Genomic DNA, 105,000 nt, shown 5'->3' on the forward strand with positions numbered 1-105,000 from the left:
TGGAGTAATAGGTTATAATGTACATGCAGAGTGTGTGAGTGGAGAATAGACAGCAGAGTGAAGAATGGAACATGGAGTGTGTGTGGATTGAATGGTGTGGGGAATGTGGGGTGTGTGTGCAGTGTGACGTGAGTGGGGAATATGGGGTGTGTGTGGAGTGCATGCAGAGTGGTGTTAGTGTGGTGTATAAGAGTGTGAAGTGTGCTGTGGGTGTGGAATGTAAGTGTGGAATATGGGGTGTGTGTTTGTGGAGTACAGGGGTGTGTGAAGTGTGAGTGTGGAGTTTTGGAGCATGTGAAGTGCAGAGTGGAATGCAGAGTGTGAGTGTGGAGTGTATATATATCGACTGTGAGAGTGTGGAATGTGGGTGTGTGTAGTATGTGCATGCGGAGTGCTGAGGGCCTGTACCCTGCTGGAGTGCTCAAGCAGAGCCACGATGCTGGCCTGGGTCTCCCGACCATGCTCCACTTCTTTGGCTTTATTCTCCTCGAATGTATCCAAGTAAACTGGACACACACACACACAAATTATAACACCCCCAAACCATCTCTTCACCCAGTCAAACCTCCACATTGCTAACCCAACTCACCATCTATCTCTTCCTCTTTCTTCTGCAGCTCTTTGAACTTTTGGGTTCTTTCACCTGTTGATAACAGCAAATGGTTCTACTTTTAACTCTTTGCAGAAAGATCCACCATAGAATTCCTTTTAGTATGGATATAAGGTAAGAGCAGTCTGGAGAATGCATGAGAGAGCAGCACATAGACCAGTGGTACAAGCTCTCTAAAAAGAACATGGAAAACCAGTCTGAGATTTAGCTACATCGCACTGAATGATTCTATAAGCACAAACCCAAAAGTGGTTAAAGGCAAAAAGGCCTGAGCTTGCTCCTGCTTATATCCCATGCCCTGAATGTGTGGTCCTTAGGAACCCCTCTTTAAATAGCATATTACATCACTGTATGTGCAATGTGCAATAGTGCAACAGCCGTCACAGATGGGGGTCATCTGGAAACCTCTTACCATCTTAACACAAAAACAGATAGGCAGGAAGAGGAAAAGAAGGAAAGAGAAAGAGACTCACAATGAGAAAAAGCAGAGAAAACAATGAAAAACAACAAAAAGTCCTCTAAACATAAAGCGACAGAACAAAGGAACATGGTATATGTGTACGTATGTGCGAGTATGTGTGTAGAATAAGCCTGGAGTGTTCTCTTCCCTTCTCTAGTTGACAGATGAGTTTTGGACAGTGAGTTTAGACCCAGAGGAAACAGCAGTGAAAGTAAGTCCACAAACTCATTCACTGTCCCTCTCACTGCTGTTTCTCCTGAGTCTATACTCATTGTCCCTCTCTCTGCTGTGTCCCATGGTCTGGGCATGGTCCTAATATGCTAATGAGCACAACTGATTGGCTATCCACTGTCACTGACTCACAGCCTGCCAGGCTACTCATGCAGAGCATACAGGTGCAAGCTTGGAAAATCGGAATCGTACACCTATCCTAACTTGTATGAATTTCCATTACACTGTAAGTCTAATTCATAGGTGCTGACAAAAGGGTAGGTTATGTTTTATATCAGGATGAAAATCCTGGACTTTGAAGTGATATTCATAAGACACACTCTGTGTATGTACACTGTGCACCCAGAAGACCAAGATGTTATTTAGAAAGAAAACCCAGATTTAGGTTCCCTAGGGTTTTAAAGGTTCATTGCTAATTGTGGTGTGATGTGCCATAGATGTGGCAATAAATGCAACTCTTACGCCCTTGTCCGAATCTCAACAACCACATACAGCAGCTTCAACTCTATCTACTAGCAATTTCTATACACAGGTGGTGATGTGATGTTACATTACCTTGGTGATCCTCCATGTCCAAGTCGAGCTGTCGCAGCTCTTCAGTAAGTTGATTGATCTTCTCCTGAGTTTCAGTCAGTCTGGAGGAATAAGAGAGACAGGTAACTGGTTTCTCAGCACAAGGCCTGGTAAAAGTCATTTTATCTTCACAATGGCATGAGAGACAATGTTACATACTGACGCTCCATGCTGGCTATTTCCTGATTATCTTCTTTTACCTGAAGAAGGACACTCAGTGAAATCAGTGTCCAGACTTCTGTAAGGGGAATGTGCTGTGCAGGCATGTATATGGGGGCCCTGTGACCTGTTTGAGGAGGCGTTCTCTCTCCTCCTGAGGAGACACTGCGCTCCCCTCCTCAGCTTGCATTGCCTCTCGACGCTGCTCCAGCTCCTGCAGACGTTCATACAGAATTACGGCCTCCTGCTTCACATGGGAATGCACAAGCTCCTGAGACAGAAAGAGACCGAGACACAGTAAGGAAGAGTGAGACAGAGAGAGGGAAGGAGGGGGAGAGAGATACAGAGATAAAGAGAAATAAGGAGAGAGAGAGAATGAAAGACAGAAAAGATTAAGATAGGGAGATACATCAATAGCAGACAAATGGAGAGATACAGTGTGTGTATGTGTGTGTGTGTGTTTACTTTACTTACAGCCTCAAAGGTCTCCTTCCTGGTCATTAACGCGTCCAGCTCCTCTTGACGAACATCCAATTCCTGGATACACAACATGAGAAAACAGGGAGATTGTCAACCATTAACCTCTGCCTGAACCCAACATGACAGAAACTCAAGAGTCCCCCCCCCCCCCCCCCATTGTGAATGTGGTAGTAGTTTTAACCTGTAATAGCTCCTCATTGTTGGCCTTCATCTCAGCATACTTGGTTTGTTTCTCTAAGGACATCTTCTTCACTATGTCATCTGCTGCCTGTTTCTCCCGTTCAATTTCCTCCTCCACGGCCTGAATCATGTCCTCCTTCCTGAGAGACAGATACACGTCACACTTACAAATGCAAATACTACTATAATACTTTAGCAGAGTGTTGTGATGTCAGAATTGTGCTCTCCTATTACATCACACAGGCACCTACACTTAGAGTCAAAGTGATTCAGGATTCAGGCAGGCATACAAGCATTCAAAATATTTATTAACAATCCATTTACTCTTAACTGTAATTTATGTAGTCTTTTATAAAACATATAGTATAAAAGAAAGTCAAATAGCAGTGTACATACAAACCAAAAATTCACTTGCATCACATTGGGACCAAAATTCCATGATGCAATGTAAACAATTGCCTAAAACTGTGCCAAAAACAAGTCCAATAAATCTTTTACAATATGCCCTCTCTAGCTCTCTGACACACTACAGTGAATCTTTAGCCAGGAGAAAATTTATTACTTTCAGTACCCAGAACAAAGGTTCCCTGTGTTGTTGAGTTCTCGCAAGAGCTCTTTCAACACCCTTTAGTCCAGAGAGGGTTACGGAGCAGCCCATTACTTTATCAGCTCTGTGGTAAGTCACTTGTAACTTAAAATCTTTTTTTATTACAAATTAAACCTTTTTTTAAATTCAGTGATTTACTCCAATTATTATATCCCTATAATTATTGTGGGTATGTTTTGCTCACAAACACAGTCCGTTAAGAGGCCATATAAAGGGATTTGGACTTTACTATTCATGGACTAATGTAGCAACTCAGACTGCCATTAATCCCACACAAAAGGTCTGCAATTCACAATCTAATACATTGAGACTTATTTACTATTTCACCCTAAAGTTGATTTAAAATATGTTTAAAAAGTTACTTTCATTAACAAAATATTACTGTATCTCTTTATAAAGTTATTTGCCACATTTCCCACCACTCATAATAAAAACGTCAGGCATTAGTAAAAAAAACTTCAAGATGGTGTCTATTCAGTGTCATGTGCATTTCGACACATACCTCTGAAGAAAATCATTAAAGAAGTGCCTGAAACGCTGTGAAAATGAGTGAGTTACGATAACCGTTCAAAGGTGAAAATATAATTTCAGAGAGTCTTCAAATAGACAATTCCTATTTAGTTTTGGGCTATGTTATAGAAAATAATATATTTACATTTATATAACAAATATTAATTATTTGGGTTTATAATGTGGACTCATCTAAAGATCTAGTTGCTTCTAAAATGGACTGCAATAAATGCTATCATCATAAAGTTTTCCGCCAGCAGATAAAATGGGAGCTTACAGTAGGTGAAATGGGAGCTACTGAAACACACACTTTGGATGTGTTGCTTGTTATACCAGGCTCAGCTGTGAGAAACTGTTTACAGGCTATACTGCAAGAGAGTAATTTTGCATTCTACAAGCAGGCTCATAGATTTTAAGTGGGAACAGATATGCCATTTCTAAATTAGTTCTGCTTTGTAGTACAAACCCACAAAAACAAAGGAAACGCTGATAAGGACACCCTAAAGGTTGAGTTTTGTCCTTTAACCCTATGGTTAGATTTTACAGTCCCGTAAAAAGTGAAGCCCTTCACATGGCTCTGATTTTGGCTCTGGGCAGTGTGCAGGACTCACCCCTGTCCAGCAGGCAGAGCCAGCACATACTGGAGGATGAACCAAAGCATTTGCCCTCGCCTGTGCCTAGCACTCAGCTGTGCACCCCTGCACTACAGAACATAGGCCCTGCTGTGTGTCTGTTGTCTGCCAGGCATCTCTACATGTGGCTTTGTGGATGACAGCAGATAACACATGCGCACACACGCATGCACACACACACGCACAAACACAAACACACACACCCACACACACACACCCACCCCTCAAGCAAAGGCCCAGAGGAAGACCACATGCTACTACGGGACCAGCTCATCCACACAAAGCTCCTCATTGTACTCTGGTCAAGGACTTCTACTTGTTCTACTTGGGCCTGGTTCAGCTGTTTTTCTCATTCATACAGTCATGAGCCCCCCACCCCCCACCCCCCACCCAGGACCCATGACATCATCTCCCAACAATTATATATACTGTCAGTGCATTCTCCCCATTCTCTGGGGACTGGCGGGTAGTTCTTGTGGCTTGTGTGTGGTTAAGATGGTGGTGTGTTCTTGCAGGTAAAGAGCCAACCATGATGGGCAAAGTGCTAGTCCTGCTGTGGACGTCAGCTACGCTGGTGACTTCAGTCACGGTGAGCGATTCACACACCAGACTGAGGCCTGAAGCATTGCCATGTTTGTCCCTGTATTTAAAGGGGAAAGACAGTGTTCCCTTTTTTTGATTGCATTGTCTAGTATGTATACTTGCTGTCTTGCACGCACTTGCTTTATATTATATTATATTTGCACATTGGAGCTTGGGGAAACAAAGTCTCACTGTGCGTTCCTTGTTGTATGCTCTGAATGACAATAAAGTTCACAATAAAGTTCAATAAGGGAAGACACTGAAAAACAGTTATATAATTTACCTAGTGATTTCTCCACCAAGTCAAAGCCTCTGCTCATTAATGCAGTTACCACAGGCTGAAATACTGTTGCATTAGCATACTTAACACCTGCAATATTAATGGCATGAGCAGAAGCAGCGTACCCCAGCACAGACTGGGCTGTGGCTACAAGCTAAGAACTTTTCTACTTTTACTACATCGGATCATCAGTAGACTTACCAAGGTTTTAACAAACTAGGCCGTAAGCATATTCTGAACATACTATTTACATATAATCCTATTTACATATAATCAGAAGAGACAGCTCACTTTTTCTAAGCTGTTAAGGGATGGGACAATAGTTGGATGCGATGTTCACTGGGTTGAAAAGAAATCGATTATATAATGCATTGCATGATACCTGATGAATTTACAGCCTGGAGCTAATAAACTCAATGCCATGTTTATCCCTGTATTTCAAGGTGGATGAAAGCAACAAGACACTGACAAATGTCCCTGCTTCCTACGCTTCAAACATTACCAAGCTTAGGCTTGCCTATAACCTTATTGTGATGAACAGTTCGGATACACAAGCCCTGAGTCACTACCCTAACCTAACAGAGCTGGACCTCTCATACAACCACATAGCCCAGTTGTCTGGAGAGGCTTTCCCTAGCCTCAGCAGCCTGCACTTGCTCATTCTGAAAGGGAATAATTTGCAAACAGTGAGAAATGAATCCTTTGCTGGGCTGGGGAAACTCAGGAGGCTGGATCTCGGAAAGAACCCATGGAACTGTTCCTGCCTGTTTGTGAGCTTCATGAAGTGGATGAACAATTCTGGAGTGCGGACAGGTGTGACCTGTGGCTCTTACCCAATTTTATGCCTGTGGTTGTTACTTGATTTAAAGGAACAGTTCAGCAAAAAAATTCAATTTCTTTCCTCTTATAACATAATCCATTGGCCAAAGCATATTTGGTTCTTTAGTTTTGCACTGGAGCTACTTGCTAACAAACATCGCTAAGGAAAGCAATGCAACACATACTATAAAGAGAGTTTTAATATGGGATTTAGTAATAATATGGCATTGGTACATAAAAATGTGTGTGTGGACATTGTTGTGTATCAATCTCAGATGCACCTTCCAAATTATTGTTTGGACAGTTTCTCAGGCATGCTGAGTTTATTTGCGATTTTCATATAGTTTTAATGTCATACAGCGTTACAGACCACATAGTCTATCTGAGATTACTTAGTGTTGTTTGAATGAGCAATGGTATCTGCATGGGATTTAAATGATGCTGATCAGTTGGATACACACTTCCCTTAGTTGGTAGCTAATTAGGACAAGCATGTTCTTGTAAACAAATGAATATGAGCAGCACAAAGTAAATATATGCCTAACCACATCTTCACTGTTGTGGATTCTTTCAAGAAACACTGCACATGTGTTTTGCATTTCTGCAGAAGGACCAGATGCTGTCTGTGCTACTCCAAAGAACATGGCTGGCAAAAGCATTCTAGATGTGGCCAATGCATGCTCATTCAAGAAACCAGCACTGCCAGTGACTTCAGACCCAGTCACTAGTACAACGGCTGTTATAACTCCTACCTCAACAGCTTTTACCAGGGGCCAAAGAACAACATATGTGGAATCAAACACAGCAGCCAACCACAACATTTCAAACAAAGGTGACGATGCTGTTCTGTACTACCTGCCACATACACCAAGCTAATTGTTTCTGTTCACCTTAAGTGTACATGAGTGTGAAAATCTAAAAGCTCTTCAGTCTCTTTCAACTGAAGGTTATTTCTGCGATCAGACAAGACATCAATGGTTCCAAGCAAGCAAGCAAAAGCTATGAAATACAAAGATAAACATTAATACTTTGTGCAAATGCACTGATAAGAAGTGACAGGAACTCAACAGGCTTAAAAAAAAAAACTTACTCTTTGACAATAACATTCCAATATTCCTACATTGTATATCCAATATATAAAGTGATAAGAAATATTATACTAATAACCACAAGTCACTATAAAAATGTTGTCCAAAGACATTCAATAATAATTTATATACATTGCTATTAAAGAGAAGGAGTTCACAGCCAAAAGACTGGTAGTCCAGTATGGGCTTATACTCCACCGCAATAAAGGTAACTGGGTTGCCATGCTGAAGGTTATTCCAGAAGAGGATAACACCAGTGTGTCTTTTTTAAGATTCTTTGGCAGCAGGCAGCAGAAATGGGCAGCAGGAGCCTGTAGTGAGCAACACCTGGAAGTTCCTCGCTGGAGTGGTACTCATTGCTCTCTGCACATCCATGTTCATCATATGTGCCATCAAATCCCCCTCCTGGTACAAGCTGCTCTTTGACTACCGCCACCAGAGGCTGCATGAGTTAGACGAGCCCAGCAACACGGGCCGGTACTTCAACTTCAGCCTGGACACAGAGCAGACTGAGACCAGCGCCCAAGAGCTGGACCAAGACCCCAAAGCCCCGTCACCCGAGGACGAGGATGGTTTTATAGAGGACGGCTACATCCAAGCCGAGAATTACAAAGACCATGATGACATTGATGAAATATAAACTCTGGTATGGGCTCATGAAGCCTTTCTTTTCTAGTGTGCTGATTAACTAAGTTAGTGAAAGGCAGGACTCTAGCCTCTTTCACAAACCATATAAATCCTTGATGTCACTCGACAGATGTCTTTCATAGTGCAACATACACTACACTGTGTATGTGCTTTCTCCCAAATTAAGCTTCTCTATCACAGACTGATAGCTAAGCTTGCAGCAAAGCCGACTGCCGCCACAGGCTTAATAGACTCTGAAGCGAACCTTTCATCACTTGTTGGCAAGAGGTGGTTTCCTCCATGACTGCAGGCTTCCACCCCATTTGTCTTACTGCCAAAATCTTTCAGCCTCTCAGATTTAAATTTTTTGTTTAAGTCTGGTAGATTCACAGAGGACGAGGTAGACTTGGTCTACAAAGCAGAGCCATTTTCCAAATGGAGACCCACATGCAGTGTCAAGAACACATGAATACAAAAATTAAAGTGATGCAAGACAGCAAATCAGCTGTAAATCATCATTTGTTTTCCTGGTGCATTTGTATCGTTCATGTTCCCTAGCACTGCCTAACAGACACAAGTGTTGCATTAAGGACAGTCACTCTGTGGTTCCTGTGCTTCTTGTTTAAAACACAGCATGTATTGTCAGTGTTAAACTTGGTGGACAACTGTATTAACAATGAACTTTAATTGTGAACAACAATGAGCAAATTAGGTGATCTGTGATTCATAAAGAGGCACTACATGATTTGAAGTTAGTAAATAAACAACTAATAAAATATAAATGTTGAAAACAGGGTGCTGCCTGTTTTCTGTGCAAAACAGTAACTATGTCTCTTGTTTCTCAACAGCACAATCAGTCAAAAATGTCCAGTGAAGAGATGTTGTACGTAGGGGAACAGTGAAATCACTCCAGGGCCCTCTAGTGTACTATATCAGAAATGCATTAGCTGTTCAGAGAATGAAGCAGCAATATGTTTATGAGGAAGCACTTACTCTCTTCTTTCTGTGAATATCACATCTATGCTTTGGGCTTGTCTGTCATTCTGTGCTTTCAGCTAAAAATGTGGAGAGAAATATGATGTGAAAATATTACTGAGATATTAATTTGAAAACAATAAGATATTACAAAAGTCATACAAAATAAAAAGAGAAATGTCATTACTCTTACCATATTGAAGTCATTTATTACTTCATCCATTTCAGTATTGGTGTTCAGTTTATCAACCAGCTGAAAATTTCACAAACAGTGATTTACTGTGCAATGTAAGTACAGAAGAATGTTAACTGTATATAAAAAGGAATGTTCTAATTTTCTTTTACAAAAGAAAAATAACCATGAGAACTGAATTGAGAACACATTCCCATTTACAAGCACACCCTGGAATCCGTGTACTTTTAATCAACGGAAAGACAGACTTGCTAATTTATATGCCCTTCATTGTTCATATCTATGTAAACTGAGTCAGAATGCTTTACTTTGAGCTAATTCAGTGCAAGTTTCATCTTTTAGTATTGGTTTGTACCATGTTATAGTCTGCCAGCTGCCCCTGAAGATCTTTTATTTCACCAGCAAGGCCCTCTGCTCTGTGTGTAGATATGATAAAGAAAGATTTAACAAGGAAATAAAAATCACACAGAAGAGGCTGGTACTATGTCCATTACTACTATGACAACAAGAGTATTCAAAACCAACCTTTTTTCATATGACAGGTAAACAGAGTTCTCCTGGTTAAAAACGTCAATCTCTTTCTGTAACTTGCTGGTCTCGGTTGTAAGCTCATTTATTTTACTCCTGGAGTGGGAAATGTGAACATTATGATAATATCTAGTAGACACCCATGGACATCATTATCTATTACATTTCTTTAATAATATACTAATAATATGTGGCACACCGGAGCAACCCAAGGTAGTATGATTTATCCAGGATTTGCCTCTGGGGTCCTGGGAAAGTGAACAAACAAAAAAGTTCTATATGCTATTGGCTCAAGCTACTAAAGTAGGAGATGCAATACAGTATCAGTTAAAGTCTTAGAAACTGAAACTCGTGTGATGGAGGTAAGAATACCTTTCCCGCCTGTCTTCATGCCACTGAGGCCCTGCTGAGTGACAGGACGATTGGTCACTTTGATCTGGGCTGATAGGACACCTGGTGTGGCAACGGGTCCACCCCTTGTCCCTGGGCGGCCAGTACCTGGCACCAGCTGGAAAACATAACACACATATAAGTACACACACCGTAGGTATCGTGATTGAACTGTATGACCAACTGCTGACCAACCACATCAATATTTTAACCTTTCAGTGTAATCTTCATTTTGAATGTTGAACGTTGTCCTAATCACCGAAAGATCATAACTCTTCCTTTACTCACCCCAGTTCCTACTCTGACTGCTGTCTGTGGAGGTCTGATGGCAGTTGGCGGCCTTCCTGTTCCTATAACTAATGACCCACGACTCATAGGTCTGCCTGACAGGGGTCTCTGACTTGCCATAGTAACTTATTCTGTAAGAATAAGTAGATAAAACAAGGTGGGCATAAAAATAGCATTGTCAAACTTAAAGACAAACAAGAACAACTGAAAATCGCGTAGCTAAAACAGATTTAACTGGCTAGTCAGCTAACGCTAGCTATCTAGCTATTAGGACAATTTTGCTTTTGAAACGTAGTTAGGAAAGCATACAACTCGTAGGTGTAGGAAGGTAAGAGGAATAGGTAAGAAGGTTGCAGCTAGTTGATTTGAATAACGGCAACTTCTCTAGCTAGTGGTTATCTTAATAGACGATAGCTAGCAAGCTATTTGTTTTACGGAGTTTAGGCTAGCGCGTCATCTTGTCTTAGCATGATATGGTCAACATGTAGACAACACGGATTTTTTTCCTTTCCAACTACTACATATAAAAAAGCAAAAATGCCAACCTGCAAACACACCTCCGCGTAAAGTTTGAACTAGCTAACCGCTAGCTAGCTATTTACCAGATAGCGTTAAAGGTTACGCCTCCAGCTGCTTCTGTAGCGGTACCTTCGTTTGTGTTGCCCCAGCAACCCAGCGATTTCACTCATCGCGAGACGAGTTCATTGAAAACTGCCCCTCTTGCAGAGCTTCAGTTTACAACGTGGTTTTAAACCAGCGCCCTCTAGGGAGTAAGGAGAGAACAACATGCTGTGGCTCTAAGTCTAAGCATTCTTTTGGTAAATACATGTACAAATTCCCATGACAAGTTTGGATAGATCTCCCTTTCTCTGGGAACTATAGGCTATGTATGGTTTTGGTGCTCACAAGATTCTGACTATAAAGAGAACTTCTTCACAAATATTAATTGATCCAGCAACCCACCTGTGGGTAGATTATGTTTTATCTGTTATGTTTTATCTAACAATAACAGAGTATTTTCTTTTGTTTATTTCTTGTGTGACACTGCATCAGTATTGCTGTACTATTGCATTAGTGAACCCAGCTTATTAGTAACAACTACTTTGCACATTATCCTCATTGACTAGTTTAGCCCATTGGTTGCTGCACAATCAACCCCCTGTTCATCATTGGTCAGGCATCACCAGGCACCAGGTCAGGCATCGCCACAGCAGTGAATGAGTCAGAAGGCCAGTTGTTGGTATTCTCTCTACAGAGTGTGGTCATGCTTATATGGTCAGTCTGAACCTGTTATCTATTCATTTTAGCACAGTCAATATTCCATGAAACTTTGGCAAGATTGCCCATCAAGATTACATGTATTAAAGACGTGGCCCTTGTTTTCTTTAACCACTAACAAAAACATGACCGATTTTGCTTAATACTACATGTATTAAACAAAGTTGGTTTTGCTGCTTACTACATTTAATAAATGTAATATAGGTTAATAAAGGTTAAGGTTAATAAATTGTTAAGCATTATCTATTTGATTAACTATTATCTATTAATACTATTATCTATCCATTATCTATCTGCTCCCGATGACGTTATCAATAGCCTATTACTATTAACGCCCGTGAAGCTAAGATGCAGATCTAAAAGCACCGTCCGAACGGCAGGTGGCTCTCCGACTCTGCGGCTGGATGACGATGCCCCGTGTCAGCACTTCGTAGTTCAGAAGTTGAACCAAGTGCCGAGGTGAGGCACTATAAATTGCTGAACGTTTAGTAACATCTAAATTCAAAATGGAAATTAAGATCAAGATCCAAATCAAGAAAGGACCACCAGATAATATGCAGAAATGTTCTGTTGCCGGTGCTCTGATGCATCAGGGAGAGACGGTGTGTGTGTTTGTGTATGTGTGTGTATGTGTGTGTCAAGAGAGTCTGATACACTGCGCATGTTCCAAGTGCTCCGCCTTGTTCCAAAGGGATAAGCGTCTTCCTTGCTCTGAAACTTGCCCCTCCATGTATTGAATTTGTTGCTTACCGTCCTCAGTATGGACTCTCAAAAAGTAAGTGGTATATAGAATTATACATTCTAATATATTAGCATAAATGATTGTGATTATCTGAAAATAAAACGGTATATTGTATCTGAAACATAAGCAGTACCGTTACATTGTAGCCTCGTCTCTCGGATAATTCTTTAACTCTTAAATACTAGCATGTCCTTCTCGCTTGTGTATGCTAAAAAGGATCAATATTTTCCTCTATTTTCGGTATCCTTGCTCGTGTATGCATAGTCGAATGACGTAGATTTGCGGTTATTGCTTTATTCCTATACCCGTGTGTCTTTCAGAAACGTTGGTAGGAGGGTAACAGCACTATGCCAAGAGCCCGAAAACTAAGAGCTTTAACCTTGTGGTCTCGCCGTAGTCTGTTCGATATAAGGCCTTCTCTGATGTGTCTTGCAACGTTAGTAAGAATGATACGCTGTGCTAAAAGCGCATGATGAAAAATTGCGCATATCCTCTTACAAAGTTGTTGGACGTAATCAATGCCGTGCAAGAGCACGCCCACTACCATAACTAGGCTGTAGTAAATGAGAAAGTCATGGCAGCCTTATGGACGTGGGAAACTAGTATGTTCAGCGGAAAAAAAAAAATGAAGTTGAAGAGATTAATCTTTGTCGTAAATGTTGTTATATTTTATTTAAAGCCGAAGTCTATACATTAGAAGTCTATTAAACTGTGACGGAACAGGTGGATTAGAACGCTACACGGAAGAAGACTCCAAAGCAGTATTTACTTTGTAGATAGGAGAGGGAGAGGGAGAGAGGGAGAGAGAGAGAGAGAGAGAGAGCAGCCTATTGGACAGAGTTGTAGGAGAGGTGACATCACTCAAAGTAATGACGTTGAACTGACTGGCCTGACAGTGGCTGGATCATGTGCCTGTCAGAGAAAGCAGATTAGAGGGCTCTGTTTCCTTCACATCTCTCCCACATGTACATTTGAATGTTCCCATGGAAGGAATGATCTTAACTTTTAGGGGTGTGTGTGTGTGTGTGTGTGTGTGTTTCTGTTTGAACGATTAAACAGAAATGCATCATATTTTCATAATCAATGCCTGTTGTTTTGGTCACAAAACACACATGCACCTCACATTCATGCTCTCTCTGGAGAGAGTGCATTTACTCTGAGGAACTAGGTCATGCATGTAGCCTTTGAGGAGACTGGAGTATTGTAGCACAGATTCTCATTATATTTACCCTGGGCATTGAGAGCCTACTTACTCATCTGATAGTGAGAGCAGTGAGCAGGAGACTTGTGTTTCAGGTTGTTCTCGCTGGGTTAAAGCCTAAACCTCCCCACCCGTCCTTTAGTCTGATTGTTATTTAAGTTAAATGTATGTATGTTTTATTTGCTCTCCTTGTAAACCTGGATTGTCAAGAATGTAATTTCCTGCAAGGAGACCCTTACTGGTCAGACCCTAAAGGTGTCCGCTGGCTGCATGTGCTCATGTGTTGTGCTCTTATATACACTCTGGTTTAGGAAATAGATGTCTGCCCATGCTTTTGTGTCCTCAGTGACTCACAGGATAACCAAGAGACAAGTCAAATGTGTGTTTGTTTGTGTGCAGGTGAGACAAGGAATGTTTATAAACAATTTATGTATATACTTTGCTTGGGTTACAGCAATGTAACTGTTTATCTTTTTATCCACATTCCACAACTATGGGTGCCATTCTAAAACTGCTGTGTCATAGCTGTGCACCACTCACTGCTGCCATTGCATGTCCTATTTGGGTCAGCAGCTTGCTTGCACACTGACAGAAGCTAAGGTGACATTCCCTCATCCAGCCACAATTCCAGCTACACTACAGCATTCAAACAGTAGCACTGGGAGCGAAGAGATGTCAGCTGCTTGGCTTCTCTTCTCATTAGCACACGTTTTTAGCGGCCACGGATTGCCAAGGTAACGCACAAAACTCAGCAGGTTGCGAAACGCTCTGATGTCTCTCACATAGTGGAATGGAATAGAATGGACTTGATATAGCCCAGTTTAAACAGATTATCTGTACTTTGCTTTTACTGAATTGCAGTCCTTTCTTGGTAGAATCTCTGAAGGCTGAAGCCTCTTTCGGAGATGCATTCCAGTGATACCTGAGATCCTTCTTTATTTCTGACCTGTGATCTGTGTTTAATATTCTTTTGTAATGTTTATAGTAAGAACTGGGGTAATAAGAACAGATCCTACACCAGAAGTAACTCTAAGCCAATAGGGATCCTTTTAAACTGTCTTTTATGCTAAAACCTTTGTGATGTGAAATCAAGAATGCACTTCACTGCGGTGATGCACAATGAAATTATTGAACAATTGCGTATTTAGCCTAAACCATTGGTATAAGGAATCAAATCCAGTGTTTTTGTCTGAATATTGATCCCCGGTGTTAACTGCACGCCCTGTGGTGCACCCCCCTTGACTCCACATGTATATCACACCTCTGTAGTTGGGTCCTCCACCCTCATGGGATGTATAGGCCCCTTTCCAACCGTGTGGTGGTGTCTCCTTGCATCTAAAGATAGCTGAGTGGCCTAATCCTTAAATCCGCTTTATCATAGAATATCTCTCTCTCTCTCTCTCTCTCTCTCTCTCTCTCTCTCTCTCTCTCTCTCTCTCTCTCTCTCCAACTCTCTCTGTCTCTCTCCTTCTCCCTCTCACTCCCTCCCTCTCCCACTCTTCCTGGGATACTTAAAGAAAGTAAAAAGTGAGCCCCTTGCCCTGCAGTTCAGGTGCATTATGTTTCCTGGTTCCCCCGTGTGTTGTGAAGAGTCCAAAACCAGATCTGAATAATGCAGTAGGTGTCCAGGATTACAGCAGGCCAGTGTGCTCCACCCACACAGCTTTTGCATGTGTGATGGGTCATTCAGATGGGTGTCCACCCCCATCTGAATGTGAGCTAAACTGCTCAACAAATCAAGATGCTACTATTACAGAAGCCAAGATACGTGGGGCATGGGAATGCATCAGTGATGCATAAGGTTCAGAGGTGGGTGGTGGGGCTTATCTGACTGGCTCCAGGATTCTCAGCACCAAAAAATATTTCTTATATTCTGGGATTGATATCAATAGCAGATAACGGATGGTCGTCACCGACGGCGAATTACAATGTTGCCGTGGCCCCATTATTCTCATAAGAGCTTCTCTGATGATATAATTTCCAGTTTACCTGGCTTCAAAATAACATTGCACAGTGAGTGACCTAATGATACAGGGGCAGTAAAGGATAATTTTATGATGACCCCAAACTATGACAAGACATGAAATTAAAAGAGCAATAAATCACACTTTTTCAAGTGTGAAACAGCCATTATACTGACACCTAGTGGCCTGGATGTTTCAGAGATTCTGTACTAAATTGATTCTAAACTTGGATGCCTCCATGTGGGACACCCACTCTATGGAGCATAATCTGTCTTATTTGTGGACTATGAAACAATTTGATTCTTCAGGTCATGTGAGATTCACTTTATAAAAAACTTAAATACCAAATAATCACTTTCATAAATACTCTTTTCTACTTTTTGGTGGTAAAAATGACTTATTGGTCCTTTAATTACATTGTATAATTTTCAAAAAGTTAGTGTGATATGTTCAAGAAATGGGAATATATGCAATAAACATTTATATGTTGTGAACCATTGTCTGGCTTTAACCGTATTATAAAAAGGTAACTGACTAGGTTTTCTGTAGACAGTATATAGATACAGAAATCTCATAGCTGAATAATGATGAATGGGCATTTTAGCACCTTATGTGGGACTATTGGAGATGAGGATTCACCCTAACTTTAGAGGTGTAGAGAGCTTCACTGAAGAGACTGAGGTTTGGCGATTCCAGACAGCTGTACAGGGCCAGGACAACTTCACCAAAGCATCAAACTGCATCAGGTCAAAGTGTATGTGTTGTTGTTTTGCCTTCTATAAAGTTGCAGATTTAATGTGTAAGGTGTTTATTTACGAAACCAAGCACTCCTCAGCATAGTGCTCTCTTCTCAGCCAGTGGTACTGAAAGGTAATGAGTGGTTTTGTTAAGGAGAGGAGCTGTCCTTTCACTGAGCATCTCTGGGTTTTCAACATCCCTCAGCACCTTAGAGAAAGAGTGTGTGTGTTTATATCCATTTTAAGGACAGTGTCCTGACTATGTATAAAAGTTAAAGACAATTTCTTATCTTATTATTAGCATATATTAATTAACTGCCTAGTTATATTTACAGTAGCTACAATTATAGATCAGCCCCAAGTAAATTTTGTTAAAATGAAAAGTAAAATCTATTTGTTTGTGGTAAGTGAGTTTAAGGTATTTAGAAATTATTTAGAAAATGCTTATTATATTTAAGTAGCTACATATACACTACACAACTATTACATATGTGACACCCTAGAGAAAGAAGGAGATAATCTAGGAATATAGATAATAAGATAATAATAAAATGTTGCATATCTCTATCTATAATCATATGGGATCTGTTTCAAATCTAAATTGGTGTTCCAGTCCCAAAACAGAGAATATGAGGGATTACATATTAATATATTTTCAATAGTATTGCAATTATGAAATGTATTAATAATTCTATTTAAACCTTCATTTAATAACCAGCATTAACTGCAGTTGAAGACCTATTAAATTGTCACTGTCAAAAATAAGTATAATAATTAAAAATAAATACAAATAATTTAATATAAAATAATAATAATAATAATAAAAGTTTATTTTCTGGTCATCTAGGAGGCCCTACAAAGGATAATCACCACATTAGCCAATAAAAATGAGGAGCTCCACAATTTCATCGAAACTTTGAATCACTTGCTGGCTGGAGTTCAGGTAAGACCCTTGGCATGAAACAGCCAGCTGGGTGAGGACTAAGGCCATGTTCCCTTTAGAGTCAGCTGAAAAGAATACAAGCCATAGATTGTACTGATAGACCTAAATATCTGAATGTTGCTGCGTCAGGTCAATTCAAGCCGGGTGGTGTCCGACTTGGAAGAGGAGTTCGACACCTTGTTCTCCATTCTGGAAGAAGCCAAAGAGAGCATGACCAACACTATCAAACAAGAACAAGCCAGAAAATCACATGAATTACAGGTAACGCCACCCTCTGCATGCAGCCCCAAAGAATTGTGAGAGATGTGGTTAAAACATTGATATCATGCATGTCTTTCATATTCACAGGGATGTGGATACATTTAATGAGTGTTTAAAATGATCACAAAGTCACAACGTTTGCGAGCCTGGTAACTGTGCAGTCATGTGTGTGTGTGTGTGCGCTCGCGTGTGTGTATGTGTGCATGCATTTGTATGTGTGCGTGCATGTGTATGCATGCATGTGTGTGTGTGTGTGTGTATGTGTGTGTGTGTATGTGTGTGTGTGTGTGCGTGCATGCATGCGTATGTGAATACCTGCGCCATTGGAGTTGTTGAGTAGTCTTTGGGACGATGTTCAGGATGTTGTCATCGTGTTGCTATGGCACTTCTGTGGCCCACTGAGCAGGAAAAACACAGAGTGAAATGAGCCCAGATAAGTGCTTAGCCATCTAACCCCACCAGAACCCATCAGAACCCAGCCCAGTCAGGCCCTTATCACATCAAGTTCAGCACACACACACACACACACACACACACACACACACACACACACACACACCTACACACACACACAAAGTAACAAAGCATATATGCACAGAGACAGGCACACACAGTCATGCATGCATATACACAGACACACACAAATAATATCCATCTCCCACTGCTCTGTGCAACCATGCAACTTATCTGTGCTCTTATAGGCATATATCAATACCAACCAGATCCTGAAATGAATCTCACTCAAAAGCCCCATACCGAAGCCATTACATTCATATCTGAAATTTGTTTTGCTTGAAGTTATGGTTTATTATGTTTGGAGCTGAAGTTTGTTATGTTAGTGTCGTATGTCTTTTAGCTAATGCTTCGTTTGCTGTTGTTGGCTGTCATCATGAGTTACACAGAGTCTGCAAGTAGGTTGGGAAGAGCCCCATTCAGAGACAAAACGCTAGTTTGAGGTCATCATGTAGCTCAATGCAAAGGCTCTCCATCTGCTTTCCACGGGGCACCCAAGAAGGGAAGCAGAAAGAAAGAAAGATGGAAAGAAAGACTGAAAATATGAGAGGACTCAACACAAGTCAACAGCAGTCCTCCAGACCCACGGAGCTCATGCCACAGAAATCATCTCAGTGTTGCAGTAGGGCTGTAAAATGCTGTTTGCGTCTTGTGTTTTTCTTTGTTGTGTCTCCGTCAGAACCAAATGCTTCAGAGCACGAATGCGCTGGAGAGCTCAGAGGAGCTCCTGGAGTTTGCTACGCACGCTCTGGACATCAAAGACCAGGAAGCGTTTACCAAGGTAAGTAACGCTGTCCTTCTATATGTCCAAGTGCATGCTTGCTTATCTAGAGTCCGTTTTTTGCCTCCTGCATCCTAAGGAATAGCAGTGTGAGAACAGGGACAACTGATTTCAGGTCAGTTATGTCTATAAAACTCAGATTGTTATTGGTAGCTACTAGACAGCAATGTGACAAAATCAAGAGATACAGGATGAGAACGCATGCCTGAATAGCAAGGCACCTGTAGTGTAACAGCATAAAGGAAAGGTTTCCTTTGTAATTAGCAAATGTTAATTGGACAATTTTTTTTTTTTCCTCACTGCATTTGTGTTCCTATCCACCAATAACAAAGTTGATTTTCTGGTACAAATCTTATTTATCTCAGCAACAGCCCAATTTTTAATGCATACGTGATTACTCAGTTAACAAAATGGTGGCTAACTTTCTGCTGGTTAATGGTAACCGATACAACTCAGAGCTAACAGACTAATTGTTTCAGAAATTGCATGTCTGTATTACTGTATTAGAGGATGGACATTTTAAGCATCATTAAAAGAGGAATAAAGATTTTCCTGCTTGCCTGTTGGCTCTGTGTGTGTGTGAGTGTGTGTGTGAGTGTGTGTGTGTGTGTGTGTGTGAGTGTGTGTTAATGTACTGCATGCTCACCCTTCACCTGCATGGCTCTACTAACGACTCCTGTTCTTCTCTCTTCCCCCCTTATCTCTCTCACTCTTTCATACCCCCTCTTTCATCTCCAAGGCTGCCAAACAGATTAAAGATAGGTATGGTACACTCTCCATTTCTGTCTCAGCACAACTACTGGATGTGTGTGTGTGCTCACCAGGCAGTTACTACCACATGGCATCTCATACACACACTTCTGTTGTTTAGTGGGTTTCTTGGAATGGTTTATACCATTGTATACAACTGACTTCATTCTTCTTACGAGAGCATGAATAATATTTATTTACTAAGATAAATAAACAATATTTATAGGTTTTACACTGTTCAGGTTTGTATGTTTTTGTATACCATTAGTAGGAAAGACATTATGCATAGCTGAATGCTACGAAAGAGCGTGTGTGTGTGTGTGTGTGTGTGTGTGTGTGTGTGTGTGTGTGTGTGGTTATCCCCAGAGAAAATTACTTTGTGGTCAGGGATTGTCTTGAATTTGTGTCATATGTGGATAGTTCACAGTGTAGTTGTCAGACCTATTTAACACAAAGCTATTTATTGGTGGGCTTTTATGTGGTTATAACATTGCATACCTCCCTATCACACATACTTTCTAATTGGTCATGATACACTGCACAATGCTTTGGCTTTGATTGTGGTTACATAAAGCATGCTTTGGGACCTAACACACCATAGGATTCAAAATGTGTTTGCTAAAACATTGAATGCAATTCATATCTCTTTAAGCTCATTTAAGCTAATTAAGCTATGAATATCCAACAACATAATGTCTCTGGTAAAATAATACTAGGGGTGACAGATACACAAATACCATGTGACATATCTCTGCTTCTACTTTTGCGAAATAGTAAATTCTCCCCCTATGACACGTGTCAGGGTAACAATGGCTCCTGCCTTCCGCTTGACCATGAAGCCCAAAGCCACAGATACCATGAGCCACTTGATGGTGGACTTCAGCCAGGAACGCCAGCTGCTCCAGGGCCTCCGCTTCCTCCCTGGTGAGTCCGAACGGGGCATGGGGAACATGGGAAAGTCCCTCCAGTGTTCTCCACATGGGTTGCATGTCAGGACTGAGTTTAGACTAAGATTTGTATTAGCACTACTGAGGGTCACGTCAGGGTTAAGTTTAGACTTAAGTTTGTATTAGCATTAATGAGGGTCACGTCAGGATTAACTTTAGACTGAGGTTTGTATTAGCACTAGTGAGAGTTAAGTCAGGAGTAATTTTAGACTGAGGTTTGTATTAGTGCTAGTGAGGGTCATGTCAGGATTACGTTTAGACTGAGGTATTAGTGCTTCAGGGAAAATATGGTAAATTTATTACGTGGAAGTTCATTTTGGGGTGTTCTCACTGAGATTCCCACTCCCAATTTATGTGTAGTTGGATGAGAGAAACACAGTGTCTGTCACTCGGAATGACTTCTCCCACACTGTGATATTGTTCATATAGCTGTTATCTGCTTCCTCGTAGAGCTGTTTGAGTTCTTGCTGCTCACGGTCTTCAATGGTATGCTTGGGTATCCTCGGTACACCCAAGACCTGTGATGTAACATCAGTCTGTAGTTATCCAGCCTGCTGAAGACGGTACTGGCTGGGAAATGCTATAGACAAGTTGTTACAAGTTGTTATGACATATTTCCATGGGTTTGATCACAAATGCAGAAACTGTATTGTTTTGTAGATTTTTTTTTGCTTGGTAATTTGTTTGTAGAAGGAGCAAATACATTACATCCACAGCTAAGTGGTTTTAATTTTCATCGTGTTATGTTGAAAGTGTCCATCATCATGCTGTATAATGTTCACCCTTTTTGACAGTCTAATCGAATTACATTTTTGCATCATGTCTTGTTCTTCCTGTGGCCTGGCTCTGCCCTTTGTACTGAATGCTGTGTGCCCATTGGTTTAGATGTTGGGCAGATGAGGCATTTTGTTTCTGAGATGCTGGGCATTGGAGGTGTGGGCACGAAGCAGTTAAAAGCCTGTATAAGCAGAACCACGAACAATGAACTACATATGCATATGCATTCAGTATGAGCAAGTACACATGTGATGGTGCAAGCAAAGGTGTGTGTGTGTGTGTGTGTGTGTGTGTGTGTGTGTGTGTGTGTGTGTGTGTGTGTGTGAGAGAGAGAGAGAGAGAGAGAGTGTGTGTGTGTGTGTGTGTGTGTGTGTATGAGGACCATGCTGTGGGGCACAGAATTGGTCAGGTCCACAGATACCCCAAAGCCAGGCACAGCTAAGAGTCTAAAATAACCCTAGCACACTGTCCTTTAGCCCTGACTAAGCCCACAAAAATTTGGAGTGGGAATGCAGTAAAATTAGTATATAGTGTTAAACAACCCCCTGCACACTTTATTTAAGTCCCTTTAACACACACTGAAAAAGTTACTTTACAGCTGTAGATTTTCCAGTGGCCAGTATGGGAGAACTTTATCATTAGCCTTGAACTGTATACCCGCTTTAACACCTCTGCTAGCATTGGGATTTTTTTAATTGTACTACTGGAGCTCTCTAGACTTTTCAAGAGGTTTTCAAGTTCAAGAGGTTTTATTGTCATTTCAGCTATATACAAGTACACAACAAAAACGAGACAATGTTCCTCCAGGACCATGGTGCAACATAAAAACAACAGTGCAACAGACAACATGCTACACAAGTGCAAACAGTCCAATATAGTGCAAAATGTCATTAAATAAACATTAAATAAACAATAATACATACAGGACAGGACAAATACAAAATGAGTAGACAGTGCAATTTAGTACAGTACACAGTACTGGGCATATGTAAAGCAAGTTGTGCATAGCAATCAGTGACATGCTACCCTGAACATAGCAGTCACCGGTAGCAGCCAGAACAGTTCAGAGTACAGTGCTGGTTTAGTACAGTACTCTAGCAGCAAGTAGGATAATGTGCAAGACTGCAACAGGAGTGCATAGTTTATTTGTGTGAGGTTTGACTTTAGCACTAGTCCGATGCAAAACAATGTGTGAGTGTGTGTATAGATATGCGTGCGTGCGTGCGTGCGTGCGTGCGTGTGTGTGTGTGTGTCCAATGTCCAATGTACTAAAGCGGGTACCCTTACCACGTTTTAGTAATTTTGTAGTTCACTGGTGTAAATTCAGCTCTCTGTTGGTTAATGCTGAAAAAACTTATTTTAAAGAGAACTTATTTTAAATCACGTAGCTCCACTTCCACCCCTCACTTTGTGATCAATCTGCGGAGATTGTTAATTGTTTTAAGTATTTATGAGAACATGGATTATCAGTTGGGTTTTACATACAGTGTTGATTGTATATGAAAGAACGATATCCAGAAACTGGTTTGAGGTTAGCGTTAAGACTTTGGGAGAAGTGTATGTCAGCTTGATAGAAAGCATCTTTGTTTTTAATATTTATGTATGGGCCCTAATATCAGTAAATACAAACAAAATGACCAGGATCATTAAGATGGCCACCAACAAAGGTCAAAGGAGGAACTTTATAGTGGACCTGTAATTAGGAAATCCATTAGAATTGTTAATGACACATCATTAGAGGTACTTTTGTGCCAAATGCAATCACTTTTATCAAAAAAATCAAGCTGATTTACAATTGTATGTAATTTGTGTAGTTTTGTGATGTGTCTACATGGTATTTGTCTATGATATGATTTTCCTGCCTTGGCTGGACAATAATGTTCATTCTATTCTATTCTACTTCTCACTCTCTCTCTGTCACACTCTGCCTCTCACTCTCTGTGTCAATCTGCCACTCTGTTTTCCTGTCTCTCTCTGCCTATCTCTCTTGCTCTCTCTCTACCTGTCTCTCTCTGCCTATCTCTCTCGCTCTCTCTCTACCTGTCTCTCTCTGCCTATCTTTCTCGCTCTCTCTCTACCTGTCTCTCTGTCTCTCTCTGGCTGTCTCTCTCTCTCTCTTGCTCTCTGGCTGCCTCTCTCTCTGTCCCCCTCTTTCTTTTTCTTCCTGGGCTACGTCTGCTGCCCACTGTTCAGTCGAAAGACCTTGGGCTCTTTTGCTATGAGCATATCTGCCATTCACTGCTGATGGGCTGAGGAGATGAAGCTCAAACATGTCTAATTTAGAAGCTTGAAATGATCTGTTAGCCACAGCCCACTCCAGAAACCGGAGGGTTATGGCTCCTGTTCTCCCTTACCCCCATCAAGAGGAAGTTCAACTTGGATGTACAAGTAAACAAATATAAAAGTTGCCTCTCTCCAATTCTCAGGTATTCCTTTTTGTTTGGATATCCTTTACATTTGTACTGATTAAGTGCCTCGATTGTTCCTGACTGTAAAAGCCGTAGCTTGCTTGGCTGTTTTCTGTAGTGTAGCGGATACACTACAACCAATCGATGGCTGAACATCCAGTAACTGCCTGAGTTGAACATAATTGCAGCTTTGAAGGTCTCTCCCCATGGACTTAAGAAGGAACATGTGCCCAGGAGCCCCTATGGACCACTTTACAACACCCCTTTATCAAATGTCTCTCACAGCGATGCACTGGAACAAGTTTCGTTCTCTGAGGGTTTGTCAGACTAGGCTAAATAATGTCCACATGACTCATATATGTAGAACAGTGTGGGAGAGATTGTATTACAGTTCATCAGAGGCCAGTGCTGACCTGGGGCCAGGGCAGGGATGCAGGTCACAAGAGAAAAGGCTGCCTCTGCTCCAACTGCCTCTGCTCCCTCTGCATAAGCTGTGCAGGACCTCCTCATTAGTGACTACTGCCCCTCAATTCAGTTGTTTAGTTGTTTATTTGTTTTTCTGCTTCTTTACCTGAATCTGAATCAGGTCTGGCTGAAACGAAGAACAAAAGCTAAAGTAGAACTTTAGAAACTGACTATGCTGACACTGCTGGAGAGAGATGGCTGTTACCCTGAACCCCCGGAGGCTACTGTATAGCCCTGGTGGGAGGGGCAGTGTGATTTCAGTAGCTGGCCTTTACTTACTGAGGCACTGACACCCAAAGTACCTGCCCCAGCTGCACTGGCTAGTGTCATGTAAATCAGGCATCTGTCATGTACAGAATTCCCAAGTCTGTCCTCTACACTGTGTTGAACCACTTTTCTGAAAGATTGTGTCCTGGAGTTTTTGCTGAAAAACCTTTAGTGTACCTAGTATTGAACTATTGAGTCTGGTGAATGATTTTGTCTTTTCATTTTAACCATAATGTAAATTATTACTTTCCAGAATATATTACAGCTCCATGTATTACAGAAATATTGATGTTTTAATACATTACAGATATTTGTGTTCTTTATCAAATAATGACCAAAGTGAATAAATTTGATTACATTAACAGCGCATTAATTAGTGCTTCAATCTCTCCAGTACCCAGAGCTCCTGAATTTGAGGTGCAGGACTGCCTGGTGGTGGACAACGCTGTGACTGTGGTCTGGAGGATGCCGGCGGAAGATAGCAAGATCGACCACCACATCCTGGAGTACAGGAAAGCCAACCACGAGGGTCTGCCACGGGTCCAAGATGAGCGCTGCTGGGAGATCGTGGATAACATCAAGACCACGGAATACACTCTGACAGGTAGCTCATACCCTCTGCGCATTGCACGTGATGCACACAGGCACACACACACCTGCATGTCCACATGCACTGCGGGTCTTTGAACGTTCTAGAAGTCTTTTTGGCTGATGGGAGGTGCATTCCTTACTGAGTTGTCAAGTTTTTTCCATAGCGTCCATATTTTTGGGCTGTAGTGTACATAAACAAATGACCTCATGTTTTGGGATTACCGTATTTGTTAACGTATCCTAGTAGCAGTGTTCCTAGTAAAGTATGTTTAAATTGTCTTCAGGGTTGAAGTTTGATTCTAAGTTCATGAACTTTCGGGTACGAGCCTGCAACAAAGCAGCTGCTGGGGACTATTCCGATCCTGTCACCTTGGAAACCAAAGGTACAGCTCAATAAACAGAGATAAAACGGTCATCTTGAACAAAACTTTGAGTAAGCAAGCGGTGCAAAAGTAACATACACACATCTCCCAATGGCAGCATTCAACTTTGGCTTTGACCCGTCATCTTCACACCTGAACCTGAAGGTGGAGGAGAACAGTGTGGAGTGGGACCCTCAGGGAAGCAAAGGGCTGGACAGCAAGGTGAAAGGCAAAGAGAATAAGGGCAGGTATGAACCCACTCTCCACCAGTCACACAGTGCTGAGCTTCTGTTGTTACGGAGAATTCTAGCTTCTGTCATTCATATGTTGATACTGTATAAGCTATTATATCACTTATAACCTTTGGGATTCTTTTATTCATTTGCAGTTGGTATTTATATAAATACATGTTGTCCATATGGGATTATGAATGAATGAGGTTACATTTATATAGCACCTTTCAAGGAACCCAAGGTTGCTTTACAATTACCAGCATTTACATCCAGTTAGGGTAGCCATTAATGGGCATGTAGACACACAATCATTCACAAAACGAGACAATTTACTAAGGTGGCCACTTTGACCTAACCTCCATGTTTTTGAACTGTGGGAGGAAACCCATGCAAACACAGGGAGAACATGGAAACTCCACCCAAATAGATATATAATGCTTGCAATATGTTCTTAATGCTGATTCGAACTATCTTATTGTTTAAATTCTGCCTCACATTCAGGCAGGTCTAAAGCGCTCTGAATGCTTTATTAAATGCAGCCCTGAGTGGCGTGCTTTGAAGATGAGAAGCTCGCAAGGCATCAAGGGTCTGCAAAGGCCTGTGTTGTAGCTTCCTGGGGGAATAGGGGTGTTGTGTTACTGATCATTCCAGAAGCTTGTGATTAATTAAGGAGCCAAGACCTGACTGCAGGATTTCCCTACATCCCCTCTGTTCCTGTAGCCATGCTTGCTACTGGAGTCTCAAGGAACAAAAATACTACTTATTTCATATTTCATTGGCACATACTCAATTGACAGTTCCCTTTTCATTCCACTTTCCCAGCCCATCCTCTTGTTTGATTTGTTATATTTTCCCTTCTTGTTCATTGACAGCGCACATCTCACTAATTTGAAGAACATGACAAGGTGACCTTGTGTTCATGGGCGATGGTGCTGGATACTTCCTCAGAGCTTTAGATGCTCACTGCTTCTGCTGGCTTCTGTAGTCTCCTCCTCCTATCCACTCCTCCTGTCTGCTCTTCTGTAGTCTCCTCCTCCTATCTGCTCCTCCTGTCTCCTCTTCAGTAGTCTTCTCCTTCTGTCTCCTCTTCTGTAGTCTCCTCCTCCTATCCACTCCTCCTGTCTGCTTTTCTGTAGTCTCCTCCTCCTATCTCCTCCTCCTGTCTCCTCTTCGGTAGTCTTCTCCTTCTGTCTCCTCTTCTGTAGTCTCCTCTTTCTATCTCCTCCTCCTCTCTCCTCTTCTGTAGTCTCCTCCTGTTGTCTCCTCCTCCTGTCTCCTCCTATGAGGCTGATGTGTTAGCACCAGGCAGATCCTGTCTGCAGTCTGCGCATGAGAAGAGTGTTTTATGAAAATGTATTACTAGGTTAGCCAGATAACTAAATCTCAAATATCGTTGTAGATAGCTTGCTTCTAAGTTTCACTTCTAAAAGTTAGAGATTTAACCTGAGGTTACCCAGAATGTTCATTTGGAGAATAGACTTGATTTGCAACATTGCTAGATTGGAAGGCTATCTGGCTAACTATGTAATTCTACATCATGAAATACCAGTTATGCTGGGATGCGTGGTCTCTGTTAATATCCACCTAGAATGAAGACTTGTTGTGTACTGTGTGTGCTGAATCTGATTGAAACAGTCATTTGTAGATGGAGAACATCCTTCATTTCCATGTTTGTTATTATGAACAGATTTTTCCGCGATGGTCCACTTTCCGTGATGCCTCCATCTATAACTGACTTAATTTTTGTCTAACTTTCTCTGACAAATTTATGGTACTCTTTCAAACTTTGTTCTCTCTTAAAAGAATTGGTGGCAAAGCAGTGACCTCACTTACTGACACTAACCGTATCAAAGCATTAAAGCACAGTTTTAAATTTATTTTCCATGCAAATCTTTTCCATGCCCACACCTTTATGACTTTGGTGAGTAACCAGCCTATTAAAAAACAGAGCCTAATCCACGATTTTCTTCATTATTCATCCCACCATAGAGCTCTCTGTTCAAGAGATCACTAACCATTGTGCTGTATCATCTTCAACATTACAAGGTGTCAAGGACATCTGTCTTATATAATAACTGAGCTGACACCACGTCTCAAAGATTTAACACTCCTGCTCCATATGACTCTGCTCAGCGGTGTAGAAAGTCCCCAGAGGGTGTGGCCTGAGAGTTCCCTGCATATCAATTGGCAGAACCCCTATTGTTAAAGCCGTCACTCATCCACCAGCTGCTTCCCAGCCAGCATGTGGCATGTACCACATGGCTGTGGGAGGAGGGGCTGTCTGTTTCCATGGACACACCCTGCTGCACTTTGACATCTGTCGTTGTAGAAAAGGGTGGAGCAGTGGCCTGGAATTCCGCATAGTCATATAAAAGCACTGAGCCTGGATATTACATCAGACATTAGATTACAGACAGAGCACTGATGAGTCTGTTGGCTTATGAAGACATTTGTAGACATGTACAAATGTCACTACATCCACATCTAAGGCATTCCACACATTACATTTCCACTATCATTCTATGGTTATTCAAAGTTTTGTTGATGCTGAACCATCATAATTCAAATTATCCATACAAATACACAGTAAAATGTTATTAGTATTTTATAATCACACATGTGATTATAAAATTGGCCAAGTTGCCAATACTGACAACAGCTCTACAAGCTTTGAATAGTGTTTCCACCCACATATCACTGCTTTCCATTTAGTTTCTAATGCCATAGTTGGTTATGGCTGTTTCATTTTAAACCCTTTTTCTAATTGGTTCTCAATGTCCCATCTTGTTGAAGTATGTGTGTGTCTTTATAGAGGTGTTGTCTCTAACGAAAGGGGTGTGTGTTATAAACCCAGGGTGATCTGTTACCATTTCTTTTGTATAAGTCTACTCATCATTCCTGTTTTCTTCTCTGTTGCGGCTCTCTGAGCATGTGTTTGCAATCAAATCAGCACGTTTTACCATAGCTGCCCCAAGACCCTTAGCAGCATGTGTGTAGTGTAAACTGTGGCTGTATGCATCTGAGGACTGACAGCTATGTGTTTCCAACCTTGGTAATTACAGAAGTGGAACTCCTTCTCCGAAAAGAGGATCGACTCCCAGGTCACCAGCCCCTAGAGGAGGCAGAGATCGTTTTACTGGCGAATCCTACACGGTGCTGGGTATGCTACTAGCTTGGGCACAACATTTACAGCTTCAAATAAACTTGGTCATGTCATAGACATTGAGTACCTAACTACACTATTTTGTGAGTAAAATAGAGGTTAAACAGTAATGTTGCACGTTCCACAAACTTGGATGGGCATATCATTTATAAATTCTATTTATTTATTTATTTTGGGGGTTCAGGTGACACCAGTATTGACTCCGGCCAGCACTATTGGGAGGTGGAGGCCCTGAAAGACTGCAAGTCCTACAGCATGGGCGTAGCATACCGGAACATGGGCAAATTTGACCAGCTGGGCAAGACCAACAGCACATGGTGCATCCACGTTAATAACTGGCTGCAGAGCTCATTTGCTGCCAAGCACAACAACAAGGCCAAGAGCCTGGAGGTGGCTGTACCAGAGAGGATCGGGGTCTACTGTGACCTGGATGGAGGTACCCTACCTCACGCCCATTTAGTGTATTTACACTAGGGCTAGACAATGTATTGTTTATTGATTTATATTGTTTTAAGCCTTTGTAGTAGAATGTAAAATACAAATAAGCCCTGTAAAAATCACATTTTGTTCCCTTTTTTTCCATGTGAGCATCTCAGACATTCCAGAAATTCCCCATGGCTTATCTATAGATGTTTTAATCATGGCATTCACATGATCCAACTGTTAACAATTTTGCTCAAAATCTATAACTTTATGTCACTTTAGGTTAATGATTTAAATCTAATACTAGGTATTACACCATTTCAATATATAGGAATAAAATCACAATATATTTTTGTCCATATCACACAGCAGCTCTACTATACAGTGCAGTATTACAAACATGAAAGACATGCTGTCTGCTGATGTGATTTACTGGCATGACTTTCTTTAGCTCTCCCCCTCTTAGATGTCATAAGGACATAGCTCTACCAAATCTAAAAGAGTTTACGAAAAAGGTTGTATAAAGTAGCTGCACTTGTAGTCCAGTGTCCTGGGTTTATTCGTGTGGAATAGGATTACAGAAGCTCCTATATCCCCATTCTCCCTGCTCCTCACACTGCTGAAGGTTACTGGACACCTGAGGATCGAATGGCAGCCAGATCCACTGACTCGAGAATAAAGGAACTCGAACAGACTTCTTGCAGGACTCCGCTATACCACCCAGCAGTGTTCCTGTGCACCCGCAGTCCAGCTGAACGACAGCAGGGTTTCTTTTTTTTTACCTGAACTGTACTCCTTTGTCTTCTTTCTGATTTTTTGTTCAATTGCAGGCCTGCTTTCATTCTACAATGCAGACAGCAAGCAGTTGCTCCACATGTTTAAGACGAAGTTCTCTCAGCCAGTGGTTCCAGCCTTTATGGTGAGTGAGGGGCCGTGTAGTGTGGGTCACGTAATATCAGCTGTTTTTAAGTAATCATAACTGCATGAGTTCTTTGTATTGGCTATTAAATCCAAAATGTGCACAACAGTAAGTTCTATACTGGAATAAAGTCACGCTGCTTCTGAGTAACTACTTGCAGTGTGATTGTGATCAGATACTGAAACTGGAGCTTGTGAATGTTTTGGTATCACAGTACAGTACAGTGTGGAAAGCAAGATATATGTAGCTGTGTAAAATTAAATCTGACCCACTTGTCCATCTGCCAGTCCACCTCCTTCTACAAATGGAAGGTTATGCACTTCATTTGCTATTACAGGCCACAATGAGTATGAAAGGCTTTAGTAGGATTTAGTATTGTGTCATTGGGGAACAGTAGATCAAAAAAGGTCAGTATTGGGGTCCGTACATTCTGACTCAGGTGCAATTTACAACAACGACTTCAAAAATGTGCTAGCAGATCTAGTTGAAATAGTCATGTCGACTTATTCAAATATTCGTGGTCACTCAGTCCCAGCTGCAGTGACTATGCTGCAACTGTCTACGTATCCTGCAGGTTTGGTGCGGTGGCCTGAGCCTGATGACGGGTTTACAGGTCCCCAGCGCCATCAGAAGCTTCCAGAAGGCTGAAAACGGGCTGGGAGGATCAAACAGCAGCCTGAACAATATGCCACAGTAGTCCATACAAACTGCTATATCCCGAAGCCACCCAAATGTTTCAGGACCAGTGCCCCCCTAACTGAGACAGCGTCCCGACCTTAATCAGCAGCAGTGGGTAACCTCCAAGAACACCTCATGAACTCGCACCCCACTTCCTGCTTCCTGTGCAAATAAACACACTTCCTGTGGACTATGTCATCCAGTGTTGGAACGCTGTGAAGCTCCATGGGGAAATAAGTCCTTGACTGGCAGGCACCAGATAACACTACCACTACGCCTTCTTATTCTCTAGATTCCTCTCTTCTATAAGTGCAGATGCAGATTTATTTATCTCTTACTTTCTCTTGTTATATAAAGCTCTTTGCACCAGAAATGCTTGTGGCTTTATCAGGGAATAGATGAGTGCACTTTTTTTCTGTTTAATTTTAGGTTTGGTTTTCATTTTGTAATGATTTATTTCTGACATAAGTCTGGCATGACAGACCCTTTTCATCATTTGATTTATTGAAATGTATAAATATTTTTAGTTTGGTGTGTGTTAATGTGTATGTATGTGTATGTGTGATTCATAGCCTATGAGTACAAGTGACTATTACCTCCTGTCTAATCAAGGTATTTTTCATTGGACTCTCAATATCCCTTTATCCTCTAAAATATGAACCCTGTAGTTTTTGACTACAGTATGCAGTTCAATATGACTGTGAAAAATGTTTGCACAATATAAACAGTTAGTGCTGCTTTCTGGGCTTACGTTATTCTGTTTGTACAAACACTGAGTCCAGTCCACCAAGCACACAATTTAGAACATCACATGGACTTCAGTTTTAATTATTGCATAAATTAATTTTTCTTTATTTTCTCTGACGTTTTTTGATTTCCTGTATTTCTCTGATTATTATCTGTTCATGCATATCAACAATTGAGGGATCTGTCCATTAAATAAATAATTGATTTTTAAAATTTTCATGCAGTTGTGCTAAACTTGAAAGTAAACTCGGTTTCACCTAGTCTTTTTTTTTTTCTTTTTTTTTTGCCTGGAACGCATTTTAATGTATAACTACAGTAGCCTACTACGCAGTTTAATTCTCCGTAAACACTCGTGTCTGATTGTAATCTAAATCAGTACGCAGGTGAATCCTGAGCACCGTGAAGCGCTAAACTTCCACAATTAAAAATGTGTCCCTACCGCCATCCGCTGTCACAACCCTGAAATAGCAATAGAGGGGCCAACAAAATACCTGAGACTTTAGCTAGCTAGTCAAATGCGCTTTTGACGTACAGATTTGTATTGTACTTCATAACGCAGAAATTGTACTTTATAGGTTAACACTTTTATATTAGTTTGTTACGTAAAATGATGTTTTTTCGCTTCTGTAGTTATGTTTTAGTGAGAATGTTAAATGTTTATGTTTTAGTGAGAATGTTAAAGATGGGTAGCGTTCGAGCGATGAAAATTGAATAAATGATACTGGAAATAATGTGTGCTTCTTTGTTTACCTGTCGCGTTTCTCTACACGTGTCGATAGATGCTGAGTTTCCAGATAGTGAATATTTATATATGCCAACTATATATTTTTCCGACTATCTGTATTTACTATATATTATTTCTATTTGCAACTATCAACTATCCATTGAAGAAATATTTCGTTTTTCATATCATGATTATCGCGAGTTCAAATCCTTTTTGTCCTACGTCCCGTGCCGTCCGGTTGTGCTCTAGGGAACATTGGGAACTGTTTTAATAGCGATCTTGGTTATGTAGCTGCGTAGACCGGAATAATATATGTTTTTCCTCTTTCAATAAGTAAGTTCCACAACTTTCAAATTATTGCGAACTTTTAATTAATATCTATAGCAAATTATAGCTGGCTAACTATCTGCTTCAGTGTGTCTTTCTCCATGACATGAGATTTGCTGCTGGTTAACTAGAAAACGCTGTAATTCTTAGTAACGTTAATCAGTTTTTCGCGACATTAGAGCGAATGCGTTGCGCTTTAATCGTGAATCATGTGCCGATACCTAACAAAACCTAAAAAGTATGTTGGCTAGCTACAAAGCTAACTAAGTCTCACGAGAACTGTATTGGCTGGCTAGTTAGCCACATCATGACATTTAAAATCAGCGGCTAGTGAGATCGTTTACAAGGTAACTCGCTAAATCTGTTTTTACATTTGTATAATTGTAGAACTCAATGCCATCAACGATTGTCCACAGGGATGGTGAAGCAGTCAGCCTCATGGCCCTACGTCTTAGTTTGTTATACAGACAGGTGGACCGATGCCTAGACTCAACAGGACAGTGGTACTAGCCTTGCTGATTGCAACCAGTTCCATTTTCCTCTTGTTCCAGTTATATTATTACAGGCAGTACGTTTCAAAGGTGAGCAAAAACTACTGGGCCGTTGCCTGCAAAAAAAAAAAGGGGGGTCAATCAATCACCAGCGATGTATTATATGAATTCTGCAGAGTAGTGGGTTTGTAATGTTGCCAGATGTTGCTTGATTTAGTGGGCTGATTCTCTACAGCATGGACCTCTTGCTTTGAGTAGTAAAGGCTACCTGGCAGGAAAGGAGGCCCAGTGGGTGAGTAAAATGCACCGCCAGCACTGTATCAGTCACTTCATTATTAGTTATTCTTGGGAAGTAGGAAATGTATGTTTCTTATTTACCTGCATTTGCACCAATGGTGGTGACATGTTTCCACTAATTATTTGATGTCTTTATTTTTTGGTCTTTAATTTGTATCCTTCCCCCCCACATGTTGTATGGACTGCAGCATTTGGTGAAGAAGTTTCTCGGGCTAGCGCGCAAGTTCAGCCTGCCTGTGTTTCTGGTGGACACCGTCACACTGAGCCTGCTGACCCAGGAGGCCGAGCTGCTGAAGGACAGCCAGTTGAAAGAGCCTCACTGCACCTTCCTCTGCACACATAGGCACTTCATCACCTTTGGCCTACTCGGAAACGTCTGGAAGTATGATGTAAGCATTCCCACTTAGGAAGGGCACCAGTGTCACATAGAGGTGGCTGGTGCTGCTTGGATAGGTATATCCATGGCTGGCAGTAGAATGCTATTTTGATTGGCATGCCACTACTATAGCACGGTCCAAAAGGTGCACAGGATTCATTTACAAAGAGAGCTGGTACCTCTATCTGTGAAAGTATTCTTGTGTATGCCTTTATGGGTGAATACTGTCACAGGTACAGATACGCAGGGACGACTTCACAGGTACAGATTTGCAGGCATTTGCAGATACACATGCTTTGCTTGTGCTGCATAGCTGCCAGCTTCTTAACCAGGGCTCAGTGGAAAAACAGTTGCAAGTCTTCATTTGTTCAAAATTAGCACACGCAAACAATGTAAACTTTAATGTAAATGAAAAGTGATGGAAAATGTATTGACACAACTCGCTGCCCCCCTGACTCCACCTTGGCCTGTTCTCTCACCAAGGCTGCTCTGCAGGATGCAGCAGAAGAGCGTGGTCTGGAGCTTCTGGAGCTCAGGGGGAAGGACCCCAGGCTGGTGGGCATGGACGACCTGACAGGGAGCGAGATCCCTCTGCACCTCCTCATCCGCTCCGACGGCCACTTGCTCGTGCATGTTGTCGTCCTGTACGAGCGCAGCGGGAACTATCTGTGGCACGGACCCCTGCGGCTCACACCTGGCATCGACCACAACTTTGCCCCGTTCAGAAAGCTGGACTTTGGCCGCTACGCAGGGGCCTATGACAGGTACCGTGTGCTCAACACATGTCTCATACACGTGAGAAAACGAAGAGCCAGTTGTGGCTGGTGTCCTGGAGCCCAGTCTGCACATATTTCAGAAGAATTTTTGTAAATGGAGAGCTGTTGACTAAAGGGGAAATGCATATTTAGACTTTAGACTTTTCTTAAACCATGAAGTGGTGGGGAAGGGGTCTTTTCTCAGGTTACAAGCATAAAACTGGAACAAAAGAACTTATTGATTGTCCCAAGTTATCCATTTATTTTCCCAATTGCTGATACTTTTGACAAATATTGTTCATTTATCCCATTGCTATAAAAATACTCTTTGCTGTACAATATTTCTTTCTGCAGTATGACCTTAAAGTTGAAAGCATATCTCTACAATGTATAAGGTAGAGTGTATTTGTTTTCTCTGTCAGACCAGAGCTCATTCTGACCACTCTAGATGGGCTTGATGTGCGGCTCCCAAAAAACTTCTCCCACTTCTTGACCGAACATTCCAGCAGCCGCTTTCTGGAGTGCAGATATCGAGAAGCAGCTGCCTTTTACCAGGTTTATATCTATATAAGGGAACTCTCTTTCTATACATGAATTTTAAAACCAGGTCTGAGGTCCATTTCTGATCTATGTGAGATATGGATTTCTTCTGTACTCCTGAGCTCAGAACTAAACTTCAGACTCTCTCTCCTAGCTGTATCCAGATGATCCATCTCCTGAGGCAATGGACTTCAGGATGAAGGCCAAGAGCCTTCTCCACCTCGCTGCTCGAGTTCTCACTGAGCTCCAGGTCCCCTTCTGGCTGAGTAGTGGCACTTGTCTTGGTGAGTAGTCTCTCAGAAAGCTTCATGGTTATTATTGGAATATTAACATCTACAAAAGTGGTCGCATATGCCTCATTTGTGACATTGGCTAGAATTGCCATGCAAGGGTTCAGAAATAACTTCCTATAGTGAACCAATTACATGTGCTTTACTATTTGCATATGATTTATGGAATAGAATCTCTTTATTGTCAGTGAACTATAAGTAGTATGGTATACATCATAAGACCCTCAGAGGAGCACTGCAGATGTCCTATTGGATTTGTTACTCTGATCTGTTCTCCACCTGCAGGCTGGTTCCGGCAGTGCAATATCATCCCCTACAGTAAGGATGTGGATCTGGGCATCTGGATTAAAGATTACAGGCATGACCTCACACAGGCCTTCCAGAGGGCTGGACTCCCTCTCAAACATAAGTTTGGAAAGGTATCACACATCTTGTTCTTCATCCACCATTCCTGTCGAAGACCTTGAAGTGAAAATAATTTGTACTCACTGTACCATGTAGAATTTCTGGGTGAAACTCTACACATTGATCTTGTCTGGTGTAGATCGAGGACAGCCTGGAACTCTCCTTCCAGGGACTGGATGTGAAACTGGACATCTTCTTTTTCTATGAGGATGGTGACATTGTTTGGAATGGAGGCACGCAGGCCAAGAGTGGCAAGAAATTTAAGCAAGTATTTTATTACGCAGTGATCTCCTGCATGTTTCTCCATAAAATATAAAAGTGTTCATTCAGCAGACAGTCAAATTGATATCTTTTTTTCCTTCTTAAATACCCTGAGACACACACCTACACCTGTATGGTACGTTCAGGGGTTAGGAGCTGAGATAAGAGTGGGGTGGTCATTTCCTAACAAATCCCTGGAGCAATTGACCAAGGGTTTATGCATGCATGCTTGTAGTTTCAGTTTCACTCCTGTTGCATGTCAAATATGAACAAACAGCTTGCCCAAACACTCCACTTTGCCTACTGCTATCTAGACTCATTTAGGAGTCCTGTGCAAGACTTACTGAGAATAAAGTTGACACAAACCAGCACATTAGAAATGTTTCATGATGCTACAATGAAATGTGTCGTCCCATGTTCTTGTAAATCACCTGGTAAAGCAGGTGGAGAATGATGTTCATAACACTAACACTGCATTACCGATAAATATGTAAGTCATGCTGGATAAGAGCGCCTGCCAAGTGCCATAAGCGGAATGTCGATGTCCCCGCTCACAGGTATGTGTTCCCCCGGTTCAGCTTGTGCTGGACAGAGCTGGTGGATCTTAGGTTGCGGGTGCCCTGTGAGACTCTGGATTATGTGGTGGCCAACTATGGGCCGGAGTGGAACGTTCCGGTAAAGACGTGGGACTGGAAGAGCTCTCCGCCCAACGTGCAGGAGAATGGGGTGTGGCCCATCAGAGAGCGGGATGATGTTATTCAAGTCTACTGAAACCTCACAGGAGTGACACGTTTGTTTTTGTAAAGGCTGCCATTTTCTCCCATTAAGCACAATATGGTAAAACTGGGCCTCTATTTAATCTCAAAAATAAACCTCGTATTTGTACAGCTGATTGCTGTAAGGCAAAGCCTGATCTCTGACCCCTGACCCTTGCTCCATTCACATGCGCATCCATGACTGAAACTTCTGGTGAGCCTTTTTCAATAGACTTTAAAACAACTGGAGGCAGATATGTAGGTATGATCTCCTTACCCTTTCCCCTTAGGGGAAACTGTCCTGCAGGGGCACATAGTTGTTTTGTTTTTTTTTCTATGACGCATCATCTTCTCATTTCATGTTGTCTGTTTGCAACTGATATTTTGAACCACAATTCCTCATGGTTTGCTCTTTTGACGGCTGATGGTGACTGTGTTGCACTTGCAGTTTGTTCATACCTGCATCATAACTCACTTTCACTCATTTTTCTTCAGACTGAAGTTGCATCCAACACTGCTGGTAGCCCACTACCATTACCTTGTTATAACAAATAAAGCATATTAAGAGATAGTAGTGACCAAGGTCACTTTCATAAAAAGGTCTTTCATGAATTGTGTGTATAACCTAATACTCTGTCTGTAGCACTGTTAGAGAGACATTGTCCCGATTGCTTAACACTAAAGGGGACTTTACAAAAAGCCTCTGACTATCTGAAAGTATACAGACGCATATTGCCTTTCTAGCTAATGTTTATGCATTATGACTACATTCAGAGTAAGTGCAATATGTATAAATGAACTACAAGACTGACTTCACTACTGATGTACTCATTTTTGTGCTCAACTCCAGACCTGGACTTTAATCAGCTGTGGAGAACTGAACAGTTAATATAATCAACTGGCCCTTTTGTCCTCACAGGTAAAAGAAGAGTAGAAAAGCTGAACTTGGATTGACTTTTGGTTAGAAGTCCATTGTTGAATGCCTGTCATGTAATTCTCCTTCCTGAAGTGAACGTCAAACCTGTTGGTGTTTGGTTTATAAGACATGACTACTTCCTCCCATACAAGATTCTAACACTGTGATTCTATACCTGTGTATAAGGGGGAGGGGGAGTTCTTCAGTGTGTCTTGTCTTTCACACTGGATAATTCTTTGCTTCCTCTTGTCTTAATAAATCAAAGGGTCTTTTTTTTTTTTTTTTTAAATATGGTGACGACATTTTAAACCCTTAAAGGTGCAGTGAGTAGGATTTAGGGGACCTATTGGCAGAAAGTATACAATACCATGTTTTCATTTGTGTATAACCACCTGTAAGTATGAATTGTGTTTTCGTTAGCATACAATGAGCACTTCATATCTACACACAGACTGGCCCATCTTCCAACAGAGACCACCATGTTGCTCTGCCACATTTCTAGGGTATCTTAGAACGGCTAAAATATGAATTAAGTCATGTTTCTATCCAACATTGTTATGTGAAGAAACTTTAGATGACCTAGGCTACTGTGATTAGGCGCAGCATTGAAACAAGCAAAATGAAGATTTAACTCGGTCTTATTGTTTGCTGCGTCATCCTTTATTCAAAAAAACTTTCGTTATTATTCTTTCGCATTGTGGCGCTTTTGGGGGAGGGGGTGTTCCTTTTTTTAACTGATGATAGCAGCAGCTTTTGAGAGCATGCGCTCATCACCTACTGGGCTTGCAGTCAGAGAAAGATTCTGATGTGCCAGAGTATGGAGATGAGGGAATACAGGAGTGTGCTTCAGGGTGGTCCTCTGTTGTTGGCAAGTGAGCACTAGTCATATATCTGCTTATGTCAATAGCAGTGTGTACAGTAGAGCTTTGGTCATCCTGACCAAACACTCCAGCAGCTCCCTCAAGCTTTCAGATGGTCAAGCTGTGGCTTGCAATGTGGAGGACGGAACTGCATCTCGTGCAAAGGTGATGTTTTATCTTTGAGTCTGATACCCTTCCCTCCTCAGCTCGGTGGTGCCAGTATTCCAAGGAATTGGTTCACAGTCTGCTTGTTAAGGGCCTATTCCCAAATACAATGACATTATTTTGACAATCACATCATTATATTTGTAAACAAATATAATAGTGAAAGTTAATGGTGTCATATATATATATAAGTTCAAATTAATTTTTAACAGGTGTTTTAAGAAGTGTTTTTGTATTCAGAATTTTTTTTACAGCATAGCTATGTTTCTTCAAGACATCAAAGCTGGCTGCCTCATGAAACTAGTTAAAAGAATACCAAGAGCATGCATTGCTAGTAGTGAAGTAAAGGGTGGCTACTTTGAAGAATCTGAAATATAAGACAGTCCGTATTTGTTTAGTTATTTACAACAATTTTCACACTTGTTTCAATACCATGTCCACTTCTTCAAAGCTCTTTACACAGTGTGCTTTTGAAACACACCTTAGCACATCAGTTATCAATAATCATTAGTGCAAAATGCACTTAAACACTTCGTTTTTCATCCAAATGTGACTACTGCTGCTATAACATATGCCACGAATAACAATATTTACTGTATAATATAAAAATATATGATAAAGAAATAAGTTTTAAAAGCCAGTGTTCTTCTGAGGGTTTACTGTATTTTGCCATTTGTTCTCAGTGTAATATACTGTACTTCAGAAATGAAAAATATACAATAAATCTGCCTATCAGCATCAGACGTCTACTGTTGGCCTGGACAATCTATCCTGTCTACTGCATTGGGCCATAGATTTTCATCAACATCAACCTGAATATATGGAAACACCTGAGAAACCACCTGGGTAAGTTGTTAGCTGAAATGACAGGCAGGTGTGTTGGCGTTTATACTTTCCCTATATGCATACACATTTTAATACAATTGTGACCACTTCTGTATTGATGGTAACAAGGCTGCAAAACAAACAAAAAACAAACAATAAAATGAATAAACCTGCTAAAATCAGATGCATTTCAAGTGTATATTTTCATTTGGCTGTCAAAATGCACCAAATTTAAGTCTAAATGATCACAATGTTGTTGAACGTTAATTGTGTTGAACAGTGTGTCAGTGTCTGCAAAATTAGTTTTACAGACCTTTGCTGGTGGTGAACACTAATGGAGGTATTCATGAATTTTGGAACAAGTGGTGACTGAATGCCTTTTGTATCAAATTAATGAAAAAATATAGACAGTTTATTTCACATAGTCTACTGATATGGTGACTGTGTTGTTTTGGAAAAAGTGGACATGGTATTGAGACAAGTGTGAAAATGATTGTTATATTAGTTTTTTACAATCACGTGTTATTTCATTGTTTAGATACCTTCACAGTTTTTTCTAAAATCTAGAAAACAAAAGAGTAGGTATGTCCACACATGACTGGTATTGAACCTTAAATTATTACAATGTAAAATTATTATGAAGTGTTTATATATTTTGCTCGTTGAACGTGTTAAAATAAACAAACATTTTTGAACATGTACATATTGAATATAAACATTTCTGTCATTACTGCACTTTTATGAGTTGTGAAAGCAACTAATTTTAGATTCGGTTATACTTACAATTTTTCAGGGGTTTTTTTGTTGTTTTTTTGTTGTTTTGTTTTGTTGTTTGTTTTTCTGGTATTGACCAAACTGCCTGCAAAAAAAAAAAAAGTATGTCAGTATGTGCAGTATTGATACGTCGGTCCCTACAAGGAAGTTGTATTTAAGTTGACAGGCATAAAGACAACTTAAAAGTGCTTTTCCGGAGCAAACACAGTGGACATTACCCTTATGACTCTGTTCTTACCACTAGGCTTCCTGAATGTAAACAGTAACGATGTCTTGTCTTTGGAACTCATCCAGTCTTTTTCTCGTCTTGCTTTTCTGTTTCTTTCGCTTTACACAAAGTGGTAAAGTCCTTGTTTTACCCGGGGAGTACAGCCATTGGCATAATATGCGTTTCATTTTAGAAGAGCTGGTTGAAAGAAATCACAGCGTCACAGTGTTGGTACACGCAGCATCACCTTCTATCAAGTACAACCAGACGGAGCGCTTCAAGTTCCTTGTTATAGATTCTCCCCTAGAATCACAAAAAGTGCACGCTCTTTCTGAAGAAATGATTGATCTTTGGATAAACCAATCACGCACATCATCTACTTTGGGAATGGCGCTCAAGATTATGGATTTAGCCTCAAGGATTCAAGCAGTTCAGAAAGTCCTGTGTGATTCCGTGTTCCGCAACGAAGAGTTGTTGGCGACGCTGAAATCGTTCAAGTTCGATGTGCTTCTGTTTGACCCCATGATTGTGTGTGGCGACTTACTTGCAGAAGTGCTTAAAGTTCCGTTTGTTATTTCTCTGAGACTGTCCCTCGGTTACTCCATGGAGCGACTCTGTGGTCAGATGCCTGCACCGCCGTCGTATGTGCCGATATCACCGGGGCAATTTACAGACCGTATGAGCTTCGTGGAGCGCGTCTATAATTTGGTTTTGTACGTTTTTTATAACGTGGCTTTCCAGTCTTTGGCCATGGGGAGCCTGAATAAGTACTACAGTGAAATACTGGGTAATATAGTCAAAACAACACTACAGCACAGAGCTTTTCAGCTCACGTCATGTGCAGGCTCAAAAGGAAGGTCTGACTATGGGCTGGTTTACTTGATTCACAGTGGTGGCATGGCTTATACACTGCCTATTTATTGCTGAACAGGTCAATTATGTTGGTGGTTTGCTAGCTAGCTATTGCTATAAAACAGTCAGACAGTTCATTATTATGGAAATTAAAGTTACCCTTGTAATGTAATGTAATGCAATGTACTCTTGCGAAGTTGTTTTAGAGGAATAGGTGATGTTGGTTGGCTAACTGTCTACTATTGGTCAATTACTTTGCTAACGTTATCTTTCTTTTTTTCAGAGTTCATCTTTTGCTTTTTGACATAACAGGCTAGTCATTATTGTCATTGTGTAAACAATGCTATATGTAATATGCGTTCTTGTTACAAAATGTAGGTACACTTTTTCTTTTCCTTGTCAAGTTTGACTTGAGCCTTAATTACGTTGTCTGTAGAATGCATGGTTAATGAAGGCTACTTTTGCTAAATTTACATAACTGAGGGTGCTCATGTAAGGTTATGTTACATAACTTTTCACAGAAGAGCAGTTGGCTGACAATGTCTATTTCCAAGCACAACAAATTTACACAATTTTGGCATATCTATAGTACCTTTTAGCCAAATTTGTAAGTAGTAGTAGTGACAGTTTTTTCATACATATCTGTATTTGAATAGTCTTAAATGGAAGTCGAACATTAAGATGATATGGATATGCATTCTCTGAAAATATTTATGTCACCAAATTCTGATTGAGGTCTCTTTGAATACTCATTCAACATTAATGTACTGGCAACCACCAGTCAGTTCCGCTTGGGGAAATGCAATGTAGCACAAACCACGTAACAAAATGTTCTACCACACATTTTTTTGCAATCACTTATTGCTACCATAGAAGTTGCTGATTCCCCACTTACATAGTGCAGGATAGTACATTTGAAAGCAAGTACTTTTTTAAACTTAATTTTAGTACAAATGTAGATAAAGGACTTTATTCAAGATATATTTCACCAAAGGGATTTGTACTTTCACTCTAGTTTCACCAGAGCATAGTTTCACCAGAGCATGTCATCCTATTCTAAAAAATATCCTTCCTGGATCAGGGCCTTGTCATGGCAGAAGGGCATGGGTGATCTATTGATGTTGTCAAGGGGAGCATTAAGCTCCTGTTGGGGTCTCCCATGAAGAACAAGTCTGGGGTGAAGATCAAAAGTTAAATGTATCTATGTACTGTAGCACTTTTTTTCAACATGCATTGTCACAAAGCAGTTTTACAAATGTTTGGGTCAAACTTCTATCTGTAATGAGTAAGCCAGTATCAACAACAGCAAGGAAAAACTCCTTGGTTGGATTAAAGAAGAAATCGTGGGAGGACTAGTATTCAAGTGGGAACTTTTCTCCTTGGGCAACTAAGCTTAAAAACAATTCATGATGCATTGCATTGTGTATAGTTCATGTAGCCAATTCATGTCAGAGACTTTAGGGTGGGTGAGCTGTTTTTGCATACACTGGTGTAGATGGAGCAAGGGAAGGAATACAGTAGTATCAACTGCTATCACCAGATAAATACGATCCATAAAAACGTATGATCAAAAGTACCAGAGTAGTGGGTACCCTGCTCAGAAGAGGGTTACCGGGACCTACCCCTGGAACCAGGCTTGGGCGTAGAGTTTGCTGGAAAGTGCCATTGTGCACTTCAATATTTTCTTGTACCTTTCTGCACTGATGAATATTCACATCACGGGCGTCCAAAAGGTCAAGCCAGTCTCCTTCCAGAAACAGAGAAGTCTTGCGTTGCTTGCACAATGAGTCTGGAATTGACTGTAGAAATGTTTCCCAGAGATCTGGGATGATGTTAAGTCCAAGACAATGCTTGCTTTGAGACAGGTTTTTCTAATGTAATGGGGAAAGTAGCTTGATTTGCCACATAGCTTCTATTTTATGTTGAATCCTGGGAATTCTGTTTGTACTACCTGTTGTGCACTTTGTCATAAAGGCATTCCAGTACTCACTTAAGGTATTCCTGTATACTCAGCCCCAGAATATTGTGACACTGCATTTTAACTAGTAATTTGAGACAATTATTTATTATATTGAGAGAATGAATTATGAAATCAAAGGGATACAATTGAATCATCAAACTAAGGATAATATTGCACATTAAAACCTCAGCACATTAACTCATTAACTTTAAATAATATGCCTGTGTCACAGGCTGACTTAGCAGACTGGGTGTTCAGTGCTTTCAGCCATCAGAGTGTCTGACAAATGTTTTATTCAGGCTCAATGGGCACAGTACAGTATTGCCTGGATGAATTACAGCATTAGCCCTAATCCATCATCTTGACCATATGTAAACGAAAAAACATATATGACCACAAATGTATGTTGTTATTATAAGGCATATTAGTTAAAGTGAATATAGACCCTATGGCTAACACATTTTTCATATATGACCCTTTAAAAAAAATTGTAAGCACCATGTGTGTTGACGTGGTCATAATTTTAGCATGAAATGTACATGCCAGTTTCATGCAACATTTTATTTTTGAGTATTGTCACGTGTAAATCTTTAGGGTTTTATAGAACATATAAGCTAAGGCTCAGTCTAATTCACTGACCAATTACAGACTCCAGTTCCATGAAGCAATAACTACCCAATATCTTTTCTCCCAGCTTGATGATATTTAAATTACAAACTTCAGTGATAAAGTTATTTGGGGTGCATTTGATGGTAGACACAAGTGAGATAAGGTGGGTTTCTAATTTCACATTATGATATGCAGATATGTTCCCCTAGTTTTGCTCCTGAGCAAGTCTTAAATAACTGTGACAGTACAGGTGCTTCATGGTGATTTGAGTCACTGACACAATATGCACAGAATCACAGCATAGCTGTACACACAGCATCACCTTTGGTAAATGGCAAAAGCAGACCTTAGAATGCATGGCTTTTATAGTGAGCATGGAAAAAGATGATGTGCATCAGTTATGGCTGAACATCATTAGTACTGGGATGGAATTTCACTTAGAGTCGTACTTTGACCCAGTGATGACCCAGTGATAGTGACCTGCTGCTATAGACTCAGTGCACCCCACGTTGTGTGTTTTTGACTCAGTGTACCCCACGTTGTGAAGTTTTACACACAGTATTGAGAAGCCAGCTCCACCATCATATGTCCTGGTGATCACCACCCACGGGCATCTCACAGATTACATGTACCTCGTAGAGCGATTAGACAACCTGCTGCTGTACATTGTTCACACAGCTATAGTCATACTGAGTGTGATTATGTTTAATAAGAACTACATAATGGGTAATGTAACACAACTGCCCAGTGATTTTACAACTTTTTTTTAAACAGAAACAGGCAACCTGATATGAGTTTGTCCCTTCACCTTTGCTACTGTACTTCACAGGCAAACCCACAACCCTGTGTGACACTATGGGAAAGGCTGACATCTGGTTGATCAGAACCTATTGGGATTTTGAGTATCCACGACCATTCCTACCAAACTTCAAGTTTGTGGGCGGACTGCACTGCAAGCCTGCAAAGCCCCTCCCTAAAGTAAGATTATCATTGTAGATCGAAATATTTCAGCAATGGGTTAAACTAAGAATTAACAAGAAGTCAGACAAGCAGTCAAACAATCCCAAAGATCATATTGTATAAAGGTGTAACCCCTGATGTTTACTACATATCTTTACCTCACATGTACAAACCTGCCCAAATAAGCAGCAGTACCTGCAGTGTTGGTGAGAGACCCAATTTTAGTCATTTGGAGGTGAGACAGGGTTTGTGGGAAGTTAGCAGTAAAGTTTAAATACAAACTTACTCGTTAATCACACAGTCACACAGAAATTACTTGGAATTAATTAATAGATAGGAGGCAGGTTGCCAATTGCCTTCCTGCCAGTGAGTATTTAAAATCAAGAATAAACAATCACTTGCTATAATTTCAGTAAAAAGTTCTGAAAAAGCTGAGCTTTTTGGTTCTGTAGGAGATGGAGGAGTTTGTGCAGAGCTCAGGAGATGCTGGCATTGTGGTCTTTTCACTGGGCTCCTTAATAAAGAATCTCTCCAAAGAGAGAGCCAACACCATCGCTTCAGCACTCGGGCAGATCCCTCAAAAGGTCTTGGTTTGTACTCTTAAATTTGTTTAAGATATGAAAGGTTCAAAAGACCATATAAGCCAGAAACCACACTAATTGTACAGCTGTTTGTTTAATTCCTGTTTATGTTTGCAGGAAAGAAGGGAGGAAAAAATCCTTTGCTGGTTTTGTGATTTCTTATATAATCAGTACTGAGCATCTTGACACATTCTTTCAGTTGCTGTTAATATAGTATACATTGCATAGCTGAACTTTATCCTCAGATCTCAATAGCTTCTAATTGCAGGTCTTGTGGAGCTACCTAGGAGAGAAGCCAGACACTCTTGCTCCTAATACAAGAATGTATGACTGGATTCCCCAGAATGACTTACTAGGTATAACTAGGTTTTGTTTTATGTGTATAGCCTACAACAGTTTGTTGTAGTAAATAGTCTACATCATGTACTAATGACTTACATTCAATAGGACATCCTAAAACCAAGGCCTTCATCACCCATGGTGGGACTAATGGGCTGTATGAAGCTATTTACCATGGAGTCCCAATGGTGGGTTTACCACTGTTTGCTGATCAGCCAGATAACATGAACCACATGAGAACAAAGGGAGCAGCTGTAATGCTTGACATCAATAGAATGGAGTCCAAAGACCTGAAGGAGGCTCTCATTGATGTTATAAACAATCCATTGTGAGTTGATCCTTTGAGTTATATTAAAAAAAGTTTTTAAGATCTACTGACCATCTTTAAAAATAGGATTACACACATTTGTATAAACATGATTGCACTCTTGGCTCAAAACCTATAAGCTCATTTCATAGCACTTGTTTATCTAACATCTTTTATTTCTTACTTCTATCATCATGCTGTCCTTTCTCCTAAATCTCCACTCTCCCATATGAATGTTTTCATTTTGATTCATGCATTTTTCAAGACATAGAAACAACATTTTATTAAGGACCAAAAGCACACATCTGCACATTGTTCTGAGAGCTATACTGCTAGATATTTCCAGCACTCTTATATTCCATACATGGTCTTAGACCATAGTTTTTCCACAAACTTCATATTCCAGAATCTATTTAATCTCTTCACTCAGGTACAAAGAGAACATAATGAGACTCTCCCGCATCCACCATGATCAACCTATGAAGCCTCTGGACCGCGCTGTCTTCTGGATCGAGTTTGTGATGCGGAACAATGGGGCCAAGCACCTGAGAGTAGAAGCCCATAACCTCACCTGGTACCAGTACCACTGCTTGGATGTGGCTACCTTTTTACTCTCCATAACTGCACTGGTCATGTTCATTTTTGTGAAAACATGCAGTTGGATCTTCCGTAAATGTTTAAGAAGAACCACAACAAAGAACAAAAAAGAGTGAATAAGTTAGTGCATATAATTGTATTATTAATTATGGAATCATTGTACATGAGTTTGGGAGCATCAACATTATACTGTGCCACAGTATCAGCTATAATCATGAAGGTGTTTTACCTTTGCCCAGTTTAATACTGAATGATGAACCAAGAGCATTGCTACAGAAAATGGTGCTGGTACTGTCCCTAAATGTTAAGAAAACTGGAATAAATTATATACATGTGTATGTTTCCAACGTGAGGGGTGTGTGTGATATATATGAGCAACCCCAGTGCACACACTGACAGTGGTTTAAATAGACTGACAAACATACAACAGTAAAACCTGTGCAGCTGTGTGCAATCCCGGAGGGCGTGGTTACAAAACACACATGTGAATCCCCGCCGTACCACGTAAAGTTCTATCTAACTTTAAATGAACACCTCAGCTGCTTCAGAATCACCTCTTGTAAAATGTTTTTTCTTTCTCAACTCATAAACTCTGGACGATAGGAAGGAGAGAACTCTATGGTCTTAGTCTGACATAAGTTAAAAAGAATTTTAAAAGCTATTACAGCAGCTTTAAACACCACTTACAATCACCGGCAACCTGATATGAGTTTGTCCCTCCACCTTTGCTGCTGTTTTTCACAGGCAAACCCATAAACCTCTGTGATACTGTGGGAAAATCTGACTTATAGCTGATCAGATCTTTGATGTTTGATTAGATTGGTACTTTGAGTATCCATGATCATTCCTGCCAAACTTCAAGTTTGAGGGTGGACTGCACTGCAAGCCTGCACAGCTTCTACCCAAAGAAAGACCATCATCATGCACTGGTTGTTTTCAGCACTGGGTTAAACATTAAGAATTAATAAACCACCAAACAATCCCTGAAGATTAGCGCCTGACCTTTACTAAAGATCTTATACATACAAACCTTTAACACACAAATAGGCAGCAGTTAATGCAACTCATGTAACTCATTGACTCATAGTCAAACTTAGTATTCTTAACTTAATAGCTTAATACTTAATAGAATTTGTATGTTATAGATACAGTGTAATCTTTGGGATGGCTCTTCTAAGAGCACATGCATAAATGTGCTGTCAAACAAACATTTACATTTACAGCATGTGGCAGACGCTCTAATACAGAGCGACTTGCAATTGTGCTTTGTTATTTACTCATAGAATACAGCCTAGCCAGTACAGTAGGTTAGAGTTCAAGATACCAATGACCTAGAATGCTGTTGAAATGCAGGGATCAATGCTGATGCCTAGAAGTGCAAAATACATAAGCTCTATCTCAGACAACAAGCAGTGCAATAATCAATAAGTACTAATGTGTCAGTTAGTCAACATAGGAGCAAGGTCAGTGGTCATTTAAATTGTGGTCATCTATTGTGATGTATGTACATGTGGATTAATATACATTAGTGATTGTTTTGAAGTAACAGATGGTTACATAGACCTAAATTTGAATTTTATAGCTCTCACTGTCACAGAAATCTGGACATTCTAGGGCCACAAAGACAAGCTTGTAGATTCACAAGTTAATTATAAACATATTAAACAAGCATAAGATCAGGCTATATTTCGTTAATTTGTGTGCAGCCTATGCAATCTTTCACCACCCCAGGAGTTAGCCATGTATCTACACTTATAATTTTGTTTTATCCAGATAGAAAACATAAAATCCTGTCAGCACCTACGAACGAGGCTTATCTGGTGCTTAAAATTTGTATCAGTGTGTACTTGACTTTTTTACTCTAATTCTCCCTCTTTGCGCCATTATTCAGCTCTGCTTGAGTAGCGTAGAAGTCTGTGACAGTGCACTGTGAATGCAGCATGCTATTTGCAGTATTAGAAGCACACTCAGACGGTTCAAAAATGGGACAAATTGGCAAATTTGGTTTGTTTTTAAGCAACGTTTTTTTTTCATATATTAGTTCTAACATTCACTGAACTAGTTTAGTGTCACAGAAACGTAATAATTATTTATTATGTGTTCCCTGGGTTTTTGTAGTGTTTCTGTGCATGGACAAGTTGTTTTCTGTTTTACAAAATTGCATTTTTAAAGTTTAATTATGGTGTAATCCATCATGACCACTGTGCTTCCCTGTACACAAGCTTTGTCCCAGCACTCGAGCTGCACCGTTCTCAGTCATGTTGGCTATAGTCAATGTGTAGTGATCTTTGTCCAGCAGCTCTTTGCTTTTCCTGCTTGATCTGTTGAAGGTGCTAATTTATGGTGACATTACCCTGCCAATAATCTAAAGTACATTTTTAAAATGCGAGACCGAGATTCACGAAGCGCTCACATACAGGTGGCGATTCAAATTTTTTCTGCTCTTCCTCAGTTTCGCTTTGTTATGCTACAAACCTGCCCCCGCACAAACTTGCTCTTATGCTCACTTAAACTCATCCTGCTCACTCGAGAATCTTTTATGCTCCTCGCTTGGGTTTTTACTGTTACAACGCTGACAAAGGTCGTCAGCCAGAAAGACCAATTAAATAGTTCTTACTGCTCCTCTACATTCTCATTGGTTAGGAATGGTGGGATTGAAACATCCTCAATGTGTAGCTTCGCCATGGACCGATATGGTCAATGACCCCCAAGTAATGTGTTACACACTTGGTGTACCCCACGTGCTGTCTTTTCTATTCCATTTTGCATACAGTATTGAGCGACCGTAGACAGATGCCAGCTCCGCCATCATATGCCCCTGCGGTCGCCACCCAGGGGCGTCTCACAGACCACATGAACTTCACTGAGCCATTAGAGAACGTACATTACTCACACAGCAAAATCCAGACACCACGTGCTGCAATCATTTGATGAGCATTACGCCAAGATGAAGGTATAACCACTTCGTTGACTTATCAGTAAATGTAATGTAGATGCGTTATTATCAAGTATGTTCTATACGTTACAAATTATTTTAACACAATTATCTGTAGAGACTCCACATTGAATTTTGGGTAACTGTAGTCATAATTTTGTTTACGTGCCATCTTGTGAAGATCCCGTTGTGGTTCTGTGGTGAGTTGGAGGCTATGGTGACTAGATCAGTGGTGCATCAAGAACTGCAAATTTTAATTAATAACACTGATCAAGCCCACTGCCTATCACTCAATGAAAACAAATTGTTGAATGTTTTTACCAGTGTTATGTTTTGTTTGGATTAACATTTGGCCCAAAAATAGGAATGCCTCCTTAATTTGGTTTTAGTTTTAGTTTGATTCACACACATACTCCCACAGAAAAATATCCATATATGAAGAGACAATGTCAGTCACTACTGACTCCTTATTCGGTACCTTTAAAAACAAAGCTGAATTTAGACATGAATAAATTGACACTTGGATTTGCAACTGTAACAGATGTAGATTTAATGGAGAATATATGGACATGCACAGTCATTTTTCTACATGTAATCTAGGTTTAATATTTGTACTTGTATATATTTAAATTGTTCAAATTTCAAAAGGCTTAGTTGTATTCTTAAAAGGTTGCTGAATACTATTTTACAGTGTCCAGGCATGTGAGTAGAGCTACTGCATCAGAGTTAGTAATGCAGTCTAGGGCTGCCAAGTCATATGGACCTAACTAGGTTATTTATTGTCTTTAGTTTGTTGAAATACCAGTGCTTGGCATTGCGAGTTAATTACTCTTTCTTTCCCTTTCCCCTTATCCATCTCTTTGCTTATCCATTACATTTAAGCTTTTTAGCCAATCAACGAAAGGTATGCAGATAACATTAATGTGAGCATTCTCAACCATTTCACTGCAATTTATACTGTGTATGACTATGTATGTGACAAATAAAGCAAACTTCAAACTTCAAACTTGGTATGCCAAGCACATCCTACAGCAGAATACATCTAGAAGAGGCCATGCAGCATTTGTCAAGACAGGCACAGATTTTGCATGAGTACATTCCAAAGCTAGCATACAAGAGTTTTGCATATTCACCCCCTGCTGTAGACAAATTATAATGGAACAGGCCTACTGACTGCACTTCTGTCCTCTAAGGTGGTCATGAGTCTGTGCGCTACAGCCAGCATGCCCAGATACACATCACTATTCAGAGAGGACAACATTTGGCTGAGGCAGCCCGCAATCTTAGACAGAAATATGACCCTTAAGAACACTGAAGAAAACTGAGAAAGATGCTCAGACGCTCTTTGGAGCCACAGTATCCTTCACTGTTTATTTTTATTCATGACATTTACCAGACATTCATATTTAAGGCATTTGGCAGATGCTTTTATCAAGAGCGACTTACAAAAGTGCTTTGTCATTTGCTCATAGAATACATCCTAGCCAGTACAGTAGGTTAGAGTCCAAGATACCAGTGAATTTGAATGCTGTTGAGATACATGGATCAATGCTGATGCCTAGAAGTGTAATATACATAATCTCTATCTCAGGCAACAATCAGTGCAATTAACAATACCCTACAATAAGTACTAGAGTTTCAGTTATTTGACATAGGTGCAGTATCAGTGGTCATTTAAATATTTCTCAAATCGATGGGTCTTTAGTCTGCGTTTGAAGGCTGCAAGGATCTCTGCTATCTAGACAGGCAGCGGAAGTTTGTTCCACCATCTAGAAGCCAGGACAGAGAATAGTTATGATGCTTGTCTTGCATGAGACTTGAAGCATGGTGTTTCAAGCCAAGCCGTACTTGACGTTTGAAGTACTTGAGCTATGGATCTTGTATCTACAAGACCAGCTCAGATTTTAAACATAAGTTGAGAACAACAACTGGTTGTCCAAAGTTATGCCCAGGCTACAAGCAGCTTGAAGGAAACTGTGTGGTCATGGTAAGGGCTGGGAGTTGCTGGGATATATAGAAGCTCTGTTTTACTGGGGATGAGCTTCAAATGGTGGGCTGTTATCCAGGATGCAATGTCAGTCATGCATGCTGAGATACATCTGGAAGAGAAGAGAAGAGAAGAGAAGAGAAGAGAAGCGAAGAGAAGAGAAGAGAAGAGAAGAGAAGAGAAGAGAAGAGAAGAGAAGAGAAGAGAAGAGAAGAGAAGAGAGCCTAATACAGAGCCCTGGGGGACACTGGTGGAGAGTCTACATGGATTGGATGTGTATCCTCTCCATGTTACCCAATAGGACTGTCCCTCCAGATATGACTGAAACCATTTCCACATAGAGCCATTCACACCAAGGCTGGAGAGAACAGAGAGGAGAATATTGTGCTTTACTGTGTCAAAGGTTGTTTCTGTTGAATTTGCTGGTTTGTAGCCAGACTGATATGGATCGTGGAGATGGTTCTGGGTGAGGAAAAGGGATAATTGATTGTAAACTGCTCCTTCAGGGGCTTTTGAGAGGAAATAGAGAAATGATACCAGTCTGTAATTGGTTATGTTGGAGCCATTGAGTGTGGCCTTCTTGAGGATTGATAACACTCTGGTGGATTTTAATGTAGTTGGTACATGTCCAGAGGATAAGGAGTTGTTGATGATGACAGTGACATTGTCTGAAACAGAGTGGAAGGAATGGGATCCACCAGACATGTAGTCGCATTGTTGGAAATCAAGAGCTGAAGAATTTTGGGAAGAGTGGGAATAGAGGAAAAGGACTGGTGATTAGCTGCAATCTTCTCCTCTAAGAAGGTGATGAACTCCTCAGGAGTAAGAGTTGAGGGGGGAGGGGGAGGCGTAAGAGAAGAAAAAATACTGAAGCGCTTCCGTGGATCAGATGCTGATGATTCAAATTTTCCTCTGCAGTAGAATGACTTTGTAGCTGTTACTTCCAGTGAGAACTTGGGAAGGAGACTGGTATGAGCTGAGGTCTGAATCTAAGTGAGTTTTCCCCTGTGGCAGCAGAGTGTTTCTTTTAGCCACAGGGCAGGTGGGGAAGATCTATAGGTCTAGAGGAGAGAGGGCACAAAAGATTAATCAATGAGAGTGTAGAAAGGAAAGTATTAGTAACTGTATCTAGTGAGAGAGAAGAGAGTCAGGGTGAGGAAGGGTGGACAAAATAGTAGAAGTAAGAGAAGAGGGAGTGATGGAGTGCAGATTGCAACAGAAGGAGGAAGAACATGTTGGGGAGGTATGGATGGAAAGAGAAGGTAGGAGAAAGAGAAGGAAAGTGGCCTGAGAGGTGGAGGGGGTGACTGCGATGTCTGATGTTGTGGTGGTCTGGGTGAAAAACAGGTCCAAAATATTGCCTGCTCTGTCAGTTGGAGGAGACTGGTTGAGGACAAGGTCAAATGATGTCAACAGCGGAAGGATGTAGGAAGATATGCAGCTTTTCTGCATTAGTGGATTTTCTTCATTGGAGCATTGACTCAGGAAGATGTCAAGCTCGTCAATGAAGTTATCTAAAGAACCTTGAGGGTGGTAGATGACAATGATGTAAAGTTTGGTAGGGAAAGACACTGTAATAGCGTGAATATCAAAAGAAGAAATGGAAAGAGCAGAGGAAATTATTGGGGGCCAATCTTCTCTGTGGCCAGTCCAGGGCCCCAGGGCCCCTCCGTGGCCCTTCCGAAGGCACCCGATGTTATCCGCGCTGTCCCCGACGTTCCCAGACCCACGTGTCACCCAGAATCCAGAATCTGCCCAATTCCTGACCCAGGTGACCTCTGTGACCTCTCCAGCAAGGAGGCGGGACTATGGCGATAGAGGGCTGGAAGTTGTTTTGCATGTTAAGTAGCCATGTGCAGTTGAGCATGCATGTCAAGTTGCTGTGTTTCATGCTGTTAGACTGTTCTGTTTTGTTTTTTTTTATTTGTGTATGTGTGTGTGTAAATATATTAATTTTTAATCATGATTAAGATTGCATGCAAAAATTCAACAGACGTTCAACAGAATGTTAATTTTATTGTCTTCATATTGTTTTTCTGCATTTTTAAAAATATATGCCATTATTATATATATTGTTAAAAGTGGATGTTCATTTAAGAATAAAATTAATAAAGTTTACTTGCTCCACGGCCTTCACCGCTGCTGCCGCACGGAAGTGCATCCCACGAAACCAGCAGGCTGTGTCCAACCTCTTTGGTTTGTGTCCAAACAGTCTTGCTATCCTCTCATTGGCCTGTTCCAAATTATTTTGCAAAGTCAGCAGAGCGCCATTGGCCTGTTCCAATGGGATTCTCGATTTTTCATTGGCTCTCCCGTTGCTATCCCGTTGCCGTCTCCTCACTGTCACACTTCTCATTGCTGTCACTTCTCACGGCGGGTATGAAATTTTCCCTTCGCCGGGTATGAAATTTTCCCTTCGATTCGTTTTTGCTAGGTTTTACGCTCTTGTTCTTTACCTGGTTTTTATTCCCCGTCTACGTACGTCAGGGATGTACTGTAAAAGTGAGATTTAATGGGCCAAATTAGCAACCATAACCGACCGACCGAGCTAGCTCGTTCTCTCGCTAAATCGTTCGCTTGTCTAGGTCGTTTATGTGCGAAATACAGGGTGTCTAACTATCTGGCTAGATGACATTAAAACGATTGATTAATGTGCCCAGGTAGCTTGCATGCTCGTCTGGAGTGGTGCTTTACAACTCTAGATCGACCGTGTTGCTGTATTGTATGTATTGCAGACGCCCCGCGGTGTACGCGTTGATTGTAAGTGTTCACTAAGCCCCATCCCCAGCTCCTTTACGTGGACCATGACTGCTGTTCCAGCGTGGGCAAGGGCAAGGCAGCTGCCATGTTCCACGAGTGAGACCAGCTGCTCGTCAGGCTGGACGTGTGGCAGTTCATGCTAAGGTGTCACCACGGACAGTCACCATCTGTACGGCCTCTTCATGGGCCGCCTCTGCTTCTGCGTCTTCGAGTGGGACGCGGAGGATGTGGCCTGTCTATAGGAGGCCAAGCTGACTGACTGACGCCGGGTCTTCTGGCAGACCCACCGCCAAGGAGCTGGCTCGGTGCTGTCGCCGCCACACGCGCTGGGCCCAGAAGACCGAGCTGCTTATCCAGGAGCTGCTGGAAGACTACATGGATGTGACAGACACCACGGGCGTCAGGCTTCTTCACGGTGAGAAGATGGAGGACATCTGGCCTCTGATGGAGGCCACCTCCACTGCATTCAGGACCCTCCTAGTGTTCAGCTGTACAGGAGGGTGGGACAGGTGACTAGGGGAGGTGTCGTCCTGACCGTTTATCGCTGTGCTTGCGGTTCCACTTTCCTGGAGTCATTCCACCTGCACCTGAACCGCTTTGTACCTGGTAAGTCCCTCTCTCGCTCACGCTTTCTGTATGCATGTCAGCACTGTTTACTAAAAGCCTCCTTTCCTCGACTGCTGCAGGTACAAGTGCGAGTGCTCTGCACTTCCAGGCGTACCTGCTTGAAGGGTTGGTGAGGTGGAATGAGGTCCTCACGGCAGCAGCAGTGCAGCGAAGCGATCTTACTCGGGTCTGCTACAGCAGCCAGCCAACCAGCAACTCCTTGGGCTCCAGCTGGCTAAGTATACAGGTAATATCCTCTCCCCCTCTCGCTCTCTCTCTCATATTCACACACACGTGTGTTTAAAAGGTTTTAAAGCAGCCACTCTAAGACCTCTGTTGTAGCTGGAACAGAGAGTCTGAAGCGCTAAGCACACTCTCAATAGTCCAATAAGTTTCCTTGAGTTTGACTTGTAGCTGTGTGACTAATTGATTCTGTTTGTCTGTCTGTGTGTCCTTTTGTATCTTCACAGCTGCTTCCTTGGACAAGGCAGTGGGCCTGCTCAGTGGCCCAGCGTCAGCCGCCTTGTCCAGGCCGTGTGCTTGGCGCTTTGTCGGCTTCACCCGGCCGGTCAGACCATTGCTGACCATCGCTGGGCTGGTGGGCTGAACAGGTGGGCTGCCATCAGGAGGGACTGTGGTGTCATCAGGGACGTAGTCTTCGGCAGCCCCAGCCCCATGGCCCGGACCCGTATTCAACTTTTTGAGTTGAATCAGCGGACACTGACCCAGTGGTGAGTTTACCAGGTTTTATATTGATCTTATTGGCATTGTGGACTATACAGGCTGAGTACTAATAGGTTGTGCTGCATTTTGTGTTAGAGGTACAACCCCAGCAAGAAAAAGCAGGAACAAGATGTTCTGCGCCTGAGCGTTGGCCAGTCCAGCACTCCCATGGTGGCCCTCCCACGCTGAGTAAGCTCCCAGAGCGTCTGACTCACAGGCACCCTGCCCTTGACTTTAACATCCAGCAGGATGCATGAACACTATGCCTGCAAACAGTGTGGCCAACCCAAGACCAAAGAGTTTGGACACAGCAGGTTTCGTGGGGTGCACTTCTGCACGGCAGCAGCAGGGAAGACCATGGCGCAATGGATGGAGGAGATGGAGAGGAGATGCTGGACAAGGTCAGTGATCTGCTGACCACCCCATTCACCCCACTGTAGTTGTACATAGTTTTATATTTATTCCTATTTTCATTATTTATTCTATTTTATAATCATTTTTACTTTCAAAAGTGAATAAGCTGTTTAATACTATATTATACTTCACAAAGTGAACGAGCTGTTTAATACTATATTATACTTCACAAAGTGAATGAGCACTGTTTAATACTATATTATACTTCACAGAGTGAATGAGCTGTTTAATACTATATTATACTTCACAGAGTGAATGAGCTGTTTAATACTATATTATACTTCACAAAGTGAATGAGCACTGATTTATACTGTATTTTACTTCTCACAAAGTTATTCTGCTTTGTACTTCACAACGTGAACAAGCACTGATTTATTCTGCTTTGTACAACACAAAGTGAATGAGCACTGATTTATTCTGCAGTCTGTTGCACAAAGTGAATGGGCACCGATTTAAACTGCTTTAATAAAGTGAATAAATAACTTGTTGGTAATTAGACACATTCTTACAAAAGATGCTTGATATTATTTATTTAATAAACAATAAACAAGTACTATTCAAACTATTCAGTTTCCTGTGTATAAATGATTCGGTTAAATTAACTTAATCCAATTAATATTCAATTAAGTCAGTTTTATTAATTTTATTCTTAAATGAACATCCACTTTTAACAATATATATAATAATGGGATATATTTTTAAAAATGCAGAAAAACAATATGAAGACAATAAAATAACATTCTGTTTGAACGTCTGTTGAATTTTATACATGCAATCTTAATCATGATTAAAAATGAATATATTTACACAAACAGATACACAAATAAAAAAAAAACAGAACAGTCTAACAGCATGAAACACATAGCTACTTGACATGCATGCTCAACTGCACTTGGCTACTTAACATACAAAACAACTTCCAACCCTCTATCGCCATATTCCCACCTCCTTGCTGGAGAGGTCACAGAGATCACCTCGGACAGGAATTGGGCAGATTCTGGATTCTGGGTGAACCATGGGTCTGAGAACGTCATGGACAGTGTGGATAACATCGGGCGCCTTCGGAAGGGCCACGAAGGGGCCCCGGGACCCTGGACTGGCCATAGAGAAGATAACATCTTGCTGTGTTAACATGAAGTGAAATATGTATTGTAAGTTTATACTCTGTAAGGCAGCTTTCTCCTTGACCTGGGTTTCACCAACAATGCTGAAATGGCTAACAAGTCAGGCACTACTAAAAATTGTTTCCATTGATATGATTTTTCTCCTTTTTTGGTGGCAGAACTGGTAGTCACCATGTGCTGTGACTGGCCGATCTGATGCACTTTGAGCTTTATCCATGTACACTTCACAGCCCTATTATATCATGTCTAGGGGTGGGACTCAAAGGCTATAAGCCACATATATATTTGCACTTTGATGTTAATGCATTTGGTTTGTTGTTTTGGATTGATTTGCACAACAGTGTGGAAAAAGGTCATAGAGCTGCTTGACTGCCTACCTCAAAGATGAATGTTCTTATTTTTGACATTTTCAGTAAAGGATTTTTCAGTAAAGTGAAGCTATTCGTTGACTGATTTTGGGGTAATTGTTTTATCCTGAAACAGCCAGGTTAGATAGCAAGGAAAGTCTACTTACCCACAGGTGACACATAAAACATGTATTCCTCTAACTTCTTCTTCTTATTATTATTCTATTACCAAACTCAATTCTGGTTGTTTAGAGCATCTTTTAATGGGACAGTGAATTCATCATTTTGAGTATGTATGTATTTGTATAAATATGTAATTTGTAAGGTGCTGGTAAGCTTGAAAATGGACCTTGAAAGTGCTTGAAAAGTTTTTGAATTTGACCTTGGAAAAGCTGTATGAACCATGTACAAAGAACAAACTTAAATAAGCCATGTAAAAAAAAAGTGTTCGTCGCTCCTTTGCCAACCAATGAGAATGCAGAGGAGCAGCAGGAACAATTTCATTGGTCAAAATCCGCTAATTCTTACTAATTGGCTGACTACTTTTGGCAGTATTGCAGCGGTGAAAACCCGAGCGCGCACGATCAGTTTGAGTGCGCAGAAGAGCAAGTTCACGCGAGAGTAGCATAGCTCTAAGCAAGCTCGCGGGCGTTTCTGTAGCAGAGGAAAGTGAATCTTAGCGATATAAATATGAATGAGCACATGTATAGTTTACATGCGAGCAAAGGAAATCCGTGAGTGCTGCGTGAATCGCGCTCTCGCGTTTAAAAAGTGTGCTGGCAGTATAAAAACACTATATATGAGGACTGCTTCCTGTAATGTGCTTTAAATATACATAAAACATTCCACAGGTTGTTTCCGGTGTGTGTCATACACACTTTGGGCCGGTATAAACACTACTAAATCTTTGACAAGTCACTGACAACTGCAAGACAGTAGGAATTAATTAAATATATGTTTCATTGACAATTGGTGCTAGACTTTGCAGCAAAGTTCATGATTTAATTCATATATCATACAGTGCTGTTTTGTTTAAATAAAATTAAAATTTTATAACTACCGAATAAACTTATTTCTCCTTTTTAATCTGCATATGAGTAACTGCAGATCTAGTAAAAGTATTTTTAAATGCCCACTACTATTTTTCTAACACACTAATTTCCAGTTATCAGAGAACTAGTGTTGTCTGCTGGAAATGTCTGCTGTCTCCTATGAAATGTAATCATTAGCTCTGAAAGCAGTGAGGTCGAAATTCTGAGGATACAGAATGAAGAAAGAATATGTACCTTTCAGCAGTGTTTAAATTTTGGACATATAGTGCATAAACTGGACAAATACAAATACAGGGTGATATAATTATTTTTGTTAGCATCTCACACACACTATATATATATATATAGTGTGTGTGTGTGTGTGTGTGTGTGTGTGTGTGTGTGTGTGTGTGTGTGTGTGTGTGTGTGCGCGCGTGCACACATGCATGTTAGCAGCAGAAAATTGGATGTAAATATCAAGGTGTTGAATAGGACTGCCCTGATTGGTAGAATATGATATTTAGGATTGCTGACCTCTCATTGGTCACTGAGCTATGTGCTGCCTCTGAAGTTCACTGTGTGGCCAGAGCTACCTGGTCATACTACAATCATGACTGCATGTGGGAGAGCTGCCCTCAGTGTTCTGTTCCTGCTCACTGTGGCCCAGGCTCCACTGGGTGTGACAGCAGAGAAGATCCTCGTCTGGCCAGCAGAATTCAGCTACTGGCTCAACATCAAAGTCATAATAGATGAACTAATAATCAGAGGACACAGTGTGACTGTCGTTACCCACAGTGCTACACCATCTGTAAAGACAACTGAGTCTCTGGGCTACAATGTGGAGGTAATACAGGTGCCTTACACGAAGCAGGATATGATCAATATCATGTACAGATTTAGAAGCTACTGGACATACGACCTGCCAAATGAAAATATGATCCAGGCATCCCTGAAGCTCAAGCAAATGTTTGATGTGACCACAGAACATAAAAGGATACTCTGCCAGAAGCTCTTTGCATGTGGAGACCTGCTGGAGAAGTGGCATAAGGAACAGTTTGATGTTCTTCTGACAGACCCCATGACTATGTGTGGAGAACTGCTGGCACAGAAGCTGAACCTGCCATTTATCATCAGTCTGAGGTTCTCATTTGGAAATGCTATGGAGCGACTCTGTGGACAGCTGCCAGCACCACCCTCCTATGTGCCAGTGGCTGGCCTTGGATACCCTCCTAATACAAGACTGTATGACTGGATTCCCCAGAATGACTTACTAGGTATAACTAGGTTTTGTTTTATGTGTATAGCCTACAACAGTTTGTTGTAGTAAATAGTCTACATCATGTACTAATGGCTTACATTCAATAGGACATCCTAAAACCAAGGCCTTCATCACCCATGGGGGGACTAATGGGCTGTATAAAGCTATTTACTATGGAGTCCCAATGGTGGGTTTACAACTGTTTGTTGATTAGCCAGATAACATGAACCACATGAGAGCAAAGGGGGCAGCTGTAATGCTTGACTTCAACAAAATGGAGTCCAAAGACCTGAAGGAGGCTCTCACTGATGTTACACAATCCATCGTGAGTTCATATTGTAATATGCATACATGTATGTTATTTAAGATATAATGACCACCCTTTATGTGTAAGATTACCCAATTGGATCTATAGCACCTCTGTTTTCATTTAAGAAAATCTCTCATCCCAGATACCAGTGAGATGAGCTTTGTGGTCAGGATCTAAAATTTTAAAAGCATTAAGTAGGAAATGCCAATAATTCCAAACTATGAAAGCTATTCCCTACAAAACACTAAAATATTTCCTTATCTTATGCATAATGATGTAAAATTGGTTCTCAGTCTGTCTGCTGAAGTGAACCTCGAAATTCTTATGTCATCTTTAATATTAGTATTTAATTTCGTGTGGCGTTTCTAAGAATGTATACAAATTACTCATCTGCTTTTCACACTTCTATCCTCTTTCATCTCTCAATTTTCATTCTGTAGTCATCATCATATTTTAATATATAATTTAATTCATGTATTTTTACATTCATATAAAACTACTGATTCTGACACTGGTAGACAATTTCCGCAATCTTAGTTTTCATGCCCTTGGAATGTGCTTTTTCAAGCCCAAATTTTCAGAAATGTTATATTCCAGAATCTATTTAATTTCTTCACTCAGGTACAAAGAGAACATAATGAGACTCTCCCGGATCCACCATGACCAACCTATGAAGCCTCTGGACCAGGCTGTCTTCTGGATCGAGTATGTGATGCGGAACAAGGGGGCCAAGCACCTGAGGGTAGAAGCCCATAACCTCACCTGGTACCAGTACTACTGCCTGGACGTGGCTGCCTTTTTACTCTCCATAACTGCACTGGTCATGTTCATCTTTGTGAAAACATGCAGTTGGCTCTTCCGTAAATGTTTAAGAAAGACCACAACAAGAAAGGGCAAGAAAGAGTGACTAAGTTAGTGTGTATCACTATATTAGTATAAGTAGTAATTTCGGATAATCCTTCCTGTGCTGGGAGCCTAAAATGCTGTTAATGTACATGATAAATGCAGTAGTTTCTTACTTGTCAGTTTGATCCACTGCGGTTGCTTGCATGTGGACACCTACTGGAGAATGGAGTAAAGAACAGTTTGAAGTCCTGATTTCCCATTTGGAAATGCTGTGGAGCACCTCTGTAGACAGCTGCCAACATCACTTTCTTACGTGCCAGGGATTGGCCCTGGTACATGGATCAAATAGATTTCCTCCAGCAAGTGAAACACTTTTTATATATCCTCTCCCAAGAGTTTCTGTTTAGTCCTGTAACCATGGCAAACAGGGATTACCTGTTCACGGATGATATCTAATTTTAAGGTATTTTTTTATCTGTTCTCTGTTAGAAACTGGTTCAAAGTGACCAGTCCGTCAGGTTCGATCTCCTCCAAGTTACGCTATGCCCTCGGTCCTCTGTAGCCGGATCCGGGAAGTCAAGAGACACTTATCCCAAGGTAGTGAATCAAGAGAGTTCCCCAAACACATCTACACTCTTGAAACTTTAGGACCCAGTCGAATGAATTTTATGAATTAACCATATAATACTTTTTATATACATAACATTTTTGAACATTAACTGGTTTGACCTATAACGTCCACCTGATAATAGTACCAGGACAGATTTGGCTTTATCTTTCTGCCATCAATCATAGAGTGCCTGCAAGTTTATTGACAGGTCAGTGACCATGTGTGTATAGCAAACTCCACATTCCGGAACTTGCACTGGCCCCGTGTTTTGTGTTGGATGTATTACCTGGTCATTATTGTTCAATATGATGCTATGCAGATATTTTCTCCCCTTGATAGTTTTGCTTCTGAGCATGTCTGAAATGACTCTCAGTGGCAAAGTGCTGATGCTTCCTGGTGAATAGTTTGTAATCAACTAGACCAGGTTACATTTTTTAATGTTGTCCAGCAATACAGTTAGGAACTTCTATACAAGAGGGCGGTCTTCCCTGCCTGTGAATTATTTTTGCCCCTGCACGCAACAGGTATAAGAGCAGACTAAACGCTAAATGTTTTTAGAGGGAGCGGATTTGAAGAAAGGTTTGGATGGAGATCCCTGAAGCAGACTATTTGACTGGTATTGCGTGATTGTTGTGGAGGGGCGTGATTTTGCCCAGGAGCAATGGATGTAGCTTCCAAATCACTCCAGCACTACATCATTTCATGAGCGTAACGCCTGCATACAGCTCATAATGCATTTGTTTATTCCTATTTTTTGACATGTTAGCAGTTGATAAATACATGAATTTGCAGATGAAACAAAGTCAGTAGCCAAAATAAACTTGGGATTTGCTAAATGTTTTTGTAAAGATGTTTGTTGTAGAATAGCAAGCTATTCTAAAATGTACCTTAGTTAGCTAATACACAAATTCCAAAAAATATAGCTGTAACTGCATTAAAGATATACTTTAAAGAATGTTCTGAGGCTGTTTTTCTGGGTTTGTAGTAAGACCCTTAGTTCCAGTGAGGGAGGATGTTAATGTTACAGCATACAGTCTTATGCCTCCAACTTTGTGTCAACATTTGGGGGAAGGCCCTTTCCTGTTCCAACATGATTGTGTCCCTGTGCATAAAGTGAGGCCCATAAAGAGGCATAGTTTGAAAAGTTTGATTTGGAGGAACTCCAGTGGCTTGCATGGGACTCTGACCTCACCCAAACTGAAAATTTTCAAACATTCAAATTTTCAAAGCACTATTCCTAGAAAATCACATCCATGTATAGCAAGTATATATATATATATATATATAATATATATTTTTGTTACATGTCTTTTGATAGACATAAACTTTGTTTATCCTTGAAGAAATTGTATTGACAGAAATTTAGCATATATATACTACATAAGTTTTATTTTACCTTTCACAAAATACCAGTTTCTCCTTGACAAAAAAGGAGTTCACAATTTAACAATAGAGGATTAATATGTTGTTCCTTAATCCCCAGTGAGCTAGTTTTAAAGTTAAACATTCAAATAGGAAAAAAGATGAAGACTTCAGAATTAGTTAAAGAGAATAGCTAGTCCCGTCCTTTACTTAAACATAACAAGCATTATTGAGGCACTCTCTGGAAATGTCTGACAATCACACAAAAAAAACAAATTATTATACAGTTTTGAGGAGTGATTATTTATTCGCCCTACCTTAATTTACATACTAGTTTTTGAAATCGCCATCATTATATGCAAACCATACATTAGTCAATATATGCAAATTGATATTTAATACCTATACAAGTTGGAGCTTTGACCATTACATTGCAAGAGAAGACTTCTCTTTTTTTTAAACGACTTTATCTAACATAAGTTTGGTTTTCTGTACCTGTTTATGATACATCATACACAAAGGTCTGCTGAAGCCTACACAGAATCCTTTGCAGAAGCCTGCAGATGCCTCTGCTCTGTACACAGATCATTTTATATATTTTTGTTTATTAATATTTCTAATTTAATGTTTAAACCTATTTTTCTGTAAACACTTTTTTTTTTTTTTACTTATTTTTGACATTTTGAGTAAAGGATTTTTCAGTAAAGTGAAGATATTCGTTGAGTGATTTTGGGGTAATTGTTGTATCCTGACTCAGCCAGGTAAGATAGCAAGGAAAATCTACTTACCCACAGGTGACACATAAAACGTGTTTTCCTCTAACTTCTTATTATTCTTCTATTGCCAAACTCAATTCTGGTTGTTTAGAGCATCTTTTAATGGGATAAACAGTGGATTAATCATTTTGAGTATGTATGTATTTGTATAAATATGTAATTTGTAAGGTGCTGGTAAGCTTGAAAATGGACCTTGAAAGTGCTTGAAAAGTTTTTGAATTTGACCTTGGAAAAGCTGTATGAACCATGTACAAAGAACAAACTTAAATAAGCCATGTAAAAAAAAAGTGTTCGTCGCTCCTTTGCCAACCAATGAGAATGCAGAGGAGCAGCAGGAACAATTTCATTGGTCAAAATCCGCTAATTCTTACTAATTGGCTGACTACTTTTGGCAGTATTGCAGCGGTGAAAACCCGAGCGCGCACGATCAGTTTGAGTGCGCAGAAGAGCAAGTTCACGCGAGAGTAGCATAGCTCTAAGCAAGCTCGCGGGCGTTTCTGTAGCAGAGGAAAGTGAATCTTAGCGATATAAATATGAATGAGCACATGTATAGTTTACATGCGAGCAAAGGAAATCCGTGAGTGCTGCGTGAATCGCGCTCTCGCGTTTAAAAAGTGTGCTGGCAGTATAAAAACACTATATATGAGGACTGCTTCCTGTAATGTGCTTTAAATATACATAAAACATTCCACAGGTTGTTTCCGGTGTGTGTCATACACACTTTGGGCCGGTATAAACACTACTAAATCTTTGACAAGTCAGTGACAACTGCAAGACAGTAGGAATTAATTAAATATATATATGTTTCATTGACAATTGGTGCTAGACTTTGCAGCAAAGTTCATGATTTAATTCATACATCATACAGTGCTGTTTTGTTTAAATAAAATTAAAATTTTATAACTACAGAATAAACTTATTTCTCCTTTTTAATCTGCATATGAGTAACTGCAGATCTAGTAAAAGTATTTTTAAATGCCGACTACTATTTTTCTAACACACTAATTTCCAGTCATCAGAGAACTAGTGTTGTCTGCTGGAAATGTCTGCTGTCTCCTATGAAATGTAATCATTAGCTCTGAAAGCAGTGAGGTCGAAATTCTGAGGATACAGAATGAAGAAAGAATATGTACCTTTCAGCAGTGTTTTAATTTTGGACATATAGTGCATAAACTGGACAAATACAAATACAGGGTGATATAATTATTTTTGTTAGCATCTCACACACACACACACACAATATATATATATAGTGTGTGTGTGTGTGTGTGTGTGTGTGTGTGTGTGTGTGTGCGCTCGCGCACACATGCATGTTAGCAGCAGAAAATTGGATGTAAATATCAAGGTGTTGAATAGGACTGCCCTGATTGGTAGAATATGATATTTAGGATTGCTGACCTCTCATTGGTCACTGAGCTATGTGCTGCCTCTGAAGTTCACTGTGTGGCCAGAGCTACCTGGTCTTACTACAATCATGACTGCATGTGGGAGAGCTGCCCTCAGTGTTCTGTTCCTGCTCACTGTGACTCAGGCTCCACTGGGTGTGACAGCAGGGAAGATCCTCGTCTGGCCAGCAGAATTCAGCTACTGGCTCAACATCAAAGTCATAATAGATGAACTAATAATCAGAGGACACAGTGTGACTGTCGTTACCCACAGTGCTACACCATCTGTAAAGACAACTGAATCTCTGGGCTACAATGTGGAGGTAATACAGGTGCCTTACACGAAGCAGGATATGATCAATATCATGTACAGATTTAGAAGCTACTGGACATACGACCTGCCAAATGAAAATATGATCCAGGCATCCCTGAAGCTCAAGCAAATGTTTGATGTGACCACAGAACATAAAAGGATACTCTGCCAGAAGCTCTTTGCACGTGGAGACCTGCTGGAGAAGTGGCGTAAGGAACAGTTTGATGTTCTTCTGACAGACCCCATGACCATGTGTGGTGAACTGCTGGCACAGAAGCTGAACCTGCCATTTATCATCAGTCTGATTTTCACATTTGGAAATGCTATGGAGCGACTTTGTGGACAGCTGCCAACACCACCCTCCTATGTGCCAGTGGCTGGCCTTGGATACACAGATCACATGAGTTTCCTCCAGAGAGTGAAGAGCGTATTATTTATCTTCACTCAAGACTTTCTGTTTAGTTTTGTGGCTAAATCAAAGTGGGATTCTATATATACTGACATCATGGGTAAGTGACGATCAAAGATCTATTTAAAGGTGCCATAGGATGCATTTATTCAATATTTTAAATCTCCAATTTCTACATTGAAAAAGTCTTGAAACTCTATACTCAAGTATAAATACTGTTACATCAATTGAAGTATTACTTAACTATATGTAAAACTACTTGTAACAAGTGATTCTTCTGATTTAAGTAAATTAGTGAGTATAAGTTAACTTTTAGCTAATGCATTATCAATATCTTTATCTCAGTGCATTATCTCATCGCATCACTGGTATTGACACCAAAGTAACACCGGGTAATATTCACCCAGAATAAATAATTAAACCAGGGCCGTCCAAGTCCGGTTCTGCAAAGTTATTGATTTGTTCTGCTAAAACACACCTGGCAATAAATTCACTAAACCTGACAATTTTTTGATGAGCTGATTCAAAACCAGACCACACTGGTCTCTGGCCCTTTTGGAACAGGGTTTGACACAGTGCCACATTAACTAATATTAGTTACACACCTGGTTCAACTAATCAATCAATTGCCAGGTTTAGTCGATGTGACTGAGCAAAACAATCACTAAACTTTGCAGGACCCCAGTCCTTTAGGATTGACCTTGGACACGCCTGATTTAAACTAATCCTTAGCATGATGCAAAAGTGTGGTAAATTCGGTTATTAGGTTTCTGATTTAATTTTTGTAATGAAAGTGGTTGTCCAAATATGTTGCGATAACATTAAGAATTGTACTTTAATTATTTAAGCAAATATGTGCACATATGTTAATAAGCTCTGTCCTATTTGAATCGCAGGAGAACCTATGATACGAGTATAGTGCTGTTAGTTGGCTTTGTTAGCCAAGCTGATTAGCTTAAACATATCAAAGATTGTTAAAACAATAACAGGTTTGTGAGGAGGCTAAAAAGCTTCTTCGCGACCGATACACCGCTAGCTAGTGTACATGAAGCCAGTGGAGTAGCAACAGGAGTTGCCCCTCTAGCATAGCACTTAAAGCAGAAATATGCTGGGCAACAAAAGTTGTATCTAGTCACTATTTCGACAAATCATGCGAGAATACATGTGACATTTTCAGAACCAAGTTACTGAGAGTTTCTAAGATTTCAAGTAAATACAAGGTAAGCAACATACAAGGTAATTGATTGAGGAATAACGCAAATTAATAATGAACAAGTAATGAAGAAAATGAGTGCCTATTGTTTCTTTATTAATTGATGGAAGCAAACATCCCAGTTTTAAGATTATATTAACACAGCCATACATTACTGACTGATAACCTACTATGATGTTATTTGGTAAAAAATAGAAAGTTATTACTTTGTGAAGCTGTGACGAAAAGAAACAAATCTTTTAACGTATCTCTTTGGTTGTTTTTAAATCTGATGGAAATTAGAGTCATGGTTCCTTGAAGTAACTGGGCGGATAAGAGGTTCCTGCATTCCAACCTGTGGGTTTGACCCCAAAGAAGAGGAGGAAAGGTCAGAAAGTCAAGATATCAGCCTAGGCCAATTTATAGTTTTGCTGCTAGGCATCATGACCAGAGGTGTCCTGGTTTCTGTCCTGGCCCACGCTGACTAGATCAAAGCTTAATTCAAGAAATAAGTGGCAGTCAATCTATCTTCACTACATCTCGGTTCAATTCTATAGTAAAAAATACAATTAATGTCGGGGGGTGCAAGTCTCTCCAGGCAATCTGAATACATTTTGCTTTGTGGAGCACAGAAAATGGTGGCAGACTTATCCCATGCCCTTCACTCCAAGTATCAGTTTCTGCTCTCAGGCAGACGTCTTAGAGTGCCAAGGGGCAAACTAAATCACTTGTGCCTGCTTCAAGAAAAATTTAAAATAGCCACCTCAAGGGAACTGTGCAATTCTTTCAGAATGTTTGTGTTGTGGCTAAGTATTGATTGTGGTTTTTTTTTTTTGTTTGTTTGTTTAAAGCTACAAGGATGTGTAATATTAGGATAAATACTGTTGGCTGTGCACATTGCAATAATTGAGGTTTAGTAGGGGGTGGCTGTGTAACCACGGCTGCAACTGGGATTGGAGTAGTTGTGTCGGAAATGGCAGTAATGCACACTTCTGGCCACCAGAGGTCACTATCACCAGAACACCAGGGTTCACTAGTTAATCACATGCAGCACCTTTTTAATTTTTTTTTAATTAATATAATATATATAAATATATAATGACATATGCCTGCTTTTATCTTTTGGATTTTTGCAGTGCCCTAGTTTTGTACTGCTGCACCTGAGGTAATAAAATGATATTGTAAGCAGAAGAATGTGGATGGTCTAAAATAAACTGGATTATGTAAAGATAAGGCTTCTGCAGGCTTCAATGTAAGGCCTCAGAAGGCCTCTGTGTCAGGTCTTGGACTAAGGCCAGGACCTCAAGATGGACCAAAAGAAACTATTATTGTAGTGAACACCAGGTGGTTTGAATGAGAACATTGTTTTTTAATAACACGCCTTACATTTGGAGATAATGGTAGCAGAACTGGATAATTGCATAAATAACATGTTGGAATAGTAAGATAACTGCATCTTGCATGTACCATTATCATGAAGTTCCACAATTTTGCCATCTACTGACCAAAAGTGCAGAGTGCACATCACTCTCCACAACCAAGTTGTGAACTCTCTGCCATCACTTGAATGGGGAATTCTACAACATATATGAACAGAATTTATGTGAAAGGGAACATCATGATGCTTATAATCAATTTCACCTTCGCTGCTGTACTTCACAGGCAAACCCACAACCCTGTGTGAGACAATAGGAAAGGCAGACATCTGGCTGATCAAAACCTATTGGGACTTTGATTATCCGCGACCATCCTTGCCAAACTTCAAGTTTGTGGGTGGACTGCACTGCAAGCCTGCAAAGCCCCTGCCTAAAGTAAGATTATCATCATGCTGCACAGGTTGTTTTTAGCACTGGGTTAAACATTAAGAATTAACAAGCAGTCAATCCCTAAGAAAATAACATAGTACATAAAGGATTAGCACCTGACCTTTACTACAGGATTTAACATCACCCATAAATCTGCATTGCACAAATGGACAAAATTTCCTGCAGTTCTGATGAGTCAGTAAACTTCAGTCCTTTGCAGTTGGGCTACGCCAAGACAGCATTTAAAATTGTAAAGCTTAAAAAATAAATAAATAAATAAATAAAAACAGTAGCAAAGTACAATAATGGATTTATCAGAGCTAGACTAAATACCTACCTAGTAATAAAACACATGTATACACTTGGAAAATACCAGCTCCTGCCTAAGCTCCTCCTGTGAAGATGTGATGTACTCAATAGAAACAGAGCTCTGTTGCCTTCACATCTAGGTCAGTTCCTTTTATTTGTGATGGTTGTTGATCACTCCTTATCAAAATCCCTTTAGGTTGAATGCATCTTCTGGTTTACTTTTTCATATGCTAAATAAATCAAATGATGCACTAGTTTGGACCTTTTTATTATGATAATGATGCCGTTGAGGGCAAGTCCAAACCTGTTATTGACAGGAATTACATGGATCAAAATAAACAAAACCAAGCCATACTGTGAAATAAATGCATTTTGTAAAAATCAACAATATGAACATGCTATGAAGCTCACTTGCTATAATTGTGATACTGTGAAAAAATATTTGTTCTTTTTGGTTCTGTAGGAGCTGGAAGAGTTTGTGCAGAGCTCAGGGGATGATGGCATTGTGGTGTTTTCATTGGGATCCATTTTAAAGAACCTCACCAAAGAGAGAGCCAACACCATCGCCTCAGCACTCGGGCAGATCCCTCAAAAGGTCTCAGTTTGTACTCTGTGTCTCTATTTACTCCACTTTCTACTGTCTTGAGTTCAACATTACCATCTAGATTCATAGAAGATTCACTTTAGAAGCAGAAGACCAGTGGATCTGATCCATGGAGGTTTGTCTGTAATTCCTGGAGAAAGAACTGATAAATTGCATTACATTGTGTCTCTGCCACACTGTGCTTATTCAGCTTCACTGAATTGATCATTTCCCTTTCACTAAAATGTCTGACATTAGTTTGCTGCAACAATCAGTCCAAGGACTGTCGCCTGGAATTCTTTCAAGACTTTCAAGGGGCCTCGGAAGCCATGAGCCACCCATAGCAGTTATAGAGTTGTTAAATTCACATTTACATTGTGTGGGGAAAGAAATGAGGAAATGAATTGTTTTTGAGAGATCTTATTTCATCACTACTGAGTACTGACACATTTCTTGATTTGTTGTTAATATACTATAAATTATGTAGCTGAGCTTTATTCTCAGACTTAATTAATTGTCTAATTAGACTTGTATAATTACAGGTCTTGTGGAGGTATTCGGGAGAGAAACCTGATACACTCTTTCCCAATACAAGACTGTATGACTGGATTCCACAGAATGACTTACTAGGTAAGGAACAATTGTCATATATAATGTACTATAACAATTTGTTGTTATAAATGATCCCTAATGTACACATGATTTGCATCTGATAGGACATCCTAAAACCAAGGCCTTCATCACCCATGGTGGCAATAATGGGCTGTATGAAGCTATTTTTCATGGCGTCCCAATGGTGGGACTTCCATTGTTTATTGATCAGCCAGATAACATGAACCACATGAGAACAAAGGGGGCAGCTGTAATGCTTGACTTCAACAGAATGGAGTCCAAAGACCTGAGGGATGCACTCACTGATGTTATAAATAATCCCTCGTGAGTTTATATTGTGATATGCTTGAAAATAGACCTTATAAGATCTTCTTTTCATGTTTTATGTGTAAAATTACACATTCTTTCGTGCTTTTAGAATGTTCTTTTTCAAGCAAAGCATCTTCATAAACTTTATATTCCAGACTCTATTTAATTTCTTCACTCAGGTACAAAGAGAACATAATGAGACTCTCCCGTATCCACCATGACCAGCCTATGAAGCCTCTGGACCAGGCTGTCTTCTGGATCGAGTTTGTGATGCGGAACAAGGGGGCCAAGCACCTGAGAGTAGAAGCCCATAACCTCACCTGGTACCAGTACCACTGCTTGGATGTGGCTGCCTTTTTACTCTCCATAACTGCACTGGCCATGTTCATCTTTGTAAAAACATGCAGTTGGCTCTTCTGTAAATGTTTAAGAAGAACCACAACAAAGAAGAAGAGAGAGTGAATAAGACAGTGTTCATCACTTTAGCTTGTAGGTAATTCTGGGTTAATTTTACAGGAATTTGGGTATGCAAGTGAAACTTTCCATAAGTTGTTTCTTGTTTGTCTTACACATTTTGGGCCAGTATAATTGATATAAAATTCTTGATCAGTAATGATTGCAGAATAGTAGGAAGTGATTAAATATACTACTTTGATAATTGATGCAAGTCTCTGCGGCAATACATTTTCATGATTAATCCATATGTTCAAAATGCTGTTTTGTTTTGAAAAATATTAAAAATGTGTATCTTCTAAGTAAATTTGTATCTTTTTTAGTTTTACTCTGCATATGAATAACTGCAGACCTAATAAGTATTTAATGTGCAGTACTTTACTAACATACTCTCAATTCTACTCATCAGCACTAATGTTGAAGAGGAACTATCTGCTTTGTGCTGTGAAATGCAATAATTCATTAAAGACTTGAAAACACTAGGGTAGAGGTTCTGGGAAGCCAGAGTCCAACACATAGAATAATGTACAGTATAATGAGCACCTTTTAGAAATGAAGCAAATTTGGATGAACATTATAAATTTACACATACAGTGCATAAAATGGATAATTACAGGGTAATAATGTGTTGGCAGCAGCAAATTGGGCATAAAGGTGTTGCTGTGAATAGGTTTGCTGTGATTTGTGAAATATATATATGATTGCTGTTTTTTCATTGGTCAGTTTCCTTTTTATTTATATTTATCTATATTATAAGGAAAGTCCCCTAGCCAAAACTAAAACATTTCTATACAGTCTGGCAGCACTAACCAATCAGGAAACTTCAAAAAGGAGGCAGTTCTCCCTGCCTGTGACAGAACATTCTGGCTGAGCTCCCTGCTAGTCTTCTCAAGAAGCTCCAATACGTGCAGAATTCAGCAGCAAGAGTTATCAGGCACACCAGATTGTGGGATCACATATCCCCCCCAAGTTAAAAAATCTACACTGGCTCCTGGTCCATTATCGAATACGGTATAAAATCTTACTCCTGGTTTTTAAATCTTTACGAGGTCTGGCTCCTGATTACCTCTCTGCTCTGTTGTCCAGACACAATCTCGAGCCGGTCTGCTAATGATAATTTGCTCTCTGTTCCTCCTGCCAAACTACACATGTATGGTGATAGAGCTTTTAGCATTGCAGGCCCAGAGCTATGCAACTCCATCTCCTTGCATCTCTGTCTCTGCCCATCACTATCCACATTCAAAAAGCACTTAAAAACTAGTTGTGTTTTTGTACTGTCACTGATTATTGTAACTTTTACCATGTCTTAATCTCTCATTTTATTTTCACTTATCTACTTTGTTGTCGTTTTATTATTCTTGTTTTTTACCTTGCTATTCTTATCATGTTGTCATTTGCTATTGAAAAGCGTCCTTGAGTATCCTGAAATCTGCTTATAAACTTTTTTTTTTTTTACTATTATTATTATTAGAATATAACCCTGCCATTTACCGTCACTGTGAGGTTCTCGTTTCTGGGGCGATTCTGCGGAGAGCTGCCAACACCACCCAGCTACGTGCCAGGAGACAGACTTTCCTCCAGAGAGTGAACATTTTTTATTTAAACTCTTTCAAGATATGCTGTTTAGTCTTGTAACCATGGCAAAATGGGATTAATTGCTTAGTAAATTGTGGAACAATAATAATGTACCCCTTACAGTGTTTCTGTGCGTGTGCATTTGTCATTTTCCACATGGCAGTAGTGCCTGGACAGGTTATAGTATTAGCTTTCTGCCATCAGTCATAGGGTTCATTCAGGTCAGAGACCACGTGTAAAACGATAGAGAAGTAGCCAATAAGAATCGTCCTTCCCGTATGGCCTGCTCCGCCCCGTCGAAAGTTACGCCAAGTTCTAGGAAGGAGCAAGAAAGCGCAAGTTTTCTGGTCTTTACTGTTCGGTATGATGATATACAGATTTTTTCTCCTTTTGGTAGTTTTACTGCTTAATGTGTGTGAAATAACTCTCAGTGGGAAGGTACTGGTGCTTCCTGGTGAATACAGTCATTGGCACAATATGCGTGCGATTGTGGAGGAGCTTGTGGATCGTAATCACAGCGTGACTGTTCTGGTGCACACAGCCTCACCTACGGTGAAATACACGCAAAAGGAGCGCTTTGAATACATGGTTTTTGAAGTGAACATGAAAAAAGACGATGTACAGGACATGTGGCAGGCACCTATCCATATCTGGATTAATCAGAATGCAACCATATTTGGGAAGATATCCTTCATGTGGAATATAATGTCAAGATTTACAAGTTATCTTGAGACAATATGTGAAGGGATGATCCTCAATAAAAAGCTTGCAACATCACTTACAGAGTCACACTATGATGTGATTTTCTATGATCCTGTCATGCCATGCAGTGACCTGTTGGCAGAGACGCTTGGTGTGCCCCACGTGTTGTCTTTTCGACTCAGTTTTGCATATACTTTTGAGCGACTCTGTGGACAGATGCCAGCTCCGCCATCATATGTCCCTGCGGTCGCCAGCCAAGGACATCTCACAGACCACATGAACTTCATAGAGCGATTAGAGAACATGTTGCTATACATTGCTCACACAGCTATAATCAGTCTACAAATGACATTTGTGTTTGATAAGCATTACACCAAAATAATGGGTAAGATAGCACAATTTCTTTCCGATTAGTTCATTCTTTGTGGATTTATGTGTGTAAGTGCTGAACATTTTTGCCACTGTTTATATTCACATTATACATCATTCTCTCACATTCTCTCATTCTCTGCCATGTACCAGCATATTCCACTTCTCCATACATTCCTTCTGTGATGTGTGTGTGTGTGTGTGTGTGTATATATATATATATATATATATATACAGCTCCGGAAAAAATTAGAGACCACTTTTATGTACAGCCGCTATTCCATTCAAGTGTTTGTTTAATTGCTTGTGTGACGCGACGAGGCAAACAAGATGCGGAGAAGGGACATGTTCAAACATATGATTTAGTGCTATACACAGACGACACATTTATCACAGCACACACGCTGTGCACACCTCAAATACCAACAACACGTACTACAACACAGGAGACATATATACACTCAAGACGATTACACATAATACAGAACAGGTGGCTGAGATGAGAGGTCGTGGCAACACAGACGAACAAACACACGAAGAGGTTTGAGGAGGGGGCGGGGCCGTATCGTGACAGCTTGACAAATACCTCTTTCTACTTAATGAGATGCTGAATAGGTGATCACCTTAACAAAATCCTATTCTAGGGAGCAACAGTATAAAAAAAACACTGCTGCGGTCATCACTATTCTTTTGTTATAGGACCAGCTGGATGGGAAAAGCAGTGCTAGGACTACCCAAAAAATAAGTGTAGTCAAAATACAGCTATAGACCATGCCAAAGGAGTTGAAAAGAAAGGTTCTTAATGAGGAAAAGAAGGGTTCAATTGTAGCTTTACTGGCAGAGCGATACAGTGAGCATCAGGTTGCTTCCATCTTGAAAATGTCAAAAACTGTGCTTCATAAGAACAAGGCCAAGCAACAAACACATGGAATAACAATAGCTACAGACTTGCATAGATCAAAAACGACTCTCTACCGACTGTGACGATCGCCACCTCATTTGAATGTCACTTAACAACCATAAGTTGATGTCAAGTGACCTACAAAAAGAATGGCATGCAACAGCTGGAGTGAATTGCACAGCGAGGACAGTTTGAAACTTCTGGAGGCAAGTCATGCAAAGCTAGAAAAAAAGCCCTTCATCAATGAGAACCAAAGAAGAGCCAGACTGAAGTTTGCAAAGACCATAAGGATTGGACTGTAGAGGACTGGAGTAAGGTCATCTTCTCTGATGAGTGCAATTTTCAGCTTTGTCCAATATCTGTTCATGTAATGGTTTGATGGAGACCTGGAGAGGTCTACAAGCCAGATTGTCTTGCACCCACTGTGAAATTTGGTGCAGGGTGTTTCAGCAAGGCTGGATTTGTCTTTGTGAAGGATACATGAATCAAGCCACAAAACTGCTGGAAGAAAACTTGCTTCCTTCTGCTCTGACAATGTTCCCCAATTCTGATTATTGTTGTTTTTTTTTTTTTTCATCAGGACAATGTCACACAGCCAGGTCAATCAAAGTGTGGATGAGGGACCACCAGCTCAAGACCCTATCATGCTCAGCCAAATTTCCAGAACTGAACCCCATTGAAAACCTCTGGAATGTAATCAAGCAGAAGATGGTTGGTCACAAGCCATCAAACAAAGCCGAGCACCTGGAATTTCTGTGCCAGGAGTGGTGTAAAGTTACCCAACAGCAATGTGAAAGACTGGTGGAAATCATGCCAAGACGCATGACAGCTGTGATTAAAAATCAGGGTTATTCCACCAAAGATTGATTTCTTGACTCATCCTAAGTTAAAATATCAGCACTGTGTTGTTTATAAATGAATACGACCTTGTTTTCATTGCATTATTTGTGGTCTGAAATTTCTGTAACTGTTTTGTTATTTTGACCATTAGTCATTTTCATAAAAAAACATACTCTAAAATACAATATTTTTATCTGGAAATTGGAAGAAATGTTGCCAGTAATAATATAGAATAAAACTCAGCCTGGTCAAACACATACCCATCAATTGTAAAACTAGAGAATCTGATAATTTTGTAGTGGTCTCTTATTTATTATTTTTTTCCAGAGCTTTTATATATATATATTCTGTTTCTCTGAAAACTCTATATTTTACTACAACTTTGAAAATCTCTCTCTCTCTTTCTAGAGTACACAGCAGTTACTCACCTAGAATCTTCTTCAGATTTTTTTTATATATATGAACTTGTTCAGTGGCTAAGTCTAGCAGTTAGCAAGAACTTTAAAATTAATTCACTTAGGCACCTGTAACCTAATATGAGTTTGTCCCTCCACCTTTGCTGCTGTACTTCACAGGCAAACCCACAACCCTGTGTGACACTGTGGGAAAGGCTGACATCTGGCTGATCAGATCCTATTGGGACTTTGAGTATCCACGACCATTCCTGCCAAACTTCAAGTTTGTGGGTGGACTGCACTGCAAGCCTGCAAAGCCCCTGCCTAAAGTAAGATCATCATCATGCATTGGTTGTTTTCAGCACTGGGTTAAACATTAAGAATTAACTAGCTATCAAACAATCCCTGAGGTTTACTGCCTGACCTTTATACAGATCTTATAGATACAAACCTTTAACACAAAAATAGTCAGTAGTTTAAGCACTGGAGGAAAAGGGTTTAGGCTAAGACCTGGGATTATGGGAAACAATTTTCTTAACCATAAATATAGAATGGCAGTTTATTAAGCCCATAGTCCTCATCCACACAGAAATAGTTTGAAATAAATTCATAGTCAAATTTAATATTAAATGTCGGCCTGGTAGCAAAAGGTTGAATTTTTTTTTAGCTATCCTGTGAATTTGAATGTTGTTTTTTTTTTAATCAACAAAATAAATACTTTTCTGTAATTTATGACAGCACTATATAAATCAGCTGCTGACATCTTGAGCAATGTGAGAGTATGGCTAGAATATATGCATCTGTTTTATTAGTAACTATTATTTTGGTTCTGCAGGAGATGGAGGAGTTTGTTCAGAGCTCAGGGGATGATGGCATTGTGGTGTTTTCACTGGGCTCCATGGTAAAGAACCTCACCAAAGAGAGAGCCAACACCATCGCTTCGGCACTCGGGCAAATCCCTCAAAAGGTCTCAGTTGGCACTGTTAAACTGTTTGCTTCCATTTAGTCCAGTTCCAGCTGTCTTGAGTTCAAGATCATCATCTAGTTGTAGTGAAGATTCACTTTAGAAACAGAAGTTCAGGGGATGGAGGAGGTTCTTCATTATTATTACTGAGCATGATGAATGGTATTAAATTCTAAATTTAATTTCTAACTCCGCTGTGGGTATTTGATTAGCTCCATTGTATTGTTCATTTCCCCTTCAATAAAATTTATGATTTTGCTGTGCTCGTACTGTTGGTCCAAGGAATGTAGTCTGGAATGCAAACATTTCAAAGGATTCAGCAGCCATGAGCCTCCCACAGCAGTTATAGTATTGTTAGTTGAATTCCCTTGTCATTGGGAGAAAAAAGGCAGGAAAAGAAAATTGGTTGTGAGATGGCTTATTTAGTCTGTACTGACTATTTTTACACATTTCTTGATTTGTTGTTAATATAGCATAAACTGCATAGATGAGCTTTATTCTCAGTCTCGATTTCTCTGTCTAATTACAGGTCTTGTGGAGCTACACAGGAGAGAAGCCTGACACTCTCGCTCCTAATACAAGACTGTATGAATGGATTCCCCAGAATAACTTACTAGGTAAGGAGCATTTTTGTCATATGTATATATATTACAACAAATTGTTGTAGTTAATGGTCCCTGACATGAACTAATAATTTGCCTTTGACAGGACATCCTAAAACCAAGGCCTTCATCACCCATGGTGGGACTAATGGGCTGTATGAAGCTATTTACCATGGAGTCCCAATGGTGGGTTTACCACTGTTTGGTGACCAGCCAGATAACATGAACCACATGAGAACAAAGGGAGCAGCTGTAATGCTTGACATCAACAAAATGGAGGCCAGAGATCTGAAGGAGGCTCTTACCAATGTTATAAATAATCCATTGTACGTTCATATTTTTATTTCTGTAAATTCAGATCCTTTCAGATTGAGTCCATTCTAAGTGTTCTCAGTATAAGAATTACCTTCAACTGTGATACTGAACCTTTATCATTCACATGTATCTAATTTCTTCAGTATATCTTGCGGACCCTCCCATCTATGCATAAAACCCACCCTTAAAAATCCATTCACTTCAGTGAATCTATTGCTGACTAAAACCACAAACCTTCATATTGATAGCATTCATCTATCATTTCTATCTTCTCTCTCGGTCATGTAGGTGCAACACAATGTATTTTCATAGTCCTTAAACTGTTTAATGTTGGAGCTATCAATTTTAGGATTATATTAGAATTGGCCCAACCTATTTGTCATATGATCAAGTTACATATTGGCAGTACTGAATTATATAATGCTAGTACTTTAACTGATTTTGATAAATTTTTACACATTAAGATATAGTCAAGAGACTTAATATAAAAATGTATCTTTTATCCAGAGAATACCATTGTATTTCATACTGCCAGCTCTAATTTCTCAAACCCTTTATCATTCCATATATATCAGTTTATCTTGAAAGTTGAAGGAGAATCAAAATAAACTGATATATATGGAATGATAAAGGGTTTGAGATTATATCAATTCTGAATTATACTGAATTATACCAATTCAGATTAGTTTATCTTGAAAGTTGAAGGAGAATCAAAATAAACTAATCTGAATTGGTATAATGATTACATTTCTAATTGAGAGCACAAGACCACACTTCATACTGACAGCACTCATTTAATGCCACAATGTTTTCTTTCATCCCATTATCCTTCCAATATCCTTTCTTTTAATCCTCAATATTCCTGGAAACCCATTCATTTTGTTACACTTGGATTATTTAAGATAGAGCATCCTAAATATTTATATGACATATCACAAATCACATGTCTGCACTTTATTATGACAGCTATAGTACTGTAAAATTCCAGCATTCTTAGTTTCCATGCTTCCAACTTTATATTCCAGAATCTATTTCATTTCTTCACTCAGGTACAAAGAGAACATAATGAGACTCTCCCGGATCCACCATGATCAACCTATGAAGCCTCTGGACCGGGCTGTCTTCTGGATTGAGTTTGTGATGCGGAACAAGGGGGCCAAGCACCTGAGAGTAGAAGCCCATAACCTCACCTGGTACCAGTACTACTGCCTGGACGTGGCTGCCTTTTTACTCTCCATAACTGCACTGGTCATGTTCATCTTTGTGAAAATGTGCAGTTGGCTCTTCCGTAAATGTTTAAGAAAGACCACAACAAGAAAGAGCAAGAAAGAGTGACTAAGTTAGTGTGTATCACTATATTAGTATAAGTAGTAATTTCGGATAATCCTTCCTGTGATGGGAGCCTAAAATGCTGTTAATGTACATGATAAATGCAGTAGTTTTTTACTTGTCAGTTTGATCCACTGCAGTTACTTTTGAATCCTTGACCAGAAAGGACAGTGATTTCAGCACAGTCTGAAGTAATCAGACATGTTTCTCAAATTATTTTTGTTCAATTTTGCAGCACTCAAAGTTCATGGCTATCTATATCTTTTTCTTTTTAAGTGTTTTGCTTTGGCCAAAATAAAACTGAAATGTTATAGCTTTTATTTGTTTAATTCATTTTGGGTGTTATACATATGTACAACTTGATAAGTATTGTCAGATTTAGTTACATCCTGGTCATCAGTTTATCAGTAATTGAGATTATAAAGGAAGACTCTTCAGTATGAACAATGGTTGTGAATTTTATATCTGGCTACATTTTTGTCATGTCAGTGAAATATGCACAGGTTGTTGGTCCCAATTGTATAATATAAAAAGGTATTTCATATTCCATGCAGTGACTACTTTATGATGAGAAATAAAGTCATTAATTAAAAAAGATTACATCTTTGGGATCAGATTCTGGGTATACAGCACTGATGTACAATCAGACACATCTAACCCTTCAGAGGGTTATAAAAGAGGTAACAAAAAGTGAGTGGGAAAATAATCTAAACATATAAATCAAGTAAAAAACATTGACCTATGCATGTAGGATATTTTAGATATTATTTGTTACTATAGGACACATTTCTATCAGTGTATTGCTAATCAAAACTACAAGGGCTTGCTGCTGTGTATGTGGCCATTCTGGTCATATACTGAAGGGTTCTATAATATGTCTATTAGCAAAATGACAGGAAATCTGAGCAATGACATTTTTATTTTCACTACAAAGCCTGTTATATAGCAGCCTGGACCTTCACAGCATTCTGAAGAACAGCATTATTACTAAAATATCACTGTCTGTGTACATGCTACATTATCCAGCAAACTTCAAATGGCACCTAAAAGGGAATCAGACATAGTGGCACACCTAATTGAAAATCATTTTTCAAGGCTATCCTTCAATGGAAATCTCACAATAATTGAACAAGGATGGCCTAAAAGTCTTAGCCAGACTGGAGAAATTTATGAAGTACTGGACATACAATCTGTCAAATGACAACATGATCCAGGATTCTCTGAAAATAAAGCAGATCATGTGGATATGACCAGGGAACAGAACCAGGTACCTTATGTTGGAAGTTCCTTGCACATTCAGATTTAGTGGCAAAGTTGAGTAAGGAACAGTTCTTCTGACAGACCCCATGACCATGTGTGGGGAACTGCCGGCACACAACCTGCTGTCAGTTTGATATTCCCATTTGGAAATGCTGTCGAGCGACTCTGTGGGCAGCTGCCAACACCACCCTCCTATGCGCCAGGGGTCGGCCCCTGCTACATGCATCACATGGATTTCCTCCAGAGTGAAGAATATTTTATATATTCTCTACAAAGAGTTTCTGTTTAGTCTTGTGAACATTGCAAAAGTACTGAAGTAAATGATGATCTCCAATTTAAAACTTTTCTTTGATCTGTTCCCTTAATTTTTTTTCTGGAACTCATCTACATTCTTAGATGAATTTTAGAATCGAGTGGAATGAAGGTTATGACTTAACCATATAATAGTTTTTAAAATTTAAACTTGTTGGACCTCCTAGAACTTCCACATGACAGTAATGCAAGGGCATTTTATAGCTTTAGGTTTCTGCCATCAATCATAGGGTGACTGCAAGTTCATTGAGAGTTCAGAGACCACGTGTGTAGAGCAAACTCCACATTCAAAAGCTTGCACTGGCTCTGTGTTGTTTGACTGCACAAGGAACAAGTTGCCTGGTCTTTATTGTTCGATATGGTGATATTCAGATATTTTTTTCCCTTGATAGTTTTGTTGCTGAGCAGGTGTGAAAGATCTCTCAATGGCAAAGTGCTGGTGCTTCCTGGTGAATACAGTCATTGGCACAATATGCGTGCAATTGTGGAGGAGCTTGTCAATCGGAATCACAATGTAACTGTTCTGGTACACACAGCTTCACCTACAGTGAAACATGCGCAAAAGGAACGCTTTGAATACATGGTTTTTAAAGTGAACATGGAACAAGAAGATGCACAGAATATGTGGCAGAACTTTATCAATGCTTGGATGAGTCAAAATGCATCTACGATTCAGACGTTGTCTTTATTTTGGAACATGATGGCTGGATTTACTAGTTATGTTGAGGAAATTTGCGATGGAATGCTCCTTGATGAAAAACTGATAACTTCACTTAGAGAGTCATGCTATGATGTGATTTTCTATGATCCAATGATGCCATGCAGTGACCTGTTGGCAGAGATGCTTGGTGTGCCCAATGTGATGTCTCTCAGACTCAGTTTTGCCTACACCTTTGAGCGACTCTGTGGACAGATGCCAGCTCCACCATCATATGTCCCTGCGGTCGCCACCCAAGGGCATCTCACAGACCACATGGACTTTGCAGAGCGATTAGAGAACATGCTGCTGTACATTGCTCACACAGCTGTGTTCAGACTGCAAACAATGTTTACATTTGATAAACATTATACCAAATTAATGGGTAAGGCAGTACAATTTCTCCATTAGTTTTAGAAATATTTAATTCTTTATACATCTATGTGTGTAAGTGCAGAAGTTTTTACCACTGTTTATTTTCACATCATTCTCTGCCAACATGCACCAACACGCTCCAGAAAAACTAAAAAACTTATTTCTGTATATATATATATATATATATATATATATATATATACACACACACACACACACACACACACCCTGATAGTGGCTGTGACTTTCCTGAGCCAATTAAAAATTTAAATGCATGCAGATACTACTATGTATGTCTATTCCAGATAGAAAAAAAATTATCAGAAAAAAAACAAATACAGTAAGGTAAATCAGTGGGTAGTGGTAGCGCAGTGGTTAAGGTACTTGACATAATTGGGAGGTTGCTGGTTTAAGCCCTGCCACTGTTGGGCCCCTGAGCAAGGCCCTTAACTCTCAATTGCTAATGTATGACACAGTCATAATTGTAAGTTGCTTTGGACAAAAGTGTCGGGTAAATAAATCAGCTGGACAAGGTTACATTTAATGTTGTCTACCAATACACGTGATGTCAGCAGTTGAGTGGAGGCGAGAGGCAGGGTTGCAAGAAAGTGCTCTTTATTTTCTATCGGGTTCTCAACGTTGGAAGCACCTAACAAAACACAGAATACAGAAATACCAGTCTTCTCAAGGTAATGCAGTGACTTGTCTTGATGTGATGTCGAAGGACCACTAATGTGCAGCCCAGTCTCTTGGGATCTGTGAGTTTAAATAAGGCAGAAAGTAATTAAGAAACAGGTGAACATAATTAGTAATCAGGAGACTGTGAACAGGGCAGGTAAGAGGTGTGATCCTTAGCAGGAGTGGGCTTGTCCTTCCTGCTAGCCGGCCGACCAACCGTGACAGTACATTTAGAAACTTCTCCACAAGAGGGGTGGTCTTCCCTGTCTGTCAGTTATTTTGCACCTGCACACAACAGGTATAAGCGCAGACTACATGAGAAGAGCACAAGAACATGGGGCCAGGGGCAGCACTTAAAAATTGCTCCAAAACTACCTTGTCCCACGAGCATGATGCCTGCATATGGCTCATAATGCATCTGCTCAGTGGAGTTTTTTGGCATGTTAGCAGTTGATAAATACTTGAATTTGAAGAAGAAATATAAAGTCAGTAAACAAACTTTTGTTTTGGAACAGTAAGCTACTCTAAAATGCCATTTAGCTAGCAAAGATACAATTTCTGAAAAATGTAGCTGGAACTACATTACAGATATCCTTTAGAGAATGTTTTGAGGCTGATTTTCATGGTTTGGAGTAAGACCCTTAATTCAAGTGATGGACAATGTTAATGTTACAGAATACAAAGACATTTTAGATTGTCATATGCTCCAACTCCATGTCAATATTTGATGGAAGGTTGTTTCCTTTTTCAGCATGGCTGTGACCCTGTGCACAAAGTGAGGTTCATAAAGATTCATGGTTTGATTGGAATGTAGTATTTCTGCGGTAGGGTGTAGAAAATACATACAAGCTATTTGATTTAATAGGTACTGATGTTACACTGTCGTTATTGCAAGCAATAGTTAAATAGATGTACAACAGTTGCTATACTACTGCCGAATAGTGGGCACAAACCCAGTGTAGGTTTTGTCTCATGTATGAGTAGGAAGTAAGCAGGGGAGATGCTACACTGACTTTTCAAAATATGGAGAATAGGGAGATATTAACTCTATTGGCTTAGTCTGGCATAAGTTAGAAATAATTTTAAAAGCTATTACAGCAGCTTTAAACACCACTTACAATCACCTGCAACCTGATATGAGTTTGTCCCTCCATCTTTGCTGCTGTACTTCACAGGCAAACCCACAACCTTGTGTGACACTGTGGGAAAGGTTGACATCTGGTTGATCAGATCCTATTGGGACTTTGAGTATCCACGACCATTCCTGCCAAACTTCAAGTTTGTGGGTGGGCTGCACTGCAAGCCTGCAAAGCCCCTGCCTAAAGTAAGATTATCATCATGCATTGGTTGTTTAACAGCACTGGGTTAAACATTAAGAATTAACAAGCAATCAAACATTCCCTGAGGTTTACTGCCTGACCTTTACTACAGATCTAACACATACAAACCTTTAACACACAAACAGGCAGCAGTTTATGCAGTGGTGGAACAAGGTTTAGGCTAAGACCACTGCCCTTTTATGGAAAACATAATTTTCTTAACAATAAATATAGAATGGGAGTTGATTAGCTGCAAACACACTCATTAAGCCTATAGTCCTCATCTTCACAGACATGGTTTGAAATAAATTCATAGTCAAATTTAATATTAGACATCAGTCTGGTAGCAAAAGGTTGATTTTTTTTGTTTAGCCATAATGTTAATTTTAATGGTTTTTTTTGTTGTTTGTTTGTTTTAAATCCACAACATAAATACTTTTCTATAATTTATGACAACACTATAAATCAGCTGCTGACATCTTGAGCAATGTGAGAGTATGACTAGAATATATGCATCTGTTATAATTAATAACTGCTATTTTGGTTTTGTAGGAGATGGAGGAGTTTGTTCAGAGCTCAGGGGATGATGGCATTGTGGTGTTTTCACTGGGCTCCATGATAAATAACTTCACCAAAGAGAGAGCCAACATCATTGCTTCAGCACTTGGGCAGATCCCTCAAAAGGTCTTAGTATGCACTATTAAATATTGCTGACTCCAGTGCTACTGTGATATCTGGTCAAAATACACTTAAGTGGAGTGGATCTGATGCTGGGTGTTTATTCAACATAATCTCATTAATGTGTTATTTACTCCATCCTTCTCTAAAATATGCAATTATAGTTGCATGGTGCAACTAGTCCAAGTAATATGATTATTTTAAAGTTTTTCCAAAGGCTTTGGAGGCCAAGAATAATTCAATGCATTTTCATACATATAAAATCTAATTTAATTATTAGGTTTTAGAAGCCAAGAATGCATTTTCATATATGGGAATTGTTGGTTTAATTTGATCATATCATTAGATTATCATTATAATCAATGAAATGGAAAAAAGATTACGACAACGTATTTAATTAATATAAATTTGTTTCTCCATTTGAAAGGTTTCAAAAGAATATAATCCAGGAACCACCCAAACTGTAAAGTTTTTTATTTAAATCCTGATTATGTTTAGGGTAAAGAAGGGATAAAAAATTGTTTGTGAAATGGTTTATTTAGTACTACGTATTTTGGCACATTTATTGATTTGGTGTCAATATAGTGTAAATTGTTTAAATGAGCTTCATTTTCAGTCTTGATCTCAGTGTCTAATTCCAGGTCTTGTGGAGATACTCAGGAGAGAAGCCAGACACTCTCACTCCTAATACAAAAATGTATGACTGGATTCCACAGAATGATTTACTAGGTAAGGAACACAGACACTTACACACACACACACACACACACACACACACACACACACACACACACACACACACACACACACACACACACACACACTATGTGAGGTCTTGATAGTGAATTGTCTTCAACATGTACTAAGAATTTGTATCTAACAGGACATCCTAAAACCAAGGCCTTCATCACCCATGGTGGGACTAATGGGCTGTATGAAGCTATTTACCATGGAGTCCCAATGGTGGGTTTACCACTGTTTGCTGATCAGCCAGATAACATGAACCACATGAGAACAAAGGGAGCAGCTGTAATGCTTGACATCAACAAAATGGAGGCCAAAGACCTGAAGGAGGCTCTCATTGATGTTATACACAATCCATTGTGAGTTGATCCTTTGATTTTTATAAAACTAGATCCTTGCAGATGGAATCCATTTTAGAGGTGCTGAATATAAGATTACCCACCAGCCATAGGACTGCTCCCTTCTGATTCATAGACATGAAACCCCTTAATCTATGGATCCTCCCTTAGCAGTCAGTTTATGTTGGTACTTAATGAACTTGCGAGTTACAAATCAAAGTCATCACATTTAGACTTTACTGCTGACTGAAATCACAAACCTTCATACTGATAGCACTTAATGGCTTACTCTTATATCCTTTGGATCATCCCTCCACTATCCAGTAGAAACTAATTGTCACACCTCCTAAATTTTTCATTCAGTGCATTTTGGTAAAGATTTCAGTGTTGGTCTAAAGTCAATTACATGCTGTCAGCATTCATTATTCTAACCCTTCATTATTACCTAAAAATCAAACTGAGTATGAAGTTTGATTTTTTACATTTCTGACTCAAAGAACAAACCTCCACTTCATACTGACAATAATTAATTATTTAATGCTGCCATGCTTTCTTTCATTCCTCCATTTTCCTGCCATCTTCCTTTATGCCTCAAACCTCCCACAAAATCCCATTTATTTGGATACCCCAGGAAATTTCAAGCCAGAACATCCATAATTATTTAAATGACTCAAATTGCATATTTGAGTCTGTACTTTACTCAGACAGCCATAGTATTGGGAAAACTCCAGCATTCGTAGCTTCCACACTCTTCAAAGCTTTTCCACAAACTTCTAATTTCTAATCTCAGGTACAAAGAGAACATAATGAGACTCTCCCGGATCCACCATGACCAACCTATGAAGCCTCTGGACCAGGCTGTCTTCTGGATCGAGTATGTGATGCGGAACAAGGGGGCCAAGCACCTGAGAGTAGAAGCCCATAACCTCACCTGGTACCAGTACCACTGCCTGGACGTGGCTGCCTTTTTACTCTCCATAACTGCACTGGTCATGTTCATCTTTGTGAAAATGTGCAGTTGGCTCTTCCATAAATGTTTAAGAAAGACCACAACAAGAAAGAGCAAGAAAGAGTGACTAAGTTCGTGTGTATCACTATATTAGTATTAGTAGTAATATCGGGTAATCCTTCATGTGCTGGGAGCCTAAAATGCTGTTAATGTATATGATAAATGCAGTAGTTTCTTACATTTCAGTTTGATCCAATGCAGTTACTTTTAAATCCTTGACCAGCAAGGACAATGATTTCAACATAGTTTGAAGTAATCAGACATGTTTCACTAGTCATTTTTGTTCATCTTTGTTCATCTCAAAGTTCATGGCATTATCTATATCTTGTAGTGTTTTGCCTTGACCAAAATAAAACTGAAATGTTATAGCTTTTATTTGTTTCATTCATTTGGGTGTTTTGCATTTGTACAACTTAATAAGTACTGTTGGATTTAGTTACATCCTAGTTCTTTGATGAGATATTTTTATGGCCCTAAGCTTTGTTGTAACAAAACTTGTATTGCTCAGATGCCAAAAGAAATCAATCCTTCAGTAATTGAGATTGTAAAGGAAGACTCTTCAATATGAAAAATGGTTGTGAGTTTTAAATCTGGCTACATTTTTGTCATGTCAGTGAAATTTGCACAAGTTGTTGGTCTCAAATGTATATTATAAGAAGGTATTTAATACTTCATGCAGTGCCTATATTATGATGAGGTTGCATGAAATGAAGTCATTAATTAAAAAAGATTAAATCATTGGATGAGATTCTGAGTATACAGCACTGATGTGCAATCTAACCCATCTAACGCTTCAGAGGGTTACAAAAGTGGTAAAAAAAAAAGTGAGTTGGAAAATAATCTAAAAAGTTTATAAATAAAGTTTAAAAAACATCGACATATGTATATAGGATATTTTAGATATTATTTGTTAGTATAATATGCATTTCTATCAGAGTTGGGTGCTAATCAAAACCACAAGGGCTTGCTGTTATGTGTGTGGCCATTCTGGTCATATATAGTGGACAGACATAGTGGCACACCTAATTGAAAAGCCTTTTTCAAGGCTACCCTTCAAGCAAACAATAGTTCAAAAATGTTGGCCACAACCATGAATTCTTAGCCAGACTGGAAAAATTTATGAAGTACTGGAAATACAGTCTGTCAAATGACAACATGATCCATGATTCTCTGAAGATAAAGAAGACTGAGTGGATATGACCAGGGAACAGGTCCAGATAGTTTATTTTGGAAGTTCTTTGCACATTCAGACTTCCTGGCAAAGTTGAGTAAGGAACAATTTGAAATGGCACACAACCTGTTGTTTCTCATTAGTGTGATTTTCCCATTTGGGAGCACTGTGGCGCATCTCTGTGCCAGGGGTTGCCCTCTGGTACATGGGTCACATAGATTTCCTCTACAGAATGAAGAACTGTATCCTCTGCCTAGAGTTTCTGTATAGTCTTGTGACCACGCAATGTGGGATTACCTGTTCACTGAAGTGAATGATGATCTCCAATTTGAAGTTTTTCTTTGATCTGCTCTCATAATTTTATTTTTCTAGACCGCATCTACTCTCTTGGAACATTAGAACCGAACAGAATGGGTGTCATAATTTAAACATCTAATAGTTTAACATGAATTGGTTTGACCTCCTAGAACAGGGGTGTCAAATTCAGCCACTTAAAGGGCCATATTCAAAATCTCAACAAAACTGGAGAATGGGTATGTTTTAATTTAACTTTTAAAAATGTTACTATATTACTATATTATAATATTACTGTTATTCATTTTACTATATTTCCTGAAATGTCCATTGTTAATTCATATTAGGACAAAAATGTAACAGCAAAATATGAGCACTTGAAGTAGACCTTGAAATATTACATTAAAATATTCAAAATAATTAAAATATATACTTGCATAACAATAAGATAGCCTAACTGTTAAACCTCAGGAGGTAGTCATTTTTAAACATACCTATTTGCTTAAACTAGACACCTGGTATCTTTTTTTTGTTACAAATTCATTAATTCTTGGGATTAACTTCTGATCTGACAAAAGCCTCAAGATGGAATGAAGGTATTTGTCAGTAAGAGGAGTCCTGTGAAATTATTTATTTGTCTTCATCACAGAGAACAACTGCTCACACAGGTATGTGCTACCAAACACGGACAGCATATGGGCAGTGTGTAGGCAGAGCTCGGACATTGTTTCTGTGATGAAAGAAGGGAACTTGGCTGCTTCAACCAAGTTGTTCTTGGCCTTGAGTGCCTTTGCACTGTAGTTCTACCAGCTCCATTTTCATGTTCAGTGGTGAACTCTCCAAATCAGCCGCAAACGGATTGCGGACAACATCAAAATTTAACCTTTGGATCTCAAAACCTGTAAATTGTCTTGAGAACTCTGCAAGCTCTGGTAGTGCGCTCACTTGAGAGGCCGAAAAGCGCATTTGATTTTCCCAAAAGCTCAATTTGGTTTGAAAGGCTTTCACATGATCATACAAGTCAGTGATCAGAAGATTGTGAAGGTTCAGCTTGTTTAGATGGTCCCTGATGTCACACAAAAAAAGAATACCTTAGCTCTGTTTCATCCTTTAGCTCTATGACTTCTTTACCTTTGTTTTCCATTAAATTATTTTCTTGCACAACTTAAAAAAAAAATAAAAATCTCTTCAACACTTTTCCTCAACTTAACCAAGGCATGTCTGCGTGGAGCTCCATCCATCATCAGTCCTGTGACTTTGCTCCAGTGTTACTTGTCACATCAACCCATAACAGGGCTCAAACCCAGGTCAGATAGGTGAAGGCACCAAAAGTCTATTGGGTGAGTTACCACATTTGAATGACAGTAGACCCATGTGCAAAACAGTTAGATTTGAGAACAGGTAAAAAAACCAAAAAAAAAACAAAGGTGGGGAGCTTTGCTGTGAGGCAAACAAACTCCCTGTGACTGTGGCAGCCATCAAAAAGACCTGTGTGAGGAAAAAAACAAGAGGAAAATCTAAACACCACGCCAAGCATGGAAAAAGGGAGAACAAAGGACGCCACAGGGAATAACGGAAGCCCCGATGCACTGGGGAAAACCAAAGTAAAACTCCCCAAACAAAACCTGAAAACAGGGAGGAACTTTAATGACTAAGGGGAACCTTGGGAGAGAGATAGACTCAAGACAGAAAATGGGAGAAGGGAGGGGATGTGTAAAAACACAGACACCCTCACAGAGCAGAAAAGAGGTGTAGCACAAGGGCTCACAGACCTCAATACCCAAAAGTTACTGGCTAGGCACTCAGCTCCATACTTTAGCAAAGACCCAGCTCTGCATGACTGGGTCACTGGGCTTATATAGATCTAGCACAGCTGTTGTGCATCAAGCCTGATTAGTAGTGTGCCTGACTCAAGGCGTCCCTCTGGTGGCCGGAGGGGCCTTGGCCTGGTGCAAACCCTTACACAATCACACATTTCTCCACTTTCTGAAAAAAAAAGTCTTTTCTAGTGGCTGTGTCACACATTAATTTTACAACCACAAGCTCTTCCATAACATAATTTGGAGTCCACCCCAAAAAGGAAAACTAACAACTGACTATCAGTAGAATCACTGCTCTGGTCAACAGCAATTGAATAAGCTAAAAAGTCAATTCCTTTTTCAGTCAGTTGCTCTTTTAGATTGGTGGCTAGCTCGTTCACCCGATCGGCCACTATATTTCTGCAAAAGCTGACATTTGCAAACGTTTGCTTTTCTGGACACATTACATCGTAAACCTTAAGCATGCACTGCTTCAGAAAAGCATCCTTGGTAAAAGGCCTGCCTGACTTGTGTATTTCTTCTGCCACTATGAAACTGGCTTTTACTGCATTATCACTATTGGTGCCTAATATCATATTGTTTATTTACGGTCACATTATCTCCACAAATGAGACAGTTAGGCCTATCCGTCTTAGAAGTAAAAAGGTATTCGAGCTCCCACCTCTCTTGAAAAACCCTTGCATTCACTGGTCACTTTTCTTTTGGTCATTTTTAAAGATAACTAGGCATTTATATTGGTTGGACTGCTGCTGAAATGGAGTTAGTATGTTTGGTGATATGACTGGTGTTGTACAATTGTGGTGTAACTGCTGTCCCATAGAATGTTGTTGGGAGAGGGGGTGGGGGCACACATTACATTGTAGTGCATGCTGGAGATTGTAGTGCAGCAGATTGTGAACTGGGCTAACATGAACTGAAAATCTAAATAATTTAATTGGCCAGATTGGATTTCATTGGCCACATCAGGCCCATGGGCCTTGTGTTTGACGTGGGTCCTAGAACTTCCAAATGATGTATGTTCATGTAATAAACTCAGGAAGTGAAAGGCGAAAGACTCGGTCATTCCAAGTAATTTAATAAGGGGAAACTGCTGTCTACACATACATGCTCCCAATTCAGTTCAATAAGCAACACATTTTGGCAACACCCCTTATGAATGCAAAGTGTCACAAATACTGTGACATCTCCTCCTTTTAAATTCCCCTTTCCTCTTATTAGGGTAGATCCATACTGTTACAGTGCAATGCCCTTCTATTAAAGTAACAACTGAGTTTCTTCCAATTGTGTGGGCTTCTCTTTCATGGTCTGTCTGCCAATAATGTGGAGAGTTACAGTATCCTGGATTGAGCCTTTCTTTACTCCTGGCATGACTGTCAAGCTAAAACCTGGCTTTTGATTTGGGATAATATACCAGGCCACAATACTGAGGTGTTTGCCCTGTCCCTGCACTTAGATAAGCGTTGATGGCCATCATGAATACAATCTAGTATCTTGGCTCTATTCAGGTACCTCTATATACTAATCCGTTCTGCATATACACTTCACATGTCACAAAGAAAAACTCTTCATTACTGGTGTATGAGTTCTAAATATGCTCTGGTCATCCTGACTATATGTACCTGATTAGAACTTATAACCTCTCATCTGCTGCGTGGCCATAGCAGATGGCACTTGTTTGTTCAGTGATTATGGTAGTTGATTTGTAATTGGAAGGTCACTGGTTCAATCCCTACTGCTGCCACTCTTGGGTCCCTGAGCAAGGCCTTTAACCCTCAAGTTGTATTCAGTAAGCTATTTAATTTTAAGTTGCTTTGGATAAAAGTGTCAGCTAAATGCTATAAATGTAAATCTTCCTCAGAGGCACTACTGCTACCAAAAGGAAAATGCTTGAAACTGTATCTGGCAAAAGGAGTGATAAAAGTTGTCAGCCTCTGGCTATCTTTCTCAAGATGAATATGCCAGAACCCGCTACAGCACCTGGTGAGTTTGCTTTGGTTGTTCTCTTGGACTATTCTCTGGTTGGTTAAGGTAAGCTCTGAGTTTACTTACTTTTGCCTTAGATTCTGTTAAATTCAAGGCTTCTTGTCTGAACCTAACTGTTTGTTTGTTGTTAGCTGTAATTACTCACTGCAGGTTTAGTTTCGCCTTGACCCTAGGAGTGAATTGGGGAGCAGACACAGCAGTTACTGAATTGTTAAATTAGGACGACTCCTCTACAGACGTATATTTGTGCAGCAGTTATCAACACCTGTAGTTCCTCATCTACACTGAGACTGAAACTCATCTAAGTATCTTTTTTTTCACACTTTTTCAGATTTTCATCAGATACATCCACAATCCTAAACATCTTTCCAATCTGAAATGTGTCTCGGAATTCCTGTCTACATATCCCACAAATATCCGAGATACTAACATCGTCATAGACAACACAATCTCAGCAACCTCATTTACTCCCAATGTTCAGCACAATCACAGACCATGGTGGCAGGAGAGCTCTGGAATTGCCAATCTGCTGTCCAGAAAGCTGACTTCATCTCAGCCCTAGCAACCCTCTGCTCACTACACTTCCTGGCTCTAGCAAAGACCTGGATCACCCCTGAGAACTGTCCTCTGCCTTTTCATTCACACATTCGCCAAGACGTCTTGGCAGGCATGGTGGCACAGCTTTACTGTTATCTCCAAAGTGGTGTTTCACCCCATTTTCCTTCTCTCTCTTTCAATCTATTCTTTTAAATTTCACGCTATTATAGTGTCTATCCCCACCATACTTCACATCACTTTAATCTACCACCCTCCGAGTTCCCTAGATAACTTCACTGATGCTCTCCTGATTCAATTCCCCATTGAAGGAAACCCACACATTCTTCTTGGTGCCTTCAACCTTCCATCAGACAAGCTACATTCCTCCTGCATCATTTCATTGTTGACATCATTTGACTTTGTCCTCAATTAGTCCCCTTAGACTCACAGTGTGGGCAATGTTCTGGGCCTGATTTTCACCCAGACCACTACAACATCAGACATTGCAGTCACCCGCCCTCCACCTCTCAGACCATCACTTTCTAGCCTTCTCTCTCTCCCTCCCTACTCTTTCCATCCATACCTCCCCAACGTGTTCTTCCTCCTTCCATTGCAATTTACACTCAATCACTCCCTTTTCCATAATTTCTACTATTTCGTACAGCTTTCCTCACTCTAACTCTCTTTTTTCTCTTTCCCTGGATACAGTTTGTAATACTTTCCTTTTTACACACTCCTCATCGATTACTCTTCGATGCCTTCTCTCCTCTAAACCTGTAAGATCTCCCCCAACTGCCCCTTGGCTAACAGAAGCTCTCCACTGCCACAGGAGCGAACTAATGGCTTCAGAGAGGTGGTGGAGGAAATCACAACCTAGATTCAGACCTCAGCTCATACCAATCTCTTCTTTCCAAATTCTCAATGGAAGTAACATTTGCAAAGTCATGCTACTACAGAGGAAAATTTGAATAATCAGCATTTGATCTGTGCAAGTTTGGCAGTATTTTTTCTAAATAATTCTAACAAATAAAAGAAACATACAACAGACCTTCCTAACTTCCTGACACATAAACAGAGGCAAAGCCCACACCCAACAAAAATGGCAGTCACTCCCTACCACCAGTGTCCAACACCAAAGTACCAGACAAACAATATTTATACTCTTTATACAATCTCTATATGTATATATACAGCTACTGAAGCAGGAAGAGCAAAGCCAAAGAACAAAGTCCAAAAATGGGGGAAACAAGGTCATACACAAAAGTCATACAAAATTGCAACCACAAGCCAAACAAACAAACCAACACATGCAAATCAACAAAACTGTCTCCCTTCTCTTCCTCCTTCTCTCTTGTGGGAGGGACCATTAAATAGTAGGAGCAGTTGTCTTGAAAGCCCAGCGAGGAATGGGGCGAAGTCTCAAATGGAAGGAAATCCTGGCAGTGAACATGGAACACATACACTCACACACATCCATCTTTCCGTAATAGGCTCCAACATAACCACAACATTATCCTGTCTGTCCTGTCCAACCTTGGTGTGACTGGCCCTGCATGGAAATGGTTTCAGTCATATCTAGAGGGATGGTCCTATTGGGTAACATGGAGAGGATCCACAGCCAATCTATGTAGACACTCCACCGGTGTCCCCCCAGACTCAGTATTATTCCCGCTTCTCTTTTCTTTGTTTACTCATTCTCTTGGTGATGTAATATCTTCTTGTGGTTTCTCCTGGCACTGCTACGCTGATGACACCCAATTATTTCCCACCCTCCCACATGCAGGTTTCCAGACGTATCTCAGCATGCTTGACTTACATTGCGTCATGGATGACAGCCTACCACTTGTAGCTTAACCCCAGTAAAACCAACCTTCTGTACATCCCAGCAACGTTCAGCCCTTAACATGACCTCACAGTTTCCTTTGAGAACTCATTGGTATCACTTATGAAGCTGCTCGTAGCCTGGGCATAACTTTGGACAACCAGTTGTCATTCTCAACTCATGTTTCAAATCTGTCCCAGTCTTGCAGATTTCTTCTTTTTAACAAACGAAGGATACAGCCCTTTCTCTCACAGGAAGCCACACAGGTACTTGTGCAGTCTATTGTAATCTCAAAGCTAGACTACTGCAACTTGCTACTTGTTGGTCTTCCTGTAAGAGTCATCAGTCTTCTACAACTTGTCCAGAATGCAGCAGCATGATTCAGATTTAAAATCTTGATGCTCCATACATGATGTTAATGGTTAAAGCCCAATCTGTACCTTGAGTACTTCAAACCTCAAGTTGAGCTAGATTTGAAACACCATGTTTCCAGTCTCATGGAAGAGAATCAATACTATTCTCTGTCCTGGCTTCCAGATGGTGGAACAAACTGGCTGTCCAGATGGCAGAGATCCTTGCAGACTTCAAACGCAGACTGAAGACCCATCAATTTGTGGAATATTTACATGACCACTGATCCTGCACCTATGCTGCGCAACTGAAACTCTAGTACTTATTGTAGGGTATTGTTAATTGCACTTATTGTTGTCTGAGAGCTTATTTGTGTTTTGCACTTCTAGGCATCAGCACTGATCCCTGTATTTCAACAGTATTCTAGTTCAATAGTATCTTGAACTCTAACCTACTATACTGGCTAGGCTGTATTGTATGAATGAATGACAAAACACTTTTGTAAGTCACTCTGGATAAGATCGTCTGCCAAATGCCATAAATGTAAATAGAACACTGCGCCCACTCAGTCCTGCAATGATTTCCTCTGCTGTTGTCAGTATAAACTTTTCTCTCTTGACTGCTTTATCATGTTCAGCTGCTTTATTATGTCTTCACTACATTTTCAGATTGGCACAGATACATACTTTTCCTGATTTCTTTGAGACTGGAACCATGGGTGCACACCACACTGTAGGTTCTGTCACACTTTTTATGATGCTGTTAACCTCTAGACTCTCCAGTTCCTCCTTTATGTGTTTGAAAAGTAGTATGGGAACTCTGCATGCTGTGTAGATTACATATGTTTGGGCATTCTCCTGGATATTCACTGGCTGTGTCTTGAACGGTACAAACACTTCACTGCTGACCTGGAAAAGTTTTTATTAATCCCATTGTCTGAACTACTGGTCCACTGAGTAGGATACTCACACTCTCCTCATTTTGTCTTTTTGGTCTCTCTCCTTATTCTTATCACTGTTTTGTTTTGGCCATTTTGTGTGTTTATGTTGGCCCTGGGCAACTTCTTGTATGGCACATGAAACCTCGCCTTGCTGGCTAACCCGAGCTCTCACCTCCCCTTTTTGACAGGCTTCCTGAGTTTTGATATGAGCTGTAACATTCATGACAATTCTTTTTCCCAGATTCCCATCACTACCCATCTCTAATGTGTTGCTCAGAATTAGCTCTGAAATCACAGTGTACATAAAAAGCATGGATTAATGTTTCTACTTTATATCCCTCACGCTGCATCTGCTGATGGAAGCAGGCTCTCTCGTAAATTATGTCATGCTTCAGAATAAAGTAGACAACAAACTTGGCCATGACTGCATTTTAGTCTCTTCTCCTTCTGCAAATGTGAAAGAGCTAAACATGTTCTCTGCTTCCCTGCCTAAGGCATAAATGAGAGTGCTCACTTGCACGGGACCCTCTTCTTTATCCATCTTGGTCGCCATCAGTTAGCGAGTTTGTTCCGCTCAGCCCACTCCCCGGGTTTCTCAAAACAAAGGCTCTCCGGTGGTTTAAACGTCACTATTTTCAGTTCATTCACCAGCTTCTCTTGGTCATTCCAAGTTTCCTTTTAATATGGGAAAAATGCTGCCTTCACATACATGGGCTGTGTTCTGCATACAGTATACTGCATACTACACTTAGTATACACTGAATACTGGTCCCCATAGTAGTACACAGTATGCAACAAACATAAACCATACGATAAAGTCAAGTGAATGTATGAAGGTTCCACCCACTTGGGAAAGATTTTCTGACACCATTGCATAATGGTATGCAGTACACCACGAAGATAGCTCTGGTCATGGTCTGGGTATCTTTTGTGTACTGGAACATTTTATTTCGGTTGCATACTACATAGGCATACTGATTTGGGGCCCAGTCAGTACGCAAGTAGCATGAAGTAGACTATTTTGAAGACAGCCAGGTTTCCAATTCAGCTCCACTTTTTCGCAATGCCCCCTTGTGAATAAAAACTGTTGTGATTTCTGCCTACTATGACAATACAGGTGTTCCGGTTGTGACGTCAGTAAGGATTTGAGTGTAGGAAAGACTTGTCTTTATTCTTCATATCAGAATAAAGAAATATATGAAAGAGCATAGCAGCGAGCTAAACATAACAGAAATAGATAATACTGGCGGTAAGACTCAGGGCACTGAGACAGAAAGTAGCAACCATCCTTCAGGCATCTTGTAGAGCACAGTAGTGGAGCAATGTGCAGGAGGCAAACAAGGCACAGGTACAATCAAGTGGCTTGGAGTGGGCCAGGTGCACTGTGTGTGTGTGAGACAATAGGCATGTCTCTCGAGTGGGGTGCCTGGTAAACCATGACACCAGTGAATTCAGCTCTCCCTGTTTCCCCTAGTACTATACAGATGTGAAATCATTATGCTTTCGTCTGGCACTGCATCGGTGTATGGGAGTTATAATGTTAGGGGGTTTTTTTTGTTGTTGTTTCTATAACTACACTTATCTTTGCGTTTAAGAGCTTCCAATGAAATACGCGTGTCTTAGAAAGTATTGTGAGCAGAGGTTATAATTTGTAAACATTAGCTGGATAATTAGTTACTTTTGCTCTGTTTCCAGCCTCTTTGTATCTTAGCGAGGTAGGTAGATTTAATGCATCAGTTCTAATTTTAATTCAGATGCCTTTAAATAATTTATGTAAATATGTAGTTCTTCACAGACATGTATTGGTCACACTTAATTTATTTTTATTTTTATTGATTTGTTGTTTGGTGTATCATATCTCTGCTTTGCAATTTCAGTCTTTTTTTGGTGTTGTTTCCTCTGTATGCCTTTTTAAATAGTTGACAAGTCATTTAATTTACTTAAACTTAGAACTCACATTGTCTTCAAGGTATACAGTTATTATTTTTATTTATCTATGTTCATTGTTGCAAAGTTCCAGCATATATTACAGAATTGATCCTGATGTTCATGAATTAATAATATAGTTTATTTGATTTTCTCAAATCCTTCCATGTTTAAAAGTAATTTTAGAATGTATGTTTGACAGGCACTAATGCAACCATAACTAATGTCATCCCTGTTGTTTGCAGATGACCTTAAACTATGGGCTCCTGTGGACAAGCCTGGGATGCAGATAACTTACAGAGTGCCCTAGATTGGCACTGGGGTTGGTCGGAAATATGGGAGCTACCGATCAACTGGGAGAAATGCTCTGTACTGCGTGTCGGTCCCAAATTGCCTGCAACAAGTTATCAGCTTGGAACAGTTAATATCCCCTCCATCAGCCAGATCAAAGACCCAGGCCTCACCCTGTCTGGTGATTTCAAGGCTAGTGATCAATAGCAGGATTCAGCCTCGAAAGGTTTCCGTGTGGATGGTTCGTAGGGCCTTCGGTAAAATCACCGGTGCCATATTTGTTAGGATATTCTCAGCGTTTGTCAGGCCACACCTAGAATATTGTATTCAGGCAAATCCACCTTGTCTTGTGAGGAACAAAATGGCCCTGCAACGTGTTTTACAGGTTGGCACTAAGATGGTATGCGGCATGTGAGGCATGGACTATGGCACTAGGCTTGAAACCCTAGGGATATTCTCCTTGCACTATAGGCAGCTTTGAGGGACATTCTATGAAACTGATTAAGCCCAGGTCAGACTGCATCAGGCCCGAGGCTCGGTTCTCTAGTCGGGTTATAGACTCGTGGAACTCCCGCCCTGAATATGTCATCATGGCACCCACAACTGCAGCTTTCAAGGGATGACTGGATGCCCTTTCCCTGCATCTAGGCATGTTCCCGCATGCGTAGTACCTCTCTTCTTATTTTACTTCTGAGCACACCTTTTTTACGTTTTCTTTTGGCTTTGTCTTCATTTTACTAATGACCCGTCTTTCCCCTGCCCACTTAATTATTTTCCTTTATTTTCACGTGATTGGTGCCAGTGGGGACAGCTGGCGCTGGTCGTGTGGGCCTTACTGGTTGGGATGTGGTTGACTGTGCGTACTACCTTGGTTCCCAGGTACCGGATAGCGGCACTATGCCAGTCCCAACGACGCGCAACTGGAGAAACAATCACGGGATTTCTTTCCTAACGTTCCGGTCCCCATCTGAATCTGAAAACAGCAGGTCTGCATACCAAAATCATTTTTCAATCGTTAAAATATCCTTTAAATGCCCTATGAGAAGTAGACACATTCGGTCGTTGTTTTTGTTTCGTTACATTCGTGTAAACTAACTGAATCATGTGTCATAAACTTCGACGTAGTCTTTATTGAGGTTGTTACACAACCTCACATACCACCTTCACAACATGCAACATACACGGAGGAATAACCGTTTGTTTGCGTGCAATTTTAAGCGACCGATGACTAAATGTAACTTGGCTCACTAAAGGTATGGCACATTTGGTGGCAATATACTACAGCGTTAGATATTAAAAACAAAGACGCTTTTCACTCTGTCACTATATCTGACAGGAGCCGAGCTCCTGTAAAACGATAGAGAAATAGCCAATAAGAATCGTCCTTCCCGTATGGCCTGCTCCGCCCCGTCGAAAGTTACGCCAAGTTCCAGGAAGGAACAAGAAAGCGCAAGTTTTCTGGTCTTTAGTGTTCGGTATGATGATATTAAGATATTTTCTCCCCTTTATAGTTTTGCTGCTGAGCAGGTGTGAAAGCTCTCTTAGTGGCAAAGTGCTGGTGCTTCCTGGTGAATACAGTCATTGGCAAAATATGCGTGCGATTGTGGAGGAGCTTGTCGATCGGAATCACAACGTGACTGTTCTGGTACACACAGCCTCACCTACGGTGAAACGTTCGCAACAGGAGCGCTTTGAATACATGGTTTTTAAAGTGAACATGGAACAAGAAGATGCTCAGCATCTGTGGCAGAGCTTTATCGCTGCATGGATGAGTTATGATTCAACTATGTTTCAGAAGGTGTCTTTATATTGGAACGTTTTGTCCGGATTTATGATTTATGTTAAGGAAGTTTGCTATGGAATACTCAATGAACAACTGATAACTTTGCTTAAAGAGTCACACTATGATGTGATTTTCTATGATCCAATGATGCCATGCAGTGACCTGTTGGCAGAGACGCTCGGTGTGCCCCACGTAGTGTCTCTGAGACTCACTTTAGCGTACTACTATGAGCGTATGTGCGGACAGATGCCAGCTCCGCCATCATACGTGCCTGCCGTAGCCAGCCAGGCGCATCTCACAGATCACATGGATTTCACTGAGCGATTAGAGAACATGTTGCTGTACATTGCTCACACAGCTATATTCAGACTACAATCGATGTTTATGTTTGATAGGCATTACACCAAAATAATGGGTAAGGCAGAACAATTTCTCCATTGGTTTTGCAATTCATTTTTTATGGATCCGTGTGTAAGCGCTGAACATTTATCACTGTGTGTTTTTTAACATTTTCTCATTTTCTGCCATGTACCAACAGACTCCACTTTTCCATGCACGCACACACACACATACATACATGCATACATACATATACAGACGTACAAAGAAAAATTCAAAATTGTAGTACACTGTGTGTGTGTGTGTGTGTGTGTGTGTATAGATATAGATATAGAGAGAGAGGATTGAAGAGACGGGGTGAACAGCTAATTATTTATGGATTCATGCCTAAATGTTAATAAGTGTTGAACTTTTGTTCATCTTCCTGAATAGGTCTACTCCAGATATTGGTAGTAGAAAACAAATGAACTGTGAAGGTGATGTACAAGTTTGTTCATCTGACTTAGCCTAAAATGTGTTTACATCCTGATGGGCTGCTGGATCACTAAACCAGATACAGTGTGAAAGAAAGAAAACAACAACAACAACTCTGTAATCAACTGCTGCTGTCCAGCAGTACAATCAGAAACTTCTCTACAAGAGGATGGCCTCTTGGAAATGTGATGTAGTGATCCCATGTGTTAGTTTCCCATGTGTTAATGTGGTCTACATCATGTCTTATACACATATTCAACAGCCACAAGGGTATAGTAGACAACCTGGAATGTTGTATGAAGGGAGTGAGTGTCATGCTTCAGTCAAGAAGCTGCCACTTCGCTTTACCCTGTACAAGGAACTACATGACCAAGGAAGTTTCAATTTGCACAATTTTATCAGACCAAAGGGGGTCAAACCTTAGCCCCCCCCCCCCCCCCCCCCCCCCGTCTCAGAAAATGAGGGGCCAAGAATCAAGTGACAACTGTCCTATTATTCTATCAAAAGTTGTTTGAACATCATTTCTATCTAACGGTGTGAACACCTCACCTGCTTCAAAAATACATAACCTTAAGTGGCCTTTTCTTTCACAGCTCACATACCTTGGACTACAGGAAGGAATGAACTGTATAGGCTTAGTCTGACAAGTTAGAAATAATTTTAAAAGCTATTACAGCAGCTTTAAACACCACTTACAATCACCGGCAACCTGATATGAGTTTGTCCCTCCACCTTTGCTGCTGTACTTCACAGGCAGACCCACAACCTTGTGTGACACTGTGGGAAAGGCTGACATCTGGTTGATCAGATCCTATTGGGACTTTGAGTATCCACGACCATTCCTGCCAAACTTCAAGTTTGTGGGTGGACTACACTGCAAGCCTGCAAAGCCTCTGCCTAAAGTAAGATCAGCCTTACTTGTTGTTTGTTGTTTTCAGCCCTGGGTTAAACATCCCGGAGGTTCACTGCTTGACCTTTACTACAGATCTTAAACATACAAACTTTTAACACTCAAATAGGTAGGAGTTCATGCAGTTCATTAGCTACAAACACACACATAAGCCCAAACACACACATAAGTAATACTCGCAGAAATGGTTTGAAATATATTCATAGTCAAAATTAATATTAGATATCCAGCTGGTAGAAAAAGGTTGATTTTTTGGCCATCCTGTGAATTTGAATATTTTAAAAAATCAAGAACATTTTTATATAATGTTATCATATAATTTGCTATCATTTCTGACATATTGAGTAATGTAAGAGTATGGCTAGAATATATGCACCTGTTTTATTATAACTGCTATTTTGGTTCTGTAGGCGATGGAGGAGTTTGTTCAGAGCTCAGGGGTTGATGGCATTGTGGTGTTTTCACTGGGATCCATGGTAAAGAACCTCACCAAAGAGAGAGCCAACACCATCGCTTCAGCACTCGGGCAGATCCCTCAGAAGGTCTTAGTATGCACTATTATATATTGCTGACACCAGTGCTACTGTGAGATCTGGTCACAATACACTTAAGTGGAGTGGGTCTGATCTGGGATGTTTCTTCAACATAATCTCATTAATGTGTTATTTATTCCATCCTTCTCTAAAATATGCAATTTTAGTCAGATGGTACAACCAGTCCAGGTACTATGATTATTCAAGTTTTTTCAAAGGTTTTTGAAGCTAAGAATTATTCACTGCATTTTCATATATATAAAATCTAATATCATTATAATCAATGAAACAGAAAAAAGGTGTGACAATTTATTTAATTAATACTGATTTTGTCCTTTGATTTGGTGTTGAATTTGGTTGATTTTTCCATTTGAAAGGATTCAAAAGACCACATAATCTAGGAACCATCCAAATTGTAAAGTTTTTTGTTTCATTCCTGATTACATTTGGGGGAAAAATAGGTGGAGAAAATTGTTTGTCAGTATTGTGTATATTGACATTTCTTAATTTGGTGTTAATATAGTATAACGTGTAGCTGAGCTTTATTCTCAGACTTGATTTCTGTGTCTAATTACAGGTCTTGTGGAGATACTCAGGAGAGAAGCCTGACACTCTCACTCCTAATACAAGAATGTATGACTGGATTCCCCAGAATGATTTACTAGGTAAGGAGAGAATTTTTTATATATATATATATATATATATATATATATATATATATATATATATATATATATATATATATATATATATATAAATTTATTTCTTTTTTTTTTCTTTTTTTAAAAATAAATTTATTTATTTATTTATCTGTCTGTCTGTCTGTCACTCACTCACATCTTTGAAGTGAATGGTCCTCAACATGTACTGAAAATTTGTATCTTAACAGGACATCCTAAAACCAAGGCCTTCATCACCCATGGTGGGACTAATGGGCTGTATGAAGCTATTTACCATGGAGTCCCAATGGTGGGTTTACCACTGTTTGTTGATCAGCCAGATAACATGAACCACATGAGAACAAAGGGAGCAGCTGTAATCCTTGACTTCAACAAAATGGAAACCAAAGACCTGAAGGAGGCTCTCACCAACGTTATATACAATCAATCGTGAGTTGATCCTTTGATTTCAATAAAAGTACTCCTTGCAGGAGTCCATTTTAGAGGTGTTGAGTGTAAGATTACACAGCAGCTGTAGGACTGCTCCCTTCTCATTCAAACACATGAAACCCCTCATTCTATGTATCCTCCCCAAGAAGAAATTTTACTTTGGTGATATAAATGAACTTACTAAGTGAACTTTACTGCTGATATCACAACCCTTCATACTGATAGCACTTACTGCCTCCACTTTATACTGATGGTATGATGGTATTCAATGCTGCCAAGCTTTATTTTATTCCTCCCTCTTCCTTTATCCCTTGATCCTCCCCCAAAATCCAATTTACAGCATACTCCTAGGTTTTTCAAGCTAGAGCAACCATAAATATTTAATTGACCCAAATCACATATATCTGCACTTTAATCAGTTAGACTACTAGAAACTTCCAGCATTCTTAGTTTCCATAATCAATTTTCCACAAACCTTATATTCCAGACTCTATTTAATTTCTTCACTCAGGTACAAAGAGAATATAATGAAACTGTCCCGCATCCACCATGATCAACCTATGAAGCCTCTGGACCAGGCTGTCTTCTGGATCGAATTTGTGATGCGGAACAAGGGGGCCAAGCACCTGAGAGTAGAAGCCCATAACCTCACCTGGTGCCAGTACCACTGCCTGGACGTGGCTGCCTTTTTACTCTCCATAACTGCACTGGTCATGTTCATTTTTGTGAAAACATGCAGTTGGATCTTCCTTAAATGTTTAAGAAAGACCACAACAAAGAACAAGAAAGAGTGAATAAGTTAGTGCATATAATTGTATTATTAATTATGGAATAATTGTATGTGAGTTTGGGAGCATCAACATTATACTGTGCTACAGTATCAGCTATAATCATGAAGGTGTTTTATCTTTGCCCAGTTTAATACTGAATGATGAACCAAGAGAAATCACAAAACCAAAAATGCCCACTTGATGGTGCTGTCCCTAAATGTTAAGAAAATTGGAATAAATTATATACATGTGTAGGTTTCCAACAAGAATGTGTGTAAGTACACATACACACACACAGCTCACAGTGCTGATTACTTTACATTCAGTTTAATTAGATTTGTGTAGCACAGGAAAATAAGCATTTTGGTGTCAGTTCCTAAACTGCAAGCAAAAGAAGATGCAAGGAAAACCGCCCTTTCAGGTTTAGCCAAAAGCAGTAGGAAAGAAATAAGACTTTAATAATATAAGGGGAATACCCGAAATTGAAGTTCAGGAAACAGAGTAAATGTAGGCAACAAGGAAGGCAAAATTGACCAAACAAACAATTCCAAAGGCAAAGGATCAAAAAACGGAGTGTAACGGGACTCCAGCCCATTCCATGTGGACAAACAGCAGAGCCGAACATTAGAGGAATAATGTGGACAATACCTGGGGCTGAAAGACTTTTATTTTAATTACACCTCTATCAGAGGGAACAAACCTGCTGTTTGCTGGAGTTTTGTAAAGTTATTGTAATTGTCTTACATTGTTCAAGGTGGTCAACTGACTGTGTAGACAACTACTAGAGTTAATGTATATGTGTAGATACAGATATATTTATTATAATAACGTAACGGGAGTTTTGGTTCAAAGCATGTACCTATTTGTTTTGTTTAGCGGTTGTGAAGGGATGAGTTAAGAGTCGTGCCCAGAATTGAGAGAGTTGTAGTTTTGGTTCACATTATTGGAGCAGGTAATTTTCCAAATAGAAAGCGGGAGGATAAAATTGTGATTAATGGCTCTGTGTTTGGATATGTGTAGTTATTTTATTTGGGATAATGGGAAAATGTTTTAAATGATAGCCTTGGTTTGGAATTATAAGGGAGAGATATTATGAATTTAATAAATTAGGTATCTAGAAGCCCATAACCTCACCTAATCCACCATGATCAACCTATGTAGCCTCTGGACCAGGCTGTCTTCTGGATCGAGTTTGTGATGTGGAACAAGGGGGCCAAGCACCTGAGAGTAGAAGCCCATAACCTCACCTGGTGCCAGTACCACTGCCTGGACGTGGCTGCCTTTTTACTCTCCATAACTGCACTGGTCATGTTCATTTTTGTGAAAACATGCAGTTGGATCTTCCTTAAATGTTTAAGAAAGACCACAACAAAGAACAAGAAAGAGTGAATAAGTTAGTGCATATAATTGTATTATTAATTATGGAATAATTGTATGTGAGTTTGGGAGCATCAACATTATACTGTGCCACAGTATCAGCTATAATCATGAAGGTGTTTTATCTTTGCCCAGTTTAATACTGAATGATGAACCAAGAGAAATCACAAAAC

General features: G+C 40.1%; 9 protein-coding genes, 2 long non-coding RNA genes and 1 pseudogene across 38 annotated transcripts in view; 10 read left to right on the top strand and 2 right to left on the bottom strand.

Moving 5' to 3' along the window:
* ift74 (intraflagellar transport 74) overlaps window positions 1–10,906 on the bottom strand; it is a 17,891-nt gene extending 6,985 nt beyond the window's left edge. For 5 of the 8 annotated variants that reach the window (XR_014125016.1, XR_014125014.1, XR_014125015.1 and 2 more), the window contains exons 1-15: window positions 10,758–10,906; window positions 10,213–10,343; window positions 9,907–10,042; window positions 9,734–9,782; window positions 9,532–9,630; window positions 9,362–9,422; window positions 9,007–9,066; window positions 8,832–8,893; window positions 2,695–2,833; window positions 2,508–2,570; window positions 2,161–2,304; window positions 2,034–2,074; window positions 1,857–1,936; window positions 590–643; window positions 409–506 (exon numbers count right to left, since the gene is read on the bottom strand). Coding sequence is in view for 5 of the 8 variants with exons in the window: in XM_081719834.1 (XP_081575960.1) it covers window positions 409–506; window positions 590–643; window positions 1,857–1,936; window positions 2,034–2,074; window positions 2,161–2,304; window positions 2,508–2,570; window positions 2,695–2,833; window positions 8,832–8,893; window positions 9,007–9,066; window positions 9,362–9,422; window positions 9,532–9,630; window positions 9,734–9,782; window positions 9,907–10,042; window positions 10,213–10,332 (1,206 nt within the window). In the remaining 3 variants the exon portion in view is untranslated. The remainder of the gene's footprint in view (window positions 1–408; window positions 507–589; window positions 644–1,856; window positions 1,937–2,033; window positions 2,075–2,160; window positions 2,305–2,507; window positions 2,571–2,694; window positions 2,834–8,831; window positions 8,894–9,006; window positions 9,067–9,361; window positions 9,423–9,531; window positions 9,631–9,733; window positions 9,783–9,906; window positions 10,043–10,212; window positions 10,344–10,757) is intronic. The other 3 variants (XM_027018834.3, XM_027018835.3, XM_081719835.1) reach the window with 3 other exon arrangements.
* Window positions 3,290–8,880, top strand: LOC113582832 (leucine-rich repeat-containing protein 19). Its single transcript, XM_035527609.2, has 5 exons — window positions 3,290–3,369; window positions 4,958–5,031; window positions 5,748–6,117; window positions 6,731–6,955; window positions 7,484–8,880. The coding sequence occupies exons 2-5, from the start codon at window positions 4,972–4,974 to the stop codon at window positions 7,849–7,851; spliced, it is 1,023 nt and encodes a 340-aa protein (XP_035383502.2). The 5' UTR covers window positions 3,290–3,369; window positions 4,958–4,971; the 3' UTR covers window positions 7,852–8,880.
* Window positions 10,907–12,129: 1,223 nt separating the features above from the next.
* On the top strand, window positions 12,130–32,093 carry fsd1l (fibronectin type III and SPRY domain containing 1-like). 11 transcript variants are annotated; one of them, XM_081719232.1, is made up of 15 exons: window positions 12,178–12,265; window positions 13,780–13,832; window positions 16,982–17,077; window positions 17,207–17,338; window positions 18,531–18,632; window positions 19,372–19,394; window positions 20,185–20,306; window positions 24,641–24,850; window positions 25,122–25,220; window positions 25,318–25,447; window positions 26,305–26,337; window positions 28,495–28,592; window positions 28,780–29,031; window positions 29,849–29,937; window positions 30,467–30,606. In XM_081719232.1, coding segments are annotated over exons 1-15 (1,455 nt in total). In that variant the 5' UTR covers window positions 12,178–12,264; the 3' UTR covers window positions 30,482–30,606. The 11 variants fall into 11 exon arrangements, with proteins under 11 accessions (XP_026874616.2, XP_026874614.2, XP_026874615.2 ...); XM_027018809.3 differs by having other exon boundaries at window positions 12,179–12,265; window positions 30,512–32,093; XM_081719233.1 differs by lacking the exon at window positions 13,780–13,832 and adding an exon at window positions 16,002–16,151 and having other exon boundaries at window positions 12,207–12,265; window positions 30,512–32,093.
* Window positions 32,094–32,314: 221 nt separating this feature from the next.
* On the top strand, window positions 32,315–37,775 carry fktn (fukutin). Of its 3 annotated transcripts, none has more exons than XM_027018806.3 (10): window positions 32,315–32,419; window positions 32,801–32,994; window positions 33,122–33,196; window positions 33,390–33,590; window positions 34,061–34,341; window positions 34,755–34,887; window positions 35,027–35,156; window positions 35,448–35,581; window positions 35,707–35,831; window positions 36,386–37,775. In XM_027018806.3, the coding sequence occupies exons 2-10, from the start codon at window positions 32,893–32,895 to the stop codon at window positions 36,597–36,599; spliced, it is 1,395 nt and encodes a 464-aa protein (XP_026874607.2). In that variant the 5' UTR covers window positions 32,315–32,419; window positions 32,801–32,892; the 3' UTR covers window positions 36,600–37,775. The 3 variants fall into 3 exon arrangements, with proteins under 3 accessions (XP_026874607.2, XP_026874609.2, XP_026874608.2); XM_027018808.3 differs by having other exon boundaries at window positions 33,140–33,196; XM_027018807.3 differs by having other exon boundaries at window positions 32,830–32,994.
* A 1,322-nt stretch (window positions 37,776–39,097) lies between these two features.
* Window positions 39,098–40,518, bottom strand: LOC118241558 (uncharacterized). The gene is made up of 3 exons (XR_004776184.2): window positions 40,362–40,518; window positions 40,133–40,208; window positions 39,098–39,479 (listed from the first exon to the last, which is right to left on the bottom strand). It is a non-coding gene; the product is annotated as an uncharacterized LOC118241558 (long non-coding RNA).
* On the top strand, window positions 40,318–47,914 carry LOC113582819 (UDP-glucuronosyltransferase 2B20-like). Of its 4 annotated transcripts, XM_027018805.3 has the most exons (7): window positions 40,329–40,976; window positions 44,319–44,478; window positions 44,582–44,730; window positions 45,165–45,296; window positions 45,562–45,649; window positions 45,741–45,960; window positions 46,370–47,914. In XM_027018805.3, the coding sequence occupies exons 1-7, from the start codon at window positions 40,392–40,394 to the stop codon at window positions 46,650–46,652; spliced, it is 1,617 nt and encodes a 538-aa protein (XP_026874606.2). In that variant the 5' UTR covers window positions 40,329–40,391; the 3' UTR covers window positions 46,653–47,914. The 4 variants fall into 4 exon arrangements, with proteins under 4 accessions (XP_081575910.1, XP_026874604.2, XP_081575911.1 ...); XM_081719784.1 differs by lacking the exon at window positions 44,319–44,478 and having other exon boundaries at window positions 40,318–41,118; window positions 45,165–45,302; window positions 46,370–47,909; XM_027018803.3 differs by lacking the exon at window positions 44,319–44,478 and having other exon boundaries at window positions 40,318–41,118; window positions 46,370–47,908.
* Window positions 47,915–53,780: 5,866 nt separating this feature from the next.
* Window positions 53,781–58,381, top strand: LOC113582827 (uncharacterized). 3 transcript variants are annotated; one of them, XR_014125008.1, is made up of 5 exons: window positions 53,781–54,824; window positions 54,905–55,071; window positions 55,295–55,555; window positions 55,644–55,948; window positions 56,929–58,381. It is a non-coding gene; the product is annotated as an uncharacterized LOC113582827 (long non-coding RNA). The 3 variants fall into 3 exon arrangements; XR_014125009.1 differs by lacking the exon at window positions 56,929–58,381 and having other exon boundaries at window positions 53,807–53,858; window positions 54,194–54,824; window positions 55,644–56,526; XR_003411190.3 differs by lacking the exon at window positions 56,929–58,381 and having other exon boundaries at window positions 53,787–54,824; window positions 55,644–56,526.
* Window positions 58,382–59,073: 692 nt separating this feature from the next.
* Window positions 59,074–60,938, top strand: LOC118241557 (UDP-glucuronosyltransferase 2B17-like; annotated as a pseudogene).
* A 4,146-nt stretch (window positions 60,939–65,084) lies between these two features.
* On the top strand, window positions 65,085–71,668 carry LOC145659033 (UDP-glucuronosyltransferase 2C1-like). Of its 2 annotated transcripts, none has more exons than XM_081719782.1 (6): window positions 65,085–65,832; window positions 68,587–68,735; window positions 69,502–69,639; window positions 70,164–70,251; window positions 70,338–70,557; window positions 70,722–71,668. In XM_081719782.1, exons 1-6 carry the CDS (start codon window positions 65,100–65,102, stop codon window positions 71,002–71,004), a joined length of 1,611 nt encoding a protein of 536 aa, XP_081575908.1. In that variant the 5' UTR covers window positions 65,085–65,099; the 3' UTR covers window positions 71,005–71,668. The 2 variants fall into 2 exon arrangements, with proteins under 2 accessions (XP_081575908.1, XP_081575909.1); XM_081719783.1 differs by having other exon boundaries at window positions 69,502–69,633; window positions 70,722–71,667.
* A 1,198-nt stretch (window positions 71,669–72,866) lies between these two features.
* Window positions 72,867–79,305, top strand: LOC145659034 (UDP-glucuronosyltransferase 2C1-like). The gene is made up of 6 exons (XM_081719787.1): window positions 72,867–73,657; window positions 75,958–76,106; window positions 76,613–76,744; window positions 77,271–77,358; window positions 77,450–77,669; window positions 78,708–79,305. The coding sequence occupies exons 1-6, from the start codon at window positions 72,934–72,936 to the stop codon at window positions 78,991–78,993; spliced, it is 1,599 nt and encodes a 532-aa protein (XP_081575913.1). The 5' UTR covers window positions 72,867–72,933; the 3' UTR covers window positions 78,994–79,305.
* Window positions 79,306–81,148: 1,843 nt separating this feature from the next.
* Window positions 81,149–86,676, top strand: LOC113582818 (UDP-glucuronosyltransferase 2A1-like). Of its 3 annotated transcripts, none has more exons than XM_081719667.1 (6): window positions 81,149–81,641; window positions 83,485–83,633; window positions 84,181–84,312; window positions 84,948–85,035; window positions 85,190–85,409; window positions 86,179–86,676. In XM_081719667.1, exons 1-6 carry the CDS (start codon window positions 81,158–81,160, stop codon window positions 86,462–86,464), a joined length of 1,359 nt encoding a protein of 452 aa, XP_081575793.1. In that variant the 5' UTR covers window positions 81,149–81,157; the 3' UTR covers window positions 86,465–86,676. The 3 variants fall into 3 exon arrangements, with proteins under 3 accessions (XP_081575793.1, XP_081575794.1, XP_081575795.1); XM_081719668.1 differs by having other exon boundaries at window positions 81,149–81,558; window positions 83,486–83,633; XM_081719669.1 differs by having other exon boundaries at window positions 81,149–81,383.
* A 12,100-nt stretch (window positions 86,677–98,776) lies between these two features.
* Window positions 98,777–105,000, top strand: part of LOC113582826 (UDP-glucuronosyltransferase 2B20-like) — a 6,426-nt gene continuing 202 nt past the window's right edge. Inside the window, exons 1-6 of the mRNA XM_035527181.2 lie at window positions 98,777–99,730; window positions 100,882–101,030; window positions 101,449–101,580; window positions 102,149–102,236; window positions 102,461–102,680; window positions 103,192–105,000. The exon at window positions 103,192–105,000 is cut by the window's right edge and continues 202 nt beyond it. Of these exons, the coding sequence (XP_035383074.1) occupies window positions 99,010–99,730; window positions 100,882–101,030; window positions 101,449–101,580; window positions 102,149–102,236; window positions 102,461–102,680; window positions 103,192–103,474 (1,593 nt within the window). The 5' untranslated portion in view covers window positions 98,777–99,009 and the 3' untranslated portion in view covers window positions 103,475–105,000. The remainder of the gene's footprint in view (window positions 99,731–100,881; window positions 101,031–101,448; window positions 101,581–102,148; window positions 102,237–102,460; window positions 102,681–103,191) is intronic.

The sequence above is a fragment of the Electrophorus electricus genome, chromosome 8 (assembly GCF_041902795.1).
Source record: "Electrophorus electricus isolate QZ-2024a chromosome 8, ASM4190279v1, whole genome shotgun sequence".
NCBI classification, from domain to species: Eukaryota; Metazoa; Chordata; class Actinopteri; order Gymnotiformes; family Gymnotidae; genus Electrophorus; species Electrophorus electricus.

What these genes read in the sequence shown, in the direction of transcription:
- LOC113582818 (XM_081719667.1), top strand. Translation starts at nt 81,158, where the DNA reads ATGGAACAAGAAGATGCACAGAATATGTGGCAGAACTTTATCAATGCT. An exon ending in TTGGGCAGATCCCTCAAAAG is followed by an intron (nt 84,313 to 84,947) that starts GTCTTAGTATGC and finishes GTCTAATTCCAG; the next exon opens with GTCTTGTGGAGATACTCAGG. An exon ending in GATGTTATACACAATCCATT is followed by an intron (nt 85,410 to 86,178) that starts GTGAGTTGATCC and finishes TTCTAATCTCAG; the next exon opens with GTACAAAGAGAACATAATGA.
- LOC145659034 (XM_081719787.1), top strand. Translation starts at nt 72,934, where the DNA reads ATGATGATATACAGATTTTTTCTCCTTTTGGTAGTTTTACTGCTTAAT. An exon ending in CTGCAAAGCCCCTGCCTAAA is followed by an intron (nt 76,107 to 76,612) that starts GTAAGATCATCA and finishes TTGGTTCTGCAG; the next exon opens with GAGATGGAGGAGTTTGTTCA. An exon ending in TCCCCAGAATAACTTACTAG is followed by an intron (nt 77,359 to 77,449) that starts GTAAGGAGCATT and finishes TGCCTTTGACAG; the next exon opens with GACATCCTAAAACCAAGGCC.
- fktn (XM_027018806.3), top strand. Translation starts at nt 32,893, where the DNA reads ATGCCTAGACTCAACAGGACAGTGGTACTAGCCTTGCTGATTGCAACC. An exon ending in TCAAACATAAGTTTGGAAAG is followed by an intron (nt 35,582 to 35,706) that starts GTATCACACATC and finishes TGTCTGGTGTAG; the next exon opens with ATCGAGGACAGCCTGGAACT. An exon ending in AAGAGTGGCAAGAAATTTAA is followed by an intron (nt 35,832 to 36,385) that starts GCAAGTATTTTA and finishes CCCCGCTCACAG; the next exon opens with GTATGTGTTCCCCCGGTTCA.
- LOC113582832 (XM_035527609.2), top strand. Translation starts at nt 4,972, where the DNA reads ATGATGGGCAAAGTGCTAGTCCTGCTGTGGACGTCAGCTACGCTGGTG. An exon ending in CGCTGGTGACTTCAGTCACG is followed by an intron (nt 5,032 to 5,747) that starts GTGAGCGATTCA and finishes CTGTATTTCAAG; the next exon opens with GTGGATGAAAGCAACAAGAC. An exon ending in CCACAACATTTCAAACAAAG is followed by an intron (nt 6,956 to 7,483) that starts GTGACGATGCTG and finishes GTCTTTTTTAAG; the next exon opens with ATTCTTTGGCAGCAGGCAGC.
- LOC145659033 (XM_081719782.1), top strand. Translation starts at nt 65,100, where the DNA reads ATGACTGCATGTGGGAGAGCTGCCCTCAGTGTTCTGTTCCTGCTCACT. An exon ending in TATATATACTGACATCATGG is followed by an intron (nt 65,833 to 68,586) that starts GTAAGTGACGAT and finishes TGTACTTCACAG; the next exon opens with GCAAACCCACAACCCTGTGT. An exon ending in CTGCAAAGCCCCTGCCTAAA is followed by an intron (nt 68,736 to 69,501) that starts GTAAGATTATCA and finishes TTGGTTCTGTAG; the next exon opens with GAGCTGGAAGAGTTTGTGCA.
- fsd1l (XM_027018809.3), top strand. An exon ending in GAAAATCACATGAATTACAG is followed by an intron (nt 17,339 to 18,530) that starts GTAACGCCACCC and finishes TGTCTCCGTCAG; the next exon opens with AACCAAATGCTTCAGAGCAC. An exon ending in GCCAAACAGATTAAAGATAG is followed by an intron (nt 19,395 to 20,184) that starts GTATGGTACACT and finishes GACACGTGTCAG; the next exon opens with GGTAACAATGGCTCCTGCCT.
- LOC113582819 (XM_027018805.3), top strand. Translation starts at nt 40,392, where the DNA reads ATGTCTTGTCTTTGGAACTCATCCAGTCTTTTTCTCGTCTTGCTTTTC. An exon ending in TGCCTGCACCGCCGTCGTAT is followed by an intron (nt 40,977 to 44,318) that starts GTGCCGATATCA and finishes CACAGTATTGAG; the next exon opens with AAGCCAGCTCCACCATCATA. An exon ending in TCGGGCAGATCCCTCAAAAG is followed by an intron (nt 45,297 to 45,561) that starts GTCTTGGTTTGT and finishes TTCTAATTGCAG; the next exon opens with GTCTTGTGGAGCTACCTAGG.